This window comes from Nyctibius grandis, chromosome 6 (genome assembly GCF_013368605.1).
Source record: "Nyctibius grandis isolate bNycGra1 chromosome 6, bNycGra1.pri, whole genome shotgun sequence".
NCBI lineage: Eukaryota > Metazoa > Chordata > Aves > Nyctibiiformes > Nyctibiidae > Nyctibius > Nyctibius grandis.
In genome coordinates, this window is record NC_090663.1 from 29,240,256 (window position 1) to 29,384,434 (window position 144,179).

General features: G+C 39.1%; 3 protein-coding genes across 8 annotated transcripts; 1 reads left to right on the top strand and 2 right to left on the bottom strand.

The window, feature by feature from the left end:
- Positions 1-28,831: 28,831 nt before the first annotated feature.
- Positions 28,832-44,832, bottom strand: YIPF7 (Yip1 domain family member 7). Of its 5 annotated transcripts, none has more exons than XM_068403445.1 (7): positions 44,742-44,811; positions 43,604-43,920; positions 42,370-42,486; positions 40,705-40,871; positions 38,911-39,056; positions 34,223-34,404; positions 28,832-29,251 (listed from the first exon to the last, which is right to left on the bottom strand). In XM_068403445.1, the coding sequence occupies exons 3-7, from the start codon at positions 42,483-42,485 to the stop codon at positions 29,089-29,091; spliced, it is 774 nt and encodes a 257-aa protein (XP_068259546.1). In that variant the 5' UTR covers position 42,486; positions 43,604-43,920; positions 44,742-44,811; the 3' UTR covers positions 28,832-29,088. The 5 variants fall into 5 exon arrangements, 4 of the variants coding, with proteins under 4 accessions (XP_068259546.1, XP_068259545.1, XP_068259547.1 ...); XR_011048400.1 differs by lacking the exons at positions 28,832-29,251; positions 43,604-43,920 and adding exons at positions 30,863-32,140; positions 33,363-33,459 and having other exon boundaries at positions 44,742-44,832; XM_068403444.1 differs by lacking the exon at positions 43,604-43,920 and having other exon boundaries at positions 44,742-44,832.
- Positions 44,833-60,981: 16,149 nt separating this feature from the next.
- GUF1 (GTP binding elongation factor GUF1) lies at positions 60,982-81,764 on the top strand. Its single transcript, XM_068404095.1, has 17 exons — positions 60,982-61,232; positions 62,247-62,358; positions 65,322-65,470; positions 65,677-65,757; positions 67,678-67,755; positions 68,411-68,494; positions 68,986-69,050; positions 70,071-70,274; positions 71,864-72,003; positions 73,276-73,399; positions 73,778-73,910; positions 75,431-75,574; positions 76,603-76,736; positions 78,653-78,754; positions 79,332-79,451; positions 80,353-80,389; positions 81,407-81,764. The coding sequence occupies exons 1-17, from the start codon at positions 61,095-61,097 to the stop codon at positions 81,542-81,544; spliced, it is 1,983 nt and encodes a 660-aa protein (XP_068260196.1). The 5' UTR covers positions 60,982-61,094; the 3' UTR covers positions 81,545-81,764.
- A 3,990-nt stretch (positions 81,765-85,754) lies between these two features.
- Positions 85,755-94,011, bottom strand: GNPDA2 (glucosamine-6-phosphate deaminase 2). 2 transcript variants are annotated; one of them, XM_068403788.1, is made up of 8 exons: positions 93,887-94,011; positions 93,443-93,684; positions 92,138-92,301; positions 91,730-91,831; positions 91,033-91,215; positions 90,522-90,706; positions 90,252-90,426; positions 85,755-86,797 (listed from the first exon to the last, which is right to left on the bottom strand). In XM_068403788.1, the coding sequence occupies exons 3-8, from the start codon at positions 92,259-92,261 to the stop codon at positions 86,739-86,741; spliced, it is 828 nt and encodes a 275-aa protein (XP_068259889.1). In that variant the 5' UTR covers positions 92,262-92,301; positions 93,443-93,684; positions 93,887-94,011; the 3' UTR covers positions 85,755-86,738. The 2 variants fall into 2 exon arrangements, with proteins under 2 accessions (XP_068259889.1, XP_068259890.1); XM_068403789.1 differs by lacking the exon at positions 92,138-92,301.
- Positions 94,012-144,179: the final 50,168 nt, after the last annotated feature.

The window sequence follows — 144,179 nt, forward strand, 5'->3', positions numbered from 1 at the left end:
CCAGCCGGTCTAGGGAAGTGATCGTCCCTCTGTACTCGGCACTGGTGAGGCTGCACCTTGAATACTGTGTCCAGTTCTGGGCCCCGCACTTCAAGAAAGATGTTGAGGTGTTGGAGCAAGTCCAGAGGAGGGTGACCAAGCTGGTGAAGGGTCTGGAGGGTCTGACCTATGAGGAAAGGCTGAGGGAGCTGGGGCTGTTTAGCCTGGAGAAGAGGAGGCTCAGAGGTGACCTTATTGCAGTCTACAACTACCTGAAGGGAGGTTGTAGTGAAGTGGGAGTTGGCCTCTTCTCCTGGGCAACTAGCGATAGGACAAGAGGACATAGCCTTAAGCTTTGCCAGGGGAGGTTCAGGTTGGACATTAGGAAGCATTTCTTTTCAGAAAAGGTCATTAGACATTGGAACGGGCTGCCCAGGGAGGTGGTGGAGTCACCATTTCTGGATGTGTTTAAGAAAAGACTGGACATGGCACTTGTTCTAGTTGACATGGTAGTGTCAGGGCAATGGTTGGACTTGATGATCCCAGAGGTCTCTTGCAACCTGATTGATTCTGTGATTCTGTGATTCTGCCTCACCTGTTCTCCCATTCTGCACTTTTGTCTTCTGTCACTCCCCCCTTATGATCTGCCCCTCTTCTTTAAGTTTCAGGGACCTCCCACTTTTCTATGGGAGTGTCAGGAGACTGTCTACAGGAACAACAGGTGAAAATGCTCATTTTCATGCTTCTTCAGTTCAAGAATTGGAGGAAATGTTTGTGAGAAGGGCAAATTCTTCCTCTTCCTCAGTCTCCCCACCTCCTTTTGGACTTGCATAGCTGGAGGAACCAAGATAGGACAGACAGTTGTCCTAGAAGAAGAAATTAAGAAACTCCTCTTAGCACTGACTCCTGCTTCACGACCTATGCACAGGAAGTCTGAGAAGCCAAAAACCTTCACAAAACCTTTTAATGCTCTTACTTTGGCATTACTTTGTCTGGCACTTCACCAAACAGTGAAGCATGCAAAATTTCATGGAGGGGGTGGGGAGATTTCTACTTTCTTTATCCCTTGAAGCATTTTGATCACTCCTAAGTTTTTTGGCTTCAACAGCCTGAAGATTCATCAGCATGTGACAGAAGTCTTGTAGGACTTCATGAAGTGCCATTGTCCACAATGTCAAACCACTGCATGACATGTTGTAATGTGCTTTTTGTGCACTCTGCTCTCCTGGAGCTGCAGAAGGACATGACTTTCAGACAAACTAAGGTAATATGTGCATGCCAGAGGTCTGTTTAAATGAGATTTGGATACTCCAATAACTACAAATCACATCCAAAGGATAGGTTGATCCACGTTGATTTTTGGTATGGGGATTTATAGTCATCATGGTTTTGAAAAATAGACAGCACTAAGATAATATGTCTAAAGTGCTTATGGTCTCTTTCTTCATGTTCCATCATAAAGTCATGGCAAACAGCAGCAACAGTTCAGGCATCTGTCTGAGACAATTTAAAACCTTCACCATAACTGTCACTCTTAGCCTTTCCAATCACAATTTCATTTTCATTCAAAATCAGAGTTAAGTCCAGATATTTTTTGAATTCATGCATCTATTATTAAAGGATACAATTCTTTCTTGCAGTCTGCTTCCCAGTGTGTTTTTCCTTCATTACAGTAACTAAGAAAATAATTTTCCCAAACACTGTATTAACTGCAGTTTTGCCCAGTTTTCCCATTCTTGCAGACACCCCCAGTGTGTTCTGTTGTCCATTCCCACAGCTGCCTCCACCACTCATCATGGGGACTCTTTGAGGGCTGGTCCAAACACGACTCTGAAGAACATGTGGGGAAGCACCTGCAGATTCGAGCAGCTCTGATGAACAGCCGGGAAGTGAAACAGTTAAATGGAGGAGAACATTATTTGCTCTTCTTCCCAGTTTTCTACCATTAGGCTATGTTACAAGAGAGTTCAGGACTCAGGAATAGATGCTCATTTATGAGAGTGCAAGGCACAGACTGTATAGGCATTTTCAAGTGTGCTGTGTAGGATCAGAGGATAAAAGCAAGCTTAATCATTTTCATTAATTAATCAGCTGCAAATCTGCTTCTTATAAGGGTTCTATTATCTTCTTTGTAGGCATCAGCTTCCTATTGATATTAATGAGAATTATGGGAGCTTAGTTATGGTGATATTAATTTAGTTACAGAAAAACATTTTTCTGTTCTAAGCAATCTAACTGTAATTTTCTAGGACATACATGTACCATTTTTTCATCAATAGATTGCCTGAGGTTTGTGCTAACCCTTGCTAAATACAATATGGTATTTATTTCAACATACAATATGTACTATCCTTATTTCCTTATTATTCTTATCACTTGGAACAGCTTGACTCTGAATATGTGATACATCTGTACCTCATTGAAATGATCTCATATCGAAAGTTTCCTCCCGTAAAAAGCAGAACTAGTGATGCAAAGTGTTTTTTTCACTGACTCATCTATTTCTACCAGTTTTAAAAACTCTGTATCAAATTGTTATTACCTGGAGGAGTTATAATTCCCTAACCACACCTTATACCTGTGTTGCCCTAAAATTCTGCTAATTTAGCAGCTTGATTTCTGCTAAATGGGAAATGGGGGGAATAACTGTGTTAATTGTTCAACAGGCTCAGAAAAATTTCTACCGGTTGTTACCAGTATAGTAATGGTATAGGCAAAAAGAAGTCAGGATTCCAACAAAACCCAACCTTCCAAGTGTTTCTTGTTTGTTTAACATGGGAAATAACATCCCCATGAAATCTATTTTGTACTCACAGCCAGGTGATATCTTCCTGGTGCAACTGGTCCCTTCTTCATGCAGGCACATATATGACAATCTTCCATCTTGTTCTTAATCAGAGGAAAACTCAGGCCAAAAATGCAAGACAAAAAGGTACTTTAACCTACTGCAGAGATTAAATGGTGAAGATGGTACTTTGTTGATGGTACTTTGTTAATTGTACTTTGTTAGTTTTGAGAAAGGTTGTTACAGCAGCCAGAAGTCACACACCTATATATCATAGAGCAGCGCAACATCTAGCAAAAAACGCTTGATGCTGCCAGCTTCCTGGTGAAAATCCCTCTTAAATCACAATAAAAGACTCAATCCCTAGCATAATACTTTCTGAAAAGAAATATATGGCCTGCCAGTATCCTGCCTTAGCTGGGAGGTAGGGAAGATTTCTTTCACTGTTTATCAGTGTTTATGTCCATGCCCTTTCTGTACAGATGGAAATGTAGTGAAGCAGAAGCTATTTGGGGAATAAGCAGGCTGGCAACGACTTACAGCAAGATAGGAAAATAAAAGGCTCAGTCCTATGTGTTAGAAATGGCAATGCAAGCTAGCTCCAAATCTCGGATGAATTCTTCACTTTTTCAAGTGCTGTTAGTTTTATCTTTGCACAATTTCTAGTCTTGAATTTCTATTAATAAGAGTTCTTAATCAAATGGTTGTTTTATACTTCAGTTATGTATAGATGGGTAGCTGACCAAGGAGGAAGAAAAATAAGATGTTAAATTGTAAAAAAGGTTTGTTGAAATTTATAAGACTGTTTAATGTGCCAGTGTCAGTGGTGGCTTCTATCATGTATTTATCTGGCTCCTGTGCTAATAAATGAGCTTGATGCCTCCCAAGGGATTGACACAGTATGACCATGGATGAGAGAGGATATTCTGTTTTGTATTAAATATGGCATATCTCTGCAGTCTTTCAGAAGTGTGCATTTCAAAATATTGGAAAACAAGAATTGAAATCATTAAATAGATGTATCCAAATGTACAAAGGTACTTTTTCTTGAAGGCTAGACAAATCACATATTCACAAAACAAAGGCAAGAAGAAACCCCTCAGACCACTCTGCACAGGTCTGCAATCCTGAAGTTGGTGCTGGCATATGCTAAGCTTGACAACAGGCAAGCAAGGAAGAAAAGGAAATATATGGAAGTGCTACAGTCCTCAAGGTATTAATTTCTTGGTCTCTGCCTTAATCTTTGACTCTACCCTTCCTCCACCTTAGGTGTACTGCCAGAAGGCTTACCCATGTGGACTGCTCTACGGTGCTGGTCCAGGACTTACACTGCTCTTTTCCAGAGGAAGGCCTACTTCAGAGTCCCTGCCTCTGCCCCTGGCACAGAAACTCTTCTCATCTGCTTAGCAAAAGTAAAGGGTTGAGCTGAAGTAGTTAAAGTAGGCATCTTATTGTTATTTAATTTAAAACAAGAAGAAATGCAAAATAAACACTGAGCGTGAAATGTGTGTTTTAGGACAGAGTATCTCCAGAGTCCCTTAAGCCCTTCACAATTAAAGCATCATGACAGATTTTAGTGTTTTGGAATCTGTCCCTTTCCCTTACTACTTCCACAAAAACCTTGAAGTTCGATATAAGGAAAAGTTTTTAGGTCATCTAGTCTGTACTGTGCCAGCCTTGGATTATGTTCACTGGTTTTATGCCAGTTTTCTAGCCACCTCCAGAGCAGCAGCTTATTTTTTCTCTTTGTCAAGGGTAGTGTTTTACTGGCAAGAATAGTATGAAAAAAATACTGCAGTATTTTCTATGGAGGCCAGCCAGAAAAAAAGGATTGGAGTAAGGGAAAGAGACTGAGAAGAGAGACAGAGGAGGAAATAATGAAACAGAAAAGAAGGAAAGAAATATGGCACCAGCACAGGAGAATAAATAAGACACAAGCGAATAGAAAATTAGCAAGGAAAATAGCAAAAATCTAAAAAGAAAAAATTCTTAAAATGGAAATTATTGGTGGGAAAAAAGGGGAAATAATTTTTTTTAAATCCTGAAATAGTGTTATGTTGGCATACAATTGCCAGAAAGACAAGAAGATAAGAAAAGTTTGTCATCCTTTTATTTTTATTTTTTTCCATTCCTTGGTATTTTCCTGCCCTGTACCAAATAAATTCTTTGCCACACTTTTTTCCTGAGTAACTTCTTGTTCCTTTTTAGCTAAGTATCTTAAGCAGTGTTTTTCTAGATTATTGGGACATCCTCTCACTACTACTTTCTTGCTGTGGTGCATCAACCTTCATTATGCATCAGTGCAGTGATTTGCTTATAACACAATAGCCACAGTCCTTGGCTATGTAGTATGATCCATCAGTTTTAATACATCTCTTTTAAGTGATTTTTTTTTCCTGTTCAAAGAGATGGAAAATAATAACAGGGACTCAAAGAGTGCACAAGGACAAAAACAGTAACGATCTGTATTTCAAATGAAATGAGAATTACTAGTAACTTGCTTACCTTTGGATATCTGAAACAATAACAAAGTTTTCATTATTAATCTAGGAATAAAAGTACAGGACAGTCAAGGATGGGCAATAATTCTGAATCAGACCTCTTCTGTAGAAGTATTAATTATTACAGGGGAGTATAGCTGTATCCAAGTTTGTCAATATTAGGCACAGCAAAAATGTGGACCTTTGCCAGAAATTCAAGAGTAATTTTCCAAGCCTTATTTCTCTTAACTATCCTTAAGTTCTCCCTGCTTTGCTGAAATATGTTTTTTATACTCCCACGCACAAGGGTGGCATTATGGCCATGAAAATTTTGGTCATTCATAAACAACTTTTTCTCTCAGAAAATGTTGCAAAAAACTGTGTTATAAACATTCAGTTCAGAAGAGTGTATGTACATCTGTACTGCTTTGTCACCACAAAACTACAAAATACTTCCCAGAATATGTAGAAACTAAGAATTTGTATTGTAAGGGCTAAAACAGAGGGTCCAAAGAATCACTGACGTCCCAGAGGTGTGTGGTGACTGGGAATTTTCAGGTGAAAATTCCCAGGTCATCAGTCCTAGTTGCTTGTTATTACAGGCAAACACATCAAACCAAATCTTTTAGATTCCTCTCGTAGATAAATACTCAATTTCTTTTTCATGGCAATGTTACATTGGCATCTTATCTTTATCTGGTGGCATGCAATGAGTTATTTAATATAAAAGCAAGTATTTCTACTACTTTGTCATTTCCCACTGAAAAGCCCACTATTTATAGAAGAAATTCTTTCTTTAAGCCTCTAAGTTCATGCCCTCACTTTTAATATTGTTAAAATTCAGCTTTACTTTAGCCTAAGGACAGGTTTTTTATATGATATTCCAGTCCTTCTCTAAACTGGAAAAATTTCGCATCTGATGTCCTCACATTTTGCAGCAAAAATTGTGGAAGCATTATCAAAGTTGCAATATGATCATTTTGACTTTTCTAATACAGATGAGATCTACATATAGGGAATTGTTTTGCTGCTTGCCCGATTGAGACTGCAGGTTTTTTCTTCTCTTCAAAAACAGTGGCAACTGAATTAGCTAACAGAAAACTCATTCTCACACATCAGTGTTAGTAGTTCTTTTCATGACATCTTTCAAAAACTTTTCCCTATATGTTTTATCACAATTGGTAAAAATTCAGGGTGGGTCTGCCAAGTAACTTCCTCATGATATATGGCCAACCAAAAGAGCTTGCGTTTCATAGACAACCCTTCTAGCTGAGAGAACCAAATCCTCCACAATCCTGAGGACTACAGTGTCTCGGGTATTGGTGGGGAAGGGGCATGAATTAACAGGAATTCTTAGAGAAGCCTTCCAAGAAACACACTGGCTTATAGATGAAAAAATACAGCAGGTCCTTGAAATATATATAAATAAAATAAAATTCAAATAACATCTCAAAACTTATTAGCCTGCTTTGAATATCTGAAAAGTAAATCCTGCTAAATCCCACATATGCCTGCAACCAGATGCAGAGACTATAATGAAGTATAGCATTGATTTTTTTTTTTCCTTGTGTGATTTTGCTTCTAGTATTGTCTTTCTCCTAACATTTCTCTAGTTGAGCACCTCTGAGGTAGTTTCATTAGCGGTAACAACAGTGAGAGTGCTGTTTCAAGCAGGAAATAGTAGCCATTTAAATAACACACTGCTTACAGCTGCTTAGCACAAACCAAGGTAAGATAATATAGTGGTTGAACTCCCCATAGCCATTACAACTTGTCTACATTTATGCTCCATTCTAAATGCTGAATGGAGTCCTCAGGACAAAGCTGAAATGTTCAGGCTGTTGCTTAGATACTACTTTCAAAGGCTTCATATAAAAAATCTATGTATACAGACAAATAAATAGATAAGAGTTAATAGGCTGAACTCACAATGGACAAACACAAATCACTTCTTTTACACTATATTTGAGGACGGAAAAAACAGATATGGAACATATAGAACACTCATACTATGTAAAATGAAAATATCTATGCTTTGCTGGGATGACTCCTTCATGCACAGATATTTGGGTCCAGTCTAACCTAATGAAAACAAGTTATGTAAATTTGTATGAATTTGGGTCACTCAGTTTATCTATGTGTACTCTTGCTGTATAGGATACATACCTGAATATTGTATTTGTTTGCTTATACAGGAGTCTCTTATAATTTGTGACCTTGCAACAACTGATCAAAACCAAGATCATACCCTAAAGTTAGAAAATCACCTTAATCACATACATTATGGACTTTATTTCCTAACCTGGAGGAGTTAAACTTGCAATGGTTCACATGTTCTATTCAGAATGCCCAAATTATATCTAGTGAAAACTGCTTTACTAAAAATAGATGCAGTTCTGCATAAGTATTAGATTGTTTCCTGCTATGCCATTTCCTCAGTAGGAAAAAAAAAAAGAGAAGAAAAAGCAATTTTGGTACGTGTTCTGCTTTGCTAATATCCAAAATTTAATTTGTTAATTTTTTTAACACCAATATTTCATGACTTGGAGCAACACACTGAACAAACCGGCAGTTATATAAAAGCTGACAGTTACAACATCACAATACCAGAGCATTACCTATTATGTAGTTATGGTGACACATACTATTCTTGTGATACACACCACAAATTATACAGGATTTTTGAGTAACTTCATTTTGCTCTATTGAGCAAAATGAAATGACTACACAAATTACTGCTTTTTGCCTTTTGTTATAGTTTTTGTTAATTCCCTGCAAGATAAGTGTGTGCCTTCATAGGCTTTGCATTAAAAAACAATTGTGAAAGCAACAGAAGCAGAGCAGAATTCAATACCCAGATTATACTGGAGGAAAGAATAGATAGCAAAATAATTCCGAATTAAAAAAATGGTTATGTTTTGTAAACAAATTTTCTCTCCTTGAACTAGCTTTTAATTGTTTACTTGGTCCTGCCTTAAGCATTACTTTTTATATCAGCTTGTCATTTGTTTAATACAATTAATGCAAATATTAAAAAAATCAGTCAAGATATTTAAAAAGGCAAATCAATCTAATTATCCATATTAAATGTAGCTTCCATCAACTACCACTACAAAAGAGTATAAACTAGCTGCTATGTACCACTTCTGTTGCAACTTCAAGATGAATAATTACGTATATATGCCATTTTTTATATTCCTGAACCTGACTCTTTTACCTGGTAGTGAAAGGGGACAGACTAACTACTTAGAGAAGTAAATGTCTTTAAAATACTTCTATAAAGAATTATTGTAACAAGAATGACATTCCTGACATTATATACTGTCTGCAAAAATTATCCTACAGTAGATTATATTGTCATTTTCCAGACATGGGTTTTGGTGAGAGAGACTGAGTTTTAATGATTGATTTCAATGTTTGCTTTTATAAATGAGCCATGTTCAAATATTATCAGTATAAATATGCTTATTAAAAAAGAACTTAATCTTCTCACTACGGATCACATCTCAGTAGAGATGATCAGTATTGTTTGGTTTTGTTTTTCTCTAAAAGAATATTATTAAATATTATATTTTTATTAAATACCAGGCTTGTTTTTTTCTCAGCTTTTCCCTAAAACAATGAAGTGTTGATAAGTTTTTTCTCTACAGAAACAGCTGATTATTTAACATGTATTTTCCACTTAAAAAAAAAAGCAAAAAAAATGTTTAAATCAAGAAAATGAAGAGACCCAAGTAATTTAATCAAATCTTTTGACAATTTATAGTCAAACCAATCAAAATCATGTTAGAAACTTTCCATTATGAACCAGATAATATTCCTTAGTTCCTCCCCTCTGCATGGGACAATTCTTCCTTCCCTTTGAGGGAATGCTACATTGTCCCAGCTGACAAAAGGTTGGGGGACGTTTACAGAGAAAACCAGTTCAGCCATCCACAGGTATTTGATGTTCATAAGCTTCTCAGAATAGGGAGGAATGCATTCATATACTTAAAAACCTTGCTGGAAGGAAGCACAGAAATGGGAGGGAAACAAGTATTCAGCCTTCAGGGCAGACGACCCTGATGTGCCATGGAGATCCCTGATGGTTCGGGTCAGGTACCCAGCAGGGCACTTGGCAGCTCCCTCCTGGCCAGCCTCTGCAGAAATCGAGGTGTGCAAATGTGGGGTATATATGCCCAGGTCTCATCCTGGGGTGGAGTCAGAAAGCCTGGATGGAGGTCATCCCTCACAGTGCAAGGGCTGGGCAGGGTAATTGGAATTACCATAAATGCAGGTACTTCAATTCATAACTTATAATCAGTAAAACTCTACTTTTATGCATACACCATTTACTGAACTGTATTTATACAGTTAATTAATGTTAAAATACACTGCATGACAATTTCAGATGTCATCTATAAAATATCCCCAGATTTTTCTGTTGGAGCCAATCAAATACAACAAATGAACATTCACAATTCCTGTCCCCCCCTCCCCCCAACAGCTTTATTCAGGTTGGCTAAGTCTGTGCTTGAATTTTTACCCATAGAAGTAGCTGTCCTTCAAGAGGGTGTGTAGACATACTGAGAGTCACTGTATATTTTTAATTTACTGGAATAGTACCATTCAATCATTTGCTCATTCACTCATTCATTCATGATGTTATTCTTATGATTTTTAAACTCATCATGAATAATGTAGTCATAGAAAACTGCAGTTCAGCAAAAGTATGTCAAAATTTAAGCATATGAGTTGTTGCTTTGAAGTCACATATATTAGAGGTCAGAGTGAACAATCATGAGCAAAAAAAAAACCCTAATAAATAATTCACATAACATATTCACAGCAGATTCATCAACCAGTGTTACTTAAAACAAGAACACATATCATAGCATACTCGATATACTGTACAAAGAATGGAAACACAGAATTTTGTGTTTTACAGGAAAAAAAGTACCCAAATACCATAATCATATATTTTATGTACCTTCTCCATGACAAAATTATACAAAAGTAGACCACTAAATGACAATACTCAGTTTCCTGCAGTTGTTTAGCTAGTTGAACACATTGCTGCTCACTCTGCTAATCGGATGCTAAAACTGTTAAATTATGTTCTTTAAAAACACTTCTAAGACATAATTTGTCTAATTATCTACTGCTTTTCTACAGGAGAAGAGAGACAGCGAACCACAAGGCAGTACAAGCTATCTCCAGGAGGGCTTTACCACTGGTAGACCTTGCTTGAAATGTCTGGGTCATTTCAGTCAATTCGTTTGTGGCAGGACAGTAAAAAGCTGATGTGACATGTTTGATATAATTTCTTTTGAAAAATAATAGAAACTCTTTGAGCATGAATTGATTTCCATTGTCATGAACAATCTGTTCAGAAGGTCTCTGTCCTTGAAGACAAGAGTCTTAAGAATTCATCATCTGCGCTGAATTAGCTGAATTCATATGGAATAATTCAAGCCATTTCCAGCAGTCATCTGCTACAGAAAAATGTATGTATATGTATGGCAGAGATATATATATTCTACCAGTTATCCATGTAATTTAGGTGGAGTCGTTATCATGGAGCTAGGCATCAGGACTGATTTCTGAAGGGCATTCCAGCATTCAGGGGAGACATCTCTAACCTAAGAGGTTTTTTCTCAATCTGGGCAAATCTGGAAGAGATTTAGAAGCAAAGTCAATGGGCCTTTGAATATGATCTTCTGCTATATATGAATTAATTACTCTGCCTCTATATGGAAAATCATCTGAAAGTAGCTTTAACTTCATTTCAATGTATCATGGCAGCTTGGAATGAATATAACCTTCCTGTTCCGTCAGAAATTTTCTGAAGGTATGTGCATCTCACGTCTAAAAATTAGTACAAAGGAGGCAATATTTCTGGTGTGCTAACCACCAATGAGAGATAATAACTGAGCACTCCCAGAGTACTGCTTGTGTAATAGGAATTAATCTTCCACTGCAGTAAGGAATGTATGTAAAATGTACTAGATTCCCAACAGAGACAAGCCTAGCACCCTTGTTAGGGTGGTCAGCCCTGGCATGCAGCTACACTAACGAAATAACATGAGAATTTATAGCATACTACAGAAAGTAAAAAGGGGGTAACATATATGCAGACATCTAATCCTGACTTGTGGCTACACTAACAAGATAGCAGGATAAGTAGTAGAAATGAGAAATATTATTGATAAAAAAAAGAGGGTCACTAACTTAAAGGAATTGTTGATAGAGGTAGAAATTACCAGTGCAACCATATCACAAATATTGAAGAAGTATAAAGTACCAAAATTAGGGACAACAGGAAAGAGTAAATAGGGACATTATTTATTTGGGAGTGGATGAGGGTGGTAAAGAGAAGAACTTGGGATGCAAAAAAAGGGAGAAAAAGAGAATATAAGCAGAAGTGTATCATTTAACTAACTGTTTAGGGATATATGTTGGGCAGCCTTATGTTGATCCCTCTTGGAGAAGGAAAATAAATCCGTTATTGCTCTGATCATATGTGTGTCTGACTTTTTTCAGTGGTAAGTGGGGGTACATGAGGTGTTTTCCCTAAAACTGGTGAGGGAATACATGAAGGGGGTGGACTAATCCTAACAGCTGTGTGCCCTGGTTTTGTGGGGATAAAATTTATAGAATCAATTTTCTGTTACACTTTGTTTTAGTTTGTGGCCAGCCATGGAATGGTGATCAAGGCCATTAGCAGTAAGCCAGGGCAGACGACCCAGGCTGGCCCACAGGTGTATTCTGTAACATTAACATCACATTCACTATAAATGGGAAAGCTGCTGGGGGTGAGGGAGGCTATTTGCTCTGCTCTCTTCTCCCCTCCCCCTTTCTTCTCTCCACGATTGCTATCCTTGGAGGGACTTGCCACCACTTTGTGGGCTAAGTATAACTTCATGTCTTTTGTATTAGCATTGATATTGGTTTTCTTATTTTATTAAATCTGTTTGAATTTCAACCCACCAGTCTCCCTCCTTTTCCCAATTCCCTTTCCCAGCTGGGGAGGGGTCTTGGGTGATAGAACAACTGGCTATTATTTAGCCCTGGGTGCGGGCTAAACAGAGACTGTGGCATTTTAGCAGAATTCATATTCAAAGTTAGGCATCTAAGCTCACAATATATAAGCTTATGAAGGCCAGAAAGCTAAACAAGCCATTCCTAAATGCTGCGAAACATTTAGTCCCTTATGGTAAGTCGAATTCAGTATGGTTGTTAGCTGCCAAAACTTCTTGTCACTTGCCCACACTCAGAGTATTAACATAGAAGTGGTAATGCTTCATACTTACTCAATCCTGTAATGGTTATATGGGATGGGGAGACCTCAAGGGCAGTTCTGTTCCTTACCTGAATTAGACCCACATCTCCCACAGCATAATAAGAAATTCTATCATGTGGAAGTCTCTTGATCTAACATATTTTGTGCAGAATATTTATATGCTTACTGGATCAGAGTTAATGTTTACCAGTCTTGTGTTTATGACTAGAGTTGCTTAGATAGCCTCACCATGGTTATATGGAAATTTGGAGTATATAAGTTTTGAATGCGCAAGCTTCATTGTCGAAACTCAAGCACATGTCTGGTTTTTGTATGTGTTAAAGTTCCAGTTGTAATGTGAAAGACCCCGGGTGCCTTGTCTTGATTACAGGCAACTTTTGGGTTGGGTGCATCATTTTTTGGAATCTGCAGGAATTTTATACCTTGCTGATTACAGCTGAACTTCTTACAGCAGTTTTCTGAAACAGAAGACAATACACAACACAGAATTTGTTGTACAATACAGAAGCTTAGCATATGCTGTTTACAGTTTTACGTTACCTTCAGTATAATAAGTCCCCAGCGAGTGATATGTGCCTTAGAAGCACTGAGGTTTTCCACAACTTTGTGGTTTTAAGTGATCTCTGATTGTCCTGCTGTGAAATTACAGAAACAGCATACTTTGTAGCAAGCTCTGTTTTAAGTTTTTCCCCCTCCACTTGTAAAGGGAATCAAATAACACTTCATTTATTGTCTGCTAAATTAAACAGTTGTAGAACTGCCATAATGTTCCCAGTGGCTTCCATGTTGCTATCTACAAGCTGATAAAACTGAAGCCTTCTCATAAGGTCCTCCTGGGACAGAAGCTTGCTTTTTGCGTTGATCTGAACATTTTCTATATCTGCCATAGTTTCTTTCTTGCTTTTTGTTCAACCAACAATCTTTTATGCTGTACAACCACTTCCCATAAGAAAAGCAGACAATCTAATTTTAAGTGTTCACTAAAATGTGGTAAAGCTAGACTCATTAAATTAGACCTCTTCAGATATTTCACTATACTGTACAGGCCCTGATGTTAAATCCGTATGTCTCATCTCAGATGTTTACTTCAGTCAATTTAATGGCAGTTTTGCCAACAACAAAATGTTCTCAACAAAATGTTGAGAATTATCTTGACGTTACAAGACAGAAGCTGTATTCACAGGCCTACAGCACATGCCCCATGAAGAGAGGTGGAGGCAGCGTAGTCTGACAAAAAGAAGGTTAAGGAGAAACCTAATAGCAGCCTACAGCTTTCTGAAGGACAGATACAAAAATGCAGAGCCAAACTCTCCTCAGCTGTGGCGGACAGCACAACAAGAGGCAATAGCCACAAATCGTAGGTTGGGAGATTTAGGGTGGACATCAGGAGAAACTTCACCAGGAGCATGGTGCAGCACTGGAACAGGTTGCCCATGGACGATGTGGACACATTTGGAAGTTTTCAAGACCCACTAGACAAACCCATGGCTGACATAACCCATTGCTGGGGATAGTAACACTGCGAGGCGGAGGCTGGACAACATGCTCCTTTGATGTCCCTTCCAAACAGTTCTATGACTCTGAGATGTGATTCTGTCATTCTCCCTTCTTAATTCAGTGGAAATGCATGTGGAAAACTATTTTTTTTCTTAAGTGGACTATTACACTCATTGTTAAAATAGTTTAACAGAACTGCATTTTTTTCTACAAAAAATAATCACATACATGAAGAGTAACAAGGACTCTGGCTGTACAGTAAAGCTTCAAATCCATTCTTCCATTTTGCCTGTGAAAAACATGGTGATGATGGAAAGACAGAGACTGAGAACTAGCTACATAGAGCCTTGGGTCCTAAAGGGAATACAGACTGGAACCCTAAGAGTCTTTTATGAGGGATGTCTTATTCTCTCTCCAAAATCCTCTTTTGCCTCTTACCCTCCGATTATTCAAGAAGCATGACTGACTTACTAGCGAATGATCATAATTCATTTCTTAACTAAAACTGAAACCTTTATGCCCTCTATTAAAGGGCGGAGAGAGACAATATCAGTAAAAGAGCATTCAATGAAATCCTTTCATCCACATTCACACCTAATACAAACTACTGCAGCAGACAGACCGAATACTGCAATAAAAATGTGTTCTCAGTCTCTCTTCTTTCTTGCATCCACTTCCTCCAACCATATAATGCAATATTTTATTGTTTCCATAGAGGAGCTACCTGCGAGTACACAGCCAGGGGCAGCCCAGCACGAAACGGCCAATCTCTGAGCCCACACTGCTGGGAGCAGTGTGTGTTTGCTGCTCTATGTGCTGTGCAGAGAAGGTGTGCATATGGTGCGTTATTTTTAAGATTCATGTAAAGAAGAAAATAAAACCTACAGGAAGAAATCAAGGCTGGCATTAACCAAGACAGCAAAAATCATCAGGTTAAATAATTAATATTTCCTTGGACTAAATATATGTACTTCGTGCATTAAACATTGTTTGGGGAAGGGATTTTACAGACATAATTTATAGGATGAGTAAGCAGACTTTACCTGCTATGCTTGTAAATCTTTGCATTGCATTGATAGTTTACAAAAATAGCTTTAAAAGTAAATAAGCACATATTTCATGATTCCTTTAAGGATAAATATGGACTTGCTATAGAGTAGACACCTCCAAGACAGTTTTTTTAGCAAGGAAAAGCTTTTGGATTCAAGTAGGGTTCTTTGGTGGATAAAAATATAGCTGCTGCAGTAAATATGCATCTCATGAAGAGAAAGTTGGGTACTGAATAATGAATTCTGCCCAAGCCTCAAGCTCTGTTGGACTTTTCCCTATAAATTTCTGATAATTGGTAGTGCTGCACTAAAGAAACAGATTAGAAACTGACTGATCCTCTTCACAATAGTGACCTCAATTTTGTAGATGCTAAGAATCACAAATCAATCAGTCTCCCTCTTTTCATTAGAGACAAGCATTTTATTTTACTTCTGATTTGTATTTATTTATTCCCAAGGACCTTTTTAGATTCTAACACGAAATAAGATGATTTTCCCTGAGGTATATTGTGATTTCTCTGCTTGCGAAGAGAAAAAGGTGTAGGGGAGGCTATGTCATCAGTTAATTTATTTACAAGTACCTGCTTCTACTGATTAATGTTTGCCTGAACCAGACGGAATCTGCTTTCAAGTTTTTTCATTAAAAATGTGAAAGCAATTTTGCTAACACAAACTATTCTTTGTCAGGCATGTCACAGCTATTTCACACTCCGCAGAAAGTTGAAAACTGTCCTTTTTTCTGTCCTTAAACCTAAACCCCACTGTTGCCCAGGAACATGATGTTGGTCAGACATGTCAGGTATTCCTAAGGTCCACCCACTGATATTTGTTAATGACCCTACTCTGAATTTACTGCAGTGTAACTCAGAGTAAAATCTGGTCTTTTTTGCACTAGTGTCCCATCCTGAGCACTAGAAATGGTGTTTAGTATCATTCTTGGACTTGGAGGGAAAAATAATTGCCCTTACTGCAGGAGCCTGTGGATGGAATTGTACATTCTGTACCACCTTGGAGACCCACCTATGTGTTCAGCGCTCCCTGTTACTTTAAAATGATGAGCTGGATTGAGAGACAGTGTAGATGGTATGGCTTCACCAGAGTTACCAGAATACACTGATTTACATATAATGAGGATGAAGCTGTAAGAACGTACAGTGAATGAGGCATTGCTACCACAGTAGCATTTCTGTTGTAAATGCATATGATACTGAACAATACCAAATGATCTGGTATCTGGGTGCCCAGCCTAGCCATGCTTGGTACTGCCCAGACTCCCTGAGCTTCTGCCTCTGTTTCCACTCCTGTCCACTCCACCCTTTTCACCAGCACTGGGATGTTGCTGCCTAAATGGCTCCCCAGTGCCACCCACCAGTGGTGGGGAAGAGAAGAGATGGGAGGTGGCCGGTATGCTTACTTCCTATTTGGTCTGCTGCTGACACGTCTCTCCCCAGCATAATGCTGGACCTTGCCAAGAACTTTCTGGGGGAGCTGAGGTAAGGACAAGGGGACTAGTGGGCCTAGGGAGGACAGTGGATGAGGGCAGTGTAGTGACGGAATGGGGAGATAAAAGACTGTGGGAAAAGAGAGGGAATGGTGAAAAAACAATCAAATTTCCTTTGCATCCAGCAGCATCTTGTCTTTTCAGCTGTAGCATACCTACCTCCCCAGTAGGTCATCTGAGTGCGGCAATGCCTAGCTGCAAAACTTTGGCTCAGATGGCTGAGGAAATTCATTGTTGCAAGAAAGAGCTGTGAGGAAGTCTGTAGCAGAGTCATAAGGACAAAAATAGAAAGGTATAAAATACTAAAGGGAAACACAAGGAGCTGGAGGACAGCAACTGGAGACTGAGAAAGACTCTGGCCATCAGATACTCTTTGGATGTCTTCTTGGAGTAGTGAGCATGCACAGCCTAGCAGCTCACTGAATCCCCTAGACATCTCTCAGGTCCATTAGACAACAAGTGATTGCTTTATACATTGAAACCAGATATATCCTGATCACAGCATCTCTTTGTGCATGTCTAATGGTGCCCAAACAAAATGACCCGGTATGGCAGGGTTACAAGAGTATCCCCAGTCATCACCAGTATAAAAAAACCTAAGGACTGGTCCCAGCCTGTCTACCAATCAGACTGATTAGCAAGTGGAACAAAAAAGAGAGACAAACCTCCTTTCCTCCCTTGTGCAGTTTTCCAAAGTTCACTGACTCCTTCTGCAAAAGTTCTAATAATATTGGGATATGTGATGATGTCTGTTATACTGTGTTTGGTGTACAGTTTATGAACAGTTGAAATGGCATCCACTGTCACTACCAGGAATGTGTACGTTCTCAGTTTTCATAGCGAGCAATAGAAGTTCTACCCTGACACCAGTGAATCTAGTGAAAGGATTTCTATTGACTTTGATGGGCAATGGATCAGGATCCAAAGGAGGTAGAAAATTATTTTATCTGCTTGCCATTTATTAGAAATTGATCTAAAGAACAGCTGACTTAAAAAGAAAATAATGAAAATAGTTTATTCAGTCTAATTTCTCTGATGTTATAGAAATAGTTGTCTAGGATCAGATTAATTGGTATGAAAGAAACATTTTGCACTGACAGAAAATCTTATCTTTCCTTTTCCTGGCTATTTGATTTCCGTTCAAATTACTTAATAATGGAATGCAACTTCATAAAATGCCCGCTGCACAAGAAAAGGGATAAGCAAAATAATACAAAAATTCCTGTGATTAAGGCATTGACCCAGTTCTTTGTGTTTGTCTTGAAAAGTATAGAGAATAGCACAATTTCCTCTTCTTCATACTTCTAAGTAATACAAAGCTATGCAATGCTGTTTCAGTGATCCAAGTCAACTGAAATCTGAGACACAGCGGCTTAAGTCAGCTTTGTGTTCCTGAAACTGAAAACAGCACAGCCTTATCATTTGATTCTTTCTGGTCATCTTATCTACTTGTGCCTATGCCTGCAACAAAATTGCTGTCCATCAGTGATTTTTTGCGTTTTGTTTTGTAAATGTGGTCCCGTTAAGCACATTCTAGGACATAGTGAAGTAAAACAGGGAACGATTTTCCAGTTCTTCAAAATTTTTGATGACTGTTGAAACCCTTATTACCCCTCAAATTTCCAGCACTCAGGTTTTATTGCTGTTTGTTCAGATGGAATAGGATTTGTATCACTTCTTTGAAAAAATAGGCAGACTTGTCAGAAAAAATTATCTCAAACAAAACTTTCCAGCAGTTCTATCAAAAAAATCACAGGTGCATCTATTTGCTAAAATGGAGTATGCCCTATCAAGGACAAAGAAGTTACTATAGTCACTAATAAACAGAATATCAACAGTGTATGGTGGATTAATCATTGTAAAGAGTTATTGCTGACCATGCACATTGCCTTGTCACACTGGACTGCAGAATAAAAGTATTAGTGGATTTTGCTGCAAAATATTTCTGGAACTCATTGAACTGATTACTACCTGCAGAAACAGACTGACTGACAGAGTTACAGATGTTTGATTATTTAAAACATTACAGACTATCTATAAAATAAAGCCCTTCATTGAGTTATCTCATGACTACTGAACTAATACCTTGTTGAGGTCACTTGAGCCATTTACCAAGCTCCATCTAACAGGTAGCAGTGTGCGGGATCTAGTTCTGTCAGCCAGGCTGGCACTGCAGAGCTGGGACCAATGGCTGTGGACAGTGATTGTGAACCGAAAAGTCAGGAGACCTGCAGGACATACTCAATTTCCCATGAGAAACCAGGACTGATCACATGTTGGGGATGCTATATGTCTGGGTAAGAGTCACTCAGTAGCCCAGACTTGGAGTCTGGATTTCAGCAGTATTGATTTTTGGTAGAGTCCATTTCCTAACACCTAGTTGTTGTGGGACAGACAGCTGAGTCTTCCTGCAATTCATCCTGCTGCCAGTACACTGGCCAATGTACACATGTGTGAGTGTTGGGTTTAGATCTGGCAGAAACACCTCTAGTGCTCTCAGCTGCTCCATATAGGATGCATCCCTCATGTCAATAAACTGTGTAACCCTTTCCCAGTCCTGTGGTTTACATCCCCCATAGTTTAAAATCAAGACTCCCAAGCAAGGAATGCAAGTTGTCACATTTGTTCATACCCATCTTGGCCTGAGGAAATCTGTTTTCCGCTCTTTGCTTTGCTCCCTGGAGGTTTTCATGAGTGTCATCAAAGGTAGAGAGAGGGACTCTGTCTCTGAGGTCTTTTTTTTTCCTTCTCCACACTAGGGAGATGTGGCTGCTGGGAAGAAGTTAGGTGTTGTACAGTGAAGGGGAAAAGGCAGAGGAGGAGAACATGGCAGGCAGGAGAGCATCTTGCTGGCCAGAGGCTACCCATCTGTCTCCACCAGGTTAGAAGTAAAATATATCGTTTGTGATTAGGGCTGTCCCATCTGATATGTAGTCCATTGGGTTTAAAAGCTGGCGGCCATGCATACGGGGAGCTTGTGTTCCCATGAAAAGATAACTTGCTGGTCTGGGAAGTGGCACTTCACCTGACTATTTTGTAAGAGTTGACTTTAGGGTCCATTTCCTGAGTGCCTGGTAATGTTTAAGGAGCAAAGCTCTCCTCAAAGCATGTTTGTGAAATGTGAAAGTATTGTTATCCTTGCTGAGGGGTCGCGGAGACAGATCCTAAGAGATGCCTGTCTCTCAAGGAAATCAGTGGGATATATCACTAAACACCTTTGGGATTCAAGGCCCAAATCACTGGCCAGGGTCCCATAGAAAATCCAGCAAAGTGCCTGAGTTGAACCCGTGTGGACCAAGTCTCAATCCAGTGTGTTAACCACAATCCTTTTTTTCTTACAGAAAAAACCTTCTTCCCTTAACTCCTTGAGCTGTTTAAAAAATGTTAGTAAACACATATATACAGAATTTATGTCTAAACTCATGCCTGTAGCTTCACGTTGTCCAGTTCATTCACATCTGAATGCATGACATGGCATGCATTGGGATTTGTAGTCACAGAGGATATTATTATTGTTGCCATGCATTGTATTTGCATTACGACCTTCCTTAAATGTGCAGTATTGTTTTGTTAAGCAATCATAATGCAAATACCACTGGCACAGCTAGAAAATATTGAAGTATCCCAAGTACACAAAGTATGCAAACTGTGCAGTAAAGCACATAAATCCTAACAAGCTCATTAGTACCACACTGCAGTGATTAGAGAGCAAAATGCTTTCTGTGGTGCACCAGTCAGGCTATACAGAGGGAAAGCTTTGCAATGTTTCAGTGCAATGTTGACATCAATTGTGTACTGCTACAGCACTCATATTTTACTGGCATAAGCTGTTCTGGGAAAGAGGCACTATTCTCTACTTGTACCTTGCCTAGGTAACATCCTTGATTAGCCATTAGGCACTACATAATAATCACGAGGATGAGGATAACAATTATAAACATGAGAATTATGGTCTTTGGTCAGGCCAAAGCTCCATCTAGCTCAGTATCCCTTTTCTGATAGTGGCCAGTAGTATGTTTTTAAGCAAAACAATGTGAGAAACTGGGCATGTATAGAGGGACTCTTTCCCTGATATGGCCTTCGAGTTTCCAGCAATCAGCAGTATGTATGTGAAACCTGAAACTAGACTCTGTAGGTGTCCCCTAGCAGTTTGATTTGCATCATCATCTCTGTTGTAACTTAATGACTCAAAACTGGATAACCAATAGTCTATTGGTAGTGTACCTTTAACATCCTTGCCAGTACATGTATATACATACACACAAAACAACCATACACTGTCCAGTATGTGCCACCTACCCTTAAAAGAAAAGCGCAGATCTTCAGTATAGTCATTTGAAATATTTACTGAGAGAAAGATTAAAGTTTTAAAGGAAAGTCACCTTGTCATATCATGTGTCAGAAATTATGTCAATCCTTCTTTGAGGCAGACGATGGACTAAATGGCCTCTCAGTGTTTTCCTACACTGATTTTTTTATGAAACTATGATTATTCAGCTACTATAGCAGTTAGAAAGTTCAGTAACACACATATAATATTTCAGCTGATGGAACCATATGAAGGACCTGTAAAGGCTGTGGTCATCATGTGGGGACTGTAGCTCTTTGGTAAGCCATAGCCATAGCACAGGAGCTGAACTGCTGTGCATACGTATATGTCCTGGTCAGGAGCAGTAGGGAGAGAGACATCAGCAACAGAGGTGTGATCTATCTTAGTAAAAACGTCTCTACATTACCCACTGAACACACATTGTAGCTCTGGTGGACACTTATAAGGAGATCCTTCCTGCACCTCAGGGTATTCTTGGCAACTGACCTTAGCAACTGATTAGAGTCTCCTCCTTTGCAGTAGGAGCCCGTCAATAATCAGACTGCTGTGCTGGAAAGAGAGAACACAAGTGTGTAGGCAATGGTGGTGGTGAAGCAAACTGCAAAGTGCTCCATTAAGCTTATCACCTCAATGTCTGCCCTCAGAAATTCATATGTCTCCAGGGTGAATTTCTCTTTTGAGAAGTGGTCCTTTTTACAAGGCAGGAAGCAGTAGGTATCTCATATCTCAGTCAAAGGGTTTCCTATGCAGTGCCAACAGTTATTCAGCAGTACTCATTAGGCAGGTGAGATATATCGCAGTGCTGCTACTCTGCAACACTCTGCAGATCTCTATGCACCATGTGCACAATGTTTGAAATATAAGCAAATTTATGCTGCAGTCATCCTTTTTGTGGTTATTAGTGTCATTTAGTATCATCTTCCCCCAGCAAATTGACTCACCAAGCAAAATGCACAAGTGCATTTTAAAGTGGATCACATTATCACGCCTACTTCTGAAGAGCCAAGTGCTATTACTACTTTTCACAAGGAATAACTGCCTAAACTATTTCACATTCTGCAGTGCATCAACAGTGTACTTCCTCCATTCAGTTAGCAATTCAGAAGAGCGATTGAACAGTAATGCATGACTATCATATGGTTCTACAATGGAGAGATGAAATCTAGTGCATCACTTTATGCCTCTTTATATGCTAGAGTATTCTTTTCTGGAGCTTTTTCATTCAGATATGCAGTTGTATCACTCCTAAGGCCCTGATCATATTTGGAGTTTCAACAAGGTATTTACATTCAAAAGACTACTTTTACTCATAAAACATATTAGAAGTTTCTCTCTCAACACTAATGCTTAGATGACATATAATCCTAACTGCACAGAAGAAATTTTGGCTAAGAAACAGTCAGGAGAGGGGCTAAGGGTCAGAACCAAGAGCAAAGCCAGAGCCTAGTCAAACTCCACATCATACATTTGGAGCTGAGATGAGAACAGATGGTACTTGAGCTAGACAAGCTGTAGCCACCCAACGTCCAGAGATGAGGGTTAAATAAACTAGAATAAAACAAAGGAACAATGTTGTAGCCAGCGATCACATTTTGTATTGGGATAGCTTCTTATGCTTGATTGCTACAGCTGTCTCTACCCAGAATTATATGTGGGTCATTAGTCTCCTGGGAGACTACCTGTGGTAGCCCGGTGGCTCATTGTGCTTTGATTGCTCAGGAGTGCTTGTCAAAAGGCTGTCAGGAAAATCACCAAAGTACACATTTGAGCTCAGATCTCCATGACTTTTGATAAGACTGATCTTTGTGCCTTTGAAAATCTACCCCTTGTTCTCTGCAAAGTGGTGGCTTCCCATGTGGTCTGTTATGTTTACAATTATGCGTGTTTGGTGTTCCTGTGATCTCTTTTCACTCGTTACCACTGCACTTAATATCATGGCAAAAGAAGGGTAATGATCAGGTGGTGAGACAGTGGAACAGGTTGCCCAGAGAAGCTGTGGATGCCCCCTCCCTGGCAGTGTTCAAGGCCAGGTTGGATGGGGCTTTGAGCAGCCTGGTCTAGTGGAAGGTGTCCCTGACCATGGAAGGGGCATTGGAACTAGATGATCTTTAAGGTCTGTTCCAACTCAAACCATTCTATGATTCTATGATTCTATGATTCTATGATTCTATGACTCTTTTTCTGCAATTGTAACTAAAATGCTACCATAGCAGAGGGTATGTGTTGGCCAAGGTATTTATTATGCAACTGTATGCAGATCACTGTGAATTGCATCGTTCATCTAGTTCAGTGATGCATCACCAAGGTCACTGGGCATTTTTAAGCTAAAGATGAGACCATAAGTCTAATAGATGTGCTTAGTAATCATGGCAAACATATTGCCATTGTCACAGATGTTATTCTTTCAAAAATCACTTGGCAAACACAACTAAAACACCGCCCTTGTGCATGCTCTGACCTCTCCTAAGAATGCACCATGAGGAACACTGAGGTGAGATTGTTTAAGCAGAGAAGTCATGGCCTACAGCTACAAAATGGGTACTTCTAACAGTGCTGTTGGAGTTTACTGAGAATAAACATGCAAGAGGCTAAATGAACATGGAATCAGTGAAGGGCAAATTTTGACAGGGAGCAGATTTTGAAAAGGAACATATCCATTAGTAATGCCAACACAGGTAGAGATCAATTTCATATTACAATGATCTAGGCAGGTTGACATTAATTATCCAGTTTATTTTTATAGCCATTATGCTGCAGTAACCCACTACTTGCTGATCCAGTAGCCTTTTGTTGTCAGTCAGAAAACAGATTAACCACCAAATGCACCATGTCACTGTGGGCTTTGCAATTATGTGCAGTGATTCTCCATAAGGCTTATCAGATGCTACAATTCCTGATTTCTTTGAAAGCATATACATCATCTCTGAGGCTGGGTCACCAAACTGCTAATGTTATGCTCTCAAAAAGCGGTGATGTACTGCCCAGAACTTGTTGCAGCTACAGTGTCTTGCAACCTATCATATATATGTATATTTTTATTTTTACATATATATTCATATGTAAATATACATATATCACATATATGTGTATTTTTGGCTACCAGGCGTAAACAAGCCCACAACAGCCTGACCACTAAATATGCTCCTGACAATAAGGGAGGAAAAGGAAATTTAAAACAGAAACAATTTATTGAATTCTTGCTTCACTTATACCCATTATTGATATGAATAAGGGTCAGTAATTCAACATTACTGCAAAATTAACCAACCTGATAGCCTTTTATGAGGACATAACCCGGTGGACAGATGATGGTAAAGCTGTGGATGTGGTCTATCTCAATTTCAGTAATGCGTTTGACACAGTCTCCCACAGCATCCTCGCAGCGAAACTGAGGAAGTGTGGTCTGGATGATCGGGTAGTGAGGTGGATTGTGAACTGGCTGAAGGAAAGAAGCCAGAGAGTGGTGGTCAATGGGACAGAGTCCAGTTGGAGGCCTGTGTCTAGCGGAGTCCCTCAAGGGTCGGTACTGGGACCAGTTCTATTCAATATATTCATTAATGACTTGGATGAGGGAATAGAATGTACTGTCAGCAAGTTCGCTGATGACACAAAACTGGGAGGAGTGGCTGACACAACGGAAGGCTGCGCAGCCATTCAGAGAGACCTGGACAGGCTGGAGAGTTGGGCGGGGAGAAATTTAATGAAATATAACAAGGGCAAGTGTAGAGTCCTGCATCTGGGCAAGAACAACCCCATGTACCAGTATAAGTTAGGGACAGACCTGTTGGAGAGCAGCGTAGGGGAAAGGGACCTGGGGGTCCCAGTGGACAGCAGGATGACCATGAGCCAGCAATGTGCCCTTGTGGCCAAGAGGGCCAATGGCATCCCGGGCTGTATTAGAAGGGGTGTGGTTAGTAGGTCAAGAGAGGGTCTCCTCCCCCTCTACTCTGCTCTGGTGAGGCTGCACCTGGACTATTGTGTCCAGTTCTGGGCCCCTCAGTTCAAGAAGGACAGGGAACTGCTAGAGAGAGTCCAGCGCAGAGCCATGAAGATGATTAAGGGAGTGGAACATCTCCCTTATGAGGAGAGGCTGAGGGAGCTGGGTCTCTTTAGCTTGGAGAAGAGGAGACTGAGGGGTGACCTCATTAATGTTTATAAATATGTAAAGGGCAAGTGTCATGAGGATGAAGCCAGGCTCCTCTCAGTGACATCCGTTGACAGGACAAGGGGCAACGGGTGCAAGCTGGAATACAGGAGGTTCTATATAAATATGAGGAAAAACTTCTTTACAGTGAGGGTGACTGAACACTGGAACAGGCTGCCCAGAGAGGTTGTGGAGTCTCCTTCTCTGGAGACATTCAAAACCCACCTGGATGCATTCCTGTGTGATATAATCTAGGTAATCCTGCTCCGGCAGAGGGATTGGACTAGATGATCTTTCGAGGTCCCTTCTAATCCCTAACATTCTGTGAAATTCACTTAAGATCGTTCAGTGGACAGAAAATGCCAACACATGAAGACGGATGTTTAGCAAGGAGCTGAAATAAATGTGGTGGCAAGAGAGGTCTAAGACAAGACAGAGCTGTCACGTCTCATTCTCAAATGACGTAAATCATGAAATCAGTTTCGCTGCTTTTGTATATAAGCTTTCTATGTCTTCCATGCTAAAAGCCAGAAAAATATTACCCTTTGCTAATGGGGCTGTTTCACTAGGAAGCACAGTATGTGTCCAACTCAATGTGTCTGCAGCTTTCAGTCTATTCAGTTTACCAACAGTCAAACTATTCAAGGCCTGTATTATTACCTTTTAAAGATGACACGTGACAAGATGATTTTTGAGAAACAGCAGAACGTTGGTACTACAAATGTGTCCCTTGGCTTGCCAAGGGGAGCAGGTCTCTGGATGCAACCTGATGGTTTGTCAGGTGCTGCTGTTCAGATAACCATTTTATTGTCACTGCATACTCTGACCCACGCTTTAGTCTCCTCTCACACTCAGAATATGTTCACTTTCATATGCTCCTGCACTTTGTTGCAATAGAACAGCAAAATGTTTAGACCACAGCAAAACGCTTCAAGCTCATTTCTGAGGGTGACCTTAAGTATGTCTGGCACACAAGTGCAGTGGAAGACCGGCAAGCACTTCATCTGCTATAATTCTGCTGTACTGCCTGTGTCCAACACCGGTACCACCATTTGAAATAACAGAAAGGAACTAAAAAAGTGCATATTTTTGTGTGTGAATGCACATTCAGAATTGCACTTTCACATGCATGCTATGAAAATCAAGAAACCCAAGACAGATTAGAAACTTTCACCCTCCTTTTGCTTTGAAGCTTATGTTTAAGTCTTGTGATTTTTTTAACTCTTCAGGGTTGGAAGCATGAATTAAAAATCAGTCTGCGACCCATTACTATTTTATAATCCTCTCTTTGGCAAGCTGAAAGTAATAGCTTGCCAGGCTTGTATTTAAACTTTCATGGAATGATGTGAGGGAGTGAAATACGATGGCCCAGACACGAGAAAAGACAGGAAAGCTAGGTGGTGTTGGGAAGGCCTGTCCAGAGAGGCAGAACGAGATTATATTACCAAATATATATGTTTTGAACTGATCTTAGATCAAAATAACATTTATTTTTGAGGAAGTAACTGCTTTTAATAGTGACCATAATATTTTTAGATTCAGGAAGCACACAGGAATAGCAGGGGCAAAAGCATTACCATGGCCATACCTTCAGAAAGGACAGCGATGTAAAAATGAGGAATATTATTTAAAAAAGTCAAAGAAGGATGGCTAAGAGATTTAAATCCTCACAGGCAGCATAAAGACCCCTCAAGGACACCATAGTGGGAGCACAGCACCAGTATATACTGCTTGCAGGAAATCCCTTGAGAACAGGTAAAAGGAAATCAGCATGGCTGAAGAGTAAAGCAAGGGAACTTACTGAAATTAAGAAGTTAGCATTCAAAATGATGAAGATGCATCTCAGTGAAGAAAAGAAAAAAGTTATAAGTTCTGAGAGAATAAACATAAAACTGAAGTTAGACTAGCATTTGCTTTGTAAACGTTGTGGCAAAATTTCAAGGTGTTCATTTTCCCCATAAGTAATTTAACTTGTCTATGACATCAAAAGACAAATTGATGGCTTGATTCACTCATTCCCCTGCCATTCATATCATGCAGATCAGGGTGAAAATTAATATAAAGTGCTACAGAATAGAGCCATTCTATACTTGTTTTAGGCAGTATAAATGATAATAGGAATTGTAGGATAAAAATGGTTCTAAAAGTTTCTAAATTACGTTTTTCTGAACTTCAGAAGAAATGCAACCATATGAATCTTTCCCCATTCACACATGAGAATGCCATCAGCGCATGGTGAATCAAACTGCCTGATGTTATAACCATACCCTGGGGTCACTTGACATGTTCGTCTGTGCCTCATTAGTGGCAAATTTACTCCCTGATATAGCAGGGCCAAATCTGTTGTGCTTGCAAATGCTGATCTTCCAAATTCACACTCTTCCCACTTATATCCAGCTAGATCCTGAGTAGTTATAGCCACAATTTGCTCCACTGTCATGCCTCCCACTTTGCCTCTCTGAGCCTGTGTTCCTAGCCTTGCAACAAAGGGATAAACGCAGCACGTATTTTTCCATAGAGTTGTGATTTTTTTTAGGGATTTAGCTAAGTGCACATTTTCTTTTGTTTACTTGTCATAACCCCTAGTCTGAATTAGTTCCACTGGAGTTCAGTAAAATGAATTCCAGAATAGTTTGCACAAGAGTTCTTAAAAAAAAGAAAGATGCCAGCAATGGCAAATATTTTTGCCAAAGGCTCTTTCAATTCAGAAGCAGAATAACTAGCCTGAGGACAAACTGATCATCCAATTTACCTCTGACCCGAAAAGTATTAGGAAGACAATTCATTTTACATATTCTTGAGCAGTTTTACCATGCTAAGCTTCTGCATAAGTGCTTGCAGTATCAGGACCTTCTCTGACAGAATCAGTGGTCCTCTGTCTAGAGAAATATTTTGTAGGCATTTCAATGAAGAGTTCAAAATAATGAATAATTTGGAGGTTAATCAAGATCATAAAAATATTCATCAAGAAGAAAGACACCCTAAAGCACCGAAGAAATAATCTGCTGCCATTTCCTTCCTTCACGTTTCCCTTTATTTCATTTATTTCTTTTCCCTAGTTCTTTCTACAGCTACATTCATTTCCTCTACCACTGCCTACTGGACTTTGTTCTTGTTACGTCTGCACACACATCTCCATTTCCTCTTGATGGCTTGATACTTCTAATATTATATTTTGAAACATCATCTTGGGCATTCTGTGCTTCATCGCTTTTATAAAAATGTTAGGTTCCTGTAAAACTAAAAGCAGCAAATAGATTTTTTGGGGGGGCAGATAAAATTGTGGAGATTTGTATTTTACTTGCTCAAATACAGTTCTGCCTTTCAGGAGACATTTTTAGGAATTGTCTTTGCTTTGTGTGGTGCTTTTCTGCAGTGACAGCAGGCAGTGGTTTAGTGGCAATTTTAAAATATAACATTACTGTACATTACACACAGTACAATAGTGTTTTGGACAGCAACACCTCTTTAAAAAAAAAGAAAGAAGATGACATTCCTCCTTCTGTTGTAGCAACCTACTCTTGAATAATTCTTCATCACAAAGCAGGGCCACTCACTGTTCTGTTAAATAAACCCAAACCCACACATGAATTCTGGATATTAATTAATAATCATATAAGATGGCAAGCTGGGTTTTTTAAAAAATAATAAATTTGTATTTTCACTTGATTTACTAAGTCTATTAAATATTTACATTATTGCTTTCCAGTTATTCTCTAGTATACGTATTATATATTAAACACACAGAAAATTTTTTTTTTAATTTTCATTTATTTAATGGTTTTTCACTTTTATGACCTTCTTAATACACATTTTTCTTTAAGATGTAAGACTTTCAAAACATCATTACTGCAGTCATCCACCTGTTAGCTTGATTTTTTATTTCATTATCAGGCATTAGGCAAACAAAAGGTAAGTCATATAATCTAATTTTGTTAATGGAACATAATGCAACTCTAGGCAATCTAAAAATAAGTAAATAACCCCTTGCCCCTCCAACAACCATAAACAGACTCTAATAAGGCTACCAGAAAATACATCTCAGAAAAATGTTAGAAGTGCAAAAAGTCCATAGAGTAAAGCACACGGGTACGCGATAAGAAGCTGCTGTCCTTCCATAGCCAATGCAGAGGTAAAAATTTTGGAGGCTGACAAACTGCACCATCCAATAATAAACAGAGCTAACAAAGTTCCCAGGATCCCCCTAGGAAAAAAACAAAAGAAACAAGACAGAGTCCACTTGTTAGTAAATGTAGCATCAAATCTTACCAAACTCAAGTTCATGTCTAGCAACTTGCTATTGATAAGGTAAGAACCAAGGACTGATTGACATAATGAAAGTCAAGCCTGAGAAACAAATTAAATAGTAACAGGGGAAAAAAAAAAAAAAAGTAATTTCTTCAGCATGGCTAAAAGCAGCAGCTTCATCAGTAGTACTGCTAAAAGGACAAGTGCATTTCCAAATAAATCTTCTGCAGTTCCAGCAGTTGCAGCAACTGAAGTTCAATTTTAAAGTTAGCAAAGATCCTATTGCAGCCAAAATCATCTTGTAGAAGTTGTTAGGATCTAAAATGACACTACAGACCTACTCTTCCATTAGGCAGACTGACGACCTGGAAGGGTTGCATTTTTGTAACCTAGGGCACAGGTTCTAAGTGTGCCTCCGACTCTGGGGAGAGGCACCTCACCTGACCAGGTAGAAAGGTATTGACTGCCTCCCAGGAGAAAACTCACCTGGTCTTTTAAAAAAAAGGGTGCACACTGAGTGGAAAGTAAGGGATGGAAAGAAACCCACTGAGAAAAAAATGTTTTGCTTATCCTGGCATCCTTCTCCACTCACTGAAAGGACAAGGGCTTTCCACATTGCTTGTTGGTGACAGCTGGGCCCTTCTGAAGTTACATTCTGCCACCTCACAGGCACAGAGTGGCCTGGAGAACTAATGATTATGCTACTATGGTCAAAAGCCCACTCAAATATTCCTGCAGATTACAGAGAGCTCGCTATTAAACCCTGTAGGAACAAAATCTTACCAATAAATAATGTTTCACATATGCTTAATTTGCACTCTGTATTTGCAGCCTGCTTCTGTAAAATGCATGAGATCATGCACGCAATACGCTGCTGAAGCACTGTCTTCATTTAGCCCACATCCAGGGCTAAACAATAAACAGTTTTTCTCTCACCCAGTGTCCCTTCCCTGACCAAGGAAGGGAATTGGGAAAAGAACAGAGACTCATGGGTTAGAAAATAAACAGATTTAATAAAATAAAGAAACCAATATCAATGACAACACAAAACACACAAAATTATACTTATCTATAGGGCACTGGCAAGTTGCTCCAGGAATGGCAATCGTTGAGCATAAGGAAAAGGGAGAACACCCCCCCCCCAAAAAAAAAAGAAAGAAAGAAGAAAGAAAAGAAAGAAGAGAGAGAGAGAGAGAGAGAGAGAGAGAGAGAGAGAGAGAGAGAGAGAGAGAGAGCGAGAGCGCACCCCACCCACCCCCAGCAGCTTTCCCTTTTGTAGTGGGCCAGCCTGGGTCAGCTGCCCTGGGTTTAGCTGCTAATGGCCTTGATCACCATGGCTGGCCACAAACTGAAACAAAAATCTAACAGAAACTTGATTCTATAAATTTTTTCGCATGAAACCAGGACAAGTACCTAATGAGATTGGCTGCATTACACACTTTCACTGTGTCAGTCTCAAGGACTTTGAGAATGAATGAACCTCTGCCACTTGCTAAAGGACTTCCTGATGCCCCAGTCTTCCAAAGTATCAGCAAAAGAGAACCAGAAGTGAGAAACAGACTACATATACTTACTTAGGTCCATTTATTAGAAATCATCGCCACTAATATTATTATTGCAATTAAACCATGATGAGTAAACCTCTCCTTATTTAATTGACTTAGATTACTTAATGCAGTCATATCACATGAAATAGTTCATTTCTTGGCAATCCGGTTTCCAAGTCAATAAGGTACTCGGTATTGTCTGCTCTTGGGACTTTAGGGGAGACAGGAGAGAATTGATTTTAAGGTGACTCAGCACCTCATTGCAACTTCATCCCTTTAAAAATAAAACATTAAAGACATGTGATTTAATATCCTCAGTTTAAATGTTCCTTTAAACCTATACAGTGGCATTCAGGGAAATGACACTGGGCTCTGTGAACCATGTTCCTGGCCTCTGCTCCAAGTGGAGGTGTGAAGATGCTCACTTAAACAGCCAGAAATTTAGAGCTGGTAGGGATGGCTCTTTGAGCAGGTACCTATGGTGGCAGAGGGATGGGATGTAACAGGAACACACTGTGCAATGACAATTTTCAGCTAGTATAATGACTCTTCAGGGGGCTATCACAAGGTAGTACAATATAGAGCTGTGGTTGTTCTGCCTTGCTCTGAGAGTCCAATGGCCTCTCATGGTTTGTTCCAGGACTGGCAGTGAGCAGCATGGAAAGGTGACATAAAATCATATTGGAGCCAAGAGATACTTCTGTGCACTTATAAATTCAGTCCTTGATCTAACAGCACGTTACTGCCAAAAGGAATGGTTTGGCTTTAGCAGAGAGCTTGTGTCTGGCATGTCCATGAGGGCCAAATCCTCAAGCATGGGAGAGGGGCAAAAGGCAGATGTCACATTCACAGTGACCAAGAGGACTGGGGTGTACTGGCATGAGATTGAGCTGGGGGGACAGACATGAGTGGACCCTCTCCACTCCTCTCTCTCACAACCTGCAGATACGGTCACCAAATGGGTCCTTTGCACCGGCTGGGTGTAAGAATTCCTTTCTCCACTCTTACACTCATTTCCTTCACTGTTTAGTCAAGGAAATGGCTTGTCCACTCTGTTCAGGGAAGTGATAGTAAAGAATTGTTGTTTTTTTCCAGGAAAAAAGTCTGCTGATGTTTCTCCCAGAAAGGTGGCATAATCAGCTTTGGCTCAGACAAGCTATCAGCATAGATGGGCACAAACAAAGCTTTGAGACAGTCTGGTTCCATGCAAGCTTGCATAAGGGATCTGGTCTTCTCTTTGGTACCATTCAGCACCCAATAGTTTCCATATTTCACTTTATTCAGTTACAGTGAAATACCTAATAATGAAAATCGAAAAATGTTGGATTAGCATCTAACTTTGCAATAGACGTTTGCAGTATTTTATGTATATTTTCTGTGAAAACAAACATTGAAGTTAGTTCTTGACAATTTGAAATGGACAGAAATAACATTTTTACAAATATTAGGAAAAAAATCATGCATGTATTGCTGTCTTTCCTTTGCCATTTTAAATAAGTTTTTAAATTAAAAATAATGAAACACATGTTGGATTTAAAAGTTGACGCTTAATTTTAATAGGATGTTCCTAACAGTGAACCTTGGTACTTGCTGTGTTCAAGCAGTTTCATATAGTGAATGAGAAAGGACTGCAGAATCCTGTAGATAGGCACTTAATGCTATCAATTAATTTCACAAATAATAGTTTAATTTTGTAAAGACTATCAGAGTACAGCATTTACAGATCTTCAAAAGGTGTGTTTTCTGTAAATTTGCAGCATCTTACAAACGTGTGGTGTGTGCTTGGGGATTCCTTGTACAGACAACAGTACCCTGCACGGTTGTAACAGCTGGTTTTGAGTTAGCCCCATCTGTCCTACGATTATGAACCTTTTATTAGGATGGATTATTAAACAGGTTAATCAAGAAAATATGGGAAGTGTAGGAGAACAGAAAATGAACGGCTTCTTCGGTATCACTACTGTTCATCTCATCGATGACAGCTCAGAAACACTTCAATACGTGGAATATGGTCAGGTTAACCCATCATAGCTCCACAGAAACACAGAGCAAGGATTGTGCCAAAATGTTGATCCCAGTATATAATTTCCTTAAAAAACTAATAAATACATACATAAAATTGCTGTTTTTTCCAAAGAAAACAAACAGAGATGCTTTCTTATTCATCAGCTGCCAAGTCCCATATGTTACAGACTGGAGAGTTAAAAATGTGAGTGAACAACAAAGACTAAGGAGGAGAATCATTATTAATAATGTGTTAACAACAGACAAAAGTACTGCTCAAGGCCCTCAGGCAAGACCTGGAGCTTCCTTGTACTTTGCTGTATGTGAACAGGGAGGTAAACACAGTCTGTATCTCAAAAGGCTTAGAGAATGAGGAGGAAGGAGAGGCTTGCATACAAATTTCCTATTCATGGGCATATTACTGAACACTCCCCCACACACGCACAGATACATACGCCACCACACATTTGGTTTTTAAAAGTTATTTTCAGGTTTTCAGTTACACCACAACTATACCTCAGAGTATATGACCCTACTGCTTCTAACACTTGGCCTAATGCTCCAAATCATTAAGGGTTGACTGATTATTTCATTCTGTCACACAGAAGTCAGCCTGCAGAAGAAAAAGAAGTATGAGGATGGGAGCCTGATACTATGAACAAAAAAGGAACAAGAGAACCAGCTATATAAAACCAAAGTCTGGGAGTTGCTTTTAACATTGATACCTGAGTTTGGCCACTGTTGGCTCTGCAAAACAAAAAGCACATTTGGGGCTGCTGCAAAAATCAAAGCCACTCTTAGTCCAAGTAGGAAACAGTGGAATCAAGGACTTATTAAAAACGAATATATATCACCCTGTGTATATCAAACACAGTTCAGTTTTGTCCATTTCCACCTACCCACACAAAGAAAATGTGTTTTTCTTCACAGTTTCAGAAGTCAAAATTCACTACATAATCATTTACAAAATGTTTTGCATAACACCAGCCTTCTAACTCACTGTCCTCCATATGATTCTAAATGTAATCTAAATCTACCCTCTTTCAGTTTAAAAATGTTATCCCTAGTGATAGGACAAGGGGTAATTGTTTTAAACTGAAAGAGGGTAGATTTAGATTAGATATTAGGAAGAAATTCTTTACTGCGAGGGTGGTGAGACACTGGAACAGGTTGCCCAGAGAAGTTGTGGCTGCCCCCTCCCTGGCAGTGTTTAAGGACAGGTTGGATGGGGCTTTGACAACCTGGTCTAGTGGAAGGTGTCCCTGCCCATGGCAGGGGGTGGAACTAAATGATCTTTAAGGTCCCTTCCAACCCAAACCATTCTATGATTCTGTGGTTCTATGACACGATTCCTGTTGCCATAGACTGGTACTTACTGTAGAGAGAAGATGACTGCAGAAGAGGACAAGATCACCATGGGCAGCAGGCAATAGCCCAAGACACTTGCAACGCAGCCATGTGAGACCCCTGGGACGCTCATCAGGTTCAGTAGGGCATGCATAGCAAGGCACCCAATGGCACTCATGCCATACACATAGCCAAAATGGACTTTTCCTGCCTGGAATAAATATGAGTAAGCATGAAGCACCAGAAGTGAGCAAGTGACTGCAAAGTGTTGGGAGAAGACAGAAGGCAAGCACTAGGTTTGTTCCTTTTTCTTGTTGGCACTTTCTCTTTGCTTCACCTACTTTGGTTCAATTGTAAATCACAGCTGATACTTTTGGGTGATTTTTGCATCAAAAAATTCCAAGGTACAATTGTGAGAATGTGCTTGTCGCTAATTTAAAGTTATAAGGCTGATTCTCAGTCGTACTGTCATTTGGCTCTGAACAGGACAGGAATTAGTTGGGGAGACTTGGGAAGGTCTAACTGGTAATAAACTGAGAAGAAATTATGGAAAACACATTTTAGTGCCAGGAACAATCTTTCCAATAGGTGTACGTGGGGCTGTAGAAAAGTGTCCTAAGTAAAATGATGATCTCATTTACTTGATATGCTTCACGTTTTATTACAAAACCTCTATCTTTAATCAGGCCTGCAAAAAATAAGTAAAATTTTGCTGAAAGTATGCTGGTTTTCAGAGTGAATGTGTCCATTCTTCCCCTTGACTACCATGAGAAAGACACACCTCTGTGTTTAGATCAATACAACATGTTCATTTCAACATAAACCTTAGTAGTAACTATCAGCTTGTGTTCTTTTTTGTTCCAATGAATGAAAAAATCCCCAGGTGTTTTTTTCTTCTAGGTTTTATTCCTTTGTGTGAATTTAGTGCCTCTGAAAGGTACCAGCCTGACAGCCTGGAACCTGATGTTTTCTAATTTATACACAAAGCTGGTACAACAGGCAACAGTGGCCACAGCACCACCGATTTCTTCATCTCCTGCCATCATTTTGAAGGATCACCTCCAGGCATGAGGGCATTGTTCACTCCCAAAAATGAACTCTCACAAAAGACTGTTAAATATTGTTTCTCTCTACTCAAAATTCTGACAAATGAAATACTGAATGTCAGCTATGCAATACTGTCATTTTCACATCTGTCCATCAGAAATAAACATTTATATATCAGAAATAAACATTTATACATCAGAAATAAATAGAGACTGGGATGAAGACCGGTTTGTTTGCTTTGTGTTGAAACTTTGTATCCTAAAGACGACATGCATTTGTGAAGGAGAAAGCTCAAACCTGGCATTCAACCCTTAACTCAGGATCATGGAATAAACTTCCCAAATGAAGGGCCACAATGCATCACCTTCCTAACACATAACAATACATATATACATACTTAAAACACAGGTGTGTTTGTGCATACACACATCTATATATTGCACACATTAGATATTGAATATGATAAACCACATGAGAATCAAAACTAATAGAGGGTCCCAGTTTCCTGATAATTTTTCAGTTTATGGTTGGATTCCCTTATGTTAGATAAAGTGGAAATATTATTGAAGCTTTTTTCATGGTTTGCAATATTTACAGCTATCTTCTCCATGATGATCAGGGAAGATTGAGATCTCCTACTTTACTCATCCATACATTCTAACAAAACCCGAGAGAAACCAACTATCTTTGAGGACCCTGATTCGCTGCTTCATGTATCCATTTGGGTGGAAAGTGATCACTGGATGCCAGCAGTATTTCAGCTGGACAGATATAAAGCAACAAAGTGGAGAGAGCCTAATCTAGAGAGGACACAACCTGAAAGTACTCATGTTGCAGATTCTGACAGCTTACCAGCTCCAGTTGGAGAGCAGTGCATGCTTATGTGAAAGGCAGCCTCAGTTAATAACACCTGTCACTACATCATCACTATTACCCTGTTCTCAGCTTGACCTGGCTCACTGCTGAGGTCTCCTCTGGTTCCAGTCCTCAAGGTTAGGTGAGGTAGAGCCAGGTTGCCTATATCTTCACAACATCCCGAGTGTTGGCCTTTTCCCTGCCAGTGCATTCCACTGTAAAGGAACACTCTATTCCTGAACTAACAGCATAAGAAGTCTTCCTCTTTAGGTACAGAGTCCTTTGCTGGCATTTGCATACTACTGGTATAAATTAATAAAGAAAAATTTCTTCACCAAATAAAATTAATGATAGCTAGAGATATTGCGGGAGAGCAATACTAGCTCAGATTATTACCAATTACAATTTCAGTCATTAAAGTTGGTAGTAAGTTTAACATCTGCAATGGTTTGGGGCAGCCTTTACTACAGATTGACTAAGAAAAGCTCTGTCTCAAACAGCTGCAACAACAGCTACAAGCTTTTAGAGTGTTTGTCTCAGTGTATTTAATTATTCCACACAGCAATATTTAGCAGTTTCGTTTAAGATTAAGAAATTACTGAGACAGAGATGAAGGGAGCACTAGCACTAGCAGCTAACTGAAATCTCCACTTGGTGAAATGTTTGATTTGTGGTGAAGGAGAATGAGAGAGGAAAAAAAAGCAGCTGAACATGTTGGTTCCAATTCTAGTCTTCCTTAACATATGTAAATATATTGACTCACACACATAGGAATACTCCCAATTCAAAGTGATGTAAGCAAAAACAGAATCAGGCTTGATTAGTCTGTCAGGCTTTGATGAATGAAAAGAGCTAAATTTGTCCTGTGGAAGGAACAAGGTTAGAAGAAAGTCAGGCTTTGTGCGCTTGTTTGCATCTGCCTACAGTGGTTACTACTATCCTTAGAGTGGATGGGGAAGTCTGATTTCGTACAAATGACTATGTAAAATGCAAAGCAGCTGAGACTCGGGCTTCTGCTAACTTTCGCACTGCCGTTGTTTCTCTGTCTTCAATGGAGCTGCCCTGGTTTACGCCACTATGAGGAAGATCAAGTCCTGCTGCCAGACTAACAATCCTTTCCTCTTTTTCTCTGTGCTCTGAGAGAACTGCTGCCATTTGAAGAATATCTTTGCATATTTTTCCATAGTTAAAAAGCTGAAACTAAATAAAATTTATAAATTATTTTTGGAAACACGCTGTCAACCAAATTATGTTCCTGGTGCTATTAGAAGAGAATTAGTCAAGTATAGATGGATATCATAGCTTACACAGCTGAAGAGCCTCTTTAGTATTCAAATGCATCCAAGATAAAACTAGCAGTCTGAATTTATAAGAGGGCCCATGGAAAACCCATAGACTTATTGCTCTGAAGTTGTGGCACAAAACCGCTAGACTGTGTCAGCAAAGTTCTGCTGGCCTAAAACTGGAGCATTGAAAGTAGTTGTTTTTCTAATGACATTTAAAATGCTTAATATCCTAGAATAAATATGGTAATTGAAGTACTTTATTTCAAGAACAGTACTTTAATATTCATTATAATTTTTGGCTGTTCAGGGAGCAAAATCAACAGCAACAATTTTTTTTTCATTCTTTCTTTATTTTAGCTTTCCTTCAATTTTCCTGATTATAATCAATTCAACACTTTCTCCTTTTATTCCCCTCATACCTTTATTTCTCTAGGTGGAAAATAGCCTGTGTTCTCTAGTTTCCCACATTCTTTTCCTTTTATTCCCTTTCCTCCTGCCTCTTCCACCCTTCTAAAAGATTTTTATTTTTATAGGGACATAAATAATAACAATACTTGCCATTTATACTGCAGTTTGCACATTCAAGGTACTGCACTGACATTACAAATTGAGTAAGATCTTGCAAGAGTCTTCTGATTCAGCACTATTTATCACAGAGGAAATGGAGAATTAGAGCCCCGTTTCTCTCATCTCAGTTGCAGAGCAGTAAAGCCCTTCCCAGAATGGTCCCACCTTATCCCTGTCTGATAAATTGCTGCCGACAATCAGAGCTGTGCTTCAGCAGCACTGGAGACCCCTGTTGTCACTGATAAATAGATGAATTTGGAGTGCTGTACAATCCCTGTTCAACTTTCCTCCTGTAGGAAAGCTATATTCATAAAGCGGAAAAAGGTTAAACACAGGCTACCATATTTTGTTTAACAGATGATGTAGAAAAAGAATATAAACTAAGAAAGCAACAGCAAAATTTATAGGAAGATACTGCAAGTTCAAGGTGGAAGGGAGGAGGCTGTTTCTATTTTATTTTTCAAATTATTTTAGTTAAATAATTATTTTTATATCTATGCACTCCCCAAAATAACATTGAGAGAAGATAATTTCAGAACAGTTATAAGAGTGTCAGAAAAACTGTGCTGATCTGCTATGACTTTTTACTTCCTCCTTCAAAACCTTCTTGTTAGGTCCTTACCCAGCGCACCCTGCTATGGTTCAGGTGTTCAGAGCCTCCCCAGAATATACACTGCACAGATCTGTCCTTTGTTCATATTAAATCCCACACCAAAAAATGACGTGGTCTTTTATTTCTACTGGAAGTAATACATCACTTCACATATTACACCTACATTACATTTAAACTTTATGCAGGTACTTTCAAAACAAGGAGACTTTTTAATATATAATCTCAGAACAAACGGCAGCAAATGACTCATTTTATGCCAGTACTATATCTTCTGCAACTTCACATGCATTATCACCTAGACATTAACTGGTTAGAAAAGAAATCTCTCAAGGTATCTGCCACATCCTACCAGCAGCAATGTTGCTCCAAGGGCCAAACAAAAAACCACGGGTCCGGTGAGGTCTGTCTCATTCATAATGCTGCCATCTGCAGGCTTCATTGGATTGAGAACTGTTAATGTTTTTTGCCATATATGTTCAAAATTAATCCCAAGTTCTGCAACAAGAAATTCCAAGATTGTTAATTGCTCACAAGAAAACACCACTTTTACAGAAACCCATTAGGTACGACAAAACCCCAAACAAGCAAACAAATTAGTCACTTTAGTGACATACTCCGCAGTAGGAACGTGCTGTCCCTGCTACATACCCAGTATATTTGAGTCAGCTCTGATTCTAAATTGGGATATTAATTTATTAAATCCAATTTTAGGCAGTGAAACAAAAAATGCCCTCAGCATTTTTGAGTTAATATTTGTTTCTCCTATGTTTAAAGCACATATATCTAATGCCACACCAACTTAAATATTGAAAGATATGCTAATTAACAGTAACTGTAGAATTCAAGATACTCTAGAACACCGAGGACAGAGATACATGCTTTAATTCTGGCAAATCTGACAAGAGACGTGTCTTAAGCCTGAACTGCCAGAGGCACATAAAAATTACATTCTTACCTTCAAGGCAAGTTATTAACACTTTGTGCAGTGCTTTATAAGCCTTTTTTGCATTTAAAAAATAATTACTGAGGACTCCTAGAAACAGAATAAAGTTCTTCCCCATGAAAGATTGGAATTCTGCCACTAACGTTACTTGAGCAAAGATTTCTCTTGTAACTTCTGCAGAAACACTTCAGCTTGCAAGAGTAATCATCTTCCCTGAGATGCTCCAGCAAGGGAAAAGTTAGGTTCAGAACCGGGTGCCAGAATTACCAAGACTGACAATGTGTTAGATCTGTTTGGAAAGCCAAGTCTTTACCTTATTCCACCAATCCATCTTCTTGAGCTGAACCAAAACTATTTATATAAATAAAGTTATTCTGTATTAAAATGTGTGTCTTTGGTCAGATTTATGTGGTACACAGACAGGAACACCTCTGAAGCCCTGCGGATCAGAAGCAGTTGTATTTCAACATGCTTTTCACAGGGTGGGCTGCCTGTGGAGTTAAATGCTTGGAAGTTTGAGAGATAGAGATCTAACAGTTACTTATATCACACTGATCTTGCTGTTTTTAAGGCAGTAGTAGTACCTTTTAAGTAGTAAAAACTCCACTTGCCTTCCAGCATGCAAAAGCAGGGTGAATATGCTCTTTTTACATTGTGCTGAAATAATCACAGACAAATTCTCCTCTTTTTTTTTAATGTAGCACAAGTATTTTGTAAACTACAAAATCAGCCACTAGCATACAGGATGGTTCAATCATCATAAAGAATGATATTGTTCCTGTAGTTAAACTATCAACTAATTGAAGCTGAAAGGAGCTTTCTCAATTTCTCTCCTACTGAAACAAGCTATTTAGCATTTTCAAACTATTAAATTTATTACTAGATATGCAAAAAGGATTATTATCAGTATTTATTAATTATAGATGTTCCAATATGTACACAAGATAAACACACAGTGGAAAAAATATTTGGAAATATGAATGCAAAACTTATTGTTATGCTGTCATCTAGTGGTAGTAAGGTATCTGCTGTATGGGCCATAAGGCTGAATGAATCCATGGCAAATTCAAAGAAAATATAGATTTGCAGGCCAGGGGCTGTTGGCTGAAGCTGGTACAGCCAGCCTTGGCTGCTCTGCTGCAGTTTCTCTAGTGGCTGCCACTAGCTGGCCATGCACATTGTCCGTGGTTTTATTTTTACCTTCCAGCAAAGGAGGTTCCTCATCAAATCCGTCAGTGTAACTAAGATGAGAGAGAACGTCGGGACTGTACGCTGGCTGCAAAATCTGACCTGTGTAACTCTGAGAGGACAGAAGCATTTCTGACAGGGCAAAAGCACCAGCTGGAGGTTGCTCTCCTGCCTGACTCCTAGGACAAGAAGCAAATCACAGCAAAACAAGTAATGGAAAAGAGCAACTTCAACAAAGTTGAAGCTGCTCATCTGTGTGCCATGGTTTAAACTTTCACCTGTTTTCAATGTGGGGAATTTAGAAATTTTTCAGGCATGGCATCCGCCATATTTAGTGAATGCTGAGCTGCTGACCATGGCTTTGCTTCCCTTCACTGCAAACCCCTCTGAAACCAGGCAGGGCTCCTTGCCGGCGTGCTGGCACATTGCAGCCCATCACACCCACTTCTGCGCGCATCCAGCTCAGGCAACGGCACAGCGCAGGCCCCCAGGCTGGGGTGAGGGGAAGGGGAATTTAGGAGCTGTGAGGGCACACACAAATTTAGGCACACCTGACTTTTCAACCAAGCAGCCTAGTGACATTCCTCAGATATGTCCATACTGCTAATGAAAGAGCCATATATTTAGATTATTTTTTTTCTTGAATCTGAGAGAGAGCTTAAAGAATTTCTAGCAATATGTGCCCCAAAACCCACATTAATAACATGAAGCTCAGTCACTCCAATTAGGTAAATAACCTGTAACATCCATACATATAAAAGTAGCACAGAACCCAATCCTTTATAAATAAAGGTTTTATTATAAGTAATTCTGCCTTGGGTAAAGCCTAGATGATCTCTTGAAGCTCTTTCCTGCTTTATTTTCTGTGATTCCCTAATTATTATTATATATTATTTTATTTCTGTATGACCAGAAGGCATAAACCAAGTCTGAACTCTCATTTGACTGAAACCAATATGTATGTAACAGCCAGTGACATCAAAAAAGGCTGATACTAAAAATGAAAAAAACAGATGAAACCTGGGAAATAGCAAGGATATAACACAGAACAGCCCAGGAACTCACAGGGAGAGCTAAAGCCAATCTCTCATCTTTTGATTTGCATGTCAGTGGTTTAACTAAACCCATTCTTTATTTCCTGAGATTTTCCAGAGGATTGGCGCAGACTCTCTGGAGCACTGGCACCATGGGCAGGGGTGAATAAATACCTTTGTGGGGCACAGTTTTTTTGCCAGGAGGCCTGAATGCGTGGCTGGGAGGAACACTGTTGGCTTGAGCTGGTCTCCTGCTGTTCATCCCCCTCTGCAAGACTTGAAGCCAGGCAGATCCATCAGCTGCTGAACAGGGAAGCTGCAGCAACACCCAGCCTCCTATCACACCGTCATGTAGAAATCTCCTTAAGGGGAAACTCTCAGAACTTCTTTCCCTCAGTGTCCCTCTTCCCTGGGCGGAAGTCACCAACAGGTTTAAAAAATATATATATAAAAAAGAAATACTAAGATATTTCCTGTCTTTCTACTGCTATGGCTTGTATTTCTCCACTTAAACTTCCACTGTATTGATTATGCAATCCTTTTTTGGCAATTGCATGCTGGTTTTTGTAATTCATTTCATTTGCGCTTTGAGATATATTGCCTTTTTTCTCTTTTTTTTTTTTTTTTTTGGTAGCATACTTACTTTCTGCTTTCACAGGGGTTTTCGTTAGATCCATAACTATTGTAACCTTCTTCCTGGTCCTCTATGGTATAGTTGGATTGGTAAAAGTCGAAGTGAAACTGCTCAAAATTTGACATTCTGATTGGAAAAAAAGATTGTAAGTATTGATAAAATAGCCTTTGGAAAAGCCAATATCTATTGTTTTGAACTGTGCTAAATCGAAATGAAAACAATAACACTTAAAGCCACAAACTCAAGAGAATCCACATAAACTCATGATAAGGAAGTGACAATAACGGACTCCTTACTTTAATTTGTTATAACAATAGAAATTAATTTCCTGTTATCTTTAATTACTATATATTAATTTACAAGTGGTATACAAGACTTCCTCTCTTGTTAGTGTTACCAAAAATATCTGAGGTAATTTTGGAAGATATATATCAAGTAAACTATTGTTTTAAACAGTTCATTTTCCTATTTTAAAAGAAAATTGTGGCCATGTCTGAATGCTTAGAAATTAATATTTTTAAGAAGTATTTTGGGTTTCAAAACCAATTACTATTTTCAGCTATTTATGTTTTGCAATATTATATATGACTATCATAAAACAATAGGAAAATACAAATATATTAACAGAATTTGTGATTTCTGTTTAAGGACACTGTAGCTGGCGTATTAGGAGTTCCAGAGAAACATTCTCACTGGTTAGCTACATGACTTTGAAGAGGACAGAATACCAAATGATTGGTTGGATAGTAAAGAAAATACAGCGGGAATGAAGACACGCATCGTTCATTCTTGCTGACCCATAGCTCTGCTCTGTAGGTATGGACTGATTAGATCAAAAAAGGAACAACTTGTCTGCTTTCCCTTCTATGTTGCGACTAACCTAGGATGGGGTCCTTCCTGGTCTTGTAACTATCTGAATTTTGCACACACTGGGCCCATTTCACATATCCTGTGTGTAGGCAGGACTGGTTGTCTGGGTGATATATAAGCAACATAAGAAATGAAGAACATTAGTTCTGTAAAATATCATGTACCTTTTGGCATTATAGAGTGTTTCAAATTGCAAAGATAATTTCATTAATCCTTAGATTTGGTCTAGGTGCTTTTTATGTTATTAGCATGGCTGAAAATAAATCCACAAAACAGCTTTGAAATTGCCAGGTCTACCAAGACAAGTAATTCCATGCCTTGAGTAAGAGTATCCACAAGATTAAGGACCGGCTCTGTTTTGCCTCAGTGTTACCTTTATGCTGAGCCACAGGCAGCAAGGACATTACACCTGCTCGGAGCAATGCCTTGGCTCAGGAAGTCCCCAAACTACCGACGGGTTGAGGCTGGAGGGTCCCTCTGGGGATTGCTTGGTCCAACCCCCTGCCCAAAGCAGGGTCACCAACGGCAGCTGCTCAGGGCCGTGTCCAAACAGGTTTTGAAAAGTCTGGCTTTGTCATCTTTACTCCCTCCCATCAGGTGGTTATATTCATTGATGAGATGCCCCTGAGCCCTCTCTTCTGCCAGCTAAAGCTCTTCAGTGATTTAGGAAAAAGTCTGAGCAGGATTTGCCTGTAAATGCACAGATGTATGCATGTGTTTCACCACTTGGCTAGCATTTATGGAGTTAAGCTCTTAAAACACACAGAGAAGTTATATAACCTGACTGATAACCATAACCATATCCAATTTACTTAGATTTTCATGTAAGATATTAATCTCTCCTAACATTTCCCATTTTCTTAACTTTTGCCCTCTTTTCCAACTTCTCAAATGCCATTGGCAAAAATATGCTTTTCCTCTCACGGTTACTCTCACAGTTAGCTCTATATTTATCAAACACACACTGCTCATGGAACAGATCTTTGCAAATCTCTGTGTAAGGTAAAAGTTATAAAGATTAGTATTTCATCGGGGACCTTGAAATGCTGCATATTAAATTCTATCCCATAATCTGCATATTAAATTGTATCCCATAATCAGACTAATCTGTGGGGACCCAATTCCTTCATTTACCTAGAGCATTCAAAGTAAAAGCTATTCTTATTTTCTTAACTGCTGGCCATTCATGCAGGATTCTCAAATTTAGAAGAGAAATAATTTTTACATTGTAAATATGAATTAATACAAATTAATTGTACTAAGCTATTTACTGTGGTTTTATTTGAAATTGGACACCAGTTATTCATTTGTTCAATAAGGATTTTACATGGAATACGTTTTAAAAATCTTTAGTTGGTACCTCTACCCCAATAGTTCAGTTTCAGTAAATCTTTAATGTTCTTTGCTGTCACTATAAGGAATGAAATAATTACTTAACCAGGTATGCTACAGTCTGTGTAGTAGAAAGATAAAATTATTTTCCAAAAGAATTTGGAGTTAAGGTTACTTACTTTTTAAGTTATTTGATGAAAATTCCAGTCCGTTGAATTTACGTGTTGGAGAACACCTAAAATATCCTCTTGCTTCAACAGGGATGAGCTTAGTGCTATTTATAAGATTCTAAATTTGATCTTTGAACAGATGCATATGGAGGAAAAAAAACCCACAACCTGTCAATATCACACCCAGCATTTAACAAGAGCTAACAACAATAGGGAGAAGAGGATAAGAACGTTCAAGGAAAGCAGAACAAAATGAACAAATACTGTTCTATATATTTCAATCCAGTAATCTAGATTGTGGTTTAGAGCTTCTTTCCTAAGTAGGTATTTATAAAGGTCCTGGTGGGGCTCTCATGAGCTGAGCTGTTAGATATTAAAAATTTTTAACGATATGTAATAATACTTGTTAAATGAGTAGGGTAAATACATTTACTTGGGGTTACACTTCTAGCAGATGTTTCCGCAGTGTGGACTATGTGCCACATGTGGCTTTAGAGCCGTTCCCTGTGGCTGGCAGAGGGAGCGTTCGATCGCATGCCTCCTGGGGAGAACGTGATGCTCCCTGGGACCACAACAGCACAGGGAGGGAAGGCGAAGGCACCGCCGGGCCAGGTCCTTCTGCTGGTCCAAAGCCAGGGCCCCACTCTCCAGACACATCCTCCTGCCCATCACTTCTCCAGGAGCTCTCGTCCATCTGCAAAGCAGTCTCTTGCAGGGTAGCACCCACCACACCAGGATCAGCGCTAGTGTCTACTTAAAAGACAGGGAACCCTGCTCTGCGCTTCGAGGGCCTTTATTGAATGTACAGGCATCAGAGTTACGGTTAATTTTTTCATTGCAATGCTCAGAGTGATATCCCTTTCGTTACCTGACCCGTTACAAACAAAACATCAGGAACCTCTCCTCTATAGTCCTGGCTACCAGAAAACTTGTAGTACAGTATGGATTTTGAAATAGCATTTAAACTTCAAAGACAGCTTTTCTATTTACACATGCTTTAGTATTAGGTACTTAACCAGTCATATCAGGTGCTGCCTTTTTCACTTATTTATTGGATAGATTCCCAATGAGTGCTTGGGCTGGTTAATTTAAGGAATGGGACATTAAATGGGATATATTATCAGGCCATTAATCTACTCCTCAGGTGCATATTAAATTCCGTGAGGTTGAAGGTTAAGTGACTTCCATTTCATTAAGAGAATAATCATGCCCTGTTAGTATATGACCTACAATGTTATGAAAGAATTATAATATCGGTGCATTTTTAAACAAGAAAAAATGAAGTATACCAAATTTTCATTCAGTATATATGTCCAAAAAAGAGCCGAGAACTCAAGGATGGTGAGAAGTAGAAAAATGTAATAACTGTTTCTGCTACTTAATGGTAATCTAACTATGGTATTTATTACAGTTATTGTTCAATGTTCCTCATGCTGTTAAATTTCTCTCCTGCCATTTCCAGAACAACAATTCATGTTGCTACACCCACCAAGGTGAATTTTCAGTTTCGGTTCTCAGCAAACTGCTAATCTCTGTAATGGCTAATCATCTCAGTTTAGATAATATAGTTTGATCTCGTTCATACCAAATCAGTGGGGTAAATTATATAAGAGTAACTTTGGTTCTTCAGGCAGGTAACTAAAAAAAAAAAGTTTTTAGGCATAGAAAAATCCTAATTTGGTAGGGTTATGCCTGTTTATTTTAATTACAAAATTGACTTAGGTTACTTTTGCTGTTTTCAATTAGAATCTAAGTTGTATACATATAGATATATTGCATACAAATATATATACATATATACATACTGGCTGCCAGATAAGAACTGGGAATAATTATCAGACAAGGCACTTCAGAGAAGGAATTTAAATAGAAAAATATACAATGAGTAGTAGTGGTGAATCATTGAAGAATATTTTAATAGCTGTTTAACATATCACAGTTAGAAAAGAAAGCCACCTGAAAAATAATTTTAAAAAAAGAAATTAAAATTGAAACATATATATATTTTTCTCCATTTACTAAATTAAAATATAATACACTTTATTATAAATGAATTATACCTGTATACTACATTAATATCCCTGTGTATATAGGCATATCAATGGCCATCTAAAATACAAAAATGGAAAATAATATTAGTTAGAAATGATGATACAGACAATTGATTAAAAAATAAAAAGAAGATAGATAAGATTAAGTAGCTGACAGAAAAGTGACTGATAGAAATAAGGACTGTTCAAGTGTATTAAAAGTAGATAGAATCATACCAGTACTGCCATTCTCCTATCAGATGAAAAAGTAAAGGGACCAATAAAGAGACAGAAACATTTAATTAGAAATGCTCAAATCAACATTTTAAAATTCTGCATCTAAAACTTTTAGAAGAACTAGTCAAAAACTTTCTACATTGTTGAGCTGTGAAACAACAGGAAAGTCTGAGAAGATCAAAACTAAGTAAACACGCCATTTTGTAAAAGGCTAAATGAGATGCCCTGAGTAACTGCTGGCCCATCACCATAAGCTTAATCCTAGCAAATTATGGGCTCAAATAATAAATAACTGAATCGATGAATCCAATCAGCATGGGCTTTTGGAAACTAGCTCATTTCAAACTAATTTATTTTCTAACAAGATTTGTAGTTGGGAAAGGTAACCACTGATGACCTATATTTATACAAGGCATTTTACTTGATTTTACTTCAATAAATATAGAATCATCACTGCTTAATGGGACAACCACTATACTGACTAAATAAGTGCTATCATCTGATGTGTCTCAAATGTAATTGTAAAAGAGGGGAGAATTTCTAATGGTGTCTTACAGGACAGAAGCTTTATAAACTTTATCTGGGAGACACTTCGAAGCAAAATCTACAAACCAGAGCCAGTCACAGGGTGGTTTGACCAGAATCTGTTAGGACAAAACAGACAGCAAATAATAAAAAGATCCTTGAAGCTATTAGTCAACGGTAAAATAAAACTCAGAGCAGAAGAGCTTGATAATTTGTGCAGTGAGAGCAGCAGTTGACCACAAGAGCAGTTTCCCAACAGTGCTAGCAGCTTTCCTGTAACAGGACATCTGCTGGTCAATGAGATATTATATTTTAGTTCAGGTGGGCAATTAATTCAGTAACGCTCCATGAATTTGTTTATCCAGGAATACAAACTAGATAGCACAGGTCCTTTCTAGTCTTAAAGTCTACGAATAAGAAATTACTTTACTCAGGGTCACGTCTGAAGACTAAATAAACCATTCTGAGGTGAAAGAAACAATAAGGCTGAAAAGGATGAGAGAGGGGCTAAGGAAAACCAGAGGTGTCCGTGATCATAATAGCTATAGCAAATACTAAATGTTGAAGTTTGGTGTGAAAGAAGCACCCAGTCGATATTTACCGGTACGGGTCAGTAGGCTGAGGAAAGGGATGTCTGAGCTGAGCATTTCTTCAGGTACCTGATGTTCAGTCCATCACTGACACATCATATCAGAGAAGGCTGTCATGCATGCATTAACATAAGGAAAAAAGAAATTGTTGCACCTCAAGGCTCTAGAACAGAATGTGAATATAACCTCATTTTCTTTGACTGAGAGGTACACAGGATGTTAATAATCTAGGGAAAAAATAGTTTGGATGAGACCTAATCTTCAAAAATGAAAAAGAGATTTGAAGCTGGTGAGTATAAAAAAGATGAACAGAGTTGATGAAAAATGTGAGAATTTCTATGAGATATAAAAAAACTTTTCTAAACTAAACTGCTAGGGTTTTGTTTACCTACTTTTTCCATCTTTCCTGAAAAGGAAAATAGAGAATGTGGGCAAAAGTGAAATATTGTCAGTTTTCATAAGCTGACATTTTCATTTTCAGCTTTTTTGACAAAATGGGGTAATAATGAAAATATTTTTTAAATATCTGGTAAACATTTTTTTAAAAAATTAGCACAAGATTAAATAGGGTAAGACAGAAAAGACTATAGAATTCTGGCTATAGAATCAGCTATGTAACCCTATATTTATTACTCAAAGTAAACTTATGACTACGGCAAATCCATTATAATAATTAGTCGATTATTCCACAGTTTTTTCAAATGTAAAAATTAAACACTTTAAGGATTAATTCAGTAAGCCTTAAGCTTAATTACTTATATTTACAGGACCCATTGATAATTTTATAAGTGGATATTATTAAAATATGTTACTAAAGAAGAGAGGAAGATTTAATTGCAAAGAAATATACCATTTACTACTTCTATGAAATATTTTTTTACCAAATTAATTACTTATATAAAGTGTCTACTAAATGAATTTTATGCATACAGGCCTCAGACACATCTACTGTAACACTCTAATTCTTTCCTATGACAGGTCTTCAGAGGGTGGGTAAGAGGCAAAAAACAAAGTTAAATCCAAAGCTATTAGTGTTTTCCTTTTTTATGCTGAACAATTTTGTTAGACTTGAACAAACAAGTGAGAAGTTATGGGTTTCTGCATGAATAGTTTTACTTATCAATACCCACCAGCAGTCAAAAACATGATTCTGCTGCCAGATTATTAGGAAAGGAAAAGACAATAAAACAGAACATCATTATACCACTGTATAAATCTGTGATTCACTGACAACTTGAATACTGTGAGCAGTTGTAGCTCCCCTACCTGAGAAAGTGTTTAGAATGGTGACATGCTGAGAGAAGGGCAGGGTAGATGTGTACAGAATGGACTCCACGTGAAGAGCAACCAGGTCAGTGAGGAGTCCTTGGGTTGGGAAAGCAACGATTAGTAGTGGTTTACAAAATTGAGTGACATGGACTGGTGGGTAGGGATAAACTGTTGACTCTTTCTTCTGAAAGAAGAACAAAAGCCATAAAGTGTTGGTATTAGGTTCAAAACAAAGAAACAAAAGGTTCATGGGTGACAGACCTGTGGAACTCCTCTCCAAAGGAAGTTATGCACGTTGAGTATTTATATGGATCTGGAACAAGTCCATGAAACATAAATCCACCAAGAATTACTAAATGCATAGGAACAGCATGCAGCTCAACAAGTCCATAAACTATAATTAGTAGAAGACTAGGAAAATATTTGGGGGAAGCATTCATATTCTTCCCCATGCATTCAGTCACTGTCATTGTGAAGAGAAGACTCTCTGTTTTGACTTATATGGCTATTCATATTCTTTATGTTTCTGAAGGAGGAAAGCAATCCAAAAGAATATAGATTCAAATGTAAGAAAAGGGCAGAAGTAGACTGCATGAAACCATAACATCCTTAATTCTGTGTGTGATGGATTTGTTGACTTTCAGCTGTTACCAAAACTACTGCTTTGTATGGCTTCAACTACACCTCTCCTTCCACATAGCTTTTAACTTCAGATTGGAGTGCTTGTTTTCATGTCTCTGTTCTGAGTTAGCTATCTTTCAGCTTCTGACTCATAATACATATCTTCCCCATCCCACTTTTTCTCTGCTGGAAGCAGCAGAAAAAAAATTTAAAATTGGATTAACTGACCTGCTCAGATTGACGACTTCCAAAAAAGTGAACGGAACTTTTCTTGATTTTTCCAGTGTTTCTCAACTTAAACAATCTATTTCCTGTATAACACTTCTGTACTAGGATTGCTGGGAAAAAAACACAAAACTTCTGTGCTTCTTTGTCATCAGTTTCTGTTCCTTGGAGACACTGCCTGGATATGGATATGCCAAAAAAGCATTAAAAGTCTGCTTATGTTGTTGATGTTTCTCATGAAAGGAAAGACAATTTTGAGAGAAACCTTAGTTCTATGGTATCAGAACTAACAGAGCCTGATTTATCATAGATTAATATCTCGTGGTTGAATTCTTTAATATCTAATACCCACCGAGACAGAAACTTCACTTGAAGCATTTTTTTATGGCTGAATTACACATAATAGCTTGTTCTCAGGTTGATTCTTTGGCATCTAATAAGCATGAGTTGCATTTTAATTTTTTTCTCAATGGAGCTATTAACAAAATTTCTTACCTCCTAGTAGTTGCCTATTCTCATGAAAATTGTAGAAACATAATTAGCATTAAGAGCTCTGCCTCTCTGTTCAACATATTCAAGATTAGCCAACAGATTCAAAAGTTGTTGTGGAGAATGCCAAAACAGGTAGATGAGCAGCATGGTGCAGCAGTCTTTTATCTACAGGAAATAAAGATTTTTATGTAATAGAGAAGACAGTAACATCTTAATTTTATTTTTATTTTTTGCTGTATCCTTTCTATTGTGTCAGTCTAGTGCAGTTTCTTTCAAATCTTTTTCTTGTGGAGAGATCAAAATATAGAAGCATGTAAAGTACAGCATGTATTTACACTCCAGAAGAGCTCAATTGGAAATAAAAATAAATCATAACAAATAAAATTTGTTTCTTGAGATATACTTGTTTGAAGTGTAGGTATGTAATTATATCGGCTTATCCTTGCATTAAATTAATATAATTTCCAGGAATACTGAAACAATAGCTAACATATAGAAAATACAATCATTTTTTATGGTTTTGTAGGGTTTTGCTGCATCGATTGTGAAGTGTTTTATGCAGAAAGTCAGCGCTCTTACACAATTTAAAAGAGAGTTTAGGCAACCTTTTTAAACTCGATGAGCCAGCAATATAGCTGGGAATGGAATTTTACACTTCTGAGACCCAGGACAGAATTTTTTCTACTATTCCTAGAAATGTTGGTTCCGTGGAAATCCTTATATAAGACTACAGACAAGCTTTAAAACAAAATACAACATAATTTAAACAAACACAAATCTCAACATCTGAGAAGTGTGTTGCGTAATATCTACTTTTCACAGGGCTCTTAGCAGAATAACACAACTGCAACACTGCATCCTTCGTAATCATGATTCTTCTGAAATTGGACTGGGAACAGGAGAGGTGGTAACATTTCAGCAAAAAAGTTTCTTCTGTGTGGAAGTCACAAACCTCCTAAGGACAAACTGTAATTATTTCTTTAGAATAAGCACACACAGGCTTTGTAAGCTATAAACATTTCAAAAAAGCAGCTACAGCATTTTGTGTCAATAATCTATGGATCACAAGTTGCTAAAGGGAATGTTACCTCCAGAAAGTGAGTTCTACTTTTTGGAGAAACACATAGATGAACGTGGCATCCTTAAAGGGCTTCTCAGGTAAAACCTCAGCTTCCTTTCTGTGCCCAGAGTAATTACGTACAGAGGCGCGTAGCCAGGCTTCGAGCTGGATAAAGAGCAAAAAAAAGGTGTTGGTGATTTGTAAAACATGCAATAGACCTCTGGAGGTATTTGCTGCTTTGCTCATATTATTGTACATATACAGGGGTTGTCTAGGACAGAAATATTAAACCAAGAGAAAAGCATATGGTAAAAGCCTCTGTTGGTTGTCTTTATTTTGCTACCACAGGAGGGGGAGGAAAGGGAAGGGGAAATATATCCAAATCTTGGAAATGAAGCTAAATCAGCAGAGAAAGTCTTCACTAATGATTAATCTGGGCCTCCTAATGAATTTCTATTTAGCTGAGTATATCCTGACCTTGCCAAAAGTCAGACAGATGCCACATGGATCCTGAAAGTTATTACTAGGAAGAAAGGGGGCAGTGGCACAGGGTCTATTCCCTCATGTAGCAAAATCAGCCATCACAAATGAGCCCCTCCTGGGCCCAGCCCAATTTGAATAGGAGAAAGATATATGAGCTGCATTTGTCCAGAAGAAAATTCCACACACAGACACAATGTTGGATACCAAAATGGAGTGACAGGGTTCTGTGAATTCAGGATTCATCCCAGCCGAGGTCATCCAGGGTGCAGGCTTGTCATGACACAGAGTGTACACTCAATTGTAATCCAAGCAACGGATTAGTGCCATAGCCCACAGTGTAATTGAAGGCCTTATATAAAGACCTTGTTGCTTACAAATTTGTAAAATCTGAAGTATTTGGGCTTAGACTCTCCATGCCTTTTATTTTCAAGGCGTAGAAAATTCAGTGAAAAAAATACTCGCTGTTTTCTTAGAATCATTTTAGGAAAAAAAAAGATACGGTTTACGAAAGAAAAAGTATTTGATCAAGTATGAAAATGAATGAGCAGAATTAATTCAAATCATATTTTTAAAGAGAATCTCACTCCCAATGCTTTCAAACTTTTCAGACTTCATAGTTAACATTTGCTTAGCCCAGGTTTTATGTGTTGTTACTCTTTATATCACAGTAGCCATTATAAGAGATGGATAAAGAAACAAGATAAAATTTATTGGCTAAAGGCCAACAGCAGAAGTTCAACAAACATGGGGCCAAGGTATATTTTTCCTCTCAACATAGAAAAGATCCACAGCAGAATAAATAAATAAACAATAAATACTAAAACTATATGTGTACAAATATCACAGCCAAAATTCGAACGGGTGAATTGCTTTTGGAAGTGCTTATTAAAATGATCACTGTTCACTATTAACTTTATTTTAGCATTAAGCTGAATAAGGAGAAAGAAAAATAATTTTAAAACAGTTTTGCTAGGATAACTAAGAAAGGAAAATAGGTTTTTTATGGTAAGGTTTACTAGAGTTCTTGCTGTATATCAGTTTATTCCTTTTAAATACATCAAAAAGATTTTAAATGTCCCTTCTCCACAGCTGGATGAATCTAGCTTTCTAACACAGACAACTTAATGAGAGAGAAAAGCAATTAAAATTGGGATTAATGTCCTTAGCCTGATCTATGTCTGGAGGGAATTAAATAGAAATAGCAAGGAACATGGATTTTGTTCCTTCAGATACGGTTCATATGCCCTGCTGCATACTGTTGTCATCCTCAGGACTGTCCCACCTATTGGGACATCATGTTTAAACAACAAAGCAGCACTGAATTGGTTTTCTGCTTCCAGAAAACAGGAAGTTAAGAAGAGATGGTGAGACATTAGAGTTAAAGAGGATATAATGAATGGCAAGAAAACTGATGGAAGGGATGGTGGCTGGGATTCTTCAGGCTGGAGAGAAGGCAAAGGGCGGCATGACCGAGGGCAAGGGAAATGCACTGGAAGCCTTGGCCAAGCCTGCATGCTTCCAGTAAACAGAACCTCCTGCTACTGCTGCTGATGGAAAAACACCGGGCTGGGCAAACCATTCATCTCACCCAGTGACGTCTTTCTTACGTTCTTACTGTTTTCAGCTACAGTTGTAAGTTATCCTAAAGTATAGATTTAATCAATGGAAAGACAGGGGTGAGTTAGGTCTATCGGGTTATGTAAAGTTTTGTTCTATTAGACGTATGTGGAAATTAAAGTGAGGTCATTTTTTGTGGATAATGAAATTAGCTATATTAACCTGCGTACATCCTCTTTGATTTTCTTGACTTTAAGAAATGCTAGCGTTCCCATCAATCTCCAGCTTCCTGCTACCCCTGTATGCTGTATTTACAAAGTATGCATTAGGCTACAAGATTTGACCAATGCTTTTTTGAGAGAAAAACCTAGCAACTCCCGGTTCACTAAAGTGTTGAGAGGTTATCGTATGGTTGTGAGGGTGGCTGAGATGGTGGGAAGGCAACGATGAAACTTAGATTTGCACTACACAAACCCATCAGATATGTTCTGCCTGGGCAACCATATGGCCAAGTGTACAGGCCATGCAATCCCAAGCTGGCTAGCTTTCCCTTTTCTGGAAGAATCTAAATGCATTCTTTTAACATTTTGGCAAAGTTATTTTCTAAACCTCTTAGTATCATTGTTCCTATCGTCTGGAGTTCTTCCATTCAGTCAGAAATCTTTTGAAGCTGTGCTGCTTCAAAATGAACACTAGTTTTGAGAAAATGTTATTGCTTTGCTAGGCCTGTCATGGGAAAGTAAAGTACTGAGTTCTTGAGACATCCGTATTGAGGGACGCAGAATGACTTCAGTATCGCATTCCTACAAATATTCCTGGTTAATGTAATGTAACTCTGACTGTTCTTATAACTACCAAATATGAAGGACGGGTTAACCTCAGGTAGCAGCTGGGCGGCAGATGGAATGGATCTAGCCACAGAAGACGAAAGACCCTGGGGTGGGGAGAAATGGGGACGTGACAATATGCCACAGCATGCCACACTTCACGTGGCACACAGAGATTTTGTTCCTACAGCACACGGTCAAGGAATCCCTGAAATGGGGACAGGTAGCAGATGTGTGTCTTGGAAGGAAGCTTCATGAGCTAGCAGCTGCAGCAGACATTGACTGACTTATTTACAGCGACACCAAAGGAAATACCTATTTCCCTGGGAAGCTTAGTAACACAGGATTTGCTCAGACTTCAGATGCAAATTGGGCCAAAAGGCTAATGCCTTAGAGAAACTGATAAGATACCAAACGCTCGATAGGCTGGAGCAGCTCAGAAATTGTCTTTTGAATGTGATAGACCAGAAGCACTTCACAGGATGGCTATTGATATTAACTATAAATACATGGGCTCATGAAAATTGGGGGAGTGATTTCCTCAACTGCCTTCAAACCTGAGCTTGGGAATCACTGATTTTGACAATGTAGCTGTAGCTTCTTATAAGGAGCTGGGATTGACAAAAACCCCGCTAAAGCTGAAAGTGAGCTGCATCCTTTGATTCTTCCCCCTGTATTCATTAGGCCAAGCAGCCTGTGAAAAGATAGCTGTCTGACTTGACATAATTTTCTCCATGAATCCATCCCATCTATTTCTCTTATTTTTTAATAGACATTATAAATTAAATAGTTAGCATTGGTGTTTTCCTGGGTATCATAGTGAGTGATTATCAGGTCTTCCTTTTCTCCCTTTTAGGTCTGTCCTTCTCTAATGAGACATGGCTGTCTCCCATGACATCTCAAAGACAAATAATAATGCAAATGAACTATCTTCTCTCTAGACTCTCATCCTTCATAACCTTATTCTTTTAGTGCCATGGAAAAGGCACTTTAGGAATAGGTAAAATGGATTGATCAATGCATCATCGAGTAGACCTCTGGCATCCTGAAAATGCATCTCCAGGCCTTAGAAGGGAAGACAAGGTATAAGAAAAAAATAATCAAGAAATTAAGAAAAGTGCAAGTTGATAATAAATACTATAAATAAGGAGATGAGAACTACAGATATTTGGTAAGAGAGATGCTTAGCAGAGTTAAAGATGGTAAGTGCTGACTCTTTAATGTTTTCAGGGAATTAAATCAATTCCTTAGGAGTCAAAACCTCCAATCATATTGATCAATTAGGTGATTCACTTATTAGATGAAAAAAAATATACAGAATAGTTAATTTCTGTCAAAATACAAACCAGAAATATTTATATATGTATGTCACACAATAACAAGGGTTGAATTTTTTACATTCTAAGAGCAATACCAAAAAAACATTGAAGAGTTAAATTTTAAAATAGCTGTATCCAGATAATTTGCATACAAAACTTTTTAAAAGCACTGCTTGACAAGTTCTGTGCACCATTAACATTGCTTTTCAGTAACTCTTGAAACACTCTGTCAGTTCCAGTACAGTGGTAGAGAGCAAACGCTTTTAAAGAAGGCAATTATAGGCCTGTCAGCTGGATGTCAATCATATGCAAAATAATGGAATGGATGCTACAGAGCTATAATTACGAATTACAGGAGGATAACATAATTAATGCAAATCAACCTGGATTTTCGAAAAAATATGTCCCATCAAAGTAACTTGATTTCTTATTTAAAATAAGGTTATAAGATAGGTTGACAGAGATGGTAGATAACACTCTCAATATAAAATACGTAGATTTCTATGCAGTATGTGACTTTGATAACATGCAATATTTGATTACAAAATTGCAACAAAACAACTTTTACATTGCACATCAAACGGATTAGTATGCTTGTTAGTTCTCAAACGTGTGGTGGCTGTTCCATTTGCACAGTAAATACTCACAGAGAATAGAAATCTGTGATCTTGTTTACCCATGCTTCTGTTACAGAAATCCTCACAGATAAGACAAAGAAATACCTGCCCCCCACGCCTTTTTTTTTAACTACCACCATGGTATCCTGTTCTGTTTTTATTTCTACATTTCCAGAGTCTCACAGTGCTATCAAAGATTGCTTCTAAATGAGGTGGATTGCTGATTGAATAGCAAGTGGTACACTCTCTGCTGTGTTTCACAGATACCATTGATTACCAATCTGCTTGGCCTTGTGCATGCGTGTATATATATATATATATATATTATGCTAAGAAATCTTAGCTGCATTTTATCAGCTCGTATTTTACTGTCAGGCAAATGCTTCTTTACCTTTTATATTATTGACTGCATTATGGTATGCTATTCCATTCTGTGCGACTGTCACACTTAACAGAAGTTTATCAGATGACTCCAATCACTGACTGTGTCAACGCTTACTTTTGCAGTTTTGTCAGTTTATGGGAAAACACACAACTCCTGTTAAAACTCAGGCTATGACACCATGTCACTTAGGGAACATATTTGTTTCTATTGAACACAACTGCCAGGAAATAACACATAACACTGACTGATTTGCAATTATGACAGAATTACGTTAAGTCTTCAACCAAAATAATTATTGATAGGACATTCAATGCTGCATTCATGTGTAGCAATAATAAGATACTTGGGAATCAGGCAAGAAATTCATGTTTATATTTTGTTTTCATGTTTTAGTCATGAATCTGTAAATAACTGAATTTACTATTTTATGTGGTTGGCTTCAATGTTACTCAATATAGCTAATGATAGGTACATTTAACTTATCCTCATTATAAGTAATGGCTTTTGATGTACAGGAAATGTTAATCGTGTACGTACATCCATCACATTTTGACACGCAAATGGATCACTTGGAAATTCATGTTTGTGCTGCTGATTTACTCTCCCATAAATACTTTAACATTTATTATTCTGATGAACTGGACATCTTTCTGAAATTGTTCTAGTAAGTGTGTTTCATTGTACATGGAGCTCAAAGCAAATTGATCAAAACTCTTAATATTTGCTTCATTATTTATCCAAGCTGAAAAGTGAAGGTAAAGATAGATGACACCATCTGTCATTTTTACTGTGCTCTACCCTGGCTTACTGATGGACCACCGATCTGAAGTTATAGTTAATATATTGTGTTCACATGAGTCATACTTGAAACACAGTTCCATTGCTGCTTTTCTTCATTTATTTCAGAATTCCAAAATACGTGGACCTGCCAATAGCTTAACCTTAAGGACTGCTGTCTCTGGGCATGGACCAGCACTCACTCTATAGGTGTTCACTACACGCCAATAGGACAAGAACAAGTTCCAGTATGAAGATGCAGTGCATAAGCTCATTCAGTAACTACTCCAGCACACCTCCTTGAATCCTGGCTGTATCCTGCCAGCTTAGTGTGCAGGGAGTGGAAATACAAGTCTTGGTTCTCTAAGGAGTAGCTAAGGAGTGCAAGTGCAACTTTCAGTCACGCTATTTGGTTTGTAATAAGTTTTGCTTCTGCAGGTATTTTTGTGACTAGGCGATTGTGTACATGTCATCACACATAATGAACAATGTGTGTTGCTAGTGTGAATGTGTGATTTAGCTACCTCTGTAGCTATTTTGGAATTCCTCAAATGTGATATCTATATACATTGCTCTGTGGTGGTGATATTTGAAGATACTCCGTAAAGCATATCAGTTTAATTCCTGCTAATAGAACGCCTTCTTAGATTTGTTGGTATTCTTGTCTCTTGGGACAGTGAAGACAATATTCATTTAGCACTTATAGGATTGCTGTGTATTTATTTATGTTCTCTGTTATTGCACACGGGTAAGACAATACCTATAGTGCATCAAACTTAATCTGTGTGAAGCAGGAACAATGCTTTCCTCCAAATACGGCTGCTATAATCATATATATGCTCTGGATCATGACTTTGGATTCATGGCTCCCATAACACTCATTCTCCATTCAAGGACATGCTTCTCTTTCCCTATAATAATTTTCATGAATTTGCTGATGAACTCTCTTTGCCCATTACTACCCAAATTCAATGTGATCAGCACAGTGCCCTATGCTAGCAAATTCACTGCCGTGCACACCCAAGCCAGTACAAGCAGAACTCTTGTGCCCCCTGCACTATGTATCAGATACTTCTATGCAACCTTTTGAGACCAAATCATTAAAATGGAGTAAGAATTTTATACTGATATCTTGAAATTAAATCTCCTTTAAATGGTTTTACCCTCAAAATATACTCCATCTTGCTTTATTAGGCACATCTCTAGATTTTGAATCTGATAAAAATATTTGCAGTTTTCTTAGCTAAGTGGTCTGCTGGCATTTCTGAAATATTTATGTAGCTACAGCTGAAACCCTGATTATATTGAGCAAATGAGAAAGATACAGCCAATACATGTAAACTGAGCAATGACCCTAGGCCTGCCCATGTTTTCCCACGTCTGTGAAACCTTAATGCAAAATTTTCAAGTAAGAAAAAAACAGAGGAACATGCAGGCAGTAATAAAAGCTAAACTAGGAAAAATATAAGCTAGAAAAATATCTGGAAAAGACAAAGTCAACCCATAAAGATTTGATAACACATGGAAAACATATCTGAGAATAGGAAGACATTCTTCTGCTTCTAGAATTTTACAAAGCACAGCTGAGAAGGCTGGAACAGCCATATGCTGGCAAAGCAGCAGACATACAAGGCAATAGATCCCTCTGTAATGCCAGTAAGTATTTCAAGACAGCACTGCAAGGCATAGCATATTGCAATCACAAACTAAGCTGTTATTGTGAGTAATTTCATACAAAACCAAAAGAATAAAAAAAGGAAAACAAACTTCCCAAAACTTGGAAAACTTGTAAAAATACAATTTGTTCTTTCTATAAATAATTAATGCTACCTAGAAAAAAATATACAGGAAAGGTGCCCAAAACCCGTTGCTTCTAGGACATCAGGTAACAGCAACTGGACCAAACTGCTGTGCTGGTTTTGACTTTTTTTATAAACACCCAAGGGGAAAACCCTGGGGAGGCTCTCCTGAGATTTCTGCACTCCTGAAGCACCACTATGGGGCCGATGGAGCAGACCCTGCAGGCACAGCTCAGACCCAAACAAGAACCCCATCGTCTGGGTCCCCAGCTAGGCTGGCCCTGGCGGGGAGCCAACACCGAAGCTGCGGGCAGCAGCCACAGACCTGCAGGCCAAAGCGTTGCCCGGCAGGTCCCCAACAGCCACAGTGGGCGGTGCAGGGGCCCGCAGCCTATTGAGGTGAGGCTGAAATTGGCTTCCGGGGCACCCCGACACCAGCAGGCTTCTGAGTTGCCGGCCAGAGGCGGGAGAGGGACAGTATGGGAGGGGACATGCATGAGAGCTGGGCCCGTGCAAACCGCATGAAGTTCAACAAGGCCAAGTGCAAGGTCCTGCATGTGGGTCAGGACAATCCCAAGCACAAATACAGGCTGGGCAAAGAACGGCTTGAGAGCAGCCCTGAGGAGAAGGACTTGGGGGTGACAGTTGACGAGAAGCTCAACATGAGCCATCAGTGTGTGCTTGCAGCCCAGAAGGCCAACCGTATCCTGGGCTGCATCAAAAGCAGCATGGCCAGCAGGTCAAGGGAGGTGATTCTGCCCTCTACTCTGCTCTCGTGAGACCCCACCTGCAGTGCTGCGTCCAGCTCTGGGGCCTCCAACATAAGAAGGACATGGAGCTGTTAGAACTAAGTCCAGAGGAGGGCCACGAATGTGATTAGAGGGCTGGAGCACCTCTCCTAAGAACACAGGATGAGAGAGCTGGGACTGTTCAGCCTGGAGAGAAGGCTCCGGGGAGACCTTATAGCAGCTTTCCAGTACCTGAAGGGGGCCTTACATAAAAGCGTGAGAGGGACTTGTTACAAAGGCATGTAGTGATAGGACGAGGGGCAACGGTTTTAAACTGAAAGAGGGTAGATTTAGATTAGGCCTTAGAAAGAAATTCTTCACTGTGAGGGTGGTGAGACACTGGAACAGGTTGCCCAGAGAAGCTGCGGATGCCCCCGCCCTGGCAGTGTTCAAGGCCAGGCTGGACGGGGCTTTGAGCAACCCGGTCTAGTGGAAGGTGTCCCTAGCCGTGGCAGAGGGGTTGGAACTAGATGATCTTTAAGGTCCCTTCCAACTCAAAACATCCTATAATTCTGTGACACCACGACCACAACCCCACCACCACCACTGCCTCCCCAAGGCCGCCCGCTAAGCACCGTCCCGGCGGGAGTGGGAGGGGGAAGGGGAGGTAGGAGGCGGGGCTCTGCCCCTTCCGCCGCCGGCGGGGAGCGCTTCCGGCGCGTGGGCGCCGCGGAGCGGGGGGCGGTGACGGGCTGCGATGGGGCCTGGGGCTGCCGAGAGCCCCTCCGCACGGTGAGGGTGTGAGCACAGCTCCGGGCGCCATGGCTCTGGCCGGCAGGACGGCGATGTGGTGGGCCCGGCTGCGGAGCCCCTGTGCCGCTGCCGCCGCGGTCTGCCTTCCGCGCCGGCTGCCCGCGGGGCCCGCGGCGCGGGAGCGGCTGTACAGCTCCCGCGGGCAGGTGAGTCCGCAGGGCTACCGGGCGGGATGGCGGGCGGGGGGGCCTCTCGCCCGCAGCGGGTCACCACGGCGGCGGTCCTGCGTGTAGGAGGTGGCCTTTCCAGAAGGCGACGCCACCCTGGAGCGGGTATTTCCCGCTGCCGGGGTGTTTGCGTCCCCTTGGCAAGGGGAGGACTTGCCGTTCCGAGCCGGTACATCCTTCACGGGACAGGACAGATGATGCTGGTTAATGCTGTGTGTTGGTGCGGGCAAAGCAGTCCGGGCTGGCTTGCTTCTCTCTCTGGCTCGGAGCTGCGTGCACAGCCTGTGTAAGAGGCATGAGCTTTGTGTCTGTCTGAAATCGGCCACCAGAGTTTTTCAGTAAAGTGTTACTGATCGCTGTTAGGGGTCTCCTGGTTCCTGGTGCTGAAAACTTTGAAAAGCAAAGAAGCGACCTTTTTTCAAAATGTCGTATTACTTGGAATGAGCAGGAATAACTCGAAAGTTTTTTAGTGTTGGACCTTTCTGTGTGTGAACCAAGGAAGTCAGGCTGGTTTACTGCATTTTTTTCATTTAGCCAAAATAAGTGTTACCTGTAGCTTCCTTTTCAACAAAGTCTGCTTGTTTCTTCTAAGTTCATTGCTACCTGAGCTGCTAGGTAATGTCACTGTATTCTTATGCTTGTGCAGAATGGTGTCCTTAATGGTCCCCTGAATGCAGTTTTCTTTAGTAGTTTAACAAACTTTAAACTGTTTTTAAGTTTTCCAACTCCCTATATTTGTAAGAACATAGTACCTTTCATAACACTTTCCAGCATGCTTACTGATTATTCAGAGTAATAAATAAATACATACGTATGTGTGACTAAAATGAAATTATAGCATTTTAAACACTGATGACAATTTAAGTTTTTTTTAATCTCTATTCAACATATGCCTCTTCTAGAGAAAAAGAGTTAATTCTTTTTTAAAGTCCAGGTCATGTTGTACGTAGAGACTGTAACCATGTCTTATGAAAATAAATTTCTGTTTTTCAGGAAAAAATAGATATGTCGATGTATCCCGTTGAAAGCATTAGAAACTTCAGTATTATAGCTCATGTAGATCATGGCAAAAGTACACTAGCAGACAGGTTATTGGAAATTACAGGTAAGTAATACTTATACTAGCTTTTCAATGTGTAAGTTTCTGTAGCTTCGATTATTACTAAAATTTCTAATGTCTTTGCTCTTCTAGTGCCAGGTTGCTTGTGCTTTTAGGCTGCCAGTTGTGTAGTGTTACAGATGTGAATATGATGTACTTTCTTTCTGGTTGAGAGCTGCCTACAAGTAGGGGTAGGGAACTGTGTAATTCACTGAAAGTATGTATTTTGGGAAGAGACTGAAAAGGAGTGTGCTTCCTTGTTCAAGATGCTATTCCTGTCATTCCTGACCAATTGTCCATTAGACCAGTACACAGCAAGTCTGTGATATTTACTGCCAGTGTTTGGGGCGGACAGAAGGGGACTGTCATGACCTAGGAATTCTGGACAGAGTAGTCTTCAAAAGTGTTATTGAAACCGATAGGAACTTCAGCTGCTTGTACTTAGACAAAAGTAATGATATGCCCTCTTGTGGGCAAACCATAAACAACTGCCTTTCGTGGTGGTGGAGCTCATTGGTACTGAAGCTGATATGATGATGCATAGTAAGTTTTAGAACTGTACAGCCCTATGTTGATTTAGATTAGTGTGGAGAATAACTGCTAGTAATTAAGTGGATTCTCAGCTACTATATAGACTTGTTTTTTTCTTCACTCTAAGTATTACAAATTCACAGAATATTAGGGATTGGAAGGGATCTTGAAAGATCATCTAGTCCAATCCCCCTGCCGGAGCAGGATTGCCTAGACCATATCACACAGGAACACGTCCAGGCGGGTTTTGAATGTCTCCAGAGAAGGAGACTCCACAACCTCTCTGGGCAGCCTGTTCCAGTGTTCAGTTACCCTCACTGTAAACAAGTTTTTCCTCATATTTATGTGGAACCTCCTGTGTTCCAGCTTGCACCCGTTGCCCCTTGTCCTGTCAGTGGATGTCACTGAGAAGAGCCCGGCTCCATCCTCATGACACTTGCCCTTTACATATTTATAAACATTAATGAGGTCATCCCTCAGTCTCCTCCAAGCTAAAGAGACCCAGCTCCCTCAGCCTCTCCTCATAAGGGAGATGTTCCACTCCCCTAATCATCTTCGTGGCTCTGCGCTGGACTCTCTCTAGCAGTTCCCTGTCCTTCTTGAACTGAGGGGCCCAGAACTGGACACAATATTCCAGATGTGGCCTCACCAGGGCAGAGCAGAGGGGGAGGAGAATCTCTCTTGACCTGCTGACCACACCCCTTTCAATACACCCCAGGATGCCATTGGCCTTGTTGGCCACAAGGGCACATTGCTGGCTCATGGTCATCCTGCTGTCCACTAGGACCCCCAGGTCCCTTTCCCCTACGCTGCTCTCCAACAGCTCTGTCCCCAACTTGTACTGGTACATGGGGTTGTTCTTGCCCAGATGCAGGACTCTACACTTGCCCTTGTTATATTTCATTAAATTTCTCCCCGCCCAACTCTCCAGCCTGTCCAGGTCTCTCTGAATGGCTATGCAGCCTTCTGGTGTGTCAGCCACTCCTCCCAGTTTTGTGTCATCAGCGAACTTGCTGACAGTGCACTCTATTCCCTCATCCAAGTCATTAATGAATATATTGAATAGAACTGGTCCCAATACCGACCCTTGAGGGACTCCACTAGACACAGGCCTCCAACTGGACTCTGTCCCATTGACCACCACTCTCTGGCTTCTTTCCTTCAGCCAGTTCACAATCCACCTCACTACCCGATCATCCAGACCACACTTCCTCAGTTTCGCTGCGAGGATGCTGTGGGAGACTGTGTCAAATGCTTTACTGAAATTGAGATAGATCACATCCACAGCTTTACCATCATCTGTCCACCAGGTTATGTCCTCATAAAAGGCTATCAAGTTGGTTAAGCATGACTTCCCCTTGGTCAAGCCATGTTGACTGTCCCTAATGATCCTCCTATCCTTGATGTGCCTAGAGACAGCACCAAGGACAAGTTGTTCCATTACCTTTCCAGGGATGGAGGTGAGGCTGACCGGTCTATAGTTACCTTCTTGCCCTTTTTGAGGACTGGAGTGACATTTGCTTTCCTCCAGTCCTCAGGCACCTCTCTCGAGGTTGGTGAAGCTGTGTTACTTTCATATTCAGAGATATTTATTTTGTCCTCATTGGAGTGCTTCAGTGTTTTGATTTCTGTGTTGTTGATGAGAATAAGGAAAACTATCCCCCTTTACAGTGAAAGTGAGAAACCGAAGTGCTAAGGGATCTTCATAACTGTAAGTGACTCTGAACCTAGGCTTTCTTTGGAAGATAGAGACAGAGGTTGCCTTAGAGGGTTCGCTAAGGTAAGTTGTAAAGCAATTGCTGTATCTCCCAAAAGGAGACTAATTTCAGTGCAGAGCTTAAATTAATTACTCAGAAATAACCCTTTGGAAAAGTCTTGCTTTTCTCGTTCAAGGGGTGAGCTAAACAAAACCTGGGAGGGAAGCTTTTGATCAAAGTCATTATTTATGGTTACCTTCTGTGTGTCACTATGGGCAATTTTACCTGATGCCTGTGACAGAACGGAGTTTTGAATTCAGGACTGTCAAGCTCTGTGATAATGCTCCTTTCGCACTTGAGATTGGCACTGGTTGGAGCTGTGGGCCCTGGAGCTGTTCTCCAGTGATAGGAGGTGAAGTTTAAACATCAAAATTATTTAGCACTGAATGGAATTTTTGCTACTTCTTAATCTCTGATTTAGACCTACATGATGTTTTGTATCCTGCTTATTCAGTAAAGTATTTTATATAACTTCATATGTAAAAATTTATTTAACAAATGTTAAGAGTTGTAGCATAATTTTATTTTTAAAATGAAAATCTAAGTTTAGCTTAATCAGATGAAAAAGCTTCATTTGCAGCTGCAAGTCCCATGTTCTCCTGGTTAATGGCATTTTCAAGAATTCTTTATTTTGAGAGCTAATGTACTAAATGAGGTAATAAAGCTGTTTTTTTATCTTAGGAACAATTGCTAAAACTGAGCGTAATAAACAAGTGCTGGATAAACTGCAAGTGGAACGCGAAAGAGGAATTACAGTTAAAGCACAATCTGCATCTCTCTTTTACAATCATGAAGGAGTAAACTACCTCTTAAATCTTATTGACACGCCAGTAAGTTAAGTATAAACAGTATTTAAATCACACAGACCTCAATGTCTTTATATTTAAGAGCAGGAGACTTCTGGCTTCTTGTGTTTATTCAGTTTCTTTTTTTTTTGTAAGAATTGTGAACATACAAATGAAAACATCATAATATAGAAATCTTTGCGAAAGACTCTAGAAATACCTGAAATTGTAAACATATATTTTCTCCACAGGGCCACGTAGATTTCAGCTATGAAGTGTCACGATCACTGTCTGCCTGTCAAGGTGTCATACTTGTAGTGGATGCAAATGAGGTAGAGTTCTTAATTTTTGTTTTCTACTTAGAATTTCAGCAATTTCTTTAAGCAAGCTAGAGAGAAGATTAGATGGTGGGGGTTATTTTTTAATCTTCCCATCAGTGTTGTTGTCCCTGGTCTATCTCCATAAAACTATTACCTTGCAGAAGAGTAATGGGAGTTTAAAAAAAAAATCTAGAGACAAATACTTGTATGTTGGTAGATGCTGCAGTTCCATAACATAACAATAAAGGCACAGGATTAGTGAAGAATCAGATCTCACTTTTTTACAGAGTATGAACTTTGCAAATGGCAGTCTGGAGAACTTTTAGCTATTGTACTAATACCCATTTGAGTACCTTCAGTTTCTTGTTGGAAAGCTTAACAATTCGTTTAACCAACCACACTATTAGTTATAACTAATTTCCGTTGTGTTTTTGATCATGTATAATACAAACAGATACTGGCAGCATTAAAGCTAAAGGACACCGTAGGCTAAATGTGAATAAATTTATTCTGGAAGCTTGAGAAGTTTTATATCCACTAGATTAATGGGTTCTTCACTGATCTTTCAGGAGAAGCAGGAGAGTGAGGGAGTATAATGTTTGTAAGGTGATACTCTTATAAATTTACAGACAAAGTCTATGCTAGGAGGGAAGTGAAATTAGAGATCTTAGTTGTACTTCTATTTGTGCAGTGCTAAAAACATTTTAAAGAATCAGTTAACAGACTAGAATATGAGGATTATGGGATCATGATTTTAAATATGGACACATTCTCACAAAGTATTTTAATGATAATTTTCTCTATGGCGTATTTATGCTACTTTTTTCTTTGTTTTATGAAAAAAAAAAAAGAAACCCACTAACTAACTTTGAATTATTGTGAACACTTGCTCCTTCCTAGCTTGATGGGCAAGTGGACTTCATAAGTAAGCTTTGGTAATAAATAAGTTTTCTAAATGTGCTGGTATTTTTATATTTAATGTGTACATATTTTTTAATGTCATATTTAAATATTAAGTGTTTATTTGGTATTCTGTATTTGCCTTTCAGTCAGAATGCTTACAAACTCAACTTTTTCATTATAATTACTAATGTTTCTCTTTCCAGTCTGAATTCTGGAGGTAACTTTCAAGATTTAGGTCTTGCATTCTTCTTCTTTTTTTTTTTTTTTCCCCCCTCCACTTCATCTGTTTTAAACAAAGGGGAAGACAACAAGTAGCTTCTTTTTTTTTCCTTCTCTTCCCCCTCATCCCCCCTTCTGCCCTCTCTGGTCCAATTGTGATATTAGGATTTATACTCTTATTCATTAGCATCTCTATCTCTTTGTTTTCCCTTGTCTGGTACTTGGATCTGGAAAGTAATCTTCCTTTTTTCCTAATCACAGCTGTTCTTTTGCCATCCTTTTCAAAGAAATGTGAGGTACAAACCTTATAATTTGTTTCTTTTTTGAAAATAACTGTCAGGTCAGTTGAAGGTATGTTCCTGCCCTCTGGAACTATAGTCTTACTACCATGATGAACATCCCTTTTTCTTTGTCTTAGTCCATTTGTGTATAGTTTGTTGTGGACAAAGAGTCTGGTTTTTGAGGCAACTGCTATGATCTTGACTATTCAGAAATAAATAACATACACAAAAACATGTACTTGGCGCATAATGTATGCGTTATCTATAAATAATTCCATGTAAGTGGTCACACATACAGCATTATTAGCTTGTTTACTTATATTCAGATTATGAGAAATGATAATTAGGAATGTTTTCTTTCTCAGCAATGTGTATAATCAATAACCTTTACTTATTTTCCATCCCCAAAATGAAGGAGTGGATAGAATAGCAAAGTAATTTCAATATTTTATATTATGCCTAAAAAAAAAACCCAACACTAAAACTCAGGAAGGTTCCATGTTAAACTTTGTAAATGCTTATTTTCTAGGGTATTCAGGCTCAGACAGTGGCAAACTTCTATCTTGCTTTTGAAGCACAGCTTGCAATAATTCCTGTCATAAATAAGGTAATAAAGGTTTTAGAGTTTCATATTAAATAGTTGGGTTGTTTAAATGTGTAGAAGATTGATAAGACATATATGCTCAGATAGAAGTATATAATGAAAAAATAACTAGAATGTAATAAGAACTTTGTGTATTTGCTGGCTGTTTAATATTTTAGAGTAATTGCTGGGAACTTCAGTTTCTATTTCATAAAATACATGTAGAAGCATTTTACAAGCAGCACTGAAAAATTATTATTGGAATCTGTATGGTCAGTCAAGGTCAGAAGCATTGCGTAAATTGTCTCTTGATAAGGAAATCTGAATCATTTATAGTTTGCAAACAAATAAGCTTGAAGCAAACAGGGGGTATGGTATGAAAAACAACTGACCACTTAGGTAATACTCAGTACTGTGCATTTTATCCTAATGAGAACAGGCTGAACAAAGGTGTTTTGCCTAATGAAACAAACAAAAAATAGTCTAGTTACAGAGAGGATCCTTCCTGAACTCAAGCAAGGAAGACTTTTTCTAAAATGAATCTTGATAAAAGATCTTTTTCTGAAGACATTCAGTATTTACTCATAAAGCTTCCTTGACTTCTATATTTGGAAACTACAGTGCTGGATCATATGCAAGATGTGATTGCCTGTATATTTAGGAGTTTGTTGTTTCTCAGATTGACTTGAAGAATGCAGACCCTGAAAGAGTTGAAAAACAAATTGAGAAGCTCTTTGATATCCCTATAGATGAATGTGTAAGGGTAAGGTCTCTTAAAGTTTTATAACTTGGCGGATTGTATATCTATATCTACTTTTTAGCTAATGAAAGACATGTGCACGAAGTAAATCAACAGGGTGTCGTCTGTCTGCCTGTCTTTGAGATATGTGAATTTCTTTAAAGATTATCTCCTGGAAAACAAGAGTGGAGAACGTACTTCTTGGTTAAAAATTCTAGTATATCTTGATGAATGGCATCAGATAAATTCTAAATTATTTCTCATTGTAGGTCCATAAATTGTTTTCTTTTTTACCATAACAATAATTGGCATTCAGGAGAGGAAAAAAAGTTACCAAATAATTTATAATCAAACAGGCATTTCATAGTAATAGCACTCTAAAGTGTGCTTCAGAGTGCTTTTATGGGTAGTATTATCTGTGGCCACCAAAACTGTCTTAAATAAACGTGACACTATTTAATAGATACTGAATGAGTGTAAGACGTCTTACAAAATTGTTGTTGGACTTGTTGTAGATTTCTGCTAAACAAGGAACAAATGTTGAAGAAGTTCTTCAAAAGGTCATTGAGAAGATTCCACCGTAAGTCTGTATTTAATTTTGAAACCTTGTAAGGTTAATTATGAAACCATGAGTTGCATTTATACAATATTGGCAGTAGTTTTGCACTTAATACTCATCTGATTTAAAGTCAATACTTTATAAAGAGATGTGGGAGAAATCTAATGTCTGAGCTGATTAAGTCAGTTTCAAGTTGCAAATCGGAAAAAATGACACTTAGAATTGAGATGCCTTTTAAAAATGAATGTGTGAATACCAGCAGAGAATAATTCTTTATTCTTAAGAAGTGGGGGTGGAAAATTAATTCAGTCTGAAATACAAGATGAGAGGTGAGCCGTTAAAGGTGATGCTTTTATGACTGTTTATCTAGCTTCCATGAAACTCAGTGTTTGAGGATGTGTGCTCCTTTTGAACATTGCATTGTTAAAATGATAAAGGTAATTGAAATCTGCTGTGTTTAAAGTTTCATATTCTGAACCCAACCTTTGAAATAGACTTTTATCTAAGAACTTGATGACAAAGCTGCTAAATTACAGTTCAGTTTCAGTCAGCATACTGCTTTTCATTCTTTTTTCCTACTATTAGCTAATAATTGTAGTCCTCATATTAGTGAATAATTACAGTTAAAAGAAACCACAATGAAAACCTGAGATTAGGTTTCCATGAAAGATGGCAAAACCAAAGTATCAGTGGACTTTTTTTAAACTCAGCTGTTGGAATGTAACTGTTGAATTTTTGTTGTCCCCCATAATATGGTATTTAAAGCATCAATTTTACCTGTTGTGAAATGGGTATGATGGATATGCATTTGTTTTTGTTCTATTTGTACTGCTACTGCACAGGAGGGAAATAAAATGTAGATATTTGCTGCATAATACATAGTGAAACACTGAAATCATGTCTGGTGTGTGTTTACTGAAAGTTACTTGGTAGTTTTGTCTATATTAATATGAAAGTTTTTGGGGGGGGGGGGTGCTTGCTAATTCAGTATTGAATGAAAAACACACTGCTTAATGTATTGTTTTAATTTTTTTGTGACAGACCCCAGTGTAATACAGCTGATCCATTGAAAGCCTTAGTATTTGACTCCACCTTTGACCACTACCGAGGCATCATAGCTAACATTGCACTCTTTGGTGGCGAGATTCAGAAAGGGCATAAAATTGTGTCAGCGCACACAAAGAAAAGATATGAAGTTAATGAAGTTGGAATTCTGACTCCAAATGAACAGCCAACGCATAAGCTGTAAGTAAAAATTTCCTACAGTGGAACAAATCATAAATTTGTGTAAGATAAAAAATCCTGCATTTCTGTTTGATTTTTGCTTTGAGCAGTAAAGGCTGGGAGATGTCTGGGTTTTTTGTTCTTGTTCTTTGGTGGTAGGGTATTTTATTATTATTATGTGTAATGTAGTGCTTACTGTCAGTCTTTTTCATTTGGGGCATGCTGAGGTAGAAGCTTTTGGGGACTGCTTTTTGGGTACTGCTAGGGGGAGGAAGCCATTCTATCATCTATAGTACATGGAACATCTGGACAGCTAGTTTTTTTTTAAGACTAGCATTTGATATTCTTATTCAGCTGTCCAATTTATTTCTAGGAACTACCTTGTTTCAGAGTGGAAGGGAATGGGGCTTCATCTTAGTTATTGCTGCAGCATATTTTGAGGGTGGAAAACTTAAAATCCATGAATGCAACAGCTTCCAGAAACTGGCTCCTTATGGCAGCAGTGGGAAGAAAATCAGGTACTTAGAATTAGTGGAGAAGCTTTATCAGTTTGCATCAAAATATGTGTTAATGACTTTCTTGGGAGATTCTCAGTGAGACTGCCTTACTGTGTGTGGTGGGTTGAACCCAGACAGCAACTAAGCACCCAACCAGCCACTTGCTCACTCCCCCAACCCCAGTGGGATGGGGGAGAGAATTGGAAGAGCAAAAGTGAGGAAAGACACTTGGGTCAAGATAAAGACACAAGATAAGTGAAGGAAAAAGAAATGAAATAAAAACAAGTGATGCAAAGACAATCACCTTCCACTCACCACCTCCCACAAGCAGACTGATGCCCTACTAGTCTCCAAGTAACGGCCAGCTTGGCAAGACTACACTCCTTGTTTTTTATTGCCAAACATGACGTTATATGGCATGGAATATCCCTTTGGTCACTTTGTGTCTTCTGTGCTGGCTTTGTTACCTCCCAGCCTCTTACCCATCTCTAGCCTATTTGCTGAGGGGGCAGAGTGAGAAACAGAGAAAGCATTCATGCTGTGCAAGCACTATTCAGCCATAGCTAAAACATTGGTGTGTTGCTGACACTGTTTTAGTCACAAATCAAAAATGCAGCACCGTACAGGGCTGCTATGAAGAAAGTTAACTCCATTCCAGCCCAAACCAGTACACTGTTTTACTCTTTATCTGCCATGGGTTCTGCTCCTAACAGTGTTATGTGCTGATGGAAGGCATTTGTCTTTTGTTGTTTCTGCCACTTACTATATGAAACTTGCTCTGGTGGCAGCTGGGAACTGCTCTTGTTCTTAGATCCCTGAGAACTTTTTTCTAGCTCCAGCTTTCAAACTGGGAGTAGCACAGGATTCAAAATCCAGAACCATAAGTGTACTATTCAGCTGTAACAGAAATAGAGCTACTTGAGTCAACAGATAGTTTGTCCCTTGAGACAAAGTTCACAACTCAGAGGAGAGAAATCTGGCTTTTGGACTGTGTATGGGCTTTTAGGGGGTGTGATTTATTTGAGTTTCTGAGTGAGTGAAGTCAAGTGGGAAAAGTAGTGGAAATATTGATAATGCCAAGAAGCATGTCCATATAATGCCAATTTTATTTAGATATGCTGGACAGGTGGGCTACCTGACTGCTGGAATGAAAGAAGTAACAGAAGCCCAAATAGGAGACACGCTGTTTTTGTGTAAACAGCCAGTGGAACCTTTGCCTGGCTTTAAGTCAGCGAAGCCAATGGTTTTTGCAGGTGAGGAGTAAACTAATAGAAAGTGGAATTACTTCTTCCAGTAGCAAGAGTAAGAGAGCTATTAGAGCTTTTTAAAAAATATGTGTATATTAAGAGTTGTGAGGATTAGAATTTTAGCAAAGTTAAGCTACAGAGGCACGTCATTTATATAGCTTTGTGTAACTTTCCCTGTGACTTAATAGACGGGATTAATAATAGTTGCAGACTGGTTGTATATGAATACAAGACTAACGTGTGTTTTTAGCCGTGATTATTGTTTCTAATACCAGTAAACTCTTGATAGCTGGAAAAGAAGGACTGAGACTTTAAAAATATTAGTCCATTTTTGGGAATCCATCATCTTAATAATCAGGTTTCCATAATTATTGTGATTTTTTTTTTTTTTTCTTTTAAAACTTAGCAGCTGTTTCTTTTTCATTAAACATGGTAAACTGCCAAAGCTAATATTCAGAATGATTCTGTAAAATATTTGACATTTTAAGCTTAAATAGTTCTGCTGAACTGTTTCCACCAGCTTCAGTAACTACTACAAATATTATGGAAGATTGCTTTAGAAAGAAATAAATACTGTAAATCACTTTCTAGTCTTGTTGTGACGGCATGTGTAAAACTCACTTGAACTGTCTTATGGAAATTAGGTGGTCTGTCAGTGAATGTGGAAAAGTAATCCTGTAAATAACGTTTTTTATATGCACATGTGTTGCTTCTTGGTGTGGAGCAATCAACGTTTTTTGAATAAGTGATGGTGTGAAAAGATACACAGTGGAATCTATTTCAGGTAGTTATTATACAGACAGCTGCTCGTATTAATTTCAAAAAAATCTACAAACATTTGCAGCTTTCTTAGACACAACACTTTTTGTTTTGCCGTTCACCCTTACCTTTGAAGGAACATCTCAGTGAAATTTGTCTGCTTATTCATTTATGCTTAAGCTATGTGTTTACACTGCTCTACTGCAGAACAGTGGTTATACTCAATTGTGCATCTTCCACAACTGTAAAGGATTAGATGAGTACAGTATCCCTACCATTATGGTTTGAACGTCAATTCCTGTTTTTCTGAGGTAATCTAAAACTTTATTACATTTTAACTATTTTTTTTTTAAAATAAAAATTCTTCATATTGTTTTTCACATTTTGAAGTTGAAAGAGAAAGTAAGCTGTTTCTGATTTCATTACTGTGTTCACTGTAAGATGCATGTTTGAAAGCTAAGTACATGCTAGATAAAGCTTTTAACACATCATTTCTATCTATCTAATATGTTTTGACAGGAATGTATCCTGTAGATCAAACAGAATATAATAATCTCAAAAGTGCTTTGGAAAGGCTGACATTGAATGACTCCAGTGTCACTGTTCATCGTGACAGTAGCCTTGCCTTAGGAGCTGGATGGAGGTGAGGCTTTCATAATGCTTTCATTTTTGGAACAGTTCATAAATTAAGAATGCAAGTTTAAGTCAGCTGAAGGTTGAATTAAAATGAATTCAAGATGAGGAGCTTTAATTCAAATTAATGATAGGTAAAGATCAAAAGCATTTGATTTTCTTACATTCTGTATTTGCACAGAGTATGCAATTTGCTGTGATTGATAGTTTTTGTTCTCAAAAACTCGTACTATTCTACTGTAGGATCATTTGGTCTTTTGGAGATTGTTTGCTGTGCCTGATATTGCCAGACTAGCAGTGTAAACATGCTGGAGAGGAAAAAACAACCCCACTGTGAAATTCCAGGGGCTATACAAATACTTTCACCAACAGGATATTTTTTTCCCAGGTTGGGTTTCCTTGGTCTTTTACATATGGAAGTTTTTAATCAACGTTTGGAGCAAGAGTATAACATGTCTGTTATTTTGACTGCACCTACAGTTCCATATAAAGCTATTCTTTCCTCAGCAAAGTTGATAAAGGTATGCTAAATTTATTACAGCTTTATGTAAATAGCAGCTTAAAAGCCTCCTATAATAAACATCTACTTTTTTTTTTTTTTTTAGTGTAGAGTAGTACTTTATTTTCTGGTAAACATTAGAAACACCAATATTTAATGTAAAACTTTTTTTAATGGAAAGTTTTTTAAGAATGTTAACTTTTCTTCCCCCTTCCACGTCCAGCACTCTCTTTATGTCTTATACCTGTACTTGAAAATGTGAATAAAGGACACATTTCTTGCTGTACTTTTTTTAAGTGCGTACTACTGAACTAACTTAAAAGCAGGTGAAATAATCTTCCATGTTTTATCAGTCAGAAAACATTGACCTTTTTAGGAGTAGCTTGTAATGCTGGTAGGGGCTGGTGAAGACAAGGGAGTTTTTGATCACAGTGAAACAGGCACATGCAAACATGAATTGTGTGCAAATAAAATTACTGTGCTTGAGTTTGAAAGAGAGAGAGAGGTGGACGTAGGAGCACCTGCTCACAGGAGGCTGCAAATAGGCTGGCTCCTATTTACATTATCCAACATGTACCTCTGAACACTACAGAAAATCTGTAAATTCCTAACAGCTTGTATAAAAAAGGTTGCCGTACTTGCAAGGTGTAAGGCATAGACCCTTTTTCTATCCAGTTATTTTTGGTTTCTTGCTTAGGCGGTGTAGCAGCTATGAATGAAGTAGTTGACACCTTTGGTGCGTAAGTGGTTCTGGATTGCTGATGTGGGACAGTTTTCAAACAGTGTTGGAAGTTGGGTCATTGTTCAAGAAAACTGCTTAGTCAGTGGAAGGGATATAATCACTTGCTTTGGTGTGTGGGCACGTTGAATGTACATGGTAAGAGGCATGACCTTCCTTTTATCCTTGCTTCAGAAGGATAACTCCTAGACCCTGTCGGGATGTTGGACTACAAGTAATAGGTAATGAAAGCATTTGCACAGGAACTGATAACTTAATTTCGAAGCCCACTTCAGCCTGTAAGGGAGCCTGAACCCAAGGTTCTACTTAGAGAAGCGTGTCCCCCTCACCAAACTGCAGAATACTTGAAGCAAGGTCTTTTGTTGAAGTTGTGCCTTATACGTTATACGATCAGGATGGAGTAAGAACGAAGATCCTTGCTCTGCAGGCAAGAGAGAGACGGAAAGATGGACAGACCTACTTTTTTATTTCTATGGATAACCCTAGGTTGTAGTCTCAGTTCTAAGCACCACTTCTGTTTAAAATTCACTGGATAAAATGCTTAAAAAAATATTTTCCTAGTGAAAGTAATTCTGATAATCTTTCTATGTAATAATATTTAAAGATATAATGATCAGGGACTTCTATATGTAGAAATCTCTTTTAAAATTGTGCTTGGTATAAATTTGGGTTGCGTAATTCACAAGTGTTTCCAAGGTATTGAAACATTTTTTAGCATTTTTTCAATGCTATTTTTGTCTCCTTTGCTATTCAGTCTACTGATTTGTGAAATTACAGTATCTGTTTTATTTATTTGTTTTCAGGAGTATGGTAAAGCAGAGATTACTATTATCAACCCTGCTCAGTTTCCTGATAAACTTTCAGTATCTGAATATTTAGAGCCAACTGTTCTTGGTACTATTGTAACACCTCATGAATATATCGGGAAAATAATTGCTTTGTGTCAGGTTGGTATATAGTTTTAGTTTTGTCATTTGCATTTTTAAGCTTTTCATACCATACTTAAGGTGAAGATACTAACATCTAGCATCTTACTATCTAGTACTTAAAGATACTCTTTGACAGTAATTATTAAAATATTTTTTCCTTCAAAAGTATTTAAACTTTTTATGTGTAAAATTACTTCTGAACTACTAAATCCATATAGTGAAAGTTAGTGATGAAGCTCAGTGGCAATAAAGTACCTGGTCAAGCATCCTGCACTGGACAAATTTATAGCTAGTTCTGTTTTCCTGAAAGAATGGAATCTGCAGCAGGAAAACAAGATCTATTGTTTTTTAGAAGTATATTCATGGAAATATGACTTCTGTCAACACTTTACTGATGCTTCATATATGTTCTCGGTACTTCACTGGAGTACATTTATAATTGTGATGGCCAAACACATTTCCCCAAGTGTATTTGGAACACTTATCTAAAGATGTTTTAACTGCCATGAATACTGTCTTTATATAATTTATTCACAATATTTTTCTTAGGTTTTAACATTTCAAAATACATAATACAAAACAGTACAGTACTTGTATGTCAGTACAGTGAAGTATAAGATCTATTAAAAAGAATTCCTAAAATAACTTTTAAGAACACCCTCCTGGCAGGAAAGAAGATGAGCCTGCGAATCCTACTGTGTAATACTCCAATGTATGTAAAAATCAAATTTCCGGGAGATTTTGTGGACAACTAATTATACATTTAAAAGGCAGCAGTACGCAGAAGGTGTTAAGGATTTCAGAAATTCAGCTTTTAGAGAGGATAGACTTGAATCATTTGTCCAGTTAAGTTACAACCGCTTCATTTATTATGGTGCTGCAATTTGTTCTGGGACTTCAGCGAACTACCGATAAGAAAGTTACTTTGGGGCTTGAAGTATGGGAGCTCTCTTGTGTAACTGGATAGCTTTTGATTTTAATTTCCTTTGTATTTATTTGTAGAAAAATTCTGTCAAGGGGAACTGAAACAATTTTTATTTGTCTAGGATCGTAGGGCAGTCCAGAAGGATATGCTGTACATTGATGAACAGAGGATTATGTTAAAATACCTCTTTCCACTGAATGAAATTGTGGTGGATTTTTATGACTCTCTTAAGTCTCTGTCTTCTGGTTATGCAAGGTAACGACCTCTTCTATACCCCCTCCCCCTGACCCTGGACCCTGAGGAAGGGGAACAAAAGAAGATCTGAGGAGAAGATATGGAAGGGAGCGAGTAAAGAATTATTCTTTTATGATGGTGCTGCAAGTCGAGTCTTACTTCACCTTTAATGAATTAGAATCACTGTGAAAATGGATGTAAATAAATCTGAAAAATGCTAGAAGTGCATTTCTACCTAATAATTATTTTCTTTGGTCATGCATGTATTTTTCAGGTATGACCTATAAAGCGGCACTTGGTCATCTAGAGGAGTAAGATCTAGATGGTTCTTACTTGTCTGAAGTGACAATAGGCATTTTCTATCAAAGGAATCACTGCAAATATACTTCTTACTATATTGTCTCTTGGTGGAAAATGGAAAACAACGACATATTGATTCTTCAAAGCTAGTAAAAACAATCAACAAACTGTATTTAAAACAAACAACACTTTATTATAGGAATAAAGTAAATCATCTGTATTTGAGACAAAATGTTCTGCTGTGAGTTGATTCTATAAATTCAGAGGCTAGAACAAAGCTCAGCTGTTTGTGAAGAGCCTTTGTGAGTTTAATGGAAGGGAAAATGTTGCATGGCAGATGGGCTTATGCCATAGGAGACTCAATAGCTCTTACAAACCTGATATGTAGAAGTTGTTAGTAAGATACATTAAATTTTGACAGGAACTGGTGCACCTAATTACAATATTCATTTTATAAGCATAAAAATGAATTTTATTGAAGAAAAGAATTTGGTTTGAGTTTGTGTTTTCTTAAAATATGCCTTATAAAAGTAAGGTACGATGTGATTTGCCCAGATTTGTGTATATTTGAAGTAGAAGCATAAACAAAAGTGAGGAGGCAAGAAGGACAGGTAGAAGAAACAAGGGGATGGAGATTTTGAATTTTCTGTCAGGATCTAGCTCTCCAACTAGGTAAAAAACAATTCGTTTATCAAGAAGCTATCTCATTAGCAGAATTATGCCAAGTTTCCTTTGATTCAGGTGTGATTGCAAACAATGTTGCATTGTCTTATTTCTTGATTTTTATTTCCTAATTGACTCCCTAATGTTGCTTGTGTATTTAATGCTCTCAGTACTCATAGTTCTGTTATACGAATCTATTCACACAACTATGGTTTATCTAAGCCAATTAAGATAGAAGTACTTTCAAACACTCTCGAAGGATTTTTTTCCCCTTTGTTCTCGTATTTCAGATCTGACCAGATCAGTGATATTGGCATTGTCCACATTTACACTTACATATAAGAGATAGAGGTAGATATTTTTTTTATGTACATATATCTCTGCATCTCCTCCATTTTAAGAATTTTTGCAAACTGACACACATACAGCAAGGTCCCTACCTACCAAAGGAGAAATACGGTTTGGAAATGAAGAGGAAAACGTGGTTGTTAGAGGCAGTGATAGTAGGGGTCATATAAAAAGTCTGTCAAATAAGAAGATTAAAAGAAAACAATCCAGTGTTAGTGTTTGATTTTTGTGACATCAAGGATGTTTACTGTTCAAATACTGTGTTGAAGGGTTAATTTTCCTGTAGCTTTAAGGAACTTCCAGCTGATAGAAAATGAGTGTTTGAATAAACTCTTTAAGGATTGCAGTAAGAATGCAGATTTTTGATTGATTTACCTTGCTCAGTAGCTGGAAGACAGGATGATGTCTTCTGCTGCCTTGGAGATGAGATTTATCTGCAGTAAATTTCTAGTTGTCTTGCGTAAGGGAGACATTCTGAGAGACTATTCAAAACTGTGCTCCTACTTTAATAAAAAGTTTGAGTGTTTTACTAAGAAACATATCTAAAACTTAAAATTTATGAAACAAAGAACGCAGAATATAATTTTTACAAAATCATCACTAACTTCTAAACTCCTTTCATTTAGTTTTGATTATGAAGATGCAGGATACCAGGCAGCAGACCTTATCAAAATGGATATTCTTCTAAATGGAAATCCAGTTGAAGAACTGGCAACGATCATACACAAGTAGGTTGACTGGATTCTCTATTCCAAAGAAATGAGACTTCCTATTAATATACAATGAAAATGTATATATGTATTACTAATATATTACAAATATGTATGAAAAGAGCATTGAGGATTTCACCACTACTTTTGGATATGATCTGAAAGAGAGGCATTTAAGTGCTAGATACTGATAAGTGCTGTACTCGGCACTGGTGAGGCCGCACCTCGAATACTGTGTTCAGTTTTGGGCCCCTCGCTACAAGAAAGACATTGAGGTGCTGGAGTGTGTCCAAAGAAGGGCAACGAAGCTGGTGAAGGGTCTGGAGCACAAGTCTTATGAGGAGCGGCTGAGGGTGTTTATTGTAAGTATTTTCAGATTTATTTGAAGACCTTCTGTTAATACAATCTCTTGTATGAAACAGGTGACATACAGAGATAGCTGATTAGATGTAAAATTGTGATCTGATCAGCTTATCTTTTGAGTTAAAAAGAGGAAAATCTCTACTAAAACCCTTTCATCAAACAATTCAGTCTATGGATATATTTTTGGAGTTGTATTACTTTTTCTGAAAACACTGGTGACTTTATTTTTCAGTGATAAGGCATATGCTGCTGGTAAATTCCTGTGTGAACGTTTAAAAGATGCTATACCTAGACAGTTGTTTGAAATAGCCATCCAGGCTGCTATTGGCAAGAAAATCATTGCAAGAGAAACGTAAGTGAAGCCCTTCTGTTTCTGTACTTTTTTTTTTTTTTTTTCATATTTTAAGCTACTTAAAATGTGGACTACTAACATCTTACCTAAATAGTTTAATACATTACAGTACTTTGATTTTACTGTAATTTATTTTTCTTGTATATGCTACCAGACCTCTTGAAAGACAAAAATACATTTGAGCTGTGACTAGGACAAAAGACTTCGTATAAATTTAATTGAAAAAAAAGTATTTTTATTTTAAATTGCTTGTGGTCAGCATTGCCCTTAGTGGGTAGAGCATAACTTGCAACACCCATGTGTCCACTTCCTCTTTGGCAGTGGAAAAAGTTTCTTACTACTGCAAAAAAATTAGCTAGTTGTAGAATAGTTTAATTTCTGGGAGAGTCAGCAAAAAAAAAAAAGAACTGAACTGTGCTATTCTGAAGGAAATATGTTGCAAAAGCTGAATACACAACTGTCTTAGCAGCACTCACTTCTTTTAGAGTAAACTGTTTCCTTGGTATTGTCATGTTTTTGCTGTTTCTGTTTAAACAGGATTTAAATTGTGGTAAAAGAACTAAACGTAGGGATCCAAGCAGAGGTGCTGTAAGAATTTGTGTGTACCTATCTATATACAGACATATGTAACACTCTGAATCACAGCAGAAATCCTAGATATAAAGGCAAGATTGTAATTTTTATGTACATATACACCCTAAGGGATACTTCTAGAATTGAGAAATGTGAATTTCTGTTTAGAACTTTCTTCTGTATACAAAATATGAAAATGTCCTGATTCCAATGCATCTTACAAAACTAGCAGAAAAACAATACTTAGCATTTTGACAACTCAGTATTTAGCTTCACGTATAGGAGATGTTCTGCTGTGTTAACGTGTATCTGTTATGTTATTTTACAGGCTGAAAGCTTACAGAAAGAACGTTGTGGCAAAATGTGTAGGTTTTTTTTTTTTCCATTTTTTTGATGTTTCTGATGTATATAAACCTGAGAGTCTTGCTAATGTGATACGCCTATCTTTTCCTAGAAACCCAGGAAAGGCACATTCTGCTTGTGCTCCTAAGTGTCCATGGAATATTAATAGTTACTTTAAAATTCAAGTCATGTAACCTCTAGTTGCAGCTCGCAGTAAGAGTGGATCAGAAAGAGTAATGGCTTTTTCAAAATTACACGCTTAGAGTGAACTCAACAAAGCGTGTCTGTGTTCACTCCTGTCTCCTCACCATTTTCTAATAGTTGCAGACATACAGTAAATGTGTGTGTGTACACACACACGCATAAGTTCATTTCCTAACTTGTTTTTTCCAGATGATTTCAGAAACTATAAAAGTGCTTCTTTGGAGACTGATTGTGATTAGACTTTTACTGAGGTTTTCAGTCATACATCATGACAAGGCCTTAAATGTGCAATAGTTGACCATCAAGAAGACTGGACAAAGCTATAGGAAAAATGTGACACTCTTTGTCTTTAGCTCTCTGAAGCAAACATGTTGGAAGAAATTAAACAAGTGTCCCTTTCTCACAACTATTACAGAATTTTGCTAGGTGTGTATGTGGGATGGCATTTATTCAACATTGTATAAGGGTTCAGTTAATTATCTAGACATAAGCAGCTAGTGCTAGTCAAGATGCCCCAGTGTATCTGAGCTGGCATCCTGCTGCTGTTCCAAGGGGATTTGGATACCCTATAGGTTGTGTCTAATGTCAGCCAGGCTTGCATGAATGTATATATTTAGGTAACTGAATTCAACCCTCAGTTGTCCAAATGAATATGCTTACTTGCTCCCTTGTTCATTTTAACTAGTGGCCTTTTGGAATAACTATTTGGAGTATAAAATAATCTTTTGTCATAATCTAACTAGCCTTTCTGGCTGTTTTTAAGCCCTTGAATTTAGTCTTGCTGAAATGTACTGTAGTTGCCTTTAAGCTGACAAAAGTATTTTTGCTTTCCATAGTATGGTGGAGACATTACAAGAAAAATGAAGCTTTTAAAGAGGCAGGCAGAAGGGAAGAAATTGATGAGAAAAATTGGCAACGTGGAAGTACCAAGAGATGCCTTTATATGTGTTTTAAAGAGACAAACTGACAAATAGTGATCAGTGACATGCAGCTGACTATTCTCTCAACTTTTTGTAGCCAGTAGCATAATGAGCTAATGTATAATTTATCACTGTGAGAAGGAACATACTTGACTTTTAAATGGTGTAAATTAAATGTATGTAGGGACATAAATTGAAAGGACTATGTACTTAAAATGTACAGATACTAGTAGATGATTATGAAATTAAAGTTATTTAATTTGACTTGACTGAATCTAAAGTTTTCATTGTATTGTTTTTCATTGTATTACATTGTTTTCATACTTTTAACACCTAATATTTAACATAATTATGTTTTATTTTTGCATTGCAAGCCTTTGTATGAGAGAATAGAACAATGTGGCAAAACGTTTATAAAAATAATTGAAAGGTACATATAGACAAACTGCTGGGTTTTTTAAAAAAAAAAAAAAAGTTTGAGCTATTGCCAGAAAAATATCAAGCTACTTCCTGTTTCACTTTCTAAAGCTGCTGTTGTCAGGAAATCATGATGTTGGGAAATTACATGAGGAAAAACTAATCATTACTTTTTTTTTAATGTACCACAGTTAAAGTGTGTCACTTTACCATGAATGCAGCCTAGCTATGCTAATCTCCAAAGGAATCTTAAGTTTTAATATATTAAAACACAAGATATGCAGCTGCTCCACCAGTAAGACCAATTCAGGCCTTAAAGAATTCCTTTGGCATGAAGGTTTGGTTAGAACGTGTCTTAGTGTACTTGTTGAAGTTTTACTTATATTGTTCACATGCTTTTTCACAAGTTTGTCAGTGAGTTCTCACTTGAAACCTGTAGTTAAGTGTGCTTAATATAAGCTGTTGCTTTTGGAAGTGTAAAAAAAGCATAAACATAAGTTAATGACCATACTCTACACTGTGTTCACAACTACATGCCCACCTCCAAAAGCTTTTAAGCTGCTTTTATTTTTTAGATCTTCAGGGACTATTTTGAGTCTTCACAGATCTTCATTTCTTGTTACTAAATACATTTTAGAGAACAAATTGCTAGTAATATCTACTAAAGTACTCAGTCACCAGGGAAGGCTGCTCTTAAATTTAGGCTTGTAACTACAATATGCGATTGATTAATCATAAGCTAGTTATTTTATTTCAACCAGAGTACAAGGCTGAATTGACACCTTCAGAGGTCCCTTCTCAAACATATATTACTTTCTGAGTCTACAGAAAAAGGAGGGAAGGAATTCCAGTACTTTAGTGGTTTGTGGTTTGTTGGATTTGGGTTTTTTTTATTTTTTATTTGAAGCTATTTCAGCTGTACTGAAAAAACAGAGATCTGGATGTAAACAAGGTATCCTATATCTCTAATAAAGGTCCATAAGCTGCAGCTGCTACTACTGATCCTGAAGAAAGGAAAGATGCTGTGGATAAAGGCTCCCTATCATTAACATAATCATTATTCCTCCCCTAAAAAAGCTAGCAGGAATGTTATCTTAAAAGACAGCATTTAAGACAGTACAGAGAGACCTTTAAGAAAGTACAGATATAGTTATATGTACTAAGAGCAAAGGAACTAAAGCAAGATTTCTGCCCCTCCCCGCCCCCTCCTCCCCTAAATAAACCTAAAAGAGAGAAAGTACTGGCTCTGTACCAAGGAATAAGGCAGAAGCTAAAGGTAAGCTAGAGATTATCCAAGTAGCAAATTTTTCATAAAGTTGCCAACTCTGACACATCAAATATATGTTACCTAATTAAATGAAAGTTACATGCATGGATAAAGCTGCCTTGAGAATGAGATGAGAACAACTCCGTCTTTTAGCCTTATTATAGTCAGCTGAAGCAGAAAAAACACAGATTTGTAGTCTAATTCTGAGAGGACTTGTACATAATGTCAGTTTTGAGAGCAAAGACTTTAAATGAACTGGTTAGTACTGTTACTCTTAGAACAGTAAATGAAGTATTAGTTTTTGACACAAAATGACCTGATTCTCTCTAGTCACATACTTTTTTTTTTTCTTTTTTCCCCCTTCTCCTTTGAAACATGCTTCAAAATCGTACTGAGAAAAAGGAGAATAAAATGCTAAAGTAGACGTGCCAGGCTAAGTTAGAATTTACTTATTTACCTAACAACCAATACCTTAAAGACTTCCTGAACTTGCAAATGCTTGCTTTGCCATTTAGATTTTAACAATGGACTGCAGGGTAACAAGTAAAGCTTAACATAACTTACAGGGTTGACTTATTTTTAGCAGTTGACAAGTTTGGAAGGTACTGTTATTTGAAGAATTGGTATTTCATAGGAAAGTAATTGTAAGTATCTTAAGGACTAAAATGATAGAAACAGTGTATTAGTATTAAAAAAATGAAGTCATGAATTTACAGAGCCTAGAGTAGCATTCTACAGCCAGTAGAATTCATAACTTCTTAGAAAAAAGTTTGACATCAGAAGCTAATTGGAGAACAACTGAAGACTATTAATGCAGAGAGCTTACTCTTACAGTCTTAGACCCACTCCAACAAGTACAGGTACTGTTGTACCAATATTTAAACTGGCCTGTGTTTCACAGAAGTTACAATGGTTATGAAGGGAGAAGAGACACTAATTTTGTGGTCTCCCAGGTCTTGAGAGAACACCACAAAGGGCTTTAGTTGGTGAGGTTGGCAAGAGAGACAGAAGATGGAAAGGTGCTCCGGAATAAAGAACAAAGATAAGGAGTTGCAAAGAAGAAAAGCTTTTAGAAGTAGAGGGATAGAAAAGCTATGGATTTCCACTCAGGCTTGAACCTAAATGCTATTGTTTCCTCAATAGAATTCCCAATTTTGCCACAAGATAGATCATGATCATTAAGATAAAAACATTCTTGAATTCCTTTAATAGTAATCTAAATTCAAGATTATTTTTAGTCTGACACTTTTTGTAACACAAGTGTTTATTTTATAGTCTTTACTTAGCTGTCAAGACTAAGAATGGCAAGCCTAACTGCATTGTGGGTCACATGCTACATGTAACAGCATTCTCCTGAAGCAGAGTCTTTTAAACTTTTCCCTCTAATGCTGCATTATGCTTCATAAATGCAAGGGCAAAAGTTGAGTCTTAAACCTGAAACCCTGTTTCAAATCTGTGCTTGTTCAATCTACTGTTAACCAAAACAGTAGGCCTGGCTTCCTACATTTCTTGGGACAGACTCCTCCATCCTTTTGTAATTTCATAGAATCATAGAACAGTCTAGCTTTGAAGGGATGTTGAAAGACCATCTGGTCCAACACTTTATGGGAAAGGTGAGGCTAGCTGTCATTATCTAGCACCCTGTCCAGTTGCATCTTGAAAACCTCCAGCAGTGGGGACTCTACCACATCTCTGGTGAGGTGGTTCTAGTGAATGATTGTTCTTAGTATAAAAAAATTTCTTCTGTTGTGATGAAACCTTTCCAAGTGTAACTTATACCTGTTGCCCCTTGCTTTCTCCATGTGGCTCCCTGTGAAAAGAGAGCCTCCATCCTCTTCATAGTCACCCTTTAAATACTGGAAGACTGGGATGAACTGCAATGAGGTCCCCCCAAGCCTTCTCTTCTCCAGGGAGAAAAGACCAAACTCCTCATAGAGCAGGTTCTCCAGCACTTTGATCATCTTTAGCAGTCCCTGCTTTGGACACTTTCCAGTATGTCCCTGTCCTTCTTGAATTGTGGGGACCAGAACTGGACACAGTACTCCAGGTGGAGCCTGACAAGCACCGAGTGGGATGATCACATCTCTATCTCTGCCAGTAATGCCTCTGTAGATGTAGCTCAGCATCTGATTTGCCTTTGTTCCTGCAGCAGCACCCTGCTGACTCATGTTCAGCTTGTTGTCCACCAGGTCCCCTTCAGCAAGGCTACTGAAAGCCTGGGCTCTTCGGTTATTCCATCACAGGGATTTATTATTTCATGATAAGTGTGGCCTATGGGCCCCGTATTCTCAACTGTAAAACAGGATTAGTGTGGTTTGTAATAAAGGCTACTTGCCTCTAATCTATCGAGGTGAAAAGTTAAATTGTTGAAGTTATGTTTTGTTGCGTTTTCTCCCAGTGAGTATTTTACACAAGGGCGTGCTCCACCACGCGCCCCCTCCCCCCCCCCCAAAAAAAAAAAGTCTAAATCAATAAACTCTTAACTTCCTTCTTAGGTAGAAGAAGGCACAAAACTCCTAACCTTTCCAGGAAAGGCTGAAGTATTTATTGATGTCAGAATTTATATTAGAAACAAAACAATTTTGAAATTATAGATTTATATTTTACTTATATTCAAAGTAGGAAATAACATTCCTTGAAACAGCTCAATGTTTGTAATGATACAATGAGAGGTAACTATTGCAAAGTGATTAACAGTTGACTTTAAATGATCATGTATTAAACTTGCAGACATTATATTTCTGTAATTTAACCTCTTTTCAGGCATTTAACAGTAACATCACTGGTACAATTAAACAGGTACCTCCTAGAAGGAACATTTAGATTTTTCCTTATGTATAAAGCTCAATTACCAAAAATATAAAAATCCTAACATAATTTGAAATACATGAGAGGAAAAAGTGCTGTGGCAGAAGTTTAATATTTTTATCTGTGGAATAAGTTACAACTTTCAAGAATTTGGTGCATTTTTAGGCACTGTTTTTGTATTTTTATTTGCCTGAATTGTACAGCAGGACTTGAGATGCCCAGAAACTGTTTAAGATAAATTTAAGGCAACCAAGTGCAAAAGCTCAGTGTACATTAGATGTATGTAAACAGAACATTTCATAGTAGAAATTGTACAACTATTACAAGTCCATAGTATCGACAAAGGCCAAAACCATTCTGCCTAGAGACACAAATGCAAAGTAGTTACACTAATCAAGCCAAAAATTCCTGGAAATAAAATATCATTTTCTCTAACACAAGGCAGATGCATTACATTGCTGTGCTAGAATAAGTGCTCTGCTTCTTCCCTCCCTACATAACATGCAGTCTCCCACAGGTTTGTTCTGTTACATTTAATTATGTACCAGCCAACAACAGAGCTCCAAATGTTAAAGCAAAAAGCACAACACAGCAAAAAGATGGAATGTGAATGTATAGATATTGGACCTTTTAAAAAATACAGTACCAAGGATTCCCCATTTTAAACAGTTTTCAGCATATTGCATAGCAGTGAACTCATCTGCTACCTAAAACTGTTGCTGGTGACCCACATGGAGTTCCTCTTCAATTCTTCTTTCAGTTTTCTTTCATACTGTACAGTGGGTCCACAAGCTTATTGTGCACATGCATTAAACCTTGGGGGAAAAGCAACAATGCCAGCTTTACATTAGTTATACTTTTTCAACATGTCTTTCTATCCACATTTTTATTTGGAGTTTGCTTCAAAGTATAGATTTTACATAGTTCACTGAAGAGAATAACAATGGCTATTTAAAGTACTTTAAAAACAGAATTTAAAGACAGCATATATATTCCTGTATCACTTGAATACTATTGACATCTTCAGCATAAAGTGAGCAGGGATGAGAGCTCTCTGATAACAGACCTGTCAAAAAGTAGATCTGGAGTACTTCCAAATGAATTGAACACATGAGATCCACCCATCCTTCCTTTCTATTAAAAACTGTGTAACAGCAACGTAAAATTCCCTCATACCACAGTTTTCATAAAAATCAGATGTACACGTACTGATACTCCTACAAGCTTGAATTGCAATGTTCTAGCATTGCAGTATTACTGTCTTTGTAATTAATAGTGTACTTGTGGTCCTAGACAGGCAAAACCAAAATAAAAGTATCCAGACTGTTAATGCAGATTCAGAACTTAAGTAGGTTCAACTGTTTTCTGTTCTAGTTGGGCTTTTTTTTGGTCATATACAAGTCATCCATAGCTGCGATTAGGGGAGCATTTTTTTTCCTATTCAGATACTTTAATTTTGGAAAATGCTGAAGAGAAGAGCAATTAAAAAAAAAAAAAAAAAAAGGTGCTGCTTGCTTTACTTTGTTTTAACTTAGAAAAAAATGTTACCTACATCTAGGTCTGTATGACATTCAGTTACTGGTATGTTTTTAACCTCATTTCACCTTAAGGATTAATAACAGTAACTGATCAGTGTCCACAGTCTGCAAAGTAAAAGTCCATTTTAGCAGCAAACTAAATATTAACTTCTAAAATTACAAATTTAAGTAATATGCAACATTAAAAGTAGAGAAATTTTCTTATAAACCATGAAAGAAGTCTGACAATAGTGTACATTTTAGTGATTATCTATAGCAAAGAATATTCGAATACCTTTGCTACATGATGCATCTGGTGGCAAACCTAGTGTCACTGTAGCAACATGAGATTTAATAACTATACAATCTGAGGTCATTACTGCAGGTGACACAACAAAAGGCATTTTATGCAGCATCTATTTCTAATCAAGGTGTGATTATTTAATATAAAATGCAGCTGTTACTATTTCCTTCTCCACTTAGTGACACATTCAGCCATACTAAACAGCCAACACACCTCTAACTGACTCAAGAATTCAGCTCATTTTGTCTCTAGAGGTAATGACTTAACTTCAGGTATTTGTGCAAAAAAATAAAAAAAAACACACCACCTTAGAAGGCAACATAACTAAAGAAAACAGTTTCTTAGATTTAACGAAGGATAACTATTGGGTTGATGTACATGAGAAAGATCAAGTCAGTAATATTTTTCAGGAGTTTAACAGTGAGTGAGAAAATATTAAGTATACATTTGATACAAAACCCATTTGTACTGAAAGAGTAACAGCTGCACACGCTACTCAAACTAGAACCATGTTTTGAACTCTAAAGCATTCCACTTCCTACCAGTGTTTTTCTCTTATAAAAAAAGGGAAATAATTACCCACTTCCTAGAGGCATGAAAAATGCTTACGAAGTATTGCCTCTGCCATATTTAAATCCTGTGAAATTGTTTCAGGAAAACCAGTTAGAAACAAAAGCTTTTTTTAAAGATATGCAGAATCCTTACTTGATAGATGCCAAAACAGTTATTTCAAAGGAAAATCTCACTGTATATTCAAGTATGCTTTGAATAAACAGATTTCTGCATACAGTTTTAAGAAAAGCATGCACAAGTATGGAAAAACTATCCTGAATTAACTTATCTGCAGACTAATTAATAAATTCAAAATTAATTTGCTGCTTCATTCTGCAAGAAAGTTACCTTTCCCTTTTCCAATAAGAACACTTAAGTACACTTGATAATTTCAGCCTCTAATAGGTTTTTCAGAAAGTTAGAAAAAAGTGAAGAGGAGTAAGATTTATCCTAGCTACCAGCCAATGTGGTACTTGATTATCCAAAAAAATGGAAGTTTCATATAGTACCTTGAGATTGTTTTAAATGGCGAAAAACTGCAGTAAATAGCTGCTGTAATTAGCAGTTGTTAAGAACTACTGAGCTTCCTAAGAAGTCTAACCTGAAGATCAAGATTCAGAAATAATTCCAAATTTGACCCATATTGATTTCTCCTCCATCTTAAAAGGGGAAAATCTCACTGATCTAAGAATAGGTAAAATTAAGCAAGTTTAAAGTAAACAATCTTTTTCAGACTTCTATTGCTCTGTATTACAGGGTAGTTAAATACAGTATGACACAACAGCACACATTCATATACTGTAGCCCTTGATTTTTTAAAGCAATGTTCAGTGTCATTCATACCTAGTAATTCTAGGTTTATATCTTTCCCAACCAAAGCATTTGTTTATATGAAATACAGGATAGTTTTAAATTTATCCAAGCAGTTAAAGAAGTTTGTCTTTGAAAACAACAGTAAGTACTATCTAGCAGTGTGATACAGGTAAAAGACTAACACACACACAATACATAGCAAAGAACAGCATACTGAAAAAATCCGAAGTTAACAAGTTGGCTACAAATGATACCAGCATAAAAATCACATTAATGCCAGAATTGCAATCCAATACATATATGGACACTGGTGATACAATGCTCTAAAAAAATAATTTCATAAGTTACAACCTTGATCTCAGATGCCTTAACTACTACAAGTATCCATGCTACTGAGAAAGAGGAGCGATTTACAAGATTGTATTTGCTGTGCTAATACAGTTAGGAGAAAAATACTTTTCTCAGCTTCTACAGTCTCAGTGAAACAGAACTGACATCTAGGAACTTTCAATGACTATCAAAAATCCCAACTTTAAGCTTACCTCAGTATACCTACTACAAATATGAAAAGCACAGTAAAAGGCTGCAATGTATTAAACCAGAATAGATTGTTATGCTAATTGCACTGTATGGAAAAAATGTCCTCAGGTGGCCTCAAAGTCTGTATCACAGGTTTCAAGTTTACTAGACAGCACATTACAGCACAGAGCAAAAGCAGCATGAAAAATATATCAGGATTAATAAGTGTATCAAGCTTTTTTTAAGTGAAGCTTTCCAGTATATTTAAGATTGGTATTCTGGAACACCAGGCTGCTGCTGTTTTACATACAGTTGAAGATTACTAAACTATCATTTCAAATTGGAAGCAAAGGAAATACTTTTCCAAAGTTGATTGGTCAGGAATGTAAGGAACACAAGTTATGCCTGCTAGCACTTTTCTGTTCACAAGAAATAAGTTAATATTTAGTATTCCGAATATATAATATTATACATTAGCTACTGTAAAGTGTTGGAAGGCTTAGACATAAGCCCATATAATGTAATTTTCTTTTTAATATGTGTAACTTCTGATTCAGTGCTCACCTTTAAAGTACTTCACAGTTTTAACTCTTAGTTCTAAAGTAGCATCTTCATCACACACGAAGATAGTACGAGGGTGTTGCTGGAAAGCAGAAACTGTCCACATATGATTGACTCCTTCTTCAATTGCTTTGTACAATGCAAAAGCCTTATGTGCACCTGTTATAAGAATCATCACCTGCAAAACAAAGGTCTCTTTACGTTCAATCCCAGTATCAATACCAACTAGTCTTGAAAACAGACACATGCAACTAGAACTAAATGAGTTCTTACTTCTCTAGCATCCATCACTGTACCCACACCAACTGTTAGCGCCATAGTTGGTACTTTAGATAAGTCTCCATCAAAGTATTTAGCATTTGCCAAAATGGTGTCCATTGCTAAAGTCTTTAATCTTGTTCTTGAAGACAAACTTGATCCGGGTTCATTGAATGCAATGTGGCCATCTGGACCAATGCCTTTTCAAAGTTAAAAAAAGGAAATCATTCCAGACCTGTGAGTCAACAAATATCCTCAAACATTGTAAATTAATAAAGAACTTTTAGGACTCGTTCTTTCCTTTTGGTTCCCCATTTTCAATAAGAAGCATTCAAAACTTACTTGAAATCAAGTTATTAGAAACTTGGACACCAACCATTCTGTTTTAGTATTCATACCGATTCTTTGTTAGTCCAGAACTTCCACCACAATTGAAAAAACTGAGTTTAGCTAAGTTAAAAAATAGTGATTAAAGAGTCAGTGTATTTGTTTGAATCATAACTAGCCACAGAGTATTTGCTCATACCTCCAACAAACAGATCAATCCCCCCTGCTTCTTCAATTTTCTTTTCAAATGCATCACATTCTGCCTGTAAGTCTGAAGCATTCCCATCAAGGATATGAGCATTATTTGGATCTATGTCAATATGTTTAAAGAAGTTATTCCACATATAGGAATGATAGCTCTCTGGATGATTTCTGGGAAGTCCTGAAATAATTTAGAATGAAATTAACATATCACAAGATTTAAACAAACAGCCTTAATTCTAGTCAGTGTGTAACCAATGTAGGGCATGCAAGGCAAACCTAAGTTAAGTCAGATAGAGCAGTATCTGAAATTATATTGAGAAGAAAGATTTCCTGTTGGCATGCACAAGGTAAATGGTTTACAGTCCCTTCACATACATCTTATCACAAAGAGTGTAAAGTCTTCAAAAGAAATGCAGTCACAATATTACATGAAAAATATTACGTGACAATATACTTTCTACAGAAGTATTGTGAAGAACTGAATTTAGCCCAGGATCCACCTGTTTATTATTTGCATTTTTGTGGATAAAGGAATAGAGAAAAATGCTTAAGATGAGCCCATGGACAGAGGTATAACATAGGAGTATAAACATACTAGACTGACCTTGTGCTTTGTCAAAAGTATTTAACGGTGTTAGTAATGGAAAACAATTATCAGTATAGTGCTCTCTCAAATAATTAGCATATCTTACCTACATATTCATCCATGTTGAAAGTCTTTACATATTTGAAAGAGAGATCTCCATTCTTGTGATATTCTATCAGCTTTTTGTAGCATCCCAAAGGCGTACTCCCTGTAAATAAAGTTTTTCTACTGTTCTACGTATCTGCACATTTTCAGTGTATTTATATCTCCTTGTAGTCAATTTTTACTGCAATGCTTTCCAACATAAAAGAAATCTGTTATTTCTCATTTAGTATTTCTCAGCTTCTTAAACTTTATCACAACTTTTTACACAAATCATATCCATATTTAAAAAGAAATATGTTGAAGTATTACCAAAAATATATGAATGTTCTTTTAAATACTGTATCTGTTAGCAATGACACAAACATAGTTCTACGTTTAGTCATTTACATAGGCTCTGCATAAAACTTGCCTGTTGGTAGACCAAGGGTGAAATATCTTCCTTGACTTGGCTTGAATTGGATAATACGATTACAGATGTATTTTGCTGCCCATTCACTAGCCTGATCATAATCTTCAAGAATTACTAGCCTCATTATGGCAGTGAGGAACTTCTAAGATAAAATAAACTTAAACCTGGAGAAAATGTCAAAATTTAAAAATAAGCACCATATAAATAGTGGTAAAACTCTTAGATTATAGAAGAGAGAAAAAAATGACCTTTTATACTGATGACATATAGTGCTAAATAAAGGATATTTTACTTGCATAAGCATATTGTACTCTTGCAGTCCTAGTTCAAGCTGGACTGTTGGATAATGAAAAGAAAAGCTACAGAATTCAAGTGACAGATTACAATCAAAATATTTATTAAAATTCACAGACTAATTTAAAACAATTTGTAAGAAAAAGCTAACAAAATGAGAACAAACCATTCTGAACTTCAATTTTTTAATTAGTTGTTACTGTTAGAAACGAGGAAATACTCTGCTTGAAGGCAAACAAATAAGTAAACAAACACTGAGATTAACTCCTGTTTCTTATGACCAGCTGAACGCCTAAAATTTAAAAAACAAGGCACAGAATAACCCCATGCTTCTATATTCAAAATACATAATTGGAAGTAAACAATTAAAAACTCCTTTCACTCCCACTCTAGCTTCATAACAATGCTTCAGTAAGCTTATTAATCAGCAAAAAATGTTAAAGCATTACAGATATTTGAAATCTTTACAATTCACAGGAAAAAATACCTATGAGGTCACATTTTTTCTTTTCAACATAACTTTAAACAGAAGTTAGTCATTCTTTATAGGCTCTGATTTTGAGTACAACTATATCAAGATGAAAATCTAGAATAAAAGTTTGGCTGTGAAAAGTACATAAGCATCTCTTGCATTTAGCTAAAACTCATTTTTCCATGAGTTTCTGCTTAAGAGAGTCAGGTAATTATCAGAAAGACTGAGGTTCTTTAGCCAGTTTGCAATGTATTACTCTTCTCTTCCCAGGTCTGAGTGTGCTTGGCATTAGCCAGAAAACAACATAGCTGTCAGAAGCCTAAGGCCAACTAAGTGCCGAACCACCACAAGCACACACTACTCTTAGTTGACCCAAAATGACAGGCCAGTTTTAGAAGAAATATGAATTAAACTACAACAGTCCTTAACAGGGTAACATCCGTTCTTCACACTAAAGGAGGTAGGAAATGAACACCACCTGTTGCTCACTATGCTGCTTCCTCTCGCCAGACACTAAAACCGTGACAAGTCAAGCTCACCTTTGTACGGGAAATGCTATTCCACGGGTACCGAAAAGGTTAACGCACTTCCTCAAGGAGGACAGAAAAACAGGCCACCAGAAGGAGATCCCGCAGCTTCAGGGCGGCCTCATAAAACTTTAACGACTCTACCCAGAGGACGTGGTGATGCTCTCCAAGAGACAGAGGGGCGACTCGCCCACAGGCACCAGAACGACCGCGGATTTTCGGCTGGGGGCACTTTTTGGGGGAGGCTGGTGAATCTACACGGTTAGAGGAAGAAACCTACTGCCGGACCGTCTCCACCCCGTCAGCGCCGCGCTCTCCCGGCCCTCAGGCAGCCCTGGGCCCCGAGGCCTCCTCCCACCCACCGCCCAGGGGCCTGCGGGTACCGCCGCACCCCACACGGCGCCCGGGACCAGCCTCACCCCGCCAACGAGCCCGACCCTGCCCGGCCCCGCTCACCCCCAGCAGTCACAAGCAGAACCAGGACAGCGCAGACCGGCGCTGGGAGGGAGGAAGCGGGGGCACCGCCACCCCCGGAGCGCCCCGCGGCACCGGCCCCGCCACCTCCCACGGAACCCGGCACCAACCCGGAAACAGCGGCCGGGGACCGGAAATGGCCCGCGGGTGGGCGGTGCTGCGCATGCGCGGGGGCGGTGGCCTCCTAGAGGCGGGTGTTTCGGGACAGCAGAACCGTGCCCTGGGAAGGCGGTGAGGGGGTTTTCCCTCTTCTCCACTCCTGGCGCCCGTTCAGGGGTAGGGCATGAGCCAAGAAGGTGCCTGCCCTCAGAGGAGGCTCTAGGAAGCTGCCTGTGGGTAGAGGCTGCAGAGAAAGTAGTGACCTGCTTCATAGACTAAACTAGAGTAGGGCATTTGTGTGAGGCCTTTTTTCCTGGAGCCCCTGTTTCAGGGGATCAGGTGGCACACTGAGATCTTAATGAGAAAAACTCCCCTTTAAGCATTTGCTTGAAGCAGCTACAAAAAAGGCTGTTTATAGTTACTGCAAAAATGATAGGTAGGGCATCAACATCTTTCTCATTTTGCTTTAAAAACAGTCAAGTAATTTTATAGATTGTCACGGTTTAAAGCTGGGCCGACTTATTAAACCAATGGTGGACGCTCTCTATTAACCCTCCTCCCCCCGCCCAGAAGGGGAAGGGAAAGAGAAAAGGGAGAGAGATTTACAGGTTGGAAAGTTGAAACAGTTTTAATAAACTATAATAATGAAAGAGAGTATAATAATAATAATGGAAATAATTAAATATATACAAATATATACAAAACCAATATCAAGCTCCCCCGATGACAGTCACGTCACCACTGGCCCTGCAAGGCAGGCTCCGGGAAGGCCTAGACTGGGCCCAGCAATGGACAGGAACTGGATTCAGGGATGCACAGATCGGGATTGGGGACAGGAGGAAAACAGACAGAGTCCTCTTCGGACGCCGGCCATAGCAGAAAGGGAGAGACCCTCGTGATTCCCCCGCTTTATACTGAGAATGTCGTGTATGGGATGGAATACCATTGTTGGTCAATTTTGGGTCACCTGCCCTGTCCTCTCCTCCCTGGAGGTGCGACCCTTCTGCAGCTCTTCACTCGTAGTTAGTGAGGAATTTAGCAGTGACCTTGGTTTCTCTAAGAATAAGTACAGCAAGAGCCTTTCTGCATAACATCCCTACTGGTGCCTCAGTGATAGCTATAAACTTCGAGTGTTACCAGTTCTGGAAGCAGACGCTGTCTGCAAAAACATGCAGTTAGTTTCAGAAAGTGCAGTTACTTAGAAGAGACTTAGCTGAAAGTAAAAATCACTGAAAAGAAAATTGGTTCTGTTTTAGGCCAAACCAGGACACAGATGTAGTTAGGCTTCAGTCTAACCAGCTATGGTGTGATAGATCTTGCTCGTTGGGAAAGAGTTAACCTCTTAAGGGGTGCTTCTTCAGAACTGAGTAGGGAAACTGGGGCAGGGAGGGGAAATGTAAAAGAGGAAGCTACATGATTCTGAGTATGCCTGTATGTACATGCTGTAGGCTTCACTGAGCTCCTACCATATTAGAATACCAGGATTAATCTGTTTACTGGGCAAGAGTATAACTGACTGGGGAAAAATATAGTGATCGAAGGCTAAAGGGAGGGAAGATAATAAAAGGGGGAGGGGGAGTAAAAAAAATGGGAGTCATACTCACATGCACACAATAATACATTTTCTGGTAACCTGAATTGAACTACTGCAAGGTAGTTTAGAAAGACTGAGTAATGCTTTGCCAAGGGCATGCAAGGTGCATTTGCAAACTCATGAGGAAAAATAAACCTTACTGGAGTCTCTGGGGCTTAGCAGACAACGAATAAATATATCCTTTTTTTCAAAATCTACCTTTTTTTGAATTTAACTTTCAAATATCAGCAACTTAATTTAGCTCATGCCTGTTCTTCCTATAAAGTCTTTATCTCAGAAATTTTATGAGGTCCTAAAGAATATTGTTTTCTCTTGCACCATTTCTTGAGTCCTCTGAACCTCTGCTGCTCTCATTGTTTCAGAGTACACTGCAGTGGAGGTTGTGATTTTCAGATGCTATGTAACAACTGAAGTTTTGCCTCTGGATTTCCATTCTGTTTTTTCCTACCTACTGTGGGGATCTGCTCCTCGATACACCTTGCCTCCCCCTTCGGCATTGTCTCAGAAACCATCCTATCCCATGTGCTTGGACGCCATCTTCTGGGATGAAGGACTACCTGACCTGGATGCCATTTTTGAGGCAAGGAATTAGCTACCGACTAAGGGTGAAGGGTGAATGACATATGGTGTCCCTGCCTTACAGTCCGCCCCCTCCCCCTGAGAGACCCATCTTGAATAGCAGACAACAGGTGATGGGCCAATCCTACGGCGCGGGAACGGGACACGTCATGCCCTCAGGACTGTGAGTGGTGCAAAAAGGTAACCACACCTTTGTGACTGTGACTGGTGGCTCCGCATCAGCGTGACTGTGCAAAAATTCTCTTTAAAAAGGAGCCATTTTGTCGCACCATGTGTGCACCCACCACTGACTGCTGAGAATCAACGGAGGACCCACGGGATGCCGTGGGATCCAGGGTGGTGACTATTCTTTCCTTCTTGACTGATCTCTTTCTCCCTCTTGCTTTTATTTACCTTTCTGCCTCTCCCTCTCTCTCTCTCGTTCACTTTATCTTAAGAAGTTGCGCTATTATTGGAATCAATAAAGCCAAAGGTTAAGTTTATCGATACTGTGCCTCAGTTGTGCTTTGTCCGAACTCAAGGATCTCGGTTCTATTTTATTTTCGGTCAGGGTTTTGGGGGTGCTTTACCTGCAGGCAGGTAAAGCATACCGTGTGATTCAAAGGGGTCCCACGTGGGACTGACTGCATTGGATTTACTTGGGGTTGCTGTCAAGGGCCAAGGGCCGGGCAACTATTGAAGCTCTGGTTTCGCTGCAGTAGGCGACGAGCTTGATTCGGAACCTGACACCTACACGGACCATGTATAACACTTCAGTGGTGAACTACTGCATATAGCAGACTAGTTACCACATTTCTTTGGTGTTAGTACACACCTAGGTACCTATAGGCCTGAAATCACATCCCCAGAACCACAGGGGAGATCCTTTTCTTCTCCTGGTAAGCCCTATTCTCTGAAATGTAAGCTCAATGTAAGAGATTACTTAATTATTTTCTCATGGTCAAGTGTCCACCTGTGCTTCTCTCTTCATCAGCTCTCTGCTATCCTTCTAGGATTGTCTGTTCCCTTTCTCTGTATCCTTGGTGTTGACAGCTTGTGCCCCTCAAGGTAGCATCAATGGGCTTCTCTACTTTGCTAAAACCTTTACTAGCTACCCTGATCTCAAGGTGGTGAATTGGTTCTGAGGATTTTTACTCTAGCATACACTTGCTACCTGCTGCCTTAACAAGAAATGAGTGGAGCATGCCAAACGGATGCTACAGGAAGAACAGACATTTGCATTATCCCTGTTTCCCTTTGCAGAACAACGTCATTCAGCTGTCTCTCAGGCTCCCCGTCTCTGTAATCCCATTCCTTGCTCTACCCTGTAGGTATGACTCTGCCATGTGTGCCTTATCCTACCATAGCCCATTGGCTTTGTTCATCACTCTGCCCGTGAAGTTGTTACAGGAAACTGAGATCTTTCACACAGGTTCTGTGTGTTTCCACAACGTGAAAATTCACTATGTTCAACAATAATGAAAAACTCTTAACATTCACATAATAGACTCCCCCATGTTGCATGTTCTCCAGGAGGTCAGAAAATATGCGATGTACTATTCTACACTGAGTAGAACTTCTTGCACTTTTTCCTGCTGCCTCTGAATTCTGAGCAACCTTCTGTGTCTGTTGCCTTTTAGAAAACTTGGCAACATTACCTAATCTAAACTGTTTCTGTAGACATACTCTCAGACAAATTCCCTGTCTTTTGCAAGCATATGCAGTTCTGCCTCTCCTTGTTAGCATGCTAATGCATAGGGTGTGATTTTTCCAAGTCATTCTTCAGGTTTTCCTTTCTAATTAGTAGTAGATGCAAAATGCTCTATATGCACTGAATGTTGTTGCTAGCGATTAGTCAAAGTCTTAATTCCTTATTAGGTTTTATTGAGTAGCATGACTAGAGATTTCTTAAAGTCTCACAGTCATAGTGTTTAAATCCCAGTGTCTGTTGCTTTTCAAAACAGTATTTCTGTGATACATCTTTTCAATTTTTTCTTAATGGCCCCTTCTGTTAAGTTTTAAATCATTTACTAGTCATGGTGATCAGATTTTTATATATCTGCTATGATCATGTGATTTTTGTGTTGCTTTTTATAAACCTGCAAATCTTTAGGTGTCTAATATCCATTTTAAGTGACTAGGAATTTAAACTGGATGTACTTCGATAGTAACCAAGCTGCATCAAGTTTTAGCTGAGGAGGGTGTCACGGATGGTGTCATGCACTTCACTCTTAAGAGAGAAGTAGCAATGTTTATTGATACAAAACAGCGATTTAACAATGTTTGATAGTAAATATGACAGTGGTTTAACAAGATTTGATAGCAAGGTGCACTTGATTATTTACAGCATAGAGGACAGGGTTAGACAAAACTGTCAGAGAGACCCTCCTGTTGACTCACGAGGTTCAGAAAGGATCCCCTTGCTTTCTAAACTTCTTTTCAGAGAGGAGTCTAGGTGCAGCTGGATCCAGTCCTAGTCCCAGACTTGGTCAACAGTTTATGTCTAAAGGATTATATATATACAATCAATTTTTTATATCACTTAGCTAAGATTTCAAAGTTTAGCATGCTAGTAATCACTTACTGAGAATCTGTTTGGGCAAGGAATTGCTCGACCTCAAGGAGTAACCTTGAGACACATCTGTACTCAAGAGGAGATCCTGGCATGCAGGCCACTACCATGCAGAAGAGCTCAAAGAGCTCTTGGGCTGCTCACTATTTATGGGGGTAAGATGATTGACTCATAGCCATATTTGCATACTGACCACAGGTGCTAGTTTTTTCCAAATTTGACTCAAGTTGGACATTGATCAACACTGTGGTTAGTGGGAGCATTGCTCAAATTAGCCCTTGGCTATTGTGTTGTTGTCTGTCTCCCCAGAATCCACTTTGAGCAGGATGTAGCCATCACAACCATACACATTCATTACAACCACCACTGCTGGGTTATCGCTTGAGCAGGGTTACTGAAGGTAAGGGTCAGGTTGGGAGGCGGTGAGTACACCATCACAGAGGGCCACCTGAACTTAGAAGACTGAATGCCATCTTTTAACAAAGTAGTAGTTATCCCATCAGATTCCCTCCTTTTTAGTTTGAAGAGCAAAGGATCCTGCTTAAGGTTGGGACCTATGAAGGAAAATGGCTCAAATGGATGTTGCCATGCAGGAAAGACTCTGAGAAGCCCAAAAGGTTGCAGTGAAGATATTTGCCAAATAAGGCATTAAATGTAGAGGTTGAGAAACAGATAACTGATGAAAAGGCTTAAAAAAAAAAAAAAGGGTACTCTTTTCCCTTTGCTGAATTAAACTGCTGGGTACCTGATGTGCAAATCAAGAATAAGGATACAAAATAACATAGCAACTGAAACCTTTTAGACGGTGATGACTGTATGGGGAAAAGGAGGAAAACTGCAGCGGAGGGAAGTTTGGGGTTTTTTTTTCATTTTCAGAGCTCTGGAAGAATGTGAAGAGAGTGCTAGTTACCCCTGTTAGTCCGTTTAATGCCACAGGGTTGATAGCCTTCTGTTTTTCTCTGACTAAAGCTGCATTTCTGATAACTTCATTTGTCTTCTGGACATAAGCCTGAGGGGACTGAATCTACCTGGCAGCTTTGCTTACTGCTCACAAAGAATGAAGGTAGTTTCACATACTCATGCTCCCCTGTATTTGTCACAGCTTTCTTCAAAGGTTACTTGGTTAGATCTCACCACATTTCTACAAACTGAGGAGTACATGGTGTGGCATGTCTTTTGTTTTTGTGTTTTATGCAACAATCCCACGGAAACTATTTTCCAGTAAAAATAGGAAGCATAAGATTCTGTAATGCCAGGAATAGCACCTAGCTAGTATTTAGCACCATCTTAGTTTTCATAAGCAAGGCTTTGAGTCAGTTTATGAAACTATACACAGTAACAGATAAGCACCCTATGCTTTTGTTTTCTGTTTCTGTTCTTACTTGCCCCATCTTGATGCTTCCTACATGGATTGTGGTAGAATCTGTACCAAAACAAATAGTTACCCAGTACCAGCTGTTCTGAACGTTAAGAGTCTGTCACTACAGAGTAAGCATTAAAGGTGATGAAGGGAGAGGCGTGTGACTTAAGTATTGTATCATCACCCTATTACCTTATTGCTGGTGAACTCTTCAGTTCTTCAGAATAGGGGTTTGGTGCTGGAATTTGCTACTCAGTATTACTTCATTTTGCCATGTAGAGGGAGCTGATGCTGATCATTTTTCCATGTGTGTCTCAGTGCCAGGGCATTTCTCCACAAGCATCTCTTTCAAGCATCTCTGCCTGAACCAGCAGGCAGAGCTGCCTGCTACATTCCCTCCAGATCAGATCTTTCCCTTATTACTGATGCGAGTGTCAGCCACCTCGTAGGTATGAGTGCATAAATTGATGGTTGGCTGTGCCCCTACAGTGGAGAATATTCTTGATGTATGCAGGGATGTTGCTGAGAGAAGTTTTTGACAGTGCTTTCAGCTGTTGGTTAAGCCTGTTCCTTTCAGAGTGCAGTTTAGATGTTCATCGTTTCTGTCCTTTCTTATCTCACTCCCCTCTCCTAATCTGCTCCTGCCCTGGGCTGAATGAGTGAGCCTTTCCAGCCCTTCCCAGAGTATGTCTGGGCTGAAATGTGTACAACAGGTAGTCCACTTGACTCGTCTGGTGTCTTGTGAACTGAAACTGTTTCTAAAGGTACAAATAAAGGGTACCATGATGAGGTGGCTGCTTATTTTTTTTTTCTCTACAGACAATCTCTGTTTGTTATAGTGCTTCATGGAGGTTTTATAAGTCAAGAATGTTTTGGAGGTGGTTTTGCAGGGGGTACTGTGATATCTGTTGAGGAGCAAAAGTGAATGACAAGGGATTCGAGTATGAGTATTTGCTCAGAGTGCTGATTCTTGTCTGCCCAGTTAGGCAGCCTGATTAAAGCGTGGGTGGGCTGATTCACACTGTCTGCAAGACCATCGCCGCAGTGTGATCTACTGTGTGATGGGGGGAAGAAGACATTTGTCCTGGGTGGTTGAATTCTAGCTAATCTTAAGCATCTCCTTCAGAAAAATGTGAATAGCCTGAATATGGAGGTTTATACGGAGTGAATATATGAATACGGAGTCAGATAAATTGCAGCACACATGGCAATATTTCAAAATTTAGCTAGCATTGGTCATTTCAGATCCTTGAATAGACTTTCCGTCTTAGCTGTACACGTGATGGGAAAATCAATATTCTGATTATCTTTTCTCAGGAAGTCACAATGCAGGCACACAGTATATCTGTAGTCCTGTGTCACAATAAACTGTGAGGCGAATAGACACTTCTCTGCCTCCTCTACCATCGTGTTTTGAAAGGAGAGGGAGGCCATGGTAAAGTGCAGAAGAACAGGAGGGCCTGACCCTGATTTTGACTGCTGCATCTAGAATGGCATATTGGCATGTGCTGCACAAAGCCAGTAAGAAAGCAGCAGAGGTAGCAGGTGTTTCTGTAGAGGTATTTGAGATTGGGCACAAAAATATACAAGATATGTTTAATACTCCATTTCTATTCCAGCTATGCACATGGGAAATAGGTTTCCTGTTTTTGCAGCCAGCCAACTTTTTACTAGCTTATACACAGGCCATCCTGTGCCAGTCAGCTCAGTGCTTGGGAATGTTTCTGGGTATATGTAATTTATGAGTATTGAGAAACTCTGTGAGTCCCTAGTGCTCATGAAATTGTTCTCCTCTGACAGTGTTTGTGCAGAACTAAACCAGGATTTAAAGTTTCATGCCAGGTTTTCAAAGATGATGGGAGGTAACCAGAAAATTCGTGCTCAGTGTTTTTTATTAGTCCCTCTAAGAAGAAAAATGTTGCATCCCATTTGATATTGCTTTTTTTGGAGATCAACTTTGGCAGTTTTTAGAAAAGCTTGGAAAGGCCAGAGCTGTAAAACAACTTCAAGAAATGTAGTTTGGAATTATTATCTCTCTCTTTATTGAATAGGCTTTTCAAGTATCATCCTTGGTATTATTTATTTAGGATTTTTTTTTTATTAAGATGTCATTTCAACAGGCTGGCTTTATGTGAAACGAACTGTCCTTTTCATCTGCCGTAGGGCTGGGGGCGCGGGGCGATGCAGCGTCGCCCCCGGAAGGTGGCAGCAGCGGGCCGCCACCGGCTGCCGCCGGGGAGCCGAGCGGGGCCGAGCCGAGCCGAGCCGACCGGGGCTGGTTTGCGCGGAAGGCAGAAATCTCTTCAGGTTGCTGCCCTCCCTTAGGGACAGTTTCTGCTTCTGCTGTGGCTTTGTGGTTATCTTAACGTCTGAGTTCAGCGTTGCAAATCATCAGTTTGTTAAATACTCAATGTTTAATACCTTGTGTTCTTTATAGTCTTACTGCCTTGTTTCTTTGCTTCAACAGTTGGGATGAAATGATAATAATCAACTTGATGATCAGAGGATAATCAGCAGATGATGAGAGGGCTGGAGCACCTCTCCTATGAAGACAGGCTGAGAGCGTTGGGGCTGTTCAGCCTGGAGAAGAGAAGGCTCTGGGGAGACCTTATAGCAGCCTTCCAGCACCTGAAGGGGTCTACAGGAAAGCGGGGAGGGGCTTCTTACAAGGGCAAGTAGTGACAGGACGAGGGGGAATGGTTTTAAACTGAAAGAGGGTAGATTTAGATTAGATATTAGGAAGAAATTCTTTCCTGTGAGGGTGGCGAGACACTGGAACAGGTTGACCAGAGAAGTTGTGGATGCCCCCTCCCTGGCAGTGTTCAAGGCCAGGCTGGATGGGGCTTTGAGCAACCTGGTCTAGTGGAAAGGTGTCCCTGGCCATGGCAGAGGGGTTGGAACTAGATGATCTTTAAGGTCCCTTCCAACCCAAACCATTCTATGATTGTATGAACTTTATACTCCTTTAAAAATAATAGAATTTGTATTTATTAAAAAAAATAAACTCCAGTAAAAAGGAATTCATATATTACTTTTTCCAGGTAATTTCTTTTGATATATAGAAACTTATTTTTGGAAACTCTGATGGTATCCTTTGCCATGTTGACCATTCAGTCAGGCTACACTGAGGTATGGCTTGAGCAGGTCAAAAGTATATTTGCACCTAGTTTGCAGAATGTGCAGCAAACGACTGATGGATGTTAATCTGGATTGACTTGGTATTTATTGTGCTACCATTTTAACCAAAGGCTTTTTGAATCTACTGCACGCTTAGCTGCAACAGCCCACTGTGAAGTAGATCTTAGAAAATTATTATCCTGCAGTGCAGTTCTTGCAGCTTGGGTCCTACCTAGGTCATTATTTCCTGAAAGGGAAGATAATGGTTCTTGCCCCACCTGGGGATGTTACAAATGAACTGAGAAAAGAGAGGAGGCTTAAGCAAATGCTTCTTCCTGGAGAATTCTTTTTTAATCCCCACAAACAGGAGCGGCTGCCTGTCCCCAGAGGGTGGGCTGTTCTCTGCTGACTGTACCATTTGTGGTTGTGTACGTACTTGCTTTGTGCAGCTCCAGAGACAAAACATCAGATCTCCAGGTGAACCCCGATTACAAACCCTTTTTCTCTTTTAATGCATATCTGATTTTTTTTTTTGTATGATTTTTGTTCTCATATGAGAACCCAGGGGTCTTCTATGGGAATGTGTGTGTGTGGCTGGGTTAGTTCCCACCCATCCTACCCCCATCCTGGGGCCAGTCAAAACTTCCCTCAAACTGTGGCACTGAAAGTACTGATCATTCACATCAACTTGTTAGTGTAATGTTGAACTTTGAGAGATATAAATTCTTACAAAGTTAAATATTCCCTTTAGAAATTTATTTATATGTCCTAAAGCTACCTTAGTCTGCTTGGTTTGAGTGGTCATATGATAGAACATGGGCTGAGAGAGGATATCTGGACATGACAAAGCTTACAGAAAGTATCTTTTATTGCACCAAACAGCCCATTATTTTATTTGACTCATCTGATTTATATTGCCACCTCTCAAGCTAAGGAGGTGGTGATCAGCAGGCAGAAGAGTTGAAAGACCTGAGGCCAAAATTGTCCCTGATTCTGTAACTCTGCATCCTTTATTTCTTTAACAAAGTCCTTGTAGAGCCAGCCTTTCCAAATACATATTCTTTTTTGAAGATCTAAAAATATATAGAATGCAACCCATTTACTTCAAAACCTATAAAATCTATTCATATTCTACAGGTGGGATAGTACTGGCACAAAAGATAGAATACGAAAAAAATGTGGATGTGTTAATTCACCTCAAGGTTAGTGCAGTTTGGGAAGGGAAATAAATTTGTCGTTGACATTACCTTTGGCTTTAAATGTTTTTTTTAGCAGGTACTCAGGGAAGCTTGAAACTATGCCAGGATCTGGCTCAGGTAGGCAGAGCAGGCAGAAAGGATCTGCCACTCCAGCACCTCCTGTGTCTTCTAGGAGCAGAGGGAGGCAAATCACATAGTCAAAAAAGTAGGAAAGGAAAATGCTTAGAATGGCTGCTGTTTGCTGAGCTCTCAACACCTGGAGTTGCACCCACAGGCGATTTGACAAAAAGAGTAACCGCTCTCCCTGTGGGCATGGATGTAAGGGTGGCGTAGGGAAGTGACCGTCCCTCTGTACTCGGCACTGGTGAGGCCGCACCTTGAATACTGTGTCCAGTTCTGGGCCCCGCACTTCAAGAAAGTTGTTGAGGTGTTGGAGCGAGTCCAGAGGAGGGCGACCAAGCTGGTGAAGGGTCTGGAGGGTCTGACCTACAAGGAACGGCTGAGGGAGCTGGGGTTGTTTAGCCTGGAGAAGAGGAGGCTCTGAGGTGACCTTATTGCAGTCTACAACTACCTGAAGGGAGGTTGTAGTGAAGTGGGAGTCGGCCTCTTCTCCTGGGCAACTAGCGATAGGACAAGAGGACACAGCCTCAAGCTTCGCCAGGGGAGGTTCAGGTTGGACATTAGGAAGAATTTCTTTTCAGAAAGGGTTATTAGACATTGGAATGGGCTGCCCAGGGAGGTGGTGGAGTCACCATCTCTGGATGTGTTTAAGAAAAGACTGGACATGGCACTTAGTGCCATGATCTAGTTGACGTGGTGGTGTCAGGGCAATGGTTGGACTTGATGATCCCAGAGGTCTCTTCCAACCTGATTGATTCTGTGATTCTGTGATTCTGTAGGCACGGCCAAAGGACTCAACTGCGCAGGGAGTTACAGTATGTCACTGGTCTTTGGTTAAGAGTTCGTGTAAAGGCATTATATGAGTATGTCTCTCCACGATCAGTGTGCCATCCTTAAAGATCACACATATTCATATTCTGCCTTCCTCTCATAGTCTTCCTCTGCTGAGGCTTTACCATGCTTGATGTCATCCTCGGGCAGGAATTAGGCAATGTTTATGACAGTGCCCCATTTCAGTTAATTTATATGTTATCAGTGAATATGTTATCAGTGATACAAATGTTTTGCTTGTTAGTGGAAAACTTGTGCTTTGTGCTGAACTCCTTTCAGAAGTTTCATGTTGGTTGCTGCCTGTGTTTAATGGGACACCACCTAGTACCTGGGAAGCTGTTTTCTTCAGGCTGCTCTAGCACTCCACCAGGGTGTTTAGATAATGCAGAAAATAGGCTGCGTATTACCTCCTGTAACTTTCTCTGAGGGAAAAGGGGTACTCTGAGAGAGTACAGGCCATACTCTGGGAGTTGGGATGACCTGCAGGTTTGTAAAGTGTTTGAAGAATTTGTAGATTACAGGCCTGACTTGTGCTGCATACAAAGCTCTGGTACAACTCCCTCTGCCATTTTGGTCCTGCTGTTACCTTAAGGATTTTACTGTGGAAGGACAGGAGACTGTCCTTGTGGCAGTAAGACTGTGAATAGAAAACAAGGTGGGGCAGGCTCAGGCCAGGTCTTAACATGAGGTAGACCTGCCTGTACTGATTATTTGGATTAGTGTATTCAGCATTTTCAAAATGTTTTCCTCTTTTCGCCTATGCAGAAGCAGAGATGTGAATTACAAAGGGTGCACATTTGTGAGTGATGACAGCACAAAACTTGCAGAAACATTTCATGCCATTAGCTTTAAAATTCAATAGCTTTAAAAAAAAATCTGCCGGTGTGATTCATCTCTAAATTTTATTAGCCTTATTCCTAGAATGACTGTCCTCCGCTAATAGGACTGAGCCTTTGTTTCTAAGTGCTTTTTGTCACATCTCCACCTCTCTGCTTCACTTCTTTGCTCTGGTAAGGTTATAAAACCTTACCAGGAAATAATAAAGCATTTTAATACTTAGACATGTATGTGATTCCACAAGGAAATGAAAATAGGGAGTGCTCTGAATGTGAATGGTGGTTGCAAGTTGTGATCAGACCACAAATGGTCTGATTTGTGGACAGCGCTCTTGGAACTTACATGTGGTGCACTGGGCTGCTTGCACTCAGAAATTCAGTCTCATGCCTGTGTTGCTACAACTGACATCTGTTTTGGTAACCTGCAGCCAATGTTCCCCATGAATTTCTGTAATTGCGGTTGGCAACTGACACAACCAGATTATGTCTAGGAGTAGATGCTCCTGCTGATTTCAATTTAGGCAAGGCGTGAATCCACAAACAAGAAGCCACATACGGTTGGAAGGAGTCAGCTCTTAACTGATTCACTGATGTATAGTAAGAGTGTACTGAGAACAAATCACATGGACTTTCTTTGCATACAGATGACCACTTGCTTAACGAAGACTTTCTCTGTTCATTCCGGGGATATGTCAAATGCTCTTTGACTAAGAATAAGGACAGTTATCTCCATCCCTTCAGCTGCTTCCAATTAAAAAAGAAATGGCGCCCACAATGCTAAGTTCTTTTTCCCATCATACAACCTTCTGCTGTGCTAGATGGACCTTTGGTTTGACGCAGTACAGCTGTTCTTGTATTTTTATAAAAAAGAAATTAAAATTTGCTGACTTGCAAACTTGTCTACAGATGGGGAGCATTCCTAATGCAGCAGAAGTCAGCTGAGAAGAACATGCTGTTGGTTAACGCCGTGGAAAACCAGTGTGAGCTGGGAATATAAAGAAAAGGTGAGAGACCCTAAGAGAAAAGTAAAGATGAGGTTACAGGAGATAACCACTGGAGATAAGAGGTGATACGGAGAAGAAGAATGGTCGTGCTGCCTCCAGAATAGCAAACCCATCATGTATAGTTGGGTGTCACCGCTGTGCACAATGGTTGAAAAAGAAGTTTGAGTTAGTGTTTAAGTTACTGGTGTTCAGCCATGCACATGCATTTAATTTGCAAAGCCTTTTACCTGTCCAAGTTTCATCGTTTTTCTTGTACTAACATACCTCATCCAGTGAACTTGCTCAAGAGAGATTGCCTGGCCTCCTCTTTTTCCAGTTCACCCTTCTGTTTCCTCATCAAAGCCGAAATGTAATGGTTTCCTTTTCTTCCCCAGTTCCCAGTTCAAGTGCCTCCTAGCTCCACTTCTCCCTCGATTCATAGAGCAGCTGGTCTGCATGACCATATTGGTTTGTGGGGCAATGGATTTACACAACAAGCTGTGTATGTATGTCCCTCACTTCAGTAGGAGGGACTCTGGCCCAGGCCGTTACCTTTGAATCTGGTACTCCTCACTGGAGTCCCATCTGCTGCCACCCTAGTAAAGCAATGTATTTAGGGCAAGCAGCAACTAAACAGTTACATATTTCACCACGTAGTCCCCGATGTTGTTCTGAAAGGCACAGCACTTATTTGAAGTGTACATCTTTCCTGCATGTCTCCCAAGTTGGGAGACCCCAGACTTTTGGCTTGGAAATTCCTCTGATGATCCTCCAGGGCAGAGGATCACAAAGAAATGTTAAGCCATGTTTTTTAAGTCTGAAAGTTTAATTTAATTTGGACAGTAATTGTAAAGTAAAATTCTGGTTCAGAGGTAGGCTTGTCAAATCATTTGTAATCTGCATTTCCAAGACTACATTTTGAATTTATCCATGTTATTCATATAGAGATAAGCAGAAATACTGAGAAATTTTTATTGCTGTTTTTTGCTTTGTAGTTTTTTTTTTCACCTTGGACCTAATTATTGTTATCTGGGAAAAATGTGCATTTTTCTTTGAAGTGAATAATTTATAGAAATTGCCTGTTCATCTCATTTTTCTGATTTCCTAATTCTGGCAGTCACTGACCTGAAAGATGTTCCATGAAAGGCCATTTTGTCTCCTGTGGCCTCTTACAGTGGTCAGCTGCTATTTCCTGGCAGTTGTATGGAAGGAACTTTTCGACAATTTCTCCTCAAAATCTGTCATTTTCTTTCTCTCCCAATTACACCCTTTCCTTCTTCCTTTCTGTCTAGCTCTTCAGCTAGAAAGATGATATCTCATGCAATATATATCATACTAAAGACATTTTATTAACTGTCTGAGGGTGCATGGTATTTTTTACAACTGAGACACCTCCATCGTAGCTTTAGGAGTTTGAAGGTTTCACAGAGCACATGGCTTTGTGTACATGAGGAAAACATTCTTTGGCATCAGATGTGCAACATACTACACTGTTGAGAACTAGGATTAAAGGGTTTGCCCTGCCATCTGTCAGGCTGTCATTTTCAATAAATGCTATGTCACAGAGATGTTGTTATGGCACAGACATTGGCTAGAAGTGGGATGCACACATCATCCTAGGAGGATGTTTCTGAAGTAAGAAGAAAAAAAAATATAAAAGTTACAAAAAAATGTGTTATTTAAAAAAAAAAATGGATTTTTGTTTTGTTTTGTTTTGTTTTTTTCACAGTAGTAGGAGAGAAGAATGGCCAAAACCTGAGAACTTCTGTGGAAACCACATACTGGAGAATGAGGAGCTAAAACTCTCTTCTTGACCCAGTTACATACCATACACATGGTACGTGTATGGTATGTAGCATTCGAGACTATCAGCATATTGACACAAGCTTTGGCCTTTTGTCTGTGTTTACATGTGCTCCTAAATGTGAAGGCCACAGTCCAGTGAAAACCATCTCATAATTGCACATCACTGTTCCTGCTGCTTTTCAGGTAGGAGGACAAAAGCATTCCAGATACTCTGTTGCTGGAGGGTTATTTCTTACGGGAACTAATTCAGACTCCTTGAAATTACAGGCAAGTTTATATTGGTGTTTTTTGGCCATGTGTTGGAGATGCAGCAGAAATTCCAAGATAAGCTCTGGGCTTTAATTGAAGAAGTCGATTTTTTTGCCCTGGAAAATGGCAAAATCGCTACAAAGGAAATTACAGAGGCTGCTGTGGGCAGTTCCTCTCAAATTGGTAAGTTGTCGGTGCAAGGCAGTTCAGGGTTTTCACCAAGATATGACCTGCTGTGCACAAATCCCTCTGTCTTCCAGTAACACACATGGTCTGGGATGATGTCTCAGTAATATTGTATGCACCTTTCTACAGCTGGGTAAAATTATAGCACCTTTATCACAGATAATCTTTTTGTGGTGAGTCTTAAAAGTGGTCAGTTGGGTATGTTCTGTATATGTTAACACCAATCCAGAGTCCATCAGCAATGCAAGGTGCACAGAAAGATGTGTGCCCAGCAAACTGAGCATTTAGGAGATTTAGCTTCTGAATGCTGACTTTCTGGCTTGCGAACAACTCCAGCCAGAAAATGAACACCAGGACAATAGAAATCTGTGCTCTGTGGTTCTCAAGAACTGAGGCAAGAATGGCAGAGATTTTCTGGGTTGTTGCTGTGAATATAGGGGTCTGTCTTCTCCTAAAATGCTTTTTCTACCTACAAATTTTTATGTGAAATTTTTGTGGAAACTCAATGTGGGAAAGCTATGCATCTCTCTTTGAGAGTGCTTTTTTAGTCCACTGTTTTCTGCTGTCAGTGCTGGCTTACATAACTTGCAGTATGATAAGGATCCCTTCAGACAATAGCAACCCAACCATGAAATCAAGATTTTTTTGATCATTTTTCAAGGAAGCACTTGTTTTTCTTCTTTTGCCATTGTATATGCTGTTCTTCCTCTTCTGGTGTCATTGAAGCTATGCAGTCATAAGTACAGTTGCATAATATATGAGATAAAATGCTAATAAAATGGCTAAATTATTGACCATTCTGCTGCTGTCTCTGTCACTTACCTCACATTCCATACCAGGAACAAATTTGGACCACTTGGGGCTAAACGACACATTCTGGATAATGTGGTGATAGGTCTTCATGCCAAAAAATGCAGTGGACTGTGTAGCACACTGCAGGTGCTGCAGGTGAGTGACAAGAGGAAAGGTAGTTGCCAGTACCTTCAGGTACAAAACACCAATCAATGTTTCTCACTTGTGTTTTTGATCAGGAGGAACAATTGCAGTATATGATTTTTTTTAATAGAATACAGATTAAATAATTCTGGATGTTTATTTTTATTTCCAGGAAATAATCCAGGGCATGAATACGCCATAGATCTATGTGGAATCACAAAGTCATTAAAAAGTATTGGACTGAGAAGGACCTTAAGAGACCATTTTGTCCATTACTCAGCTTCAGGTATAGCCATATCTTTCCAGACTGTTTCTTGTCTAGCCTGTTTTTTAAAACCTTCTTTGGTGGATATTTCTTAGTCTCCTCCAGTGCTCAATTATTCTTGCTATTGTAGTGTCTGTTTTGATGTCTAACCTAAATTTCCACTTTGTGTAATTTGATACAATTACATTTGCTCCTTATGCAAAGGTTGTGGCATCAAGGATTCCTTTTGTCACTGCAGAAGCCTTTCTTCTGTTTGAAGACCACTGTGATGTTTCCTCTCAGTCCTCCCATCCCTAGACAAAACAGCCCTCAGTCTTTCAGTCTTGATGAGATTTTTCTCTCCTTGCTTCTGTGTAAGAGAAGAAAAACAACTTTCTTTTTCCATTTCTCTGGCTAACTGCACGTTGAGAATATTAAGCATGTTTCACCTTTTCTGTTCAATAACCATTTGGCATAACTTTCTGAGTGGACCCGAGACCGATCTAACAAAGATGGGATAGAGGCAGAAACTACTCCAAAATCATAGGGAAAGAAAGTAGGATATATAAGCTTTGAATGTAGAGTTTAGTTTAATACCTGAGGAGGAGTTGTGCGTAAAGTGAAAAGAAGTGCATGGGCTATCTCAGAGGAAGGAAGCTTCTGCCTCAGCACTGGAGTGGTTCTCTCTCCCTTCACTCTCCTATCTTCTGGGGTTTTTTTTAAGAACCATTCTTGTTCTTGCAACATTTCTGCAAGAGTGTTATGGTTAAAGTACAGAAAGTTACAGCCACAAAAAGTTGCTTGCAAATCTGTTATAAAGAATAAGAGAAAAATACTGCTTTTGACCTTGTGATGAAAAACCACAATGGTTTTTCTTCCTCTCAAACTCCTGAAGAGTTAATAAAGATATGGAAGAAAGACAACAAAGCCAGAGCAGGAGGGAAGGAGGGAAAAGAAACCTTGGTGTCACTTCCTGCCACTAAGAATTTTTCACAAGTGCCAAATAGTTAGCACACTTGTTTTTCTAACCTTTGTAACTGTAAGCATGAGTGCAGGTGTCTTTAAGTTTGAGCCTTCAAAGCATTTCGGTTTCTCTAATATTGGTGAAAGCACAGAATAGAAGGAAATTATTCAGGATAGCTACAAATCTAAGGAAAGCAGTGGGTGATGCTCAGATAAGATGAAATCATTCATCTGCACTATTGGAAAGGAAGCAGAACCCATTTCCAGGTCTTTCCACTTCACCAGCAGTGAAGATGAAAATGATCAAGATTAAGTACTGAAAAGATGGGACAAATATTTTATTTCTACAAGGATATGTGAAAGAGTGCCTTTTTATCAACTGCTGCTCTGAAGGGGAGACAGCTGAGGTTTCTGGTGGAAGCTTTTGCTATTTAGTTAAATCCTTTGATAACAGAAACTGCATTGAAATGGGTTTGGGATCTATTTAGAAATAAGCAAATTACATTTATTTCTAGTATATCAATAGAAATAAATCATCATCAAACCCTGAAAATGTGGATTACCCAGAGGTACTAGAGAACTGGTTGGGGCATTGTTCTAAAATGCAAAATTATCAGACCACTGATAATTTAAAAAAAAAAAAAAAAAATATATATATATACACACCAGTTTGTCCTACAAGAAATCTACAAAACCTTTTCACTCGGCTTGCCTATATAAATAAAGAAGTTGAAGAATAAACTCTTCTGTGCCCTAGAGATGATGGATGCATGCAAGCTGCACTGGATGAAACTTGTGTTCCTTCTGCTGTATGTACTTCAGCTGGCACATCTAGTGGAGTCCTTTCTGTTTAAAAATAACCTAAAAATCCAATACTTAAAGTAAGAGTAGTGTACTGATTGAACAGCTGACAGAATATCACAGAGGATGCCTGTACATTAAGCAGTGGAGTGACCTGTGCTCAATTTCATGAGAACAGTTTTGATCTGAGGACTTTATGTCCACCTTATGCATTTTCCAGCAGTGAAGTGCATGCCAGCAGCTGGCCCTGGGTGCACACCATGTGTTTCCACAGGATTGCATGCAGACAGGTTTTGAATATCTTCAGAGAAGGAGACTCCACAACCTCCCCGGGCAGCCTGTTTCAGTGCTCTGTCACCCTCAAAGGAAAGAAGTTTTTCCTCATATTTAGATGGAACTTTCCATGTTTCTGTTTGTGCCTGTTGCCCCTTGTCCTGTCACTGGGCACCACTGAGAAGAGTATGGCCCCATTCTCTTGACACCCACCCTTAAGGTATTTGTAAGTATTGATAAAATCCCCCCCTTAGTCTTCTCTTCTCCAGGCTAAACAGACCCAGCTCTCTCAGCCTCTCCTCATAGGAGAGATGCTCCGGTCCTCTGATCATCTTTATAGCCCTCCGCTGGACTCTCTCCAGTAGTTCCTTGTCTTTCTTGAACTGGGGCGGGGGGGGGGGGCGGCAGGCAGAACTGCACACAGTACTCCAGATATGGCAACTTCCTTTGACCTTCTGGCCACACTCTTCCTAACGCAACCCAGGATACCGTTGGCCTTCTTGGCCACAAGGGCACATTGCTGGCTCATGGTGAACTTGTCCACTAGGACTCCCAGGTCTTTCTCTGCAGACCTGCTTTCTAGCAGGTGAACACCCAGCCTGTACTGTTGCATGGGGTTATTCCTCCCCAGGTGCAGGACCTTACACTTGCCTTTGTTGAATTTCATTAGGTTGCTCTCGGCCAACTCTCTAGCCTGTCCAGGTCTCGCTGAATGGCAGCACAGCCTCTGGTGTATCAGCCACTCCTCCTAGTTTTATGTCATCAGCGAACTTGATGAGGGTACACTCTGTCCCTTCATCCAGATCATTGGTGAATAAGTTAAACAAGACTGGACCCAGTCCTGACCCCTGGGGAACACCTAACAGACAATGCAAAGCAGTCATCTGCGTGCCTTGCTCAGAGGCAGCCGGCCTCTGACTCATGTCTCTCTAGTGAAAGTTTTCTTTTGTTTTGGTCTGTTCTGCAGTCTGTTCAGTCTTTTGAGAATTAGGAAAACTCACCTTTGCTGTCTTCCCCTCTTTGAACTTACTATGCAGACCTTTAATTGCCACCATGTTCTCAGGACAGTGCTGTGGTACAGCACTCAATCAATGATCTGATTGATCCTAATCCTCAAGACTCAGTATTCTGTTTTGGGAAGACTGGCAAGACTTTTCAATCTAATGTTGTGAGTAAGTCTTATGGTGTTATGCAAACTTATGTCTTGGAGCAAGGGTTCCACGTGGTTTGAATATATGGCCATGCAGCTTGCTTTATCTCATGTGAACAGCAAAATCTGGGCCAGACCTGTCAGTCTGTGCGGTGCTTAGGGCAGGGGGTGGGGAACACCAGTTCCAGAATTCAGAATGAGAGGGCAATACATGTTGTCATGATGACAGTCTGCATCATGGCAGAACCTGCATATCCACTTCCATGGCGGATAATGAAGCTATACCTGGACAGTGACAGGCTTGACAACAATTTGACAGTGTCTTTTCATTCTGATGCTGCAAGATGGACCATGCACTTGTCAAGCTATCAGCAAGGTGGATATACCTGAAGATCATTGAGATGCCAACACTGAAAGTGTCCTGTGCATTTTGGAGCCTCTTGTGTCCTGTACAAAGAAACTGTTGAAAGACTTTAGCCAGGCTGGGGCACTGCCATCTTCTGCAGGGGCTGTAATTGCAGCCAACTGGTACAGCTTGTTCATGGTTCCCATTGGGGGCTAGCAGTATGTGACATGATACATGGGTTTCTCAGAAAGGGAAAAAAAGAATTCCTTCTTGTGCCACCTTTCCACTGCTACAACATTGTTCTGAAGCTAAAATCAGATTCAGTAACATGTCGAGGACTTCTTTAAATTAATCACATTCCTGTTTTGTTTTAAAAGGTTAATGAGCTACTACCTGATCATGATCTAGGATCACCGTCATCTCATACTCTGTTGAGACATTTTATCAGTCACTTTGCCATCACTCAAAGCCACTGAATAAGTAACTGAACAACATTAAAGCCTACTTCCGTGATCTGAATTAGCAGCCAGAAATCTTTATTTGGGCACTATTTTTATTATATTTCTACCAAGCAAAAAAACTGCCCTGAAAGAAAAAAAGCAAAACAAAGTAAATCCAAAGCTCCTGAAGTCAGGGGAAGATTCCGCAGTGGTGTGTCATCACCTCTAGATATGGGGTCGCACTGATGTGATGAACAGAGATTTCTTCAGTTGTGGCTTTAGGATTGATCTGCCACTCTGTGGTAGTGATTCAGTGCCAGCCCTGGTTCTGGCTGGAGGGAATCCAATCTGAGCGCACCACTGGTGCGCAAAAGCACACACCAGTTGGCTGCCAGTGTTGACAAAGTTGTGTCTGAAAAGAATCCCGCTGCATGGTATATCCCTAATGCAGATACCAAGGTAATCCAGGGTAAACCAGTATAGCTGAGGGACTTGACTTACCTTGAGTCCTGCTAGGTGAATGTCTCTGGTGCCTAGGGGCTTAGTAATTTACTCTTCTCAGTGTTTTAAATGCTAATTTTTGTTTTCAAAAGCTTAAATAGGAACCAAACAATGACTGTATGCCAGCAGGTTTATTCTTAGTCTCTAATGAAATCCAATTGTGACCTTAAAATAGGAACCGAGAACACGGCACTAAATCAACTTCTAGTTCAATATGCATCTATCCTACCATTATGCTAATGAAGTTCCTGGTGTGGCGCAAGAATGAAAAATATATTACAAAGTGCTACATGTACTGAAGTATTAATTATTTAGAAACATGCAGGATGAAGACATCCTATCAGGGAGAGAGGAAAACTCAAGAATGGAATGATACATAATGTGGGTGGCTTGAAAAAAGCAGGGAAGAGAACAAAGAAACAAGTGTGACTGGGGATGTAGGAAACAGCTTTGAAAGTCTAGCCCCAGTGCAGCACCTCCCTAACAGCAGCATTTTAGAAGGACTGAAAATGCAGCAAGATAAGACCTCAGAAAATTTCAGAGAAAGAGAATGAAGTGATCAAGTCAAGAGATAAATCTGGTTGGGTTTTTTAACTTATGGGGACTGCATACAAGTGAGTTCCTATAGAAAAGTGTTGTATAGCTGCTGTTATGCCTTTCCATGCTGCTCTTCAGCTATGCCTATTGCTAAATTACAGTTCAGTTAGCACTGAGAAGCCCTGTACACACTCACACCCCTCTCCTCACAGTCATTCAATTTAAGTCTTGACTTCAGGCCTCAATAACTGACTCTCACCTGCTGGAGAGAGCATACTGCAGATCCCATTGGACATTACTTAGTTCGAGGCTTCAGTACAAAACGATTCATGCAATTACTGGGATTTTTCCTCTATAGATTTCAAGGACTTTCTGGCACTTCTAGAAAGCATATTTCTAAGCCAAACACCTGAGTTCATATTAGAAGTCTCGTTAAGCATTCCTACTTTGTTTCATCACATTCTGATGAAGAGTACTGCCTACAAATATTTTGCATTATGAAAGACCTTTTGAGAGCAGCTTGCTATGTAATGAGGTCTTTTAGGGTTGTTGGTATGTGAAGCTCATGCTTTTACAATACAGGGTGAGCAATGTTGTGCCACATACAGAACTTGGCTTTCTGAGCTCTTTTGGTAGCTGAATGTGATCTGAGCTTACTGGAAATAATGGCCTGTAAACAGTAGTGTCAGGGATGAAGATGGCTGGGAAGTATTAATCACAGGTTAGACACAACGTGCATGTTCTGTGGGTGAAGGGGAGAATTGTGATATATGATCAGAAAGAATCTACGCTGCTAGGTACACGTGCTCATGGGGTAGCAGTATGTGAGAGGATGAATGTTCTAGCAAGCTCTAGCTGCCTATGTTAAGGCAGCTGTATCCTTGCCGTTTGGGATGTGCAGAGGGGCAACTCCGCACCTATATGTGTTGCTAACATTGACCTTTAGCAGGAATTAAGTGCATTTTAGTGTTTTTTATAGGATTGTTCATGTTAATCCCATGGTACACACAGCGTAATAAATAGAAGTTATTCACAGACTTTTGGAAAAAGCCATCATTCTGCTACATGAATACATACATTTAAATCTCAAAATAGCAAGTATTCAATTTGCTTTTTTTCATTTTGGGCAGCTCTCAGCCACAGCGATCTATTGCATTATCTTTATGTGTAGAGGTGGGTAATATTACAGTTAAAAAGTAATGATTTCTTTAGTAATATCTTTCTTGCTTGCTTCACTTAGTGCCATCTGTAAGCTGTGCTACTAGCTCCCCTCAGAGATCCTATTTGCATGCCCAACTGCTTTTTGAAATGTAATTTACAGGTATCAGTGAGTGACTGACACACATCTGCAGAGACATAATAAAATCCTATGAATATAAATACAGTTTTATCCAAATAGTTTCTTTCTATATTACAAAAACGTGAAAGAAACTGTAGATCCATGTTATGACTCTTTTGGTGACAAGCCTGGTTTGAGAAGTTCCAAACTCTTCCCCATAATCACTTCTGAGATGTTATCAGTCCCCTCAGTTGGGCTGATTCAACAGTTTGGGTGTACCCAGATTGTTAAATGATCAATTTAAAAAGGGAAAAAAGCAGAACTCCTTCTTCCTGGCTCCCTGTCACAGTTTAAAGCTGGGCTGGCTATTAAACCGATGGCACATGCTCTTTATTAACTCCTTCCCTCCCCAGAAGGGATGGACGAGAACTGCATTCAGAGATGCACGGATCGGGATCAGGGGTAGCAAGAAAACAGACAGAGTCCTCTTCGGACACTGGCCATAGCAGAAGGGGAGAGACTCTCATGATCCCCCCGCTTTATACTGAGAATGACGTGCATGTGGTGGAATACCTTCGCTGGTCAATTTTGGGTCACCTGCCCTGTCCGCTTCTCCCTGGAGGTGCAACCCCCCTGCGGCTTTTCACTCGTAAGCAGTGAGGAATTTAGCAGTGACCTTGGTTTCTCTAAGACTAAGTACAGCAACAGCCTTTCTGCATAACATCCCTACCAGTGCCTCAGTGATAACTGTAAACTTCAAGCATTATCAGTCCTAGAAGCAGACGCTGTCTGCAAAACATGCAGTTAGTTTTAGAAAGTGTAGTTGCTTAGAAGAAACTTAGCCAAAATTAAAAATCACTGAAAGGAAAATTGGTTCTGTTTCAGGCCAAACCAGGACACTCCCCTAACCTATTTTATGTGTCTCTCTTAGCAGATTTCATTAACAGTACTGCCAGAGAGTCATTCCCATAAAAAAATGCTAAATCTGCTACCAAAGTCAGGGATGAGTGATGGGGAAGAAAGATCTTACCCTGGGACTACTGCTGAGAAAATAGTAACATGGAGCATGAGTTTTGGTGTGAAAGTTGTCCTTAGAAGGCAAGACTTTAGCCATATGTTTGTTAGGTGTTTCCTTCAGAAAACACTTCTGGTACGTTGCAGAGATGGATCTTACATCAGTGAGACAGCAGACTTTCAATACTTGAAAATAGGTAATCCCAAAAGGGTCATTGGAAATGTAACATCTTGTCAAGGAAAGACAGGTTGATCACACCACACCTGAAGTCTTTTAGAAGTGAGAGGAATATGGATTTGTGTGCAAGCAATGGGAGATCTTTTTCAGGGAAAACAACAGAAAGCTCCTACCCCTTTTCCTATTATCTCTGGATCTGAGAAAGGTGCCTTTTCTTATCAGCACTTTTACACTAAGCCAGGTATTGACATAGTGCAACATCCTCTTCCTAAAGGAACTGGACATCCAGCAAATTCACCTTGGATCTTCGTACTGGCAAAAACCTTGAGCTTGTTGCAGTCCTCCACTCTTTGAAGACAGAATTTCATCACATCACTTGTCTGTCACCTGTTGTCCCCACTTCTGTGTTCCCTGGGTTAATTGCATCCTCCACTTCTCAAGTTTATTCAGGAGAAGATCTACACTCACCTTCCCCACTTCCCAACATTTTCTCTTGTGTTGGTACACCTGGAAGCCCCACTAGTGCAATCAGGTCTGTAAAGTGGTGCACATCAGGGTCCCTTCATCTATTGCCCTTCCCTCCCTTGTTACTGTAAACTGGCTGCAGGGGGGTGTCAGCAATCCATATCCCATGCTCTCTCTGGAAACAAGGTCCAATGACAGTTGATCGTGGTATTGCTTGGTCACGAAGATGGGACACGAAGACTGTAAAACCGGCACAGGCATGGATAGTTATTTTCCAGCCAGTTTGTAGAAAGATCAACTGAGTGTCATTAAGCTGACTGAAATTATATTTACAGAAGTATCTTTGAAAAACAATAGGGAAGGACTTTGGCATATAAGGAGGGGAAGTCTGTTCTTTCTCAGAGTCTGAATTATTAAAAGAAAAAAAAAGGCAGGTATTAGTGTAGCCATTACCCTCTAGAGAAATACTGTGTTGTGGTCAGCCTTATCTCCACCTTTTTCAAGGATCCTGAATTACTAAGATCTGGTGTGACCTACAGTTACAGTTTTGAAGTTAAACAGTCATCCTGACTCTCAATATCTACGGTTTAAAGAAAAGCCTTAGTATTTCAAAGTCTTTCAGGTATTTCAAGAAAAGTATTTCAAGTCTTAAGGCTTGCCAACAAGGTACTTAAAAGCAGACTAATCTGTGGTAAACTTGCCATTGCTCTTATACTTTAACAAGTGATTTGAGTTAGTGTAGCTGTCTTTCATTGCAAGCCAAATTAATTGAAAGCACCTGTCCCTTGAAATTTCCTAAGTGGGGGGGAGCAGCTGTACGTGTGGTAGCTGGCTGCATGTATGGGTATTCAGTTCCTTGCACAATTGAGAAAGACTGTAGGAGGCAGATACAGAGCATGTGCTGGAAGAAAAACAGCTATATCTTTTTTACATCTTTTGAAAAAATAATGTCCTTGTGGGTGTTCATTTCTGAGTGCAGTCAAAAGGTATAAGACAGCAAATGCTAAAGATTACACTGCCTGAAATAAATGTTTTAATTTTGTATTAATTTTTAGTATTGAATATTGAATGTTGATTTTTTCAGCCTAGACTGAATTTTAAAGTAATTCTTAAAGTTAATAATATTGAAGACACAAGCCTACAGTTTTAAAAGTGCAGTAGCTTAATGTATATACTATAGCAGAATATGAAAACCTGAACCATTAAGAAGCGATGTTTTCACTTACACAGCAAAAATGATTTAAACGTATTATTTGCTTAACACAGTTAAAAACGTAAGTGAAAAGAAAGTAACCATGTCCTGGGAGAGAGGCTTCTTAAGGGTTTCTTGACTCAGTATAGAAGTATGCCAGATTTTCCTCCCAAATAATGATATTTGCAAGCTGATAGGAAGGGACTAAGAGTCAGTCCTGAAGAAAACAAATGTCAAAACCCAAACAAAATGTATCTTGAGAAAAGGGAGATAAAGAGGCTAAAGTAATAATAATAATAATAACTGTAATAATAGATTATTCTACCACCACAACTATTGGGGATGAAAAGAGAATCTGCCTTGAGGAAATACTAATGGAAAGTTTTAAATCTTTGCAAATTAAGTAGATTGATGGGAAGGAGCCCCCGGGAAATGTAGGCATGATTTGCTTGTAGTATTCCGTGCTGTTTTGAAACTAGAGCCCTTAATAACATTGTCTGAGGCTAGGTTAAAACAGGCTGGACTAGAACAGCTTGAAATGAGTCTTGAGAAATAGGGTGTGCCGACAAATTGTGTCAAGGAGATACACTGACACCCAAAGCCGTAAACATTACTCTGACCTACCAAGTGTCGCAGAGCTTGCTTTATAATCCCCCCTGCAGGTTGCCTATCACAGAAGGCAAGACTGCTTTCACATGGTAGGAAGACACGTTCTGCTTTTACCCTGAGCATAAGGGAGATTTAAAAGCAGCTATATACATGCTGCTAGTGCAAACCTGATGGACCTATATACTGATATATACTGTATAATATACTGAATATGGATTTCTCTTCCTATGCATGTGTTGGTGCAATGTAATTTGCCTCACTCAATGAACTGGAAGAATGAAGGTGTCTTTTTTTCCCTAAAAAAAAAAAAACTACCCCTCTTTCTTTGCTTTTCCAGTCTCCCATTTCCCATGGGAACTGCAGCATGCTCTCCTGCTTTGCTCAGTCTAATGATCAGTTTCCCTCTCACCACTTTCAGAATAAGTTACTCAGTCTTGCTTCTCCCACTGCTCTTGTGAGCACGGCACCCTAAGTCCTTGGAGTAGTAATTTTAGGAAGTAATTTGATGTTGTCAGTTTCTTTCTTACACTTTGTGGGGAGGCCTTAGAAAAGAACCACAGATTTGGAAGTAAATCACAGATACCGTGAATAAGATTTCTCACATGCTTCTGAGTAAAGAAGAGTTCACACTATTTCGCTGAGCAAGGAACAGCCTTCTGTAAAAGCTGCTGCCACAGCTGGGGAAGTAGCGGAGAAATGTATGTAGGTCCTTTTCTCCTGGTGCGTGTGGCTGGCATAGTAGGTGTGGTGACATCTTGGTGTAGGTGTGTGATATGTGGACACAGATGTGAATCCAGGCCTGATGGGGAGCTAGGAGCAGTTGCAGTGGGGTGATCCTGATGCTGTCCTCTCTGCGGTAAAGCAGGGCTGATGTGGAGCCTCCCTGCCTAGTCTCCTGAGGCCGGGCTTGGGTTGGGCAGCAGCTGTTTGCCCATCTTCCTTCCACCTCCTGCCCGCCTGTGACAGGAGCAGGAGAGGGGAGTTGACAGCAGTTGTAGCTGAGGGGTAGCAGCTGCTTGCATGGAGGGTGGATACACAACCCAAGGGGCAATTCAGAGCTCAAGTCTGGTCTCCTCAGCTGCCAGGCTCAGATTAACTTAAAATGTGTAGACCCACACACCCCAGTCACCCAAGGAGAAGCTGCTATTACAGAGCTTGTAAAAACAGAAGAGGCTGTGAAGAAGGCAGTAGGGAGATAAATGAGAGGGATAAAACAGAGAAAAGAACAAATGTACAGAGAAGAAGAGGGCTCTTAACAAATTCATGGTCAGGGACAAATCCGTTCAGTTGTTTTCAGAGTATCCTATTAGAGGTGACAGATCAGTGTGTAATGACTATGTGAAAAGAAGTGGCAAAACCATTAAATTTGAAGCACTTACTTATCTTTTAATTAGGAATTGTTCAAGGAGGAAGGTACGTCACACAGTTTAATAAATTTGTCACACAGGTGTGTCACACAGTTTAATAAATGTGTAAAGAAAAATCTCTGTCTTAGGAAAGACCAGCAAAATCATTAATGCCTGATACTTTACACAGTGATGCTACCATATTTTTTAAACTCAAAACTGCAAAAGCATTTTGGCACCCAGAAGAGATTTTTTTTTTCCTAAGATAAAAATTGCTGTCAATCAAATGATCCACAGGAACTGGCTAATCCTAAATTTGCTAGCCCTCTTCATTTTAGGCCTAAAATGCATTAGGCTGTGGCTGTCCTGAATAGCTCATCTCCAACCCCTCTTGAAACCCTCATGGGATTTACACGCAGGGCTTCGCGGTATGAATGCCCATAAACATCTCATTTAGAGATTATGATCAGAAAATGACTAATAAAAGTGACGTACACTGCTTTAGTTTTAACAACAGCCAGAGAGCCAGCGGTTGTAGGGGTGGTGTTATTCCTGCCTGCTGTAGTGCGTTCTGCAGTACCTTCTGCAGTACCCACTCACTCATTTTGGAAACAGAAAACCTCCATTCACTGCCTCTGCAATAAATAGGGCCCAAATCACACTTCCAAGGTTACTTCTCAGGGTTTCCCACCCCCGCTGTGGCTGCTGAATACATTCAGTATAGATGGAAAGTTAAAATCTCCCATGTACTACTTGAGTGAAATCCTAAAAATGGTGCTGTCCCATACTAGTATTTTGATAGTCACATGTGTATGGCCCTGGTTTCTCTGCCACAAATATTATATGACACCTGAGGCTTTTCTTATTCACGTTGTTGAAAGTTGGGGTTCTTTTTAGTTCTCTAGACTTCTAGAAATAGTGATATGGCTCAAGAATTCCCTCACTAGATGAGGTGAGAGGGGGCTGATTTCTGCCCACACAAGCTTAAATTTGTTTGCATCATTTCCTTCTGATAGCACCAGCGTTAAAAAATCTGAGGTATGGCAACAAAAATGTATGGTCATTTTAAATGCTCTGTTAGAAAATAGGAAGCTGCTGATTCCTGACCAGTGCACAGTAGGAAAATGTATAGTTTTCATGTCAGCTGAAGCACGAGATTCCAATTTGTGCTGTAACCATTATGGGCTTGAGTGAGTCTTGTAACACCACTTTGCTGTCGATCAACATAGACACCTACCAGACAGAGCCAGACACTTGTATCTGAACTTCAGTCAGGAAAATGAGATAGTTCACATCCCTCCAGTTCTTTGCAATTCAAGACTGAAAAAATGCTACGTGCAGGTGCTAAGGGAGAGTGCAACGTCTGATCTATTAAACAATGTAATCATTAGTATTGAGAAATTATCAACATAAACTTTCAAGGCCTGACAGTGTATGTGTTGGTAAAGTTAGGAAAGAATAGTTTTAGTATATTTATATATATACACGTATATGTGTGTAAAACAATTACTTGTTTCTAATTGTATCACCTTTGTATTTTGATACAACTGTTGATACTGTAGATTGTTTTAATCCTGCTTTTAGATTTCTTTTTTTTTAATGGTATAATATATCTTTTAAAACTGAGCAGGCATTTTTTTAAGGAGAGTGTGGACCCACCACAGATTGGCAGGGAAAGAGATCAGATCACTGACAAAAATCATGCCAAATCTATGAAGGCAGAAGCATCTAACAAGTCCTAAAACATTGGTTAACACCTTGACAAATGAGCATGAGCGGGGACTTTTGAGAACTTGGAGCTGATTTGAACAATGGGAATCCAACCTGCATCACTGAGGCAAGAAAGCTGTAGGAGGGAGCGGGAGCCTGCTGTCCTGTACTGTGTCACTTTCAAAATCCCTGGGAGTCAAGCATTGCTTTATACTGTTGATTTTGAGCATCAGTTAATGCTCTTTCAGAACAGTTTTAGAATGTGCTTGATGAAGCAATCTGTAGGTGTATCTGTAGAGTGTCTTTAATGGTACGGGATAGTCCTGGCCATCTGGTAACTGCTCTGATGACTTGCATGACTTGCACATGCCTTGGTAAGCATGTGAATGCTCAGCTTATTATTGATCACCACAAAGAAATATTTTAGCACATGGATACCCTTTAATGACTTCTCATTGTTAATGCAAAGCTGGTGTCTTTTTTTTTCTTAAGTTCGTGCATGATCCACACCCCTGCACAGATCAGTTGTATGTGAACAATACAGAATATCAGTTCAGTTGTTTAGAGGTGAAGTTCAGACTCTCTCTAGAAGGCGGCAATATGTCTTTCCTCAGTCTTTCATTGCCAATATTTTAATTGTCATTCAAAGTCCAGCACTGTGTGCTTTTAATTTAGCTGATAAATCTACTACAGCCTGTGAAATACAAAATGACTGGGCCCATTAGACGCTTTGAAAAATGAAACATTTCATTTGGGGACCATTAGGTTTCAACGCCACCAATTCACTTACTGGATTTTCAACTTAACAGCTTTGATTTATCGGGACAGAACTATGAAATATCATTTTTTATGTTGATGGCCTGAATAAATGATGTGGCATGGCATGATTCACCTACTAATGGCAACAGCTAAGCAAAGCTGATTCACTCTCATATGTGGTACTTGGAATCAATGCACATGGTGCCTGTTGCTGACTGTTAGCTAGACAAAAGGAGACAGTAGTCAGTTGGCAGCATTTAGAAATTGTTTGACAGATAACGGATTGTAAGGACTTGGTTTCTGTAGAGCAAGAGGGCTTGGAGGTTATCCCTGCTATCAAATTACTGCAGACTTTAAAAAAGCTTGCTACAGCAAATAATTTAGCCTGTCCACACAACAAAAAAGAGATGGGTGAAGGAGTGGAAGGAGATTTATTTGCACTAAATCTGATCCTATTAAGATGTATTCAGATTGCTTAATTCTCAAGATCTCTGTAAAGAACTAACCATTGCAAAAGGTCTCACACTCTTCCTGTGTTTGGAAGCATTAAATTTTAAATGGGGTAGGCTCTACCGCTTTTTCCTATATCAGAGATGAAAATTACAGACAGCTTGGTGCCCAGTGTTCTTTGCTATATTCCGCTTGAGTACATAAATTGAGATTTGCTTGAATGACCTGTTAAGTTTATTTTAAAAAAAAAACAAAAAAACAACCAACCAAAAAACCCAGACCCAAAGCTCACATTTTGACATGAATAATCACATTGTTCAGGTTAAATTTAGAGTTACAGCTTTCTGTGACCTTTCTCTGGGACTGTAAAAGGGCAGTTTGCCCACAACCATTAGCATTAGAAGAGCCATATAGGAATTATCATGGGATGACACACAGATGACCGAGTATTTATCTGTCTTTGTTTCAGCTGTTGCAGGGCTCATGTGTGAGCCTGGCAGTCCTGGGCTCCTTAGCTAGCCTGCCAATGGAGGAGAACAAACAAGCTGGAAAAAGGGGAGCATAAGCAGGGTGTAATACTGGGATCTTGGGAAGGCAGACTGTAACCCCTGCTGGGATTCCAGTCCTGACCAGCACCCTCGAGGTGAAGTGGGAGCATTTCCCTTCCCAGTCTCATTAGAATATTTTATACACTGAAAAAACAGCAGCAAATGTCCTTTGTCATTAAGGCTCTTTTTGTGTTGCGTAAATACTTTTAAACTAATATTGCAGTTGAGCTTGTAAGTCTGATGCTTCAGCCTTGCAGGATGTCTGCTGGAGAACTGGAAACATGTCAGCTCAGGGTCATCCTAACCTGATTTTACTGCACATGGGTGTGCTTTTAATTGTGCTGTCAAGGACAGAGCATTCACAAATCCCTCTCACAGCCACATCCAACAGGGAAAACTGTTATGACCTCTCCTGAGAATGTGCCTGAATGGAGGTAATGTGGATTGGTAGCTCTGCCCTTGAAAAGACAGTCTGCAGTCTGCTCTTAGAAGATGATTTGGACATACAGAACCTTGCTACTGACTAGCTGGGACCAGCTTTCTGCAAAATAATTATCTTCTAGCAAACAGGTTAAAAAAAACCCATAAAAGGAACAACAGCACAGTGATGGCCCTGCAAACTCATGTCTACAGAAAAGGTTAGAGAAAAACTGAGCCCTTCCTGTCTAACCAGCTCTGAGGATACCACAGAAATCTGTAGGAAAAGGCATAGTTCAGATTATGAAAGAGACAGATCAGTGTCTGGAAGACAGAGCAGCCTTGTTTGTTTAAGAATTTATAACATGCCTCAGCTCCTTGAGAACTTTTCTGCAGCCAAGGACAACTCACAACACTGATGCATCTCGAAAGACTGAGGAATTAACTGCACAATCATGCTTGTTCTCAGAGATGGAAAATGTTCTGGAGGAGCCAAATGGACACTTGATAAAAATGTAGGTTTCCCTGGAAAGGAATGCCAGATTCAGTCTGAAGAGCACCTTTGGTCTTAGTGTTGCCAATGCTAACCAAAAGAAACAAAAATTCTGAAAATGCTGATCTCAAAGTTCTGATGCTTCTGAGATGATCAGTGAGACAGATTCTCACTGTATGGCAAGAAATTGCAGCATATGGAAAAGCATCATCAGATGACAAGCTTAAATGCCAGCCTGCTTCTTTCTTCCTTCGGAAGGCACGAGTTCCAAATAATTAATAAAATGTTCCAGCAAACTGTGAAGTGTGGAACTACCTGGATGCACCCCCTCTTTGAGCTCTGGCACATGATCAATCTGATTACAATAAGAAAAAAAAGATTTATGCCATTTCCACATAACTTGGATGATGCATGGAGCTCGTTGCTGGACTGATCACTGCCTTCTGAAATATAGGCTATCCATCATCTTCTCTCCATATGCTCTCAGACAGCCATCTGTCAGGGAGGCTGATGTCAGCAAATTCAAGAAAGAAGGTGTAATCACCACCTTCCAAATGTAGGTGCAGTTTTAAATTATATAGTGCAGTTTTGAGGGTGGTGTTACTAAGGAACTGGGCAAAAGATCTTGCTCCATCTGATTCTGCAGTTGTGCCCTCAACATTGAAACTGATTTAATACCAATAAAGAAGAGTTCAAATATATATTTTGCAAACTTGCCTTAATATTGTACTCAATACTATACTTTTCACTGCTTCATTAAAAACCCACAAGGAGAAATGTTACAAGTCCTTGTATACCCTGACTTTATAAGGCTGCAGAAGGAGGATGTGGCTAAAGAGAGTCAAATACTTCGGAAAAAAGAATCACATTTTCTTATGTTTCTAACATCATGGCATTAAAAACCCCTTTGCAATGCTCATAGTGGTACTTCTATTATACTGTCCTCAGTGCAGAATTATTCAGGCATTCCTCATGCACCTAGGACATGTTGTTATTAATGCAGTTGAGCAGAAACCCCTTCTCAGCCTTGATGGTCCATGTGCAGCTAAGGAAGCTGAAAGAGAAAGTCTAGCTGTAAAGAAGTGAGGTTTCCAGGGTTTTTTTTCATTGTTTACCCAAACTTTTGGTAAAGAACAAGGCTCTCAGCTTTCAGATGCTTCTACTGCACCCATATATAAGATGAAAGTCACATTTCACGTGACAACCATTATGGCATCCTGTTTACCTCCACATAGAAACTGGAAGGCTCAGATCAGACCATACTACGCTCTCTAAACATTTATTTTGCAGACAGAGAAGTCTTGGTAGCTACAAGAGCTCCCTGAGATCCTCTCCTAAAGGATGCCAACTCTCTACCAGTAACTGGAAGAAGACTTTGGATACAGATATTTGCAAGCAAATCTGTAGGAGACCACTGTATGCTTTTAAGACAAATCACCTGGAGAAGGGGGAGACAAGCAGGCAGAAAAGGTAACTCAAAAAAGCTCAGTAAACCTCGTGTAACCATTAGAAATTTGTGTACTTGTATAACTTTTCTTGAGCCAGAACTGACTGACGACATCCCAGATGTAAAGCTAACACTGAACTCAATCCCGACCAATGTGCCTTGTCTTCCACCACAGACGTGCCTGCTCACTCTAAATAGAGCCCTTATTCTCCTGTTGGGACTGGGGAACGCCCCCTACCAGGACCCAAGCAGCAGCAGCACTCAGCAGAGCTGGGGAGCTATGAAACCACCACCACCACCTGGCACTGCTGCAGCTGGTCAAGCACCAAAGCCATGGAGGATTGCAGTGTTCAGTGCAGTGGCAGCCTGTTTCTGTCCTTACTGTATGCTAGCCTCCTGTCCCAGCTCTGGAGTGAACAATGAACAATGGGGAAGGGAAGTGGATGGGGAGAGCAGTCTTGCTGATCAGTTGGCCAAGGCAACTGCTCAGCTACCAGAAGTAAGCCCTGCTCGTTTTTTGAGGCTAGTCTGTTCTCACATGACAGATTGTACAACCAGCAGAAGTCATTATTTACATTCCTCTGAAGAAATTATTTTTAAATGAGGTGACAACCATATTTGAATAGGGAGCGTCTGGATTATTTCCTCCGAACTATAATGCTGCACAATCAGTCTGAGAGAGAAATTAATAACAAGGCCTGTGTTGAGGTCAAATATGTTATAGTCAGATGGGGGCTGTTTCAAAAGTGGGATGTTCTAAAATTGCCCTTATCCTGAACTTTGAAATGTCATTTTTGGAAAAATTACTGTTTTAAGCAGAGAACACTATTCCCTATGTCAGAGTCAATTTGATTAGAGGCATGTGACTGAGAAGTTCACAGAATGATAGAACAGCCAAGGCTGGAAGGAACATCGAAAGATCATCTGGTCCAGCCTTTTGTGGGAAAGGGAGCCTAGATGAGATTATCTAGCAACCTGTCCAGTTGTGACTTGAAAACTCTAGTGTTGGGGAGCCCACCACATCCCTGGGGAGGTTGTTCCAGTGAATGACTGTTCTCACTGTAAAAAATTTCTCTCTTATATCAAGATGAAATGTCTCCTGGGTTTGGGGGTAGATATATGAACAATAACAAGGAAGGCTGATATAGCAATCTTGTGTAGCAGCAGGATATGTTCAATATTCTTGAGTTTGGGGGTCTGTTTTTTTTTTTTTTCCCGGTTAACTTTGAGGCTACTGAGCTCTAATGACACATCAGCCTCTTCTGCAAGGTCACACTACTTGTACCTCAAAAACCATCTGTGCAGTTGAAATTGCTTCTTTCTCTGCACATCTCCATGAACTTCACGCTGGTAATCTGCTGGTATATTATCAAATTGCTCATCTTTGTTAGGTCTTTCTGAAGTTTATTGCAATTCTCTGCTGACTGGCTTTTATCACCTCTCTGCTTGGTCCCTCTTTCCAGGGTGTGAATAAAAAAGTCATTCAGGTTTATGAGGTACAATCTGCTCTTTGCAGGCCCATGCTGTTGCTGTTTATTTAGCAGTTGTCTGCCTTGTGCTTCCAGATTAATTCCCTTATCATTTGGTCGGTTGTTTTTACCGGTACTGATGTCAAACTAAGTGATAATGTTCCAGACTTTGATCATCTTTATTAGACATTAGTACCACATTTGCACTCTCAGCTGTTTCTAATTAATTTTAAATAAGCATGTGCTAATGGTATCTTTGTTTCTCCTCCCTGGCAGTTCTAAAAAAACTAGCAGAGGTGTGACCTTGCTGCCTTGGGCTTTGTGAGAAATCACTGCATAAGCTTCCGTAGAGGAAAGCCATACAGGTCTGAGGGTAAGCATTCCCTTTCAGGAGATGCTGACTGCTCAGCACACAACAGCTACATCCTTGGATACAGTCCTTGGTCCATTTATTTTACAAGGATAGACATAAACTCACCTCACCTCAGAGCATAATGACCACATCCAAACCATAATCTGGATGCTGGGAAGGAGCCCAAGCCCTTTGCCCCTGCTCACATAGTCCAGCATACACCATGCTCCTGAAATGCCGTACGTTTTCTGTATTTCCTTTTTCTTAAAATAGAGTCTCCCAAATAGGCTAATTACCCGTATGTTACTTATGTGAATTACACTCTGCAACCCAGAGGGTACCTAGGGGCTTAGGCTGGGTTTTGTGTTGTATATGCCACAACTTGCAGTTATACTGCCAGAGTCAGTAACTTGTATTCATAATGGCAAAGATGTGGAAGAAACTAGCAAACACTTTACAGTAAGAAAATTCACTACCAGCTGGCAAAATGATGGAAGGAGATTCCATCTTAAAGTGCAGCCTCTTATATTTGCTTTTGTATATTAGCAATCTTCTGAAAGTGTATCCTCAAACACATCAAACAACATAAGATGAAAATCAGTTATCATCAGAGTGACAAGTGGATGACTTGTCTTGAAAACTTTAATCTCATCTGATTTGTTTAAAAAAAACCCCTCAGAAACTACTTAGCATCTTCCTTAATAATTAGTGCATCAAACCAATATTGCACTTTACGGTGGTGATTGTCTTTTATCTGAGAATTGAGCTGTCAGATTAAACCTCCTCTTAATTCCAAACTGACAGCATTTTCCTTCCTTCTAATTGCCACCATGAAAAATTAAGTCTTTTCTTTTGCCTCACCTTAATTTTATATTTATAGCTTCATCACTTTCCTCCTCTTACAATTTTCTTTCTCATTCATCTTCTGCATTTATTTATGCCTCATCACTACTCCCCTCCTGTGTTACAATGCTCCCCCATTCCAGCTATATTTTTATCAAAACATAGCAATGTTTCCCTGTAGAAAACTACATTAGGCTGAAGAGTTTGTGCTGCTTTACGATAACTCAGATAAATATCTGAAAGAATTAATAATTGTATCCAACCCAGAGCACTCTTTATCTCTCTTCTTCAGGCACAGTTAAACTGTCTCAGATAAAGATATTGCCCATAGATTAGAATTAGGGCTATATTTTGTAAGTCTCCATTGAATTTCAACTTTTGATACCTGGAAAAAAATGCTCAATCAGTTGCATTTGCCTTTATAGGATATTCATATATTTGTGAAATAAATGTATTTCCTCACAGATGTGACTGATGGTGACAGCAAGAACCAAGTTTACTTGATTTGATCCTTTATCGCCTCTGGAATAAATGCATGACTACTGTTACCCTAGGGTCTTTCTGGTGTAGAGGAAAAGGAAAGTGGGCATTTGAACTGATATTGTTCTTTAAGAGCCAGAAGAGATTATTTAAAGAAGAGCACCGATTCACTAGTAGAAATGTTTTCTTAGTGGTACTGGACTTAACAGTGCAGAGGAATATTAATAAAGTATTGAAAACCTGTTGTAGAATTCCTCATATTTGTAATTTTTTTGCCAAAGCCTACAGACATTTTTTAATAGTCTGTTTAAGTCATAAAGTACTAGTGTATTTAAGTCATAAATTACTAGTGTCAGATTTGTACAACCCATCCACACATGTACATGACTTTTTACCCAGACAACAGATAAGCTACAGTGAATTTCAGCAGTATCAGAGATATGTGCTCGTAGATGTATAGTGAACCAGCTGTCTTTGAAATACGTACCTATTATATAAGGGTATTATGTTTGGAGTGCATGTCTTCTAAACATATTAGACCTGAAAAAAAATAGGAAAAGCAAAAGAAACGAGAATGAGCCACAGTGAGCTGAAATTCTAAGTCATCTTATTAGTTGCTTTAACTCTTAAATACTTCAGGTGATTATCCCTTGTTTCACAATACATAATAAGGTATCTAAAGTACTGTTCTGAAGACCATGTGTACAACACAACTAGCAATTTTTTAACATCTTCACAAGAGCACTGTATTCCAGAACTTGTGTCTTCTGACCGAACTCAAGTTGTTTCACCTTGGCATGAAAGTGAGTGGGGTGGAGGCTGCACTCAAGAAGAAAATGTCAGCTACAAAGTGCATGTCCCCTGTTCCTCTTGCAAACATGCACCTGGTTTGATCTATTGCTTACAACATTACAGGTCTTGAAATTAAGCTAAGGCAGGCAGTCAGCTAGACATTATCAAATGATTGCTATGTGCACTGCATTTCAACTCTACGATATCCAAATTACAATTTTTACTTTGGCTGTTGTCCAAGCCTTTCCAATACGCCTTCCATTTTCTTTGCCACCTACCAGTTAGAGAAGCCATCTGTCTTCCCAGTGAAAGTTAAAGAGCTGATATATGAAAAGCACCAGCTCTGTTTAAAATAACTTTCCCCACTGTTTTGTATTCATGTAATTTTATAGTGATCAGACTCTGTTTCTTGTTGCTTTTCCTTAGTACAGGCAAGATTTCTTAGCTATTGAGAGTGTTGCTGTTAAGTAAATGTTGTTTGGGTTTTTTCCTTCGAGTGCAGCTCTCTGAGAAGACATCGGTTGGAACAATCTGGTGTTCTTTCATGAAGATTTTCCCTTCTGGTTTGAAAGTGACATACGTGTAGGATGAAAATTACTATTTCTTCAAGAGGATGTGCTAGTTTTTTGCTATTTGAGGTCTGTACATTCTGTTCATGTTCTGTAAAAGATGAATGTAGAAGGCTTTTTTTTCTTGTTTGAAGTTCTTGGAGAAAGTCTGTGCTATTCCCTCTGATATTACAGAAAGAAATTATGTCCCGGAAATGTATTAAAAAGTAACATGGAACAGATTCTGTTGTGCAAGAGAAATAATAGATATATCCCAGCTGGGTTCCTGGACTCTTAATTTTCATTTACTTTCATCCGATCAGTTCTTTACAGTTCTGTCTGGCAGCTGATATAGTACATCAGGGAAATTACAACTGATTTCTAAAACCTATTTCAAGGAAAGCGTTGAATGAAACTAAAGGCTCAGTACAGACGTGACAGAAAGAGATAGCTTTCCTGCTCCCTCATCTTTAAGGGCTGTACTGCAATTCACTGTAAATGTTTCCTTCCTTAATTACTGAAAATGTTAGGGATACTGCTTAAATGATGACACTGAACGACTGAGGGTTAGGAAAGAATTTTTCTCAAGCTTTTAATCTAACCAACAAAACCTTAAAAATTCCCAAAGTGATAAAAATTAGATGAAATACCTTTTAAGGCTCTTGTATTGTATCTTGTGCCCAAAGGTACAATTTACTCTTATATAGATGTTGACGGTAATTTAACTTTCCCTTCATGTACATATAGAAAGGCCCTTTATAAAGGGTTAGCTAATCCATATAGAGATGTGTGGTGCTAATCTCTGTGCCAGCTGTACTGGGAGTAATTAAAGGAAATCCGTCTGAAAAATGCATCCTCATTCCATGGCTGACTTCTGAAGTGTAAATTAACCACTCCCCTAGGTTTTATATTTTTTGAAGACAAGAATGAGGGCTTCATTTCTAGCTAAACAGATGACAATGCTTATGAAGGAGATGCAAAATATAGATAATCAAAGTATAAGATCCCCCTTCCAATTTTTTCCTACATTTCACACTTTCCCCAGTAAAGTAAACCAAGGATTGGGAATAAGGTTTCTCCAGTGAGTTAATCGGTTTCAAAAGTGCAATTGTACAGAATTTTTATTGTTACTATTCCTTATAGCAGTAGGTATTAATGTAGTATCTTAAATAGCATGATTTGGCCTGTTATAGGGGATACAGAGAACACATGAATAGTTAACTCTTAACTTAATGCCAGAAAAACTGTTAATAATACTATCCTTTGCATAGAGAAATTCTGAAATTCTGCCTCTGGCTTCCAGCTCAGATTGGTATTCATGCAATGGGGGGAAAAAAATATGCACAATTGAATGAAATGAAGCAAAGTGGTGGCCAGTGTTTTTTAATATATTCTCATATATTGCAACTCAATGCATACCATTAGATTGTTTTCCCTTTTATTTTGAACAGGACAGTTCTGATTAGTTTCTAAAATGTTGATTTTAGCAGCTGAGTCATATATATGGGTGCTGACTGGTCACTATTTTCAAATTTCCTATATTTTTGACACAATTATTTTAATTTGGATTAATTTTTTAAAAGATAGAGGGACCTGTCCAAGATAAAAAGAACATCCCTCTCACTGAATTATTAACATTATGTGACATTATACAATGTTAAACAGTTGAATGAGATTCAGAGTTTGAGAATAGGCACTTCAGTATATCTAGATATTCTGATGCAAACTGTAGAAAGCATATGGCTGTTGATAAATGTCACTGACTCTTTATCTCACCTAGTGTATTTAAAGTGAAACTGTGCTTTGAATTAAAAACATGGTTTTGCAGAATGGCCTGGGTCAGAAATTTACCTTTTCTTTAAGAAAGTACTTCCATCCTAGAGCTCTGCTGCCTGGTAAGAAAGAAGGTATGTTGGTCAAGTGGCAAAGAATTTCCTGCTGATGTTATGAAGATATAAATCACCAGTCACAGATAGATGCCCTATGTTTGCAGGCTGTACACATGGCAGCTCTTTTAGATTCCAGCTCTGTTATCCAGTCCAAAGCATCACCTGGCCACTTTGCTCCAGGCCTTCTTCTCTGGTGGATGGCAATAATTGCTACAGTAATAACACTGAGAGCTGAAGCAAAATCCTGACTTCAAGCAAGTATGCGAATGATTGCTTTCAAATGAGCTATATTATTTCTATTGGTTTATAGGCAAAACTAGTTCAAATTCCAGAGAAATGGATAAATGGGTAGATAACAGGCTTACTGCTTATCTGCTCTATACCCATTTAAGTATCCCTTAAGTGTTGGTGATGATGATACTTCTAAAAGCAGAGTTTCCCCAGGTCTGTAAAGGACACTGAATCTCCTTATACCTCTTGGAACCAGCCATAAAATAATGTTTATCTTTTGTAGGTGCCTTCTGCACAGTACATAACTAGAATTTGTCAAGCTGAATGAGGCTTTTGGAGTACAGAAAATGCTTTGACAGTACAGGTATGGGTGAAGAACCCCAAATTCTAGAATAATTACATTTTGTCTGTCTAAATAACCCAAGAACTTATTAACAAGGCACTAGGGGATGCTGATTTGGTCCTGCCACAGGAAGGCATCCTCTGTCAGACAGTCAGGAACAGTATCTGATTCAGCCATCCAGTTTTATTCTGAGGCAAGACCAGTCATTTCATAGTGGAATAAATACACTATTAAGTAAAGCTTTAACTATATTTACAGCAATCCTTACTTTATTTCAGAGGTTGTGAGCCAGTGAGCCAAATATTGCCTTCTATTTCCCTGACTCTACAGCTACAGCCACAGATGAAGTCCTTGAAATTTCCTATAGCTAAAATATTTTACTTTAGCTAGGATCAAGTTATGTTATACTAAAGATGTAAGCATTTTACACAATGCAAGAAAACAGGGATTTTTAAAAATTAATTACAGTATACCAATAAAACACTTTTAGAAGATTCTGTTAAGATATGTGCAATGCATATCCTGAATATCTGTGAGATAATAATCCGAAGGATAGAAACAGAGGATAGAAAGTATGAAGTATAATTTTGCAGTCAGTATTAGATCCTCTTCAGGAGCTGAAATGACATTTTTGGTTATGTTTTTAATCACTCTTATGCCTAATGGATGAAGTGAACAAAACAAAATTGCTTTCCACGGAGAGCTACAGGCCCTTCCTCAAATCTCAGGGAACAGGAGGCTGTGGTGCTGCTTCTCAACACCATCTGTTCTTTGGGTTTGAAATGATTTATGGGAATTGAAGTGTTCACATTTTTCTGTTGACAGTTCAACTTCAGCAATATGTTCTTAGGCAACAATGAAAGTCTAGGCAAATATATACTACTAAAGTTTGCTCTCCTGAAAAAGTTATGCCATATATTGAATATAGAAACCTGGATCAAGGAAATGTTATTCACCTCAATATATAAATATATTGAAAAGAAGCTACTAGTCCTCCTTGCTTCCACCCCACCAGTCACTTTGGATAGATATTCAAAGTATTAACTTAAAGTGTTTTAAAAACCTGAAAACTTACATCAATCTTTGTGGGAACAAGGTCAAGCCAACACTGAGTACTTGTTAATATCTCTGCTCCCTCACATCCTTCTTGAAATTCTTTTCTAGAAAAAAGAGTGATTGCCACAGAGCAGCCAAACTTATGATGCTGGTCTCTGCCATGTTATTTAAACCTGTTCTTTATCCTGTTTGAGAATGCTTTTGCGTTCGGAATGACTACTATCTTCACACTTGGCTGTTATTTTCTTAGCTCAGGTTTGAAGTATGCAATTTCATTTTCATATATTCTATGCTACTGGCATTTAGGCAGGTCTCTCCTGAGAGGCAGGTAGCAACAGGGCTCTGTGGGAAGGAGTGAGTTAGTTGGGGGCTATGTTCTGCAACCTCCTGTCCTGACTCTCTGCCCATCAGGGAGGAAGCGCTGAACAGTCAGAGCTGGCCAGAGGATGGCGATTCCATTTTGCATCCACTTCTGAAGTTTCAAGCTTCGCACTTGTTTTGCGACAGAACAAAAGACTCATGATTACTGTCACAAAGCTCAACACACCTGTCCTTTTGAAATAAAACTGGAGCTTCTTAGGTCTTGAGCCTCAAATCAACTTCCAGAAGAGTTTGCTCCACCTTGAGCCTGGTGGCCAAGGCCTGAAACATCTGCCTTTGATTCCTTGCTCTATTGCATTCGGAACAGTTTTCCATCTCAGTTCTCTCTGATTGAGGCAGTGCACAAACCTGAGCATGAGCTTCCTAGACTGCCAGCAGTTTCCCAGACACTTGGCTAAAGCGTTCAGAGGTTGGTTTTCCAGTGAACCCTGAGTTTCTGAAGATTTCTGGTGAAACCCCTACATCTACTTGAAATGAAAATGGTAGCAGCTCCAACTTGATTAACAAAACATTAATAAAAGCTTGGTTTTGTACTGACTCAAGGCAAATCTTACTCAAATCAGTAAAAATTTTCCTTAAGAGAGCAAGAATAAAGACTGTAGCAAAAATGGTGATTTGTTATCCCATAGAAACTGCAGAAGACAGTCTCTCAGTGAAACTAGGAAGAGAAAAGGCTGCATTTGTCTTTCAAGTACTTCAGTGATCCAGGAGGATACAGCTAACCACATGGTAAAAGCATGTCGTAGTCCTTAGGTATGGTCGTTACCCACCATATCATTTTTTACATCCAAACTTGCCAAGATCTATTTGCAGTTAAGATGTTATTTTTCTAGCAAATCCAACACATGATCTGTGTACACTTGTCTTCTAATTCAGTAGCTTTCACGAAAAAACTATGTTCCGCTTAGCACTTTATTAGTATCCCAGAGTTTTGTTGTCTTTCCCATTGCCTCCATGAGTTGGGTCAATGCCAGCCTCACTTGCTGCCTAAAGATTTCAATTGGGCTTTAGTTCCTCACCTCCTTCACCCACTGTTCATTGTTTCTCCATCTCTGAATCTTTAGCATCCTGTCTTTCCTTCTTGCATTCAGTTTTGTTGTTTACTCATGAATTCTGAAAAAAATACCCAGAAAAAAAAATCAGTGAGAAAATTGGACAAAATAAATAATATGCAATTTATCAAACTATATTCCAATATGTATATAATCAATATTATATGATCTAAATATAATCAAAATAGCTACCTAAATCAGGTAGCCATTCATGAGAGGAACAAAATCATTCATAGGAAACCATTTACCAGTTTTCTTCAATATTCAAAGTATGTCCACTTCTATAAGACATCAAGTCTAAAACCCTTCTGTATGGAGTAAGAACTCAGTGCACAGAAAGGCTGTAGAATTAAATCCCTGGTAAAAACAACTGTGAAATAGTTAGAAGATATAAAGTGCATTTGTAAGCATAGCTAGTTTGCAAGGGGTAATAATCTGATGGGTTAATAGATTAATGGGAATTTTTTTGCCCTTATTGACAGAAATCTATCCTTCAGTGAAAATCACAGATTCAAATCCTACTTATCTTCAGCTGTAGAGATTATTTAATTTGTGTCCCTATTTTACTTCACTATGAACTTCCTACTGACACTTACACTTCTTACACTTCAAATCCTTTATGTTTATTCAGAGCATACAATCTGATGAGAGCACATCTTCTCATAACAGTTTTTTTTTATACAGTGACAGATGATGTTCATATTTCCAAAGCATCAAATGTAGCAGCTTGGTTCTACTTAATCATCTGGCTTTTTTGTTTCATTTCACATTGAGTTGTAATTGCGCATTGAAAAAATTCTAAAAATCTGTTCTAATGTCCAAGTAAACCCCAAATATTTACTCAAGAAGCACAGAACATTATATTTGATAGGCATAAAAATGCATGAATTATGTGCAACATCATTTTTGTTTCAGTGGCTGCCGCATTGTCTATATTTCCATTTCACCAAGATCTGGCTTAGTAGCTTAAAAGCAGAGCAGCAAGATGCCTTTACTCCCTCCCCAGTGCTTGGAGAAGAAATCTTCCGTTACCTTCTACTGATCCTTTCTGGATGACTGCATTAATCATATTTCTTCTTTTCCTGTGGAAGATTACAATAACAAGAACTTGCGTGGGATGAAATAAAAAGGGAAATATGAAATACATTTCTCAGTGTGGGAAGATTCTAGTCTAAGTAAGTACTGAAATATAACCTGTAACATCTTCAAATGCCTGGTACCAACTTTAGGCAATCTAAGAAAGCAGAAGGAAACCTGTCGAAGTAACTATCCAACATACAGTAAAGCTTCGAAATAAAAAAAAGGCTTTGGGTCTAATTCTGATTTCAAGCTGAATTTAACATGATTCAGCTCCTTAAATTTCTCAGCACACTTGAGTTCAACATTCAGGAAACACCTGTAGCACCTGTAGTTTACCGTGTTGCAGTCTAATTCAAACAGAAATCACATAATAAGTTTAGTACTCGGAACACCTGCTACCTTAAGAACGTACTCCTCTGAGACACTTTTACACTAAGCTTTCCTACATCTTCAACAGACTGTATGAATAAAGCCATGGCTCCTTCAAGAGCTTTAATATTCCCCGACATAAAAGTGAAAAATGCAGAAATTGCACTTTGTGAAAACAGTATGATAAATTTCACATTTTAACACCTAAATCAGCTCTATTTGAGTGTGGAACCCAGTTGTACATCCTAAACAAAGAATAAATAAATTTTCTGCAGATTTTGTTAGGTGACATTGGACAATACCAGAACTCCTGGTCTTAAAACTAACAAATCCTAATTTTATTGCCTTTCTTTTAAGAGTTCTGATGTCCAAACTGTCCCAAATTCAGCAAAGTATTTACATCCCTAAGTCCTGCCTAGTTTTGCCCCATGGGCAGAGAAGACGATGACTGGTGATGGATATTTCAGTGATACCTTCCCATTTTTTCCCTTCTCTCAGTGATAATGGGATAACTTTGTATAGGAGATCCACCAGGACATCTGTCTGATTAGTTTTCCATTTCACTGGACTCAGCTGACTGCCTCTGACTCTAGGAAATAATTTTGCAAGACCAGAACTTCATCCCTTACTACTATTAAGATTTTTGGCTGAACAAGTTGCAGATGACCCCTTTCAGAAATTCAGAAAATGTTAAACTATAGAAAAATGCTAGAAGGGAGACACCCTAGAATCAAAGAATAGCACAGAGCCAGGCAAGAGGTGGAAGAATTGGGATTCAATGCCAGCAGTAGGAAGAAATCAGAGCTTAGAGATAGAGGCAATGGGACTTTCATGCTTTTTCCCCGGAGGATATGGCTGGAACATCAGTTCCTGAATGTGAACTGCCTGAATACAAACAAGATCTGTGCTGCACTGCCTGAAGGCGTGCCAGTGCTTCCCAGGGGGCTGTTGTGCAGTCAGCAGCCCTTTTACCTGGTCTGCGTTTCAGCCTTCATATACACAACTGTTGCTGCACAATCCTACTTTTTAAAAGCAGAAACGAAAGTGTTCCATTCGTCATTTTTAAAAACTACAATAAATGCAGAGCAATGCTGCTTCTCTTTTGGAAAAAGAACAACCTACACAAAAAAACAACACACAAAGCAAATGTTTAATATTATTGGCTAGCATACTAAATACACATCGGTAAAAAATAGTCCACAAAATGAGAGAGAGTAAAACCCTTTTTGTGTGTGTAGTCGAATAGACTGCAGTACGTACAAAACTTCTTGGTTAAGATCATGTCTGTCTGAAGACTGAACCATGTATTGAAATTAAATAATAAATAGTGAATGTGTATAAACAGTTAAGTTTTTTTAATTCTTGAAAATAAGGTATGAGAACTGGAGGAGAATTTGGTGGCTTGACATCTTGGGTGGCTTGACATCTATTCTTTCTATTATCTAAATAACTTCTACAGTAACTATAATGCTTCTGTTTGTTTCTTTGGACTTTCATTTTGCCATTAATAAATAATTTAGGCATGGTACAACACACAAGCTTTACTGATCCTTTCAGATGTTTTGTGCATCTGAAAAATATTTTGGTTTCTATTGGGACTGTACATTGTGCTTTTTCAGTTATATTTTTGTATGGCTTAGGCTCCCAATTGCTAATCTGTTGCATCTAAGTGTTTGCCTTAGTAAAGTGATATAGGCTATGATGGATGTGAAAAAGAAAAATAATGCTGTGTTAATTAACAGAAGAAAGAAAAAAAAATGGCTAAGCATAATCACTGTCTTCTGTTAGGAGAAAAACATAGCCTGAAGTGATACAGCACAGCTCTGAGGCACTGAACAAAGTAAATCAATATCTTCATTAAGAAGGACTAGTAAGGTAGTAAAAATCAGTATTTCACCATCTCCCTTGGCTTCCTCCACTTCTCAAAGCTCTGTAAGACACTTGCTTGCCTGGAGTCGTAACAGAGATAAATAGTAGTGCTGAGATTAGAAACTCAGAGTTCCAGTTCCTAGAATATCTTTATTTGTTTTCTTGATATATTGTGGAAATCTGTTTTACTCTGTCCACAAGACCTGAGGGTCTGGGGAATCAGTAAATCTAGAGAAAAGGTGTGAGAGAAGGGCTTCAGTGATGTGAATTATGCTGCCTTTTCGCTGCTTTAGCTATTTCTATTTCCTGCAAAGTGGCATCTGTTACTGGAAATCATGGAGTATACTACAAGGGAAAACTCAGAGGCTTTCTAGCCACTCTGTCAGGGTAGCTGCGTTTGGAACCTTAAAAACCTGAAACAATAAAAGTTTGAGTTTTAATATTGTTCCTTCTACTATTGTTCCTCCTAGAATTGTGCCTTTTGTAAATGTGATGTGATTTTGGAATTCCTGAATTTTGTTTGAAAACACTTTATTCTGGCCTACTTATTCTGCGTCTAGCACCTGCTAACCTATGCTGAACTGTTAAACTAAGAATATTTTCTTTATTAAAGGATGACACATGGAAGTCTGAAGTTATGCCTTAAAATATTTTTTACAGGATTAAATAAAATAGAATAGTGAGAGGCAATAATATTTAACATTGGCCACTACTTCTAAAGAGACTGAATAAGAGTGAGTAACTTTGCTTTATCATGACAGCCAACATGGCTTCACTAAAGGCAAATTGTGCCTGACAAATGTGGTGGCGTTCTATGATGGGATGACAACGTCGGTGGATAAGGGAAGAGCAACTGATGTCATCTACCTGGACTTGTGCATTTGACACTGTCCCACATGACATCCTTGTGTCTAAATTGGAGAGACATGGACTTGACAGGTGCTTCACTCGGTGGATAAGGAATTGGCTGGATGGTCGCACTCAAAGAGTTATGGCCAACGGCTCGATGTCTAAGCAGACACCAGTGACGAGTGGTGTTGCTCAGGGGTCGGTATTGGGACCGGTGCTGTTTAACATCTTTGTTGGTGACATGGACAGTGGGATTGAGTGTGCCCTCAGCAGGTTTGCTGGTGACACCAAGCTGTGTGGTGTGGTCGACACGCTGGAGGGAAGGGATGCCATCCAGAGGGACCTTGACAGGCTTGAAAGCTGGGCCTGTGCGAACCGCATGAAGTTCAACAAGGCCAAGTGCAAGGTCCTGCACGTGGGTCGGGACAATCCCAAGCACAAATACAGGCTGGGCGGAGAATGGATTGAGAGCAGCCCTGAGGAGAAGGACTTGGGGGTGATGGTTGATGAGAAGCTCACCATGAGCCGGCAATGTGCATTTGCAGCCCAGAAGGCCAACCGTATCCTGGGCTGCATCAAAAGCAGCGTGGCCAGCAGGTCGAGGGAGGTGATTCTGCCCCTTTACTCCATTCTCGTGAGACCCCACCTGCAGTACTGCGTCCAGCTCTGGGGCCCCCAACATAAGGAGGACATGGAGCTGTTGGAACGAGTCCAGAGGAGGGCCACGAAGATAATGAGAGGGCTGGAGCACCTCTGCTAAGAAGAGAGGCTGAGAGAGTTGGGGCTGTTCAGCCTGGAGAAGAGAAGGCTCCCAGGAGACCTTATAGCAGCCTTCCAGTACCTGAAGGGGCCTACAGGAAAGCTGGAGAGGGGCTTTTTACAAGGGCAAGTAGTGACAGGACGAGGGGTAACGGTTTTAAACTGAAAGAGGGTAGATTTAGATTAGATATCAGAAAGAAATTCTTTCCTGTGAGGGTGGCGAGACATCAGAACAGGTTGCCCAGAGAAGTTGTAGATGCCCCCTTCCTGGCAGTGTTCAAGGCCAGGTTGGATGGGGCTTTAAGCAACCTGGTCTAGTGAAGGTGTCCCTGCCTGTGGCAAGGGGGGTGGAACTAGATGATCGTTAAGGTCCCTTCCAACCCCAAACATTCTATGATTCTATGATTAATTTACATAATAACAGATATTTGTTAGAATATTATTACATCAACTCCACTAATGTCATAGATTCAATACTGCTTTGAGAGCCATGTATCAGATACTTGGAATCAGAAATCTAAGAGTATTTATTATTTATTCAGTTACAATACTATCGTGGTGGTGGTTCAGTGAATGCTGCCTCTTACTTATTTAGAAGTCTAACTGCTGTCATAAAATTTCGCTATTCATTTTTATTTCACATAGCCAAATGAATTTTGCACCCCCTAAAAAAATCATTAATGTTATTCCTATAGGAAATTACTTATGGCTTTAGAAAAAAATGAAATTTTAGAGTTTTTCATATTCCCTTCACAATCTGATGTTCCTGGCAATTTACATACTAAAAAACATTATTTATAAAGCAAATATATGCTATTCTTATCTGCAGGGAGAACATGGTATAATTCATTTTTACTCTTTTTTTTTTTGCCTTGATAGCCTAAGCCTTGATTGCTCAGTATAAATTCTAATTATTAGAGAAAGATGACAGATTCAGTATGGAGAATAGAAGGAAGAGACCACAAGCAGAAGGCTATTCCCAGGATAAAGAAGACATCAAAATGCTAGTAAGCCCTATTGCAAAAGGGTATTATTGTTTCTTTGTTCAGCTTTATTTATAAACACATACATCTGAAGCAATGGTTCCATCTGCACAGACTAAAAAGCTCTGTGTCCAAAATACACACTGCTCCAGAACCTACAGAGAATAAAAAGCCCTACTCAGTTAGACAGCTTTCAGAAAAAGCACTGAACTGAAAAATGACAAAAGTCTCCAGAAATCTGAAGTTTAGATGAAAAGCTTTCTTTGTACAAAAGTTATTCTGAATCAACTAGACAGGAAAGAACTGAATTCTCTAGCTGATCTTAGTCCGGTGGATGTTCCAGTGAAGGTAAGTAACAACCTAACATCAGCCTTTATGAGCTCCCAGAAGAAAAGAAAACCGTCTGATTTTTCTGATTATTTGATGGACAGGTTGGGTCATATTTTGGGAGAGGAAAGTGGAATCCATGCAAGTTCTTGACATAACATCACAGCACTTCTTAAAAATTGTAAGGAACACAGGAAAAAGGAACGGACAGGGCAGAAGGGGGTGTGGAAAGAAAAATAAACACCCCAAAACCAAAGAAAGGCAAATCAGGAAAGGATAACTCTCAAGTGAATACACGAATGAGTTGAAAGAGTGCTTCTAACTCTTGCTTAAAGGGAAGTTCCTTTAACTTTGGTTGCAGAGCCAAAAAGGGAGCAAGCTATTCTCACTGTTTGTCACAGTGACAAGCTCACAGCAGCGGCAGAACCAACAGTCTGAGTCTTATTTGTTGATTGCGTAGGTAAAGACGACATGTACTTATCAACACAAATCTGTAAAAATCTGTAGAAAAAAGAAAAAAGGTAGAAAAAAGAAAAAAGGAATACCTCTACAAACATAAATATTTTGAGAGATGGCTTAATGAAAAATATTTTTCCATGTTTGTGTACCAGGAAGTTTGGATGGGTATCCTTAAATACACAGGACAAATTCAACACCCTCTTTGGAAGACATGTTTTCCTCTAACTGCCATTTGAGGGTTTTTTCATTTTTATTTTTGAGATATTTAATAGAAAAAATGCAACTGACACTTGAGCATAGGGAGGGGTATGCAGGTTTACATGTATGTCACTTCGATCTTGGGTAAGTGGCTTATAAAGACTTTGTGTCTCCTTGGAAAGAGACAGAGATGTTTAGCTGAAGTGAACCAAACATGCACTAGACATGATATGCCCCAAAGAATAATTAGCACAGCGAGTTGTATGGATAGATTATACACAACCTGCTTGTAAACAGTCCTTGTGTTTGTTTGAAAGAGTAAGCCCGTCTGATGGGGA

Coding starts and splice junctions, on each gene's coding strand:
- YIPF7 (XM_068403444.1), bottom strand. CDS start 42,485: ATGTCAAATTTTGAGCAGTTTCACTTCGACTTTTACCAATCCAACTAT. Junction 39,057..40,704: donor GGAACCTCCTTTGCTGGAAG/GTAAAAATAAAA, acceptor TTCTTGTTGCAG/AACTTGGGATTAATTTTGAA. Junction 29,252..34,222: donor GCAGTCATCTTCTCTCTACA/GTAAGTACCAGT, acceptor TTTTTTTCCTAG/GGGGATCCTGGGAACTTTGT.
- GUF1 (XM_068404095.1), top strand. CDS start 61,095: ATGGCTCTGGCCGGCAGGACGGCGATGTGGTGGGCCCGGCTGCGGAGC. Junction 61,233..62,246: donor TGTACAGCTCCCGCGGGCAG/GTGAGTCCGCAG, acceptor TCTGTTTTTCAG/GAAAAAATAGATATGTCGAT. Junction 69,051..70,070: donor GTCATTGAGAAGATTCCACC/GTAAGTCTGTAT, acceptor TTTTTGTGACAG/ACCCCAGTGTAATACAGCTG.
- GNPDA2 (XM_068403788.1), bottom strand. CDS start 92,261: ATGAGGCTAGTAATTCTTGAAGATTATGATCAGGCTAGTGAATGGGCA. Junction 91,832..92,137: donor CACCCTTGGTCTACCAACAG/GCAAGTTTTATG, acceptor CTTTATTTACAG/GGAGTACGCCTTTGGGATGC. Junction 86,798..90,251: donor AACTGTGAAGTACTTTAAAG/GTGAGCACTGAA, acceptor TTTTCCCCCAAG/GTTTAATGCATGTGCACAAT.